The sequence below is a fragment of the Cheilinus undulatus genome, linkage group 1 (genome assembly GCF_018320785.1).
Source record: "Cheilinus undulatus linkage group 1, ASM1832078v1, whole genome shotgun sequence".
Lineage (NCBI taxonomy): Eukaryota > Metazoa > Chordata > Actinopteri > Labriformes > Labridae > Cheilinus > Cheilinus undulatus.
The window spans coordinates 7,027,546-7,171,724 of NC_054865.1; the positions used below are offsets into that span (position 1 = coordinate 7,027,546).

The following is a 144,179-nucleotide window of genomic DNA, read 5'->3' on the forward strand; positions in this document are numbered from 1 at the left end:
AGCCGTCTGAGCGTGGGACGATCGGAGGGAGAAGCGCTGATCCTTCAGGCAACAACGTAACGTGCTGCTGTGAATCTATTGACTGGCTGTGATGGGGGGGGGGGTGAACGAGCCTTTTGGAGCGTAAATCGTCCCCCTGTTCTGCTAATTTAGAGGAAGAATGAAGCTCCTGCTGCTCCTCGGTTTGCTCTCTCTGCTGGCAGGAGTCGCTCTCGCCTGCAGCCCTCTCATCTGAGATTTACTCTGCAGGCTGTTTTCATGCAGCTCGCTTATTTTGGAGTTTGAGTCAGGAGGTGTTTTATGCAGCAGAGTGGGATGTTGGGTGAAGTGGTCTCTTTGCTTTAGCTGCATTTCAGTCCTTTTATATACGCAGCTTTAGTTTTTCAAGAAAGGAACATTTGAATTCTGTTTAAATTTTCAAGGTTTCTGTTATGGACCTCCCTAATCCAAACTAGAGCCCTTACAACACCTATGTCTTAATTATCTGACCAGTTAAACTGGTCCCTAAATCTGACACTGTTTGTTTTTATAATCTTTATTTTCTTTTAAATGTGCTGCTTGAAAATCAGTGAGTTTACAAGCTTAAATATTTGATTTGACATGAAAGCCAAACAGGAGATTTGGACGCTTGAGCCAAAAATCAACTTAAGAAAAGGCATAAAACCTCTTGTCCTGTGGTGTTAATGGGACGATCTTTATCCTCTGTATCTCTATCTGTAAAATGTGTGGCCTTTTAATGCAATTAATACTGTTTAAAAAGTATAAATTGCCTATTTAAATGTGCATCATATCATGTGTCTACAGCAAAGCACAAATCTGCACGTGGTTCTGTGGAGACACCTGAAGTGGGAAGTGCACATTATGGGATCCAATCTGCTTCTGTGCTGACTGACGTAGCCCTAACCTTGCAGAGAAGATGGATGCGCCCATTTCCATGTTTCTCACTGGCGAATCCATCTTGCAAAGCTCCCGTCTGAACCCTTTGGGCCCAGTTAGAAAAAGACAGGACAGGACATCAATGCCTGCAATTATGGCGGAAGACATTAGCGTGGATGCTGCTATAGCGCCAGTTTTATCAGAACTTGATGAAATTTCTTCATTAAAAGAAGAACAAAGAACAGCATTGAGTTGTTTTCTTTTCAAAAATGACAAAGTCGTGTACTGACATGTCTACAGTTGCCATGGTTTGTGTTATGCAGTTCTCTATGGATTTACTCCTCTGTACTACTGTAAATCTGAATATGGGTGAAAATTCCGGTGCTAAGGCGGAAGTATATAAGAACATGTATTTTAATACAGCAGCTAACGATAGATGCTAACTACAAACGACAGTTGTTGATAGGAATTAACCGCAAAATTTTTGTAATCACATGTTCACATTGTTTGTTTTGTAAGCTGTAAGAAAGTAAATAAGGTGGATACCACATTATTCCTGGGGGTCTACTGTAGCGAATGTGGGTGGAACTTCTCATACAGTAACAATAATAGCAAACGCGATTCTTCCAAGGGTTTGCTAAAGTGATTTAGCGTCAACAGCGATGGAATAAGGATTTCAGCAACCCCACACACTGGAATTGTTATCTGAAGGTGGTGTCCAAACTCAGTTAACAAAACGTGATCGTCTATTACTATACTGATACGAAGCTAATAAAGTTAGCTAAATATGCTTGCCTGGTTTATCCGAGATAATGTCGTCACTTTGTACTCTTTAGTAGAGGGTGGAGAAATAATAATATTGTCCTGTTTGAGGTGAAGCAGTCAAAAGTTACATATTTTATTGTCCAAATTACATTTCACATCTCATATTCAATGCAAAGTCCCATTTAGATATAAGGGACCAGAAGTTGCACCCATATTTCACGCAAAGCATCATGGGGCTAAGAATAAGGTGGATAACCTTTATTTGTCAAAAATTTAAAACACAATTACAAATAAACAGGTAAACTCTTGTTTTATTTTTACTCTCTGCTTTGCTGCTTGATATAAGTTTGATAATTAGTAATGATAACGATTAAAATGGCACAGAGGGTCAATGAAAACACAGTAAGTCATCATACATGCATGGCATTCGTCCCTTGACCTCGTCACCATCATTAATCTTTGTTTGTCATGACTTCGTTCATGAGTGGAGCTCATGCTCTCAGTGATCAACAGAACTGCACAGTAACTTTAGGCATCAGGAACAGATGGCATTTACACACTGCCTGATTGACTCAACCATATGCATTTTTAAGACTTAATTTTGCACAAAATCTGATTCAGAATGCACTATTTCTGCTAAAGCATTCTGCCCTTGAATTCAGTTATTTATTTGTGGTGATTTTGTGTTAGTTTTCAAAATCAAAGCATTATAAAACTGGACTTAAAGTTGTCCATTAGTGATCAGATCACTAAGCACACACTAACAGCAGGTGTAAATGCTGCCTCTGATGGTTCAGACGGAGAAACGCTGCTGTGGTGCTGAGGGTGTAGATCTCTGGCAGCTTAAGAATCCCCTTTTCCTGAAGGCACATCACAACAGATGATAAATTTATAATTCAAAGCTTACAGATCTGAAATCACCTTGTTGTTTTCTTGGTGTAAGTGTCCACATTTATTATCTTTAGATTCTTGCTGCGTTGAGGATGCTTAGATGGATGTGATTGGTGGACTGATTTCTGCTGAAGCTGCATTTCTCTGTGGTTTCATGTGCTTTCTTCCTTTTTGGTTGTTTTCTCTTTCCTCTCTCGTTCTCAGTATTGACCTCATAGCTTCTTTTTCTTTGAACTTTTCATAAACCACAGAAACAACAAGGAGACAGAACAAGCGTGCAATGTTTTCTTTGTTTTTGTTGAATGTTTTGATTCATGTCACTGTGTTATATCATTACTACATGGTTAATGATGATTTTTAAAAACATTTTTAATTTACTTTATTAATGGACTTTAAGGAGAAATTTTAAATCTTAATATAGAGAAAATTTTAAATGAATAGATAAAGTGTCTTTTGTTCAAGGATTTAAATTTTTAGGGACAACAGGAAACTACAACCAACTACAAACAAAACTTTAACGCACAGCCTTTTATGTAAAGAAAAACAATATCAAGTATGAGAATGAGTGAAACATGACTATGAACTGTGTTTTATCAGAGGTACCTCACACACTCTCACCAAGAACCCATCACAGCTCCATTAGCTCTCCTCTTCTCTCACTGGCTGACAAATCTGTCAGTCACAGGGTCTGGTGGAGGAGTGGGCGGGGCAGACTGGTGATGTCACAGTCACATGGATCCTCATGAGGTGCAGAGAGGTAGAGAGAGTGTCAGAGCAGAGAGAGAGCTGCTGCTGATCACACTCAGAGGATACTCCTGCTAGTCTCCTTCATGAGTCTGGATTATAAATATGTATTTTGTGATTTCTGCCATGAAAGGTAAGAATTTAAATTTAAAAAAAGACAGACTGATGCTCTTTACAGTCTCTAAAAAAGCCTTTAGATTCTGCTATTTTTAACAAGGATGTTTCACGCTTTCTTTCCTGCTGTGTTTACTTCCTTATATCACTCTGAATTTTTGTTTATGTGCACAAGATTTGGTGTTTGATCCTGAATCTGTTCAGTCATTGATGCTGCTCGGTAAAGAAATTGATTGTCAGAATTGTCAGAAATCATACTCTGTACAGTTTGGGTTGGGCTGAGTGATGTTTGCTCAAAGGTAAATTTAGATGTATTATCTTGGGTAATGAAAATAAATGCAGTGAGTTTCTATCGGTTAAAATGTTGGCATTTAAATACAATTTAATTATGTTGAACTTAAAATCAAAGGTAAATATCCACTATAACATAAAATGTGATGCACTGTTTCATTTTTGATTTTGTGATGATATAAAGTGGGTTGACCTTAAACTTAAGTACAAGTTTAGTTCCAGCTAATACTCTTTGCAGCATATTTCTTTTGAATCCAACAGAAACATTCATTATTGCCCCTAATTTTGGCATAATTACTCTGAGAAGAGCTGATAACTAAGTTTCATTTGCATGAAAATAGTGTGAAATGTTCACATGCTGCAAGCTTTGCTGGTTTACACCAAATAATTTTTCTCTATTGCATTAAAACCCAGCCTTCCCAGTTGTGTTTTTTAAATGAAAACCAGCGCTTCAATGATACCCAAATGGAACTGTGTTGTGCAGCTCTAGTTTGGAGATACTGATACATGAGTTTATTCATTTGTTGCAACTTTATTAATCTATTCTAGCATTTTTGAACAGTTTTAGACAGTATAACAATAATAATAAAAATCTGGCTAATTTCAATGACATAAATTTAATTATTAAGACAGAAAATAAAGTTATAAAGTAAGTTATAACCATAAAACTCTCTATCTTGCATTTTAAATGGTGCTGTTGTGCATTGAGTCTAATACTTCTGGGCATTTTGAGTCTATTTTCATCCTAATGCTTCATGTAAGACTTCTACCTTTAAATGAATATTAAAGTGTTGCAGTTCTTTTATTTCACAGACGTATTGCATGCATGCACAGACACAAGGACCAACAACCAGGAGACATAATTCCTCCAACCCTGGCCAACGCCAGTGCAGAGGCATGGAAAAAAAAAACATAGATATTGAAACATAAACACAGGAATACATCAAGTGTCTGCAGAATAGAGGAAAACCTCCAATCATCTTTAAACCAAAATTAAATTCCATATTAAAGCAATTGACCAGGTTTCCTTATATATTCATGCAAACGCCTCCTGCCAGAGTTTGAGTGAGCTCATGTGCTGTGGTGTTTACTGTGGCGCTCAGAGAGACGACACCCTCACTGATGGTGTAAACGCTATTTTTGGCACCATCAGTGAAATGAATTACACTGTAAAGGAGAGAGATATGAGAGCAGCAGACATGGGGGGTAGAGCAGAATGTGGTTTGAGATCTGCTCATGGATGTAATCTGGGAGTTTATGTGAATAAATAATAAATGTTGGTGGTTAAGATCAATAACCACAAATGGACACAAATTCACAAACAGGATAAGATTATAATAAATGCTGGTAATGTTCCAACATAACATGGTGTTTGATTTATAGACAACAGAGATGAGAAATGCAAGTTTGGACTTTTAAGTCAGAATGCAGACTCAAAATTCTGACTATCAATGCTTAATTATTAACTTTTATTACATAGTTTCATTTTTTTAAACATGTCTGCGTCTAAATACACTGGTTGCTGTTGTGTGATTGGCTGATTAGATCTGCTGTGTACAGTGATCAGCAGATGACAGGTGACAGGTGAATCCAAGGAAGTGCTAGTAAGTGTTTTTTTTTTGTTTTTTTTTTGGCTTAGCATAGAAAAATGCTTAGCATCTACATTTTTTCTTGTAAAAATAAATTGATTTTTTGTTCTACTTAGATTTAGTTGTATATGTAACCTTTTTCAGAAAATTTTTGCTTACTTGGATTTTTTTCTAATGCAAATATACTGAAATAAATCAAATCCTGTTTTTGAATTTTAAATGATTCATTTTGCCACAAAATAAAAATAGGGTCATTTAGGCAGAGATGGGCAAATAAAAATTGTCAGTATTTTCAGTAGCTTAATTAAAACTGAAAAAAGCAGATAATTTGTTAAAATGTGTTTCTTATAAACCAAAGTTAAAGTTAAAACCTAATGAGAGCCCGATGGTCCTGGATTGTCAGTGTTTTTTTTTTTTTTTTTATATTACAACCACAATTTCACAATTTAACCCCCCCCTCCCAAAAAAAAAAAAAACAAAAAGAAAAAAACAAAAAGAAAAATAAAATATATATTTAATTTTTCTGCCATTGACTCTTGTTGGGTGTTTGGTGGATTGGATTACTGAAGTTTGAAGAAACAAGACATATTGGCAATTTAACAATGTATTCATTTAACAAACAGGAGCCTTAATAGTGTGTGGAAGAACTGTACACAGCCACAACAGCCTGGCTCCTCCTCCTCATGATGGTCACCAGCCTGCTATGGGTTGGCATCCCATTCTTCAACCAGCATTTGTCACAAGTCAGCCAACGTGGTTGTGTTGGTCACTCTGGCACGAACAGCACACCCAAGCTGACTGAGGTGGGCCTTGACTGCAAATCTGTAGAAGACAGCCTATGGTACCTAAGTGCTGACAGGGTGAGGAAGTGGTCTTCTTGGGGTGTTGCCTTTTTAGGATGCCCACTTCGCAGTCTGTCTCTGACATCCCCTGTTATATGGAACTTGGCCTTCAGTTTGGAGATGGTACTAGAGTTCACTCCAAACGACGCTGCAGCTTGAAATTGCCCTATCGCACAGGCCATAGCCAGATCAGTCGAATCGGCAGACATCTACTCACCACATCAGAGGACCTGGATGCATTGGTTATGTCACAGAAACACATTATGATTTGAACCTCAGGAATAACATGGGCTATGAATGTCGTGGTAACCAGACAGTCTGCTGCTGTTCAATATAATCACTTGTCTCCAGAATGTACATACATTTAAAAAAATGTTTCCATCTGCTGTATTGAATCCCCATGACTAGAAAAATGCAACTCTAAGCCACTTTGGCAACGATCTAGCTAGCTAGAGTGGCATCCACTGCAGACGTAACTCGTGTGGAAAGTCAAAAGTTCTCATCAGATTGTAAACGCATGAAAACACAGATTGAGCTATGATAATAAGCAGAAGAGACGAAAGAAACCCTTTTAACGTTGGGTAGAAAGTTGAAGTCTTTGGGCTGAAAGGGAAACCGTTGATATGCTAGCACAAGGCTCCTAGCTCATCCAATAGCGTCGCTGTTTCTGTAAAAGGCAACAGTGGCCTGAAAAAGGATGGAGGCCAGACCAGCACCACTGGTACCAATATGGCACTGGTGCAACTCATCTGATACCCAGCAGGCCGGTGCAATTATGGTGGAAGAGTTTAGCTTGGATGCTGCTAAAGCGCCAGTTTTATCAGAACTTGACATCATTTCTTCGTTAATAGAAGAACAAAGAACAGCAGTGAGTTGTTTTCAAAAACAACAAAAGTCGTTTACTACAGTCGCCATGATTCGCGTTATTGCTCGGTAGCTGTGCACGTGCACCTCGGTCACGGCTACGTCATGTGTTTTGTTGCTCTGATTGACCCGTAAAGATGTCACAGACAGAACATCCATCCTATCACACTCCGAGTTTTGTTCAGAGGCTCTGCCCTTTCCCAAACGCTGTCTATGGAAGGTTTTCCAGATGGATGTATGAAACAGATCCATCTGACGTGTCAGGTTATTTAGCACCATTATCGGGAAAAAAACAAGCGATACCCATCTCTTTCCATCATCCAGCTCCACCTCTTCTGTGAAGGCAGCAGCGGTGAGCGTGCTGAGAGTGGAGCAAGCAGTTAAAAGGAGCATTCACGTCAGTAACAGGGCCATACCACCTTTTTTTGTTCCCAAGGATTGACATCAAAGCTGTGGATGCCAAATCATTCCCAGTTTTCCTTGGCAGTTACACTTTTTTTTTGTGGAAAGGTTGAAATCTGCTTCAGTGACATGTTGTGCAAGCAACCTACATGCTATTGTGTGTAACAGAATGATGTCTCTGTGCTGATTTGAGGCATCTGGCTGGTGATCATTCATTTGGAAAACAGCGTAATTAAATGTAACATTGAACAAAATAATGAAGACCCCTTCATAATCTCGTCATGTCATACTATAACATTGTACCTTTAGGCTGATAGTTTGGATAAAAATAGTCCATATTAAATTTATTCTGAAGAGAAAAATTAAGGGGTGCTGCAGCACCTTCAGTACCCCTACTTGCTCCCCCATAAGTAGGAAAAAATTGAAAAAAATAAATAAATCAGATGAAGTTGTTTGTTGGGATTCTATGAAAGTTGAATTGACAAAAGCAAATAAATAGGAAACAGTGATTTTAGACAGTTTGTGAATAAATAACAGTGTTTTCTTTAAGCTGTGACTGCTTTAATCTGATGACTTTAATCTTGTGTCTGCTTCTTCTTCTTCTATGGTTTCACAGCAGTAACTGCAGAAGTAGCTTCACCTGCTGTTCATCTACATCAACCCTTAATTGTTGATGTCAGAACATAAAAATGCACATTTATTTGCATTTTCTCTTTCATCCCCCTCTTCACTGACTCCCAGAGCCGTTTCTACATCATTAATGCATTACTATAGTAAGTAAGTGCTTTCCCAAAATGCACTTCACTTAAACAGCAGCCATTATTTATTTAGAGAGGGTGTTAGGGTTGTGTTTTCCTTAAGGAGGCAACTTTTGTTTGATTCAGGCTGCTCAAATCTGGATTTTCCTTGCTCTGCAGTGTGTGTGTGTGTGTGTTTGTGTATGTGTGTGTGTTAAATCTGTCTGGTCCAGATTCACCGTCTGTGAAAAGGCGCTGCAGGAGGCGTTTAGCCAGCCTGTTATGTCAGAGGATTACAACAGGCGGTAGATTATTTAACCGTTCTCTGCGGGGACGGGTGACATCATTTCTACCTCTACTGCTAAGACGTAAAAAGAAACAGCTGAAAATGACGAGCGTCAGTTCAACTAGTTTTCATATTCTTTGGTAAATGCTGCATCTAGCTTTCTTTATAGTCTTTACATTCATTAAGCTTTATGTATTTTCCTGTTCGGTTCACACAAAATGAATGTGGAGAGGTCTGAGTGGATGGAGGGAGAAAGCAGAGACAGAGAAGGTGCAGATGAGTGACAGATTGAGGGTTCTGGAGTTTAGACAGACCTCCTGACTGGAGCAGGGGGAGACAGGCGGCCGTGGATTGGTCAGCCCAGCAGGACGAGCTGAAAGGTGCATACAGGTCAGGAGAGTGACCAGCATGCTGTACGGCAGCCTGTGGAGACCAATCACAAGAGTAATCAGTGGACAAAAATCCCTGAATAGTGAAGGTTTTACTGGTCAGGGCTGGAATGCTTGGCTCTACAGGGCTCTGTTTCCACAAATTGTGGCTTGACATTATCATAAAATTAAACAAATTAATGATTAGTGGTAGTTTTATGTCTAGGTTGAAGAAGTTAGTGATGTTTGAAAGAAAAAAGACTGTGACCAGAGAAGGAATCTTGGATGATTCCACTAAAAGCTTTCAGTGTGGCTCTTTGCTCTTGTTATAGACATATAGTAAAATTCTGATAAAACTGCTCCATGCTCATCGCTCCACCAGCAGCCATTGTACATGCTCACACCACAACACCCCCGTAATGATGACCCCCCGTCATCATCAAGCACTCCTCGGATAGATTTCCCAGACAAGCTGAGAAGAGCTATACACCAATAAATGGAACACAGCTTCCTATCTCTATTTTTGAAAACGGGAACTGTCGCCCCTTCTGCCACTCCACAGGCACGGTCCCAGACTGCAATGTGACACTGAAGAGTTCTGCCAGCCAAGAAAGACCAACAATGTCCAGAACCTTCAGCACCTTAAGGTGAATCATGTCTTTACCTGTAGCCTTGCCACTGAAGAGCTTTTGGACCACCTTAGTGACCTCTGCCAAGGATATAAATAAGTCTTCCCCCGGATCTTCAGACTCTACCTCCTCATTAGAAAATTGGTTGGGTTCAGGAGTTCCTCAAAGTATTCTTTCCACTGCTCAACAATATCCCCGGTCCAAGTCAGCAGTACTTCACTCCTGCTGTCAACAGCTTGAGCAGAGCCTTGCTTTGGTGCCAAATAAAGGTCCGTCTCCATCGCCTCCCTGAGCTCCTCCCGCATACATGTTTTTTTCTTCTGCAACCACTGAAGCCTCAGCCTTCCGAGCCACCCCGTACCTGTCATCTGCTTTTAGAGACCCCTGTGCTTAGCAAGCTGGACAGATCTTCTTCATCCTGATGAGTGCTAGTGTTGCCACCACCACAGGCAGCAATGACCTTTAAGGCCACATCTTCTAGCTGCTCCTTCCACATTGGCGGTTTTGAACATGGGCAACTCAGACTTCAAACCCCAAACCTTTCCTAGGATGCACAAGAAATTCTTCCAAAGGTGGGAGAAGAAGACATCACAGACAGAGGTCTCTGCCAGACATTCCCAGTTCATCTGCACTACTCATTTCGGTTTACCAGGTCTGTCTGGCTGCCTCCCCTCTATTTGATCCAACTCACCACTAGTTAGTGATCAGACGACAGGTCTTTTCCTGTCATCACCTGAGTGTCCAAGACATACAACTGCAGATGATAAAAATTACTGTAACAACAAAGTCAATCACTGATCTTTATCTCAGGGTGATCTGGTACTAGGTGCACTTATGAGGCAGCATATGCTTGAACATGGTGTTTGTTTTGGACATCAATGACTAGCACAAAAGTCCAGTAACGAACCAACACCTGGGTTCAGATCATGCAGCCTGTTTGTCCCGTTAAGCCTTTCCAGGACCCCACCAAGAACCTCAAAGATGGTCATGCTCTGCACTGTTGCTTGGTGCAAAGGCAAATAGTAAATGCTTGCTCTCTCTACTTCAGAACTCTGTATATTTAGAGAGATCCTTCTGTTTCAGATGAAGTCATGAGCAAGGGGATAAACAAATGACAATTGTTTGGATTTAGAGATGGAGTGGATAAATAAAGTCATTTCTGTACTTAATTTTAACTACAAAAGGAGGAAATAAAAGGGTGGGGGTCTAGATGAAGAAAGGTTTTCCATTTCCAAACCTTGACATATTTCAAAGGCCCCGCGTCGGCCAATCAGCCCTCCTCTCTGCTCCCTCTTTGATCCGATGTCTGAAAAACTTTATTATGTTTTCATTTGGGTTTCAGATAATTTATCCATCAGGGACTTGTTTTGCCCGCGCTCTGGCTTTTTAGGCGTAAACAGGCGGTGGCTCTCATGTAGTTCTTCCAGCTCATTAGCCTTGACATAGCGCTACTATACAGCTAATTACACATTATACAGTGGTATACAGCAGGCATCTGCAGCGTCCGCTGGGAAAACACAGGCAGGTTCAAGTGTTCATCTGGAGCTCTGGATTTAATCACTCTAGAAGCAAAATATATTTTAGTCGCTGCACAGAGTTGGTGTGAAGATGGTGAAGCTAGAAAGTTAGACCTACTACGATTAGTCAAAATTTGAAATACTGCTTTAGTTTTCGTCTTAGTTCTTCCTCTTAGTCACAACATTACCTGTTTCTGTTTTTTTAATGATAGTAACAAAAAGTGTAGAAATTACATCTATTTGATGGTACAGGTGTTTGAAGATGAATTAATACAGCAAAAATCACTAGCAAACACATTCAACAAAGCTGTCTAAGTCATCCAAATATGTTGAAATGTTTCAGTGCTGAAATCTTACCGATGCAATCGCACTGTTCTAACAGCATGAGGAGATTGCTACAAGACGGTCTGGCTGCTTTATTCATGAACAAAGTCAAGCAGTTACATCCATGAAATAACCACATGGTCATCATCACAGACTAAACATTTAACAAATAAAATAGAGGTCAGAGGTCTCATCTGGGATTAACTTATGTATAGACTTCTTTTAGAAGTCGTTACAAGTACAGTGGCTTGCTTTAGCTCTTTAGCTCCAACGTAGCTACTCTAGCTATGTAATTAATGCTACTACATTAGCTAAGTAGCTAAGTGAACTTTGGCAAAGTGAGCTTTAGCAAACATAGCCAAAGCTAAGATGGCTTCAGAGTTAACATGGCAGCTTTGTGAGCTTAGCTTGAGCTACGCTGGCTACGTTAGCTATGCGGCTACATGATCTATATCATGTATGCAGTTAATGGAGCTGTGTGAGCCGAAGCTAACAGCTACATTAGCTATGTAATTAATGTTACACCATATGTCAATGTAGCTAGGTACACTTTAGCAACATGAGCTTCAGCAAACATAGCTAAAGCTAACACAGATACAGAGAAAACATAGCAGCTTTGTGAGCTAAGCCTTAGATACACTAGCTATGTTAGCTATATATTTTATGTAGCTAACAGAGCTTTGCCAGCCAAAGCTAGCAGCTATGCAAGCTGTGTAATAAGTGCTACAACATTAACCAATTTGGCTAAGTTAACTTTAGCAACGTGTGCTTTTGCAAATGTAGCTAAAGCTATCGTAGCTACAAAGATAACATAGCAGCTTTGTGAGCTTAGCTTTAGCTACACTAGCTATGTTTGCTATATAGCTACGTTATCTATGTATTTCCCCAATTAATACTTTAAGATTTTAGTGGTTAACCCTCTGGGCTAACTTTAGCTACCCTCTTGTCTGTAATTGTGTCCCACAACCCCCAAGCTGAACTTAACCCTCACCCTAACCTTAAATGGAAATTGACTTTATATTTACTTATATATATTTATAGATTTATTTAGGTTTGAAGGTGCATTTTTGATGTGAGATAGACTGAAATGTACTGTCCAGAGCCAGCCCCCTCTCGATTACTTGCATTTTTATATTTAAAAGCAAGCAGTTCCCAATATCAGCTGCCTAGAACGTCTATTTTTGTTACTATGGTATCAAATACGTTTCAATTTTGTTTGATTTTCACACATCAGAGTTTAAAATTGCGATATGGTTATAAGCCTACTACACACAGTTAGCATGTGGAGTAAATGTAGTAAATACTGTCTTCAATCCCAGGCAGCTGTTTCTCCGTCCATCTTAAACTACAGTCATTGGTGGATATCCCTATGTTTGTATTCATGCACCTTAAAGCTGCTATTTTGAATTTTTTTGCACCTTACTCTAATCTAAAAGACATAACTTGTCTCTGCAGAGGTATAATTGGTTGAATTCTGTGCTGGATGTGATGGGATCATTGGGGTAGATGAATCTGAGCATACAGAGACTCACAGATTGGAGATTAGTGTGATCCTGCTGGAGATGTGACTAAGAAAACCACCGACTGTTTCTGATGAACAAGCTGCTGCTTCATCTGCTCAATGAGTGATTGTGATCCATGTGGGCTGCCATATGTCTGCGGTTATGACATCCACTCTGAGATTATATGGTAGCTGGATAATATCACAAAGAACAGAGTGTTTAACATAACCACGTTACAGGGCATTGTGTCATTTTAGTTGCACCATCGTAAGTGCTGTTTGAGCTTTTAATAAGCTGATGTACTGAGTGATAGTTATGCAAGAAACTGAACTGAAATAATGTTACTACATTTGGTCCTGTTAGATGGTTTCTGGGAATATTCAACCATGCAGTTAAGATTTTAGTCTAGATGGACTCCTTAATCCATGCCGCTTATTTCACCAGTCTTTGGCCAAACTGAAAGTAATTTCTGACCCATCTTAAAAACCACTCTAAAACTCTTAAACTGGTCAGAGGACTGAGATTTGAGGACAGATGAGCAGACACATGAGCACAGGCATCCCGGAACTTTCTTTACTGACGGATGCGCCCCCTTATTTGATATCACTCACTGTTGGATGCTGCAGCAGAGCGGACTTTAGTGAAACTTCACAACATCAGTGGAGATTAATAAAGAAGGAGAAAGGGAGCTTAAGATAGATGCTAAACAGACCCAAAGCAGATTATAATCATCTGAAATTTGTATTTACACTGAAATCTTGAGCATAATTTTAATCAACTCAACATAATCGGGTCTATTACTAGTGAACTTGCTTTCTGATCATCATCAAACATGTTTTAGGTCCACACTGCATTCCAAATTATTATGCAAATGATAATTTTCTCAGATTTTCCTAAATAATAGATTCACATGACAGTCAGTGAAATTTTGAAGTCATCAGCTGTTTTATTAAAACCTCTCAATGATTAAAAAAACTCAGTTTCAAAACATTTTATGGGTTGTAAAGAACTGAAAATGTTCATTTGTAGAATTTGCAGCATTAGGAGGTCATATTTACTGAAATCTAAAGCTATTTCAATCAAAAACATCTTAACAGGCCAAGTTCCATGTTAACATAGGAGCCCTTCTTTGGTATCACCTTCACTATTCTTGCATCCAGTGAACTTGTGAGTTTTTGGAGAGTTTCTGTTGGAATTTCTTTGCAAGATGTCAGAATATCCTCCCAGAGCTGCTGTTCTGATGTGAACTGCCTCCCACCCTCATAGATCTTTAGCTTGAGGATGCTCCAAAGGTTCTCAATAGGGTTGAGGTCAGGGGAGAATGGGGGCCACACCATGAGTTTCTCTCCTTTTATGCCCATAGCAGCCTATGACACAGATGGATTATTTGCAGCATGAGATGGTGCATTGTCATGCATGATGAAAATTTTGCTACAGAAAGTGGTCAGTCAGAAACTCTATATACTTTGTCGAGGCCATTTTCACACCTTCAGGGACTCTAAAGGGGCCTACCAGCTCTCTCCCCATGATTCCAGCCCAAAACATGACTCCACCCCCTCCTTGCTGATGTTACAGCCTTGCTGGGACATGGTGGCCATCTACCAACCATCAACTACTCCTCCATCTGGACCATCCAGGATTTCACGGCACTCATCAGTAACAAGACTGTTTGAAAATGAGTCTTCATGTATTTCTGTGCCAAATGCTACCGTTTCTGCTTGTGAGCATTGGTTAGTGGGGGCTGAATAGTAGGTTTATATATGACTGCAAGCCTCTGGAGGATCCTACACCTTGAGGTTGGTGAGCTGCTGTCTTTATCTGATGAATTTGTCTGGCAGAAACCTTCCGCCTTGTGCCTTTATCTGCATGAACCCATCTGTGCTCTGAATCAGCCTCAAATTTCTTCACAGTGCGATGATCACGCCTACGTTTTTGTGAAATATCTGATGTTTTCACACCTTCCAAGGCATTGCACTATAAAATTGAATGTTTATGACACTAAAACCCAATTTGCATAATAATTTGGAACACAGTGTAAAAATCAGAAGTCCCAAATAAATATTTCATTTTGTTTTTCACTTTATGTTTTTATTAGATTACGGAGAGAACGAAAGTCTGACAGAACCAGACTCTGTTTGTCAGTAAGAAACACCTTTTACATCCATGGTGGGGTCAATAAAGTTTATATCTGTCTGATTGTTAATGAGCGGTTTGATCACTGTTTTATGATAGCGATATTTTCCTTAAGTTACAATAAATAGATAAGGCATTTTACATTTTAAATGGTGCTCTGAAAGCTTCTGTGTTAATAAAATAAACATAGATTATAATCAGATAAAATATGGGCAGCCTACACAGGCTAATAAGTGATTTTATAGCCTGATAAAGCTGGTGCTGGTAGACACACTGCAGGTTTCCCTCCATGTTTAGGTATTTGTGATCACACACAGACTGAGACCAAACACTGTTAATGTGGATATTTTACTAGAATAAAACCTATTTTAGCAGAAAATTCTGCTGTTTTAGCCTCCTATGAGCAATCAGCTGATACCATCATCACAAACTGTTGTGGCTTTACTTGATGCAGCAAAGTAGAGGATGTCTCATGTTCTTTAAAACACAAGTCCTCTGTCTTCAGTCCTCCACTTTAATGCCTGCAGTCTCTCCATGAGACTTAGGTGAGAGAGACTAAAGGCTTTTGCAATGAGTCTGTTTTTCATCCAAATTTTGCGCACATTGAAAAAGAAAATCGAGCTTATCTTGTTCTTATCACATTTTCACACTGATACCGAAACTTTTGTTGGTCATGCTGCTTCATTTTCTCCGTCTCACTCATATTGAAACCTCACTTCAGACACCACAATATGCCCATCGAACTGAGAACTAAAAAGTTGCTCTCCTACTTGGCACGGCGTATGAAGCTCTTTGGCAGGCCGGGTGTATCTAATCTGATTGTTTTTTATTTTAAGATTTATTCTTGGGCTTTTGACTTCATTATAAAATAGGACAGTGGAAAAAGCCGAAAACACGAATGAGAGAGTGGGGGAAAACGTGCTGTGTAAGAGCCACAGGCTGGACTTGATTCTGGACTGCCAATGTACATGGGGACCCAACAACCAACTGGGCCCTCAGTGGGATTATTAAGGAGCGACAGAGCCACAGGGTCATCGCACGAAAATTTGTCACATTCAAAAAACACAACAGACCCATTGTACAAGATTTCGTGCATGACTTTTTTATGGATCAAAAAAAAATATCCAAAAAATAAATGGACAGTGTGCAAAGACCTTAAGACCCAAGAAAAAGACTCAAGCCAGAGACTTAGGACACATTTTAAGAGAAACGAGATTTAAAGTCATAACCAGATGTGACACAGCCTCTCCTCAGACTCTAGGTCTGAGACTCGTGCCTAATTTTGTGTTTTTGGTGCAGTATCTTAGTGAGCTGAATATCTTTCCCTCACATCCTTCACAACCCTCCTCTGGTTCTTGAGTGGCCACACTTCAAAGATGACACAGAAACTGGAACATCACCTACAGCTGCTACAGCCAGGGCTGGCTCCAGGAATACATGACACAGGTATCACCTGGGGTGCTCGGTTCAAGAGGATCAGGGAAAAATAATATCTGGAGATGTGGAGTCAGAAAGAATTGTGCCTACCAGGCTCAAGCTAGAAGCTCTGATTTTACTTCAAATCTCAGAGTGCCACTTTAGCCAGAGATAAAGGGTGAAGATGGAACATTTTTGATAAAGAACAGTGTAGTATGGATGAATAGAAGAGGATGACATTAGAGCAGCTTCATGTGTTTGATTAGACAGCTACGTGGACACAGTGGACAGGGATCTGTATTTAAAAGCTGCTACAGAGTCAAATAATCACTAGATCCTGGTTTCACTGAAACACTGACAAAGACGAGGAGGAGAAAGCAGAAAATGATGACGAGGACTGAGCTCTCAGAGGGAGGATCACACACAGGTCTGATTAAAGTGATTCACAGACACAGACTGGTGTGTTACACACTCAGCTGTCAGATCAGTGCTTGTTCAAAGAAGATGCTGACGAATATGAAAGTTTCCTGACGGCTGATGAGTCATTACAATAATTTCCTCAGAGGATCACTGACTTGGATAGTGAGGAGAGGATGAAGACAGCATGCTGTTCATCTTACTCATCATCTAAAGGTCAAACTGAGCCAGAGGTCCTGTGTCCGTATGTTGTTCATGGTTTAATGAAAGTTGAATTAAGTTCTAAATACTAGATAACAAAGTCATTTATGATTTTAAAGGAGTAACCTATAGTATTTAGTTTCATAAAATGTCAACATAGATTTAATTTGCTGATATAAAAAAGAACCAAAGTAAGACACAAACAAAAATAATTCATCCACAGAGTGATGTAATTATCATGTAGATACTGAGTATAAATTTGCAACAAAAACTGTGGAATAAAATTGTTCTGCATGTCTAAAGTCCATCCATTCATCCATTTTCTATACTGCTTATCCTGTTAGGGGTCGCGGGGGGGCTGGAGCCTATCCCAGCTGTCATTGGGCGAGACGCAGGGTACACCCTCAACTGGTCACCAGTCAATTGCAGGGCTGACATATAGAGGCAGACAACCAGGCACGCTCACATTCACACCTACGGCCAATTTAGAGTCACCAATTAACCTAATGAGCATGTTTTTGGTGGTGGGAGGAAGCCAGAGTACCTGGAGAGAACCCACGCGTGCACGGGGAGAACATGCAAACTCTGCACAGAAAGGCCCTGACCAGTAAGCCAACCAGGAACCTTCTTGCTGTGAGGCAACAGCGCTAACCCCTGCACCACCGTGCAGCCCCGTGTCTAAAGTCACTGATTGAAAATATGTGTTGGTCAGAGTGCAAAGATTTGCACATAAGGATTTTGATTGTTTGTTGACGTCTTACAAAGTAATCTGTCAGAGACAGGTCTGCCCTCAGAGCTGGCTGAGCCTCAGACAAACTCAGAGAATGGATAAGAGTGCTGGGTCAGTAGCATTGGTGCCAGCTAATGTTTACCTCATTATGGGGCTTAAAGTGTGGCAAGCTATTATTGGGTTCTGATGTTGAAATCATTTATTCATGCTATTTTTTTTTTTTTTTACCCGTTTCACAACTTTTCAACCCACTTTTGCAACCTTTTTGCCACTTCTTTCAGCCACTATTAACCAATTTTTGCTGCCTTTTGCCCTCTTTTGCCTTTTTTGGCCAATTTATCCGTTTTTGCCACTTGTTTTGGTACTCTTACCAAGTTTTGCTGCTTTAACCAAATTTTCCTGCTATTTGCCCTATTTTGTCAAATTAAACACATTTTTTGGCTCTTTTTGCACATTTTAAATGCTTTTTGCAACTTTTTGTTGTCAATATCAAACCATTTGTGCTTCTTTTTGCTACCTGTTTGTGTACTTGAAACCCAGTTCCTTGCCTTTTTTGCAACTTTATAACCCACTTTTGATGCTTATTGCCCATTCGCTACCTTGTTTAACATTAAACCTATTTTTTCCCTATTTTTGCCACTTCTTTTTCATTACTTGTTAATCTATTTTTGCCATTTTTTAAAATTTTTGCCATTTTTTGGCATTGTAACGGCGTTTTTGCTACAAACTTTCTTGTTGTCACTTTTTATCCATTCTTGCAACTTTTTGCCCTGTTTTGCCACCTTTTGCTACATGCTTCGGTACGTAAAAACCCATTTAGCCCCATCTTTTTGATCTTTTTGCTTTTTTTTTTTTTTTTACATAAAACACATAGAACTGTCCATTTTTGCTCCTGTTCACCAATTTTGCCCCTTTTTGGCCATTTTTGCCACTTTTCTCCAATTTTTTGCAACTTTCTGCCAATCAATCTTACCTATTTTGCCACTGTTTTTTTTAAACCACGTTTTAACAGTTTTTGACCCCCTCTCACCCATTTTTCCACTCTTTTGCCTATTTTTGCTGCTCCTCTCCCATTTTTTAGCCACTTTTCTTTCAATCTAAACCCATTTTTCCACTTTCCTTTTGCCACCTATAACCCGCTTTTTTCACATTAAACCCTTTGTTGTCTCTTTTAACAATTGTCTTTGACATTGTCTCAGTTTCTGATACTTATTGTCTGGCATCCTAACATTTCTCCGCATCATGGCTTAGCTATGGGGTCAGTGTGTCGTCCTCATTGTTGACATTACCATTTAAAAGGGTAATTCTGTTTTGGGAAAGGGTTTATATATTTTGAAGTCTATTGTACTACAGAAAAAGTATATATAATTAATATTCTGTTGCCGTGCTAGAACCAGTTCTTCTGATTCATGACCAGTTCTTAACTGGTGCTGGATTAAGCACTGTCAGCCCTGGACCTGGCTTAGGGGCAAGAGAGTGTTTATGCTTTGCAACTTTTGAGAAATGATGTTTGACACATGCATACAATAAGTATTTATTTTATTTTGAGACATTTTTTTAAAGCTACCTCCCAGTTCAAAAGAGTTTGAAGATCCCTGTCTTAAAATTTGCTGTCTTTTTTTAACAGTTAAAGTTTTTATTACATGTTTGTAATGCACCAGAAATAGAATTTTGATGAAAAATAGCTGGCTAACTGAACTGCCAGATTGGAGTTTATGTAACACATTCTTAAGAGTCATGTTGGTTCTTTGAACAACTTTTGACATGATAATGAACAACAACAACAAAAAAATGTTACATTTGGTTTACTGTTGAAAGCAAGAGAAGACAGCTCGTCTGATTACAGATCTGTTATCACTCTGACTTCCTCTACTCCATCACGCTTCTGTTCGTCTTGAGGACCAGAGAAGTAGAAAACAAGACTCAGTAGCCGTCACAGCTCCTCCAGCGAGCCTAGGGGGGGTCTTAAAAAAACAAAGCAGATGTTTGTGCTGCAGCTGGCTGAGTGTATAAATATCTGCTGCTCTCACATCGGCTCTAATTTCAGGCGGTGGCTTTGTTGAACACAGCCTTTGATGTTGAAATGCAGAATTCAGACGGGATTAACGCTCAGAGAGCTAATTACTGCAGAGAGGAAACTGCAGCGCTGACGCTTCGGTGTGTGTGTGTGTGTGTGTGTGTTTGTACGGTGGTTTCATGAGTGTGTTTGCATAATTTCATGTGGATTTGTGCGGCTTTGTCTGTTTTATTTTTTTGACATTGGAACATTTGTTATTGAAAAAATCTACCATTTCTGAATAAAACCTTCTGTCTATGTATGTAACACCATTTTATATCAACAGGCCGGTGACAGAAAAGGCCATAGGCACGCTTTTTTAAAAGGGATCTTCTTCAGACTTTTCACAAATGTCCACTATGACCTGAGGATGAAGTGAATGCATTTTGGAGGTTGGAGTTTATCCCCCTCTTGTCAACACAATATGTCAAAGGGATTTCCTCCAGACGTTACACTAATGTCCACTCTGAAGTGGCATAAACATCTCACCACTAAGTTGCATTTGGGCAAAGTATTACAGTGACCTGGTCACACCAATGCACACATATGCTGTGCTCCCAAACACAGAGGCATACACCACACTTAACCCACTAATCTATTAAATTTATTGATATTATAATCACAAAAACAAAAGATAAACTGAACTTTGATGTATTTTTCCTTTCTTTGGGTTTGTCATTGCAGATTTAGAAAAAAACAGATTAACAGTTTTTTAACACTTTTTTGATACCACTTCTTCTAAAATGAGACATTTCTGATATCTTAAGAGTCAAAAGTATTTTAACCCTCTAAGACCAGTGTTGTCAAACATAGCAAGAAGAGACAAGTTATTAAAAGTTAAATAACTTTTGAACCATAAATCGTAACCACTTACTTTATTTCCCCTCCTGAAGCTAGCTGCGGTGTAGTTCCACTCTACCCATGTCTTTGAATTCCTCATGGAAGCTTTTCTAATGAGCTTTGACCTTTGGTGACTTTATAAAGTATTAGAAGATTAAGTCCATGCCAGTATATCTGATACTGAATGTCTTTTTAACAGTTTTTAATACATTTTGAATCATTTCTGCTGCTAACAGCTATTGCTAAACACCATACTGTTTTCTCACAATGCTTTGTGACAGGCTATGGTAACCAAAGGCTGGCTGTTCTGTTGTAGCATCATGCTTTGTCAAACTGCTCGTGTCTTTACTCAAAGATCAAGCAGGAGACAGTTTGAATAGCTCACGACAGAGAGAAAGAGACACAGAGAGGCAGTGACGTGTCCTGCTGTGTCTCTGCAGACACAAACTGCTTTGAATAATAGCACACATAGAGCTAATACAAGAAAAGCAGGGATTTTTTTTTTTTTGTTTGTTTTTTTTTTTTTTTGTTTTTTTTTGTAAATATGTGAATATTTTGACTTTTTTTTTTTGTCACAGAATGATTTTTTTTTCACTTCGGTCCCCAAAAGATTGGAGAACAGGTTTGTGCAAAAAGGATGTGTCTCACATAAAAATCTTAGGGTTTTAATTTCCCTTTTCTTTCTTTCATCTCTATAAACCAATAGCTTTTTCTTTTTTTTTTTTTTTGATCAAATGACATTGCTGCAGCACACATATTCTGATGAAGGATGCTCTGGGGAAAAAAAGGATGTTCAGAGTTTGACTGTGCACCACAGTGATGGTTAACAAGCTTTTTAAGACAATAAGTCCCGGCAAGACGATTCTTAAAAAATAGCTTAGGGCTCAGGGGGTTAAAAACTTCCCTTAAATCATAGGATAGGAATGTAGAGGAATTAATCCATCAATATGCTGTCAAACTCCTGCAAATGAGCAACATTAGAAATGTTTTACTAAGGCACAAAAACAGATATTGATAGGATCTTATCAAGGAAAAAAATCTGGTATCGTGACAACAGCAAACCTCAACATGCTTGTACAAAAGTCATGGCTAAAAATTACTAAGAGGCTGGGTATTTCTGTAAATATATGGTCTTATTGATGGAATATTGTTGGATGATTTTCTTCTTAACCTTAAATGCTACGACCATTTTGCAGTATTTGAATAACTAGTTCCCACTGAAATAACTCTTGTTGTCGTGCTAATCTAAGCTTCATAAAAAGTGAGATTAGCACACAGGTCTGTTTGTGGGTATCCTGTTGATTCACACTGCCATGGTAAAGGCCATAAACAGTCTGCAGCAGAGCGCTGAGGCTGACGATGATCTTAAAGGAGAAACTGAGTTAACCAGTGGAGTCTCACAGAAATGTGAGAAAGAGAGCTTTAGGGTCAGCTGTTTTTAAACTTTGGTCAGAGCGGTCAGCGCTGAGGAGAACTAAGAATTACTGAGAATTACTAGAAAACAGTCATAGACAACTGTGAACCATGGGTCTTCACTTACAGATACAGATTAGGTTTATACTTTGGAAAGATCAGTGAAAATGTCATGGCTATATTGACGATGATGATGCATTTTTTAAATTTCAATTTTATGACTTAAGAATGATCTTTACAGATTCTGTGTCAGGGGAGAGTAGTAAATGTAGAACCAAACTTTGGTTTTGGAAGTTGTCTGGTGTCTATTTGTAAAAGACGGCTTTCCTGTGTCAGCTAATAGCTGGACAAAACTAATAAAACTAATATTGTGATATTTTTAGGCTATATTGTGATACACAATGTTTATAGCAAATTCTGAATACTCTAAATTACGCTATAAATACTTAGTTCAGCCCTTGCATAAAATGTCACCGCTATGATGGTAAAAGTAGACCCTCCTATTAGGGTTTTTAAAAAAGTACATGCAGAAAGGGTAAATTGTTATCAGGTTAGATTTAACATATTTTTTATCTGGGAAAATACGATGAACTTAACAAATATTTTATTAAATTAAATAAACAATGCTATGACCGGCCTTCAGCTAAAAAAACAAAACAAAACAAAAAAACAATCCTGAAATACTGTTAAAGTCTTTTAATGTCAATGGAAAGTTATGAAACGCTTCTCTGTTATGTTTACGATGCTGATTGTAAAAATGATTATTTTCCTCATTGAGAGTGAAGCAAACCTACACAAAAACTCACCAATCACAAGCTATACAGTACCTGATGGCCAAAGCACTGCAGTCTAGTCCATTCAGGCTCACAGCTTTGATTACTGAAGTCCTGTTGTGTGATGTCTGTGTTGATGCACACTGATGAGGTTCTGATGAGCTTCATGACAGGGGCGTCTTTAAGATCTTGTGCAAGGAGATCATTGGTGGAAAAAACTTTTGAACTCCCAGTTGTCAATGTTCTGAACTGTTGGGCTGAGACCACAGGTCCGTATTGTGAAGAGAGTCACATTTGTGAGTTGCTGGGCTGATACTTACTGGGGCCATGTCTTTGGTGATGTGTTGTGTTACTGCCCCCTTAATTACAGTATAATCTTGCAGTATATTTTACAGATTACTTTGTTTGACGTCTTCCTTCCTGTTGATGATCTGCAAGGCATTATGGGAGATTTCCTGTAACTTTTGGTTTAGAATGTGCCTCTGGGATTTTTTGTCTGGGGGGACCATGTTATCCAAGCCTTTTACCTTTCCCATTCATTTAAAGTATACGTATTTATGTGTTTATACGTATTTACATAGATGTGAATGCACAAAGCATACGGTAGGGTTTTATGGGATGTAAAGAGCTCAACAGTGTTGTTCTGGAAGTAAAATTTCTGTTAATTTTCTCAATTTCAGATTCAGTAACTACTAAGGGCGCTTTTACATTAGGCCCAGTTGTTTTGACCCCCCCCCCCAGCAACATCGATCCGTGCCCAATTGCGTATGTACTCAGTCTGAAACAGCAGGTGGCAATATGCACGTAGCTGGTTTATAACCCTACAAAGGACGAGAAAGAAGAAGAAACTACCATGGCAACCACTGGGGTCATGACCTAAGCGAAGATTGTTTTTGTTTTGACCTGGCAAAAAGTCCATCCTGCATCCTGACTCCAACTAGTGTTCATCTGTAAGGTGAGTCACAGCAGACCGTTAATTGACTGGATTCTGATGATTTCTGCCCTTTATTGAGGAAAAATGTGAACAAACTGCCGCGATGTTTAAAGAAGTTTAGCTTTTACGATGATGTCATAAAGCTGATTGGACGCTCTGTCCCGTATCCGAATGCGGTTGCATTCACATCTCATCCAAACCGTGCCAGAGTCCACTTGAATCACACCCGAGACCACCTCCCCAAGTGGGCCCAGGCCCCATGCCCCGGCGTGGTTTGTTTGCATTCACACTACCCAAATGAACCAGACTTTGGGCTTAAGTGCACTCGGATCCGGGCCTGGGCCCCTAGTGTGAAAGCCACCTAAAAATGTTAGACATATCAAGGGTTGACTAGCATGACTTAACTACCTGAGTGTGAAATGCTGGCTTACGCTCCAGGAGAAGACATATGCTTGAATATCAATTTTGTTGGATGAAAATGACAATAAAATAAAATAACAAACAAAGAACATCGTTTATTTGTTATCTTAGCCAAAAAAACTACAGTGCCTATAATCCTTGAGATTCACACTGATGTCTGATTGCTTAAACCTTTTGCATCCATGAACATGTCTACCATCTGTTCGTGAAAACAAAACACAGTAAGTGTTGTTTCCACCCTTAAATCTCCATTTTGACACCTTTTTACTAATATTCCTCCCAGCTTTCTTCTGCGTATTTGTGCCGCTCTGCACGCTGTGGAGCATGCTCAGAACACTTGGGTCAGTTTGAGGCCTGTGTGTGAACGATTCCGTATTATTGCCTCTTGTTACAGATTATTCACTTGGTACCAGCTCAGAGAGGACTCCAGTAGTACGCACAGTGCTGGAGTTAATCTGAGTCCTCTGAGGTTGAGTGAGTTCAGCCCAGGATCACGTAGACGTTCATTCACTGGGTCAGGTGGTCAATCCTTCTCTGAGAGGACGGGGGCTCGGAGGCACATGGGGACAGAAAGAGGGGAAGGGTTTAACGGAGGAGAGAACAGTTAAGTCAGTCGGTTCACATGAGGTCACATACAAGATTAAAGATGCTTATTGTCGCTCTGGATGTGGGAGCAAATGTTTGAAAAGTCTTTGTGGGCCGGCTCCTTTTAAGAGTAAACACTGAATTTAAAAGAGATGTAGCATAAATGTTACATGATGAGAGAGAAAACTATTAAATGTGTCCTGCCTGATTCACCCTGTGTGCCACTGTCAATGTACTGTGGGATCAGCTGCAGGATAAGGCAGAAAGATAACGCCACTTTGAACAGTTTTTCTCCATTGTAACATGAAATTCATTCATGAAATGTAACACTGAAGGTTCATGGTGTAGTGACAAAACCTTATGGTATGTTGGAAAATATCATTAATAAATATCAAAGACAAGCAGCCATGGTTGGGCAATGCATCTTTACATGGCGGGGAGATGTCTAGAGGGGGGCAGGGAGCTGGGATGGGGGTGGAGTACTTCATTATTGGGGGTGGGGTGGATCATAATGGTCCTTTACAACCAAGCAGCACAAAACATGAATAAGATACAGCAGCAGAATAACAGCCTCCAGCAGGAGCGGTCGTCACAGTCTTATTTCCTTCTCAACTTTGGGGCAAAAACTCTGCTGCATCAGTGGTGTGTGAATATGTGCAGATGCATATGAACAGAGTTAGCTAATACTGTGATGATGACAATAACAAAATAATGATGGCCAATTCTCCATAGCAACCTCTGCCATCAGTGCATGAATGTGGAGTGAATGGGTGTGAATAGTAAGTCATGACCTGCTGTGTAAAGCATGTCCATTCAACTGCCCCATTATTTTTCATGAACAAACCTACACCGGTGTTGACCAGACACACATGGATGTGCTGCTGCACATTACACCCTCTGCTCTATTCCAACTGTGAAGGGTGGAGTGATTCCCAGAAAGAACGGCTCTCCGTCCATCCCGGCTGCTGTAGTAGCAGCTCTGTTTTTGGGCGACTAGAAAAGCACTATACAAGCTCAAGTCCATTTACCATTCTTAGACACAAGTAGGGGGGCTCCAGGGAAAAAAAGTTGGGAACCACTGTCCTAGGCAACAATAAACATGTCATGGTTGCTATTCTGCCCTCCCTGAATGTTCCAGTATGCAGCACTTGTAAAACTGTAAAAACAACACAGGAAAAGTCTGTCACCATACAGAGTTAAAGTAAAATTTTTACTGTGACCAAACTGTGTAACACAGTCTTACATGATGCTTTATATAGCCATCTGCATTCATCTTACATAAAGTCAGAAAAGCTCTGTTAGCTTGCTGCTAACACATATGCAACAACAACATATAAACAACATATGTTTCCAACACTCTTAAAAAACTAACTTAGACTGATATACCAGTTTAACTGCTTTCATATGTTCAATTTATAGCTTTCAATATTTGTATCTGCTTAAAATTATTTGGAAACATTTATATAGTGTATATCAGGAGAAAGTCAATATTTTATGTTCTTTCAAGATAATTCCAATTTTTTAAAAAAAAAATCAAAACTAGGTGAACTACTGCCACTTTTAATTAGTAATTTCAATGAATTTACACACTGTAGCTTTTGTGTTATTTGTGATGTACAGTAATTTTTTTTATTAAGCTCATCAATAAATTCCCTGATTTCCCCATCATTTGAAATTTGCCATTTATATCAGCATGTATACATTATATCATTGTTCTTAATACTACTGACGATGTGGTTTCTTAACTTTGTTGCTTTTCTGACTTTCTTTATTTACCTTCTTGTATTTTGCTATTATATTTAAGGCACTGCACTGTTTAAATGCATCTACAGCAAGGAAAACAGCTGTTTTTACTACATGTTTGTGTATTTGAAGGGTCAATCTTGCATGTCCTTGTAGGTGTAAAATCAAGGCACAAAGGGGTGTAACGGTATGGAAAAATTTCCATTCGGTACACACTGCCTCAGTTTTGAAGTCATTGTTTGGTATGTTTTTAGTACGGTAATTAAAGAATTTCTTTTTTCATTATATTAAATTGTATTCAATAAATATGCAGAAAAAATTACATTTCAATTATCAGTAATGCTGCAGTCTCCTTCCACAAGGTCTTCACAGAATACAAATATTAATAAATAAATACATTTTTGAATTAGTGGTTATTTTAATTGATATATTGACATATATAACCATTCCTTAAACACTAAAATGTCCACGCCAACTTGAACACATCATCATACAACATTAAGTTAGCTTGTTAAGTATGCTAATCAGTGTATATCCTGCCAATTCAACACGGACTTCAGCACTGGATTACTTTTTTAACCAATGGGTCCTACTACAAAATTTGGGAGAGCGTTTTGCAGCCCATCTTGGTGGATAAAGAGGTTAGAGTGTGAAATCTGAGGATAACTTTACCTATGACGCAGCTGCAGACATGATGGAGTCCCCTCTCCCCCTCCTCAAGGCTGACAGTTGACAGTACCACATTTGGAATTAATTTGACTAACTAATCCAGAGCACCATTGTTATAATAAAAAGATCTTAAATCATGGTAGACTCATAACCGGCTGGTGAGACTTTTTGCTGTTACTCCTCATTACAGCAATGTTGTTGTTTGAGTGGTGCCTTTTCAAATGCTTTGATTGGTCCGCTGGATGACGAGCTGTCAACGACACTGCTGAATAATGTCAGCGCTTTTGCTGTTGTCTTTTTTATCCACTGTTGTATTTTACTGGGAAACAAAGTGTTCCTAAACAGGACACTGTTATCTGGGAATATTCAGGCTGCTGCTGTCGTTTGCTGTGGTTGTGCGGTTGCCAGGACAGTGTGACTGTGTGTTGTTCTCTGGTTTTCCGTCTGTGTATGAGCTTCACCCCTCATGGATCCATTCTGTACACGTCTGTACCAAACTGATACGGTACGAATACATGTACCTTTACACCCGTATTGTTTGCATCTATAAAACGCATACGTAGCTCAGGGTCAAAGGACCAATGGGAACGATTATAACTGGTTGTGAATGCAAATGATGGGTTAAACAGCAAGTATATCTCCAGCTTAAAACCTCAGACACGTATACACAAAGTGATAATGAAATAAGATATAATGCAGCCTATAACATAAATTTATATATTTTAAGTTTTAGGCTGTTTTTATGACTAAGTTTATTGCTATGGAGTTTACATTTGGATAATGGAATTTACAGAACTAAAGGATATCTAGTGCTTGAATTCTAACAGAAAGTGCTCTGTTTGTTGTTTGATTTTATGTAAATGTCAAAATAAAATAAATTTGTTCATACTGACAACGTTATAACTCAGAGAAGAGGCGAGTGTTTCTGTGTCAAGACAAACAGCTGAGAAATGATGCTTCCTTCCTTCCTGTCTCTCCTTTATTTCTTCAGACTCCTCTACACTTTGTTTGTGTGTAGGTGTGTGTGTTTAAGTCAGTGTGTAGCCACTGTGTGTATTTGCGTTCATGTGGCTGCACACTTACATAACTTCCCACCTCTAAATTTAGCGTCTCTGAGTTGAGCTGTCACTGTTACAAGCTGCTGAGTGTATAAATACACTCAGTCAGTCAGTCAGTGTGTTTCCAGTGTCAGTCTGATAAACTGTAGACACACATTTCTCTCTGGAAGACGAGATCCTTCACTGATCAGCCTCTTAAAGATATCACAGAACAACTGTAGTGTGAGTTCAAGCAGCAGACAGAAAATAATTTCTGAAGAACTGCATTATAAATAGATTTCAACAAACACCATCAGCAGATCACAGATCTTTACTGATATAGATTAACATCTGTGAGATGAAGTTTACTTTATCGTGCTGGAAGAAAAAATGTCCTGGGTAAGATTCTGGATTTGCTTTTTTCTCAAACACCAGAAAGATTGAGAGTTGGAATTGAGTCATGTAATAAGCAAAGCAAAAACAACGTAAAATACTGCAGTAACACAGGGATGTACATGGACACATGACGAGACACCAGGCTAATTAGCAGTTAGCATCAATAACTCGGCTCACTACAATGTGCTGGTGTGTGCCATCACATCCAGCAGTTTATGGCTCTTTGAAGTCAGAATTTCTCTTAACTTCTAGACTGGATTAAGAGAATAAAAGCAGCACTTTTATGTTTTATGTGCACTATGTAGTCAAAAGTCTTTACAAAGGCTAAAGACAGCTGCTTATTGAGTTTTAGTAACGCTGTTTTGTCCCCCCTCACAATTTGATTACAGAAACTGAAGTGCTCAAGTTTTTTTTTTTTAATTTTACCAGCAACATAATTTTTGTATTTATCAAGGGCATTATGTTCACTCTGGGCACTGAGACGAAGAAGTTTGTCTCTTCTGTCTTTTTAATGACTGTTGAATCTCACACTGTAGAGCCACAATCATGATGTGTAACAAAAGTGAGTAGTCCTATTGTAAGCTTTAAAGCAATGCAGTTTTACCAAAATCACATGGATGAGACATCAAATAACTTTAGCATGGGGCGCAGATGCCTAGTGGTTTAAGGCGTTTCCCATGTATCTGGCCTGTGCCCCTTTCCTGCATGTGTCTCATCCCTGTTTCCGGTTCTATCCACTGTCTTCCTCTATCATTAAAGGCACTAAAAGCCCAAAAATACATTTTTAAGAAAAAATAATAACTTTAGCATCATACATTTCTTGTTTTGGATCTTTTTCTGTATGCCTGTCAGGCTTTTTATGCTGCAGGGCTGAGGGGGGTTAAAGCGTCTTCCTACAGATTTGCTAGTGCGGTATTGATTGTATAACATAAAGCTCTCCATCGTCTTCCTGCTAGCAGGCTAGCTAGTTCATGTTTAACTACACTCCTAAGTAAAGACTGAGTTTATGCTTTCTGTTATGCCACAGTTTGGAAGCATCTTTAGGAGGATGCAGCTGTTGGTGCAGTTGATCAGCCAATGAGTCTAGTAATGAACCAGTCAATCTTTGTTTTTGTAGGGCCAATTCATACCAGCAGATGGATTCGCCTGTTTCTATGTTTCTCACTGGCAAATTCATCTTGCAAAGCTCTTGTCTGAACAGTTTGAGCCCGGTTAGAAAGTGACAGGACCAATCAGCGTCAAGGGGAAGTACTTTGGGGAGCGGCGTGACATAAGCAAGCAGCAACAAGAGGCCGGTGCAATTATGGCGGAAGACATTAGCGTGGATGCTGCTATAGCGCCAGTTTTATCAGAACTTGACAACATTTTTTCATTAAAAGCAGAACAAAGAACAGCATTAAGTTGTTTTCTTTTAAAAAACGACGAGAGTCGTGTACTAAAATGTCTACAGCCACCATGGTTCGCGTTATGCAGTTCTCTATGGAGTTTAGTCCTTGGTAGTGGCTATTACGTCACATTTTGTTGCTGTGATTGGCCCTTGAAGATGAGACACACAAAAACGTTCATGCAATCACCCTCAGAGTTTTTTTCAAAGGCTCTGCCCTTTCCCAAACACTGTCTATGGTAGGTTTTCCAGATGGATGTGTGAAACAAATCTATCTGGCGTGTCAGGTTAGTCACTATTGACTCAGAGTTAGCAGTATCAAGACCCATTACATCATTACATCAATAATGATGGTAGCAAAATTAGCATTGACGGCTTTGATGCTAATGCGATAGAGAGAACTATTATTAATAATTATAGCCATCGAAGTAGAATTATTCTTAGATTCTATTGAACTGTTTTGGTAACAACAATAGAAGTCAGGACAATTTTGGTAGATGAGGCAGTTTTAGATGATCCACTGCTTTCTAACAAAACAGCTGTGTAAAATGATCATTTTAATACTAACATTAGCAAAAATAAAGCAAGTGAAAAGAAAGATTAAATACATAAAGGTGAAAATAGCAAAGCAAGTTGAACAGTTCCTAAATTTACTCAAAGATTTGAAATAATTATTGTAGTTGTAGATGTGCTTTTAGCATTTTAGCTTCAACATGCTTGAACCCTTTTTCATTTTTAGTGTTAAAGAGTGGCAGAGAGTTTTGTGCGTTAACTTTATTTAAATGAAAAGAGACACAGCAGATCTCAGAGTGACGCTGCCTCCATGACTGATTGGGATGCAGCTGCTGACAGGTGTTTGATGATTTTAATGATCCTGATTGTTTTGTCTTTCTGTGTGTCTGCAGCTCAGATTGAAATCATTCCCTGTAAGATCTGTGGAGATAAATCATCAGGGATCCACTACGGGGTCATCACCTGTGAGGGCTGCAAGGTAAGGCCGACAAAATCAGCTGACCTCTGTTCAAGTAAAAGTTTATTTGTATGGCACGTTTAAAATCACTACAGACTATCAAACTTCTGCAAAAACATTTTAATGATGTAGGTAAAAGAAGTAATCATATTAAATCACAAGATACTGGCAGATTCACACCCCTGCTGGTAGCTGAAAGCAGCAGAGAAGCTTATCCAGGCAGTGCATGGAGAGGGAGGAGAGATTATATCATCTGTGAGCTCCACCAGATGATATAAACCCAGACATGATGCATTTAGCATGTTTATGGCATGGGAAATATTTGGGTTTTTCCTGCAGCCAACACATAAACACAAATGATCCTGTGTTTAACACTGAGTGAGTATTACATGATGGAAGTCTGGACCCAGCCTAAAAACTGTGGCCACATTAACACCTCACAAAAGAACATCTGCTGCCCATTCGACAGTCTACACAGGAAACAGTGTGTCCTTTTTAGAGTGAAGTTAGGGGAAAATGTACGTAGATAGAAAGCACACTTAGTCGCTCTTCTACACGGCAAAAAAAAAAAACCAAACAAACGAAAATAAAAAAGTATACTTTTGTCTAATCCAGACAAAGGCTGGATGTCTTACCACCTGCTCCTGTAGTGTACGTCCTCCACTCCCACCCTCATCCTTGCAAAGATCATTTACATTTAACATTAAGAATAATGACAGCAATGTTACTTAAAGTAGTGTTGATATTAATGTAATCAGTTAATTTATGCACCATACATGACGACTGTTCTCACCCTATTCTCCAGGCTCCAGATTGTCTCCACACATGTGGATGAAATGTGAAGATACTTAAGAACGCTTACAGATTGAACTACATTTTTGAGTCAAGAGGTGAAATTGTTTAACCCACCACTGGGAAGTTTTGTGTGTCATCTTGTTTAAATTCTGCGGTGCAGTCCCCACATCTCACACTTTTGCAGTGAGGCTGATTTGCATGTAAATGGGGTATTTTTTTAACAACTGACTTCACAATGGACCAGTGGCACAGAGTCGTTTGTTCTGTAACTCAGTGAGGGGTGTATTTGTTTTTTTGTGTTTTGTGAATTAATTTGAGTTTAGGACTTACTTGCAAAATTTTAGCAGGGAAAAGCCTTGCAGTCCTTCTCGCATGTATCAACATTTAAAATTTGTCAAACTGTTTGGCTGCAGAAGAACCGACAGATAATCTCTTATAAGATTTGATTTGCAATTTTGCATATAAATGACAAATAAAAAGACCATGTACCAGATTTTTGTCCAATGTATAAGAACTTTCTCGCATTTTGTTTTTTGCTTTTTATAGTTTGAAATGACGTTTGCCATATGAATGTAGCTTTTAACGTTGCTGGTTTATTTTTTTTTTTTTCATAAGAAATTTGAACATTCACAAAGATGTGAGTTTTTGGATTGTCATTCAGGTTGTTTGTACTCCACTGGGTCTGTTCAAAAAGACTAAAACAAGTGACTTCCTTAGTCCTTATTCCTTAACTGTGATGCAAAACATCACAGGATCGAGGAAAGGTGGGAGTAAGAGAGTAGGAAAGAAGAACCATGATGATAAGGGAATGTAAGAGCTCTTATCCAAGGCAGGTTATGAATGTTACGATGGTTAACTGTGTAAAAAACTACAGTTAGCCTTGATGGACTACAAATTGCTAAGGTTTTTTTTTTTTTTTTAACAAGGCAGCTTTAAGTCACTGTGGCTGAGAACATCTAGAACAGCTGAAGTGCTGAATATCTCTTGATTTGAACTTCCTTCATAGTCAGTATGAGTAGATGAATGATATCAGTCCTTATGTTTTGAAATGGTATTAACCATTTCAGACTGGGGTTGCCTTATAGGACAAGGTGAGATGCGAGGCATGCAAAGTTAAATAACTGAAATAAATTACTTGTTTTTCCTCTGAAAGCCCTGTTGTGGCATTCTAATGATGCTATCCACACATTTGTAGCTCTTACAAAACATTTTCTAGTGAGCCTTGAACTTGGGGGAGTTTCCGGGGTCTTTAAAGATAAAATCCACACCAGTAACAACAATGTTAGACGGCATTGTATCGATTTAAAATCCATTTTTTAGTTTTGTCTGTTTGTATCCCAGAATGCATTGCAACTGTGCTATGGTAACATCATGCTTTGGCAAACAATGCATGTGCACAGACTTTGAAACTGCAGAAAAGAGCCTGAATGATTCATAATAGAGAGAAAATGACACAGAGAGGCTGTGATTTGTCCCTCAGAGTCACTGCAACATAAACTGCTTTAAATAATGACTCAAATTCCCAAAAGTACAAGGACTTTTTTTGTAAAAATGAAAATATTTTCAAGACTTCTTATCACAGAATGATTGTTTTTTAATTCTTTGGTCCTAGAGAGATGGGAGAACAAGTCTGTGCAAACAAAAACCCTTCGTCATCAATGTTTACTGAGTTTAATACATAAAAATCTCTGAGTTTTAATTCAGTTGAGTTTTTTTGCGTGTGTTTATTGTCCCTTAACTTTTTTTTTTTTAATTTAAGTAACAATACTCCAGCGCACACATTATTAAAGCCCAGGTTGTCTTTAGATTAAGGATATTCAGGGCTTGACTGTGCCCTGCAGAGTTGATGTTTTACAAGCTTTAAAAGACTAAAAGTCCAGACGAGACATGATTAAAAAAAAAAGCTGATAGCTCCAAGGGTTAGTTTTGTTTTATTCTCCACCTATCAATTCTATTGTTAGTTCTCTTGTTTCTGTTAATTATTTAATTCTGCTCTGGTTCTGTTTTTCTTTCTGCTCATTATGTGAGAGGCACCATAAAACTAAAAAAAAAAAAAAAAAAAAAAAAAAAAAATTCAGTGGGTAGAGATAAATATTGTCTTGTCTTTCTTTCTTAATTATGATAGGAAACATAATCACCTCAATATGTCATTATTACCATTTAAACATCAACCAAACATCAGAAAGATCACTTTTAGCTGGCTGTGATTTATTAACTTTTACCAAACTAACTTTAATATTCCAAAATAGAAAAGCAAATGCATTTTGAAATATGCACTGATTAATTGATTGGCTATTTGGAAGGAAAAGAAAAGAAAAGAATTAGTAATCTTATGTGGGATGATATAATAGTTATCATGGCTCTTATATTCCTCTGCACATCCTTATTTCCCAGCCATTTATAGCATTATTTATCAGTTTCACAATGAAATGTATTGTTTGATTCAGTGCAAGTAACCCTTACAGTCACACTGATTGCTTGTGATCAATGTATGTCATCATGGCATGCCACTTTAAATGAAGTTGACACTAAGAATTGTGGGTCATCTTTCCCTCTTTCCTATGGTAAAGGATGGTCCAGTGTGACCTCTGCTAAAGGAGACGATAATTGAAACAATGAAGCTTCTTTCCTCATCATCTAGAGAATTCAAACAGCCCTTATCATGGCTGACACTAAAATGCTTCCAAGTTATTTCTCTGTTAGAAACCTTCCTAAGCAAAAAGGTATTTAAAACGAACCCACTGTCTTGTGAATTTACTGTCACACATGTTTTGCTTTATTGAGGTTATGTTTGGGACTTTTTTGCCTGTTATACAGGACAGCAAAGAGAGACAGGAAATATGAGGAGAGAGGGTGAGGGAAGATATGCACCAAACAGGGCTAGGATTGGGACTCAGTCCCACAACCAGTAGGCCTAGGACTCTAGCCTCTGTACATTTGCACCTGTTCTACCAGCTGAGGGTGGCATGATGCTGCTGCCTCACAGGGTGTTTTCGGACAGACATGGTTCTGGTTCTGACTCTGGTTCCATTCTGGAGTCTCAGAGCCTTGGTGCTTTCTGGCGAACCAGCCCGTGTTCACAACAGCTTGAGCAGAACCAAAGCTGGAGGACATGACGGACATGTATCACCACGTCCTGCTGTTGGTGCAGTTGATCAGTCAATGAGTCCATTTAGAATGAATCAATTTTTGTTTTTGTAGGGCCAAGTCATACCTGAAGTTATCTCAAGACACTACAAAGAGGCCAGGTCAAGATTGTACTGTTATATGGCCTGTAATAGTAAAGACCAGACAGGGCTAGGATTGGGACTCAGTCCCACGACCAGTGCATCCAGAACTCTAGACTCTGTATATTTGCACCTGCTTTACCAGCTGAGGGTGGCATGGTGCTGCTGCCTCACAGGGTGTTTTCAGACAGACACGGTTCTGGTTCTGGCTCTGGCTCTGGTTCTGGTTCCATTCTGGAGTCTTAGAACCTTGGTGCTTTCTGGCGAACCAGCCCGTGTTCACAACAGCTTGAGCAGAACCAAAGTTTGAGGACATGATGGACATGTATCACCACATCCTGCTGTTGGTGCAGTTGATCAGTCAATGAGTCCATTTAGAATGAATCAATCCTTGTTTTTGTAGGGCCAAGTCATACCTGAAGTTATCTCAAGACACTACAAAGAGGCCAGGTTGAGATTGTACTGTTATATGGCCTGTAATAGTAAAGACCAGCGTTAATCACCATTGGCTCAGCACCAGCAGTATTAAGCCCTGTTACAGTGGCTAGGAAAGACCATCCCTTTAATGGGCAGGAATCTCGAGCAGTGTTTCCTGCTGTCGTGGTATTCCTTTTCCAGTTTCTTGAGTTAATAATTTGGTCTGGTGTTCAGGTGAACCCAGCCTTCACTATCTCTTCCACAAATTCGGCTTATAACTTGTCCCTCCTTGGACTACTCTCCAGCTTCACCTGGAATTCTGTCAGTGCTCAGATCACTACCAAACATTTAGTCTCCCCAGCCGCAAGTTTTTGTCCATTTTCTGCTCTTCTTTACAACCTAGGAAGTGATAGGCCAACTGATGATGTCACTATGTGTGGTTCCAGCTGAGTAACAACTTTTCAGGTTCAGAACCAATTTTTTTCCGTGTTTGAACATGCCAGCAGATTCAAAATTAGGTTCAGGAACCAGAACTGGCACACAGCCCTGCCAGTCTGAAAGGCCTCACAGCAAGAAGGTTCCTGGTTTGAATGTCAACCAGGGCCTTTCTGTGCAGGACTTCGCATTTTCACTGTGTTTATGCTTGGGTTCTGGCTCTGGGTTGGAGTGTGACCATATCTGGTTGTTGTATCAGTATGGCACCCCTGTGATTGACTGGCATCCAGCCCAGGTTGTACCCTGCCTCTCGCCCAATGACAGCTGAGTTAGGTTCCAGTCCCCCGTGACTTTGAACGGGATAAGCTGTGGAGGAAATGGAAAAATGGATCCACCAACTGAGCTGAACTAGCACCCATGTTTTGCTTTATAATTTTAATGTTCATCCATCCACAAATCCGCCCACCGTCTACACTCCTTATCCCATCCAGAAAGAGAGACAGGGTCCACCCTGGTCTGGTCACAAGTCTGTCACAGGGCTGATGTGGAAACAAACAACCACTCTCAAGGTTACTCAAACCACGGACCACTAAAGGCACCAGTTTACATAATGAGCATGTGTTTGGACTGTGGGAGAAAGGTAGAGTTTTTGCAGTGTATGTACATTTTTCAGAAGCCAATCATATCTTTGCTAAAGGCATGACATGATCATTTCCACGATGTCTTCTGAGATTGGAAACTTGAAAGATTTCTTCAGAACAGCTCAGGATCCATCTTGACTGAGTTTGATATTGAACTAGAAATTTCCATGCGAGTGCTGCTGAAGATGGCCGCTAGAAATGGCTCACAGCTGAGATGTGATTTGTAAATTTCAGCTAAAGCCATACATTTTGAAATTCCAGATTCATAAATTGTTTTGAATCTCTCTCTCTGAATAAACCAAGCATTCTTTGATTATTTCAACAGAAAGATGCCATCATCTTCATCAAATTCCAACACAATAACCTAATGCTGTCTCTGTTTCACTACAAGTGGGAAGATTCTTGTTCTTAGTGCTTGACTGTCATAAACAGGAGCAGAGGAAACATTTGATACTCACTTTGGACCATCAGTAACAACCATTTGGCACAGAAAAACGCTCTTCTTGTTAGATTAGCTTCCCAAACAAGCCTGTGTGCTGAGCTGCAGCAGCTGTTGTCTGCAGCTGGAGGCTCATTTCACAGCCAACCAGCAGAGGATGGAGATTTATCTGTGTACAAATACGAGGGAGAGAGGAGGAGGAGGCTTATGGATCGTGAATATGGGGGATCTTGGCAGGAAAGAAGCAGGAAAATGTATCAACAAAATGAGGCTTAATATGTTTTAAATTTTCTAGAAATGAGAGGAAGTCTGACCATAGTGTGACCAAGTGAAGACAGCTGGATGTAAAGTAAGATCTAATGTTTCCCTCTTCTGTCAGGGTTTCTTCAGGCGGAGTCAGCAGAGTAACGCCGCCTACTCGTGTCCTCGCCAGAAAAACTGTCTGATCGACCGAACGAGCCGAAACCGCTGCCAACACTGCCGTCTGCAGAAATGTCTGGCTGTGGGCATGTCCCGAGATGGTGAGGAACACAAACATATTAGACAGTGGTTAATAGTTACATAAAACTACCAGCCAAACAGTCAAGGATTTAAGATCATACAAGATTTTAGTCTGCAGGAAGTCAGAGCAGTCTGTGAGCAGTGTGCTTCCTGTATTTTTATGCCCTGTTTTCATGAATAAATGAACTCTAACTTGCTACCTCTCTCCTTCTTATACAGCTGTCAAATTTGGTCGAATGTCAAAGAAGCAGCGGGACAGTTTGTATGCTGAGGTGCAGAAACATCGCCTCCAACAGCAGCAGCAGCAGCAGGGCCCCCTCCACCTGTCCCACCCCAGCCTCGGAACACCTAGTCCAGGTGAGGCTGAGCCTCTGTCCCCGCACTACAGCCTCTCCTCCACCGGGCTCACAGAGCTACCAGATGATCTGGGAGGCTACATAGAACAAAACTCACCTGAAGGAGGATCTGTGTCATCTAAGGTCTGTAGTTTTTACCCCTTTAAGTTGTTTCTGCAAAAACATTACACTTAAAATCATGAATTCCTCTCCATCCCTTTGTCTGAACCTTCTCCTCCACATACAGGCAGACTCTGGAGGAGGTGGAGGGGACGGTGGAGGTGGGTTCTATCTAGACTTCCAGCCCTCTCCAGACCAGTCAGGACTTGATATTAATGGCATTAAACCAGAGCCGCTGTGTGACTATGGATCCAGTAATGGCTTCTTTCCATACTGCTCCTTCAGCAACGGGGACACATCATCTATGTCTATGGCTGAACTCGGTAAGATGGCGACAACAGCAGAATGAGATACACAAAACACACTTTTACCTCAATGATAAAACCACAAAGCTCTGTCAGGTGGGAACAGACTCTCATGTTGGTTTGAAGCAGACTCATAAATCAATCCGTGGATGGTGAGAGCGTGGAAGCTGTTGAGTAAGTTACCTGTCTTGGCAGTGTGATCCGTTGATCCCACTAACTGTGAGGCTGAGATAAAGCAGGGCTTGCACATGGGGCAGTGGGATTGCTGGGTAAGGCAGTGTGGAGCTCACTGTATCTGAGCGTACAGACAAAAATCAGAGTCTTTTAGACCGTGGTCCTCCAGGTCTTTCCATGCTCTTATATGGGCTGGAAGCTGGCTGATGGCCAGAGGTGCCATTGTGACAACTTCCCTTCGCTGCAATTTTGGGTTTTGTTGACATGTCTATGTGCCAGTTGGGCTTTTATGGACACTTTAAGAACACCTGAAGTCACAGGTGGGAACTTTAACCCAGTGGATAACTTCACTCATGGTGCAAATGTGTCTCACATCAAAAACAACATCAATCCACCAGAAGCATTACCAAAAGAACCCCAGCAGGATCACAACAGGTAACAACTAAACACTTTTAAAATACAACTCTGCCCAAGGGCATGATGGGAAACGGTGCCCGGATTTGAGATGGCAGTTGGCAGAGCTTGGATCAAGAGAATCTTTAAAAGTTGAACTCACACTGGTGGATCAGCACTCTAGCACTCCAACACTGAAGGCCATTTCATTCATGTACAGTGCTTAACAAGTTTATTAGACCACCTGTAATATTTGTCTCAGAGACCATCCAGCATCATGAAGTGCTTTAATGCGGACTCTTTCATTTTCAGTCAGCTCTCCACGTTTTACTATTTTGAACAGGAATGAGGAATTTCAAACTGAATTCACTTTTTTATAGCCAAATTTGAGCCGATTCACTGGGCTTCTCTGAGAAGTCAGAAATGAATCAAGCATAACATTTAACCACTAACACTAATTTTTCTGTTCAGGAATGCAAGTAAATAACTATAATTTGACATATTAATCAAGAAATATGAATGTGCTTTACTATTTTTTCAGTTTTTTTGTAAATCAGTAAATTTGAAAATTCATGGATAACAATTATATTTTAGCATCAAACATATCATTTAGGTTAAAGAGCTTCTAAATATTAGTGTATTAACCATTGCAGAATCATAAAAAATGGTTTTGGTAATTACCAATGCTGTTAATTTAGGGCAGCTGTGGCATAAACCTTACTTTGGTTAGGGTTAGGGTGGTCTAATAAATTTGTTAAGCACTGTATATTCCTCATGGTGCCAACAGATGGCAGCAGTCAGAGAACTGGATGAAGCAACCCCAGCAAACATCTCTTAGCTCACTCTGAAACAAGCTGATTCTCAGAGCAGGGACATGGATAGTGTTTATCTACAGGCTACAGGCTAAAAGCAAAGATACAGGATTTTTTCAGGTTTCTGCAAACAGCAGGAAATAAGCGATACAAACACAATCTGCAGTGATGGTGTAAGAAAGGTTCTCCACTTTTACAGATAATCTGGTGGTGTGTAAACCTCACTGAAGCTAAGTTTAGGCTCGACAAAACCCAACAGTTTAGATTTATATCTCTATGTTCTGTGGTTGTCAGCTGATGTAAGCAGACGTTGTTTTGCAAGGATGCAGAATTGATATGCATGGTACTGCTACCAGTGATTGCTGCTACTGTCCTGAGCTTTTTTGTAAGAATCCAGAGAAGCTAGGCATCAAAACTGACAACCAAGGTAGACAATGTGTCAAACTATTGCAGAACCAGGCACAAAAATGTGTGAGGAACTCTCTGTGAGATCATTATATCAGGAGACTTTGTTCAGGTTTGATTCACATTGTTATCTCCATGAGATACAAAATCTGTGTCTTCTCCTGGTGGCATACGAGAATCAGAATCAGAGAATAAGATAATTTTACAGCATACGGCAGAAGGATAAGGAGAGCTAGAGGGAAAAAACTACAGAAAAAACAAGGAAATATCCTGAAAGCAGTGAGAAGGAGGGTAGAAATAAAACTAGAAAAGTGGAAAGAAGCCACAAAGAGGAGCTGAGGAGACAGAGACACAAAGTTAGAGGGGGAAGTGAGGGGTGAGCAGATACAGAAAGGTTTCTGTTTTAAATAGCAGGAGGTTGGAAACTCATCTTCAGAGCTCATTAAAATCTCTGTGTGGTAATTAGCCGTCTGTTAATTAGGACCAAGTGGGACGGTGCGGGGCACTCGATGGGGGAAATCATCTCTTTACTCTCCCTGGAGATTTTTTTATTCTGTTTTTTTAGAACCAAACATTTACCGTGTGACTCTTCTACCCTCATCTCAGCATCCAGGAGCTGTGTCGGCTGTGCCTTGTTGTTTTGGTCTCTGTTGTTCATCCATTCATTCAAACATTCATGCTGGAACAATTAGCACAGAACAACAGTTACTCTGTGTTCCTTCTAAATTATTTCATAAGCACATTTGGTTCACACAGTTTAATACAGCATAATAATATCAGGTAAATGAACCAGTTCTTCTCTGAGCCACAGAACATGTCATGTTGATATATTTAAATAAGTATTTGTGTTTTGAAAACAGAGATAGCCTTTAAAAAATGGCAGATATTTGCTGGTATTTGCAACTTACTTTTTAAGGTTTTTTTTAATATGCATGTCTTGAAGGCTGTTTGCAGTCAAGTCATCCTGATAACATACAAGTCAGAGCTGCATTTGTTTTCAGAACATTTTACACACATTGGGGCAGATCCACCAAAGAATAGCTGTGAAAATGGCAAAATAAATAGTGCCTGATCTACAGAGCATGTGCAGAGGGGAAATCCATGCTAACCGCACACAAAATGCAGGCCTGCCCACCTGAGAAAACAGTGCCCTTCTTATTTACAAGTATGTTAATGAGAAGTAGAAAGAGGAGTATGCAAACTTATTTCACTCACATGTAAATCGCACCTAATCCACAAAGGTTAGTGCTGACTGATACAGGCAGAAAAAGAGGTGCAAAAGACACCAAATGACACCAGGTATTAAACTGGCACAATTCCCCCCTCACTCCCTCTTGTTTCTCCTCTTTCCTCCCCAATCAGTCTTTGCTATGTAAAATCAACTTTTCATCAGCAAACATTATTTATTTATTTTTTTTAAGTGAGCTGAAGTATTTGTGTAGTTAATATTTCACAGTTTTAGATCAAACATCAGAGGCGTCTCAATACTCAGACACCTTTGAATAAATCAGCTCCATGGTGAAATAAAAAGGTTAACAGAAGGGCTTACCCCTTTATGATACAACTCTTTGTACATTATTAAAGCTATTAATCTGTAAAATGTGTTTTTTACACCAACATTGTTTGATTTTCTGGACAAAAGTAATCCAAGATATTTAATCCTGCTGTCAGACAGAGCAGGAGCTGGATAGGCTGATGTTTCTCTAGTATTTTATTTGTTCAATTTTATTTTAAAGGGAGACAGGGTGCACATACATATGATGGTAAAATTGTCTTGGTGAAGATATTAACAGCATCGGTCCTGATTTGATTCGGTTTTGCTGTAAAAGAGTGTAAAGAAAACTGTAGTGTCTAACCCGCAATTTCCACATAGGATGACTGCCCCGCGCAGAGAAGCGTCACTGGTTTGGTCCACCCAAAGGTGAGCGACCTCGCCCCTGGAAGCGTGTTTGGAGCGCTGTGCCATGGCGCGCAGCCCTGATCACAGGGCAGAGAATAGTATGTCAACAGCGGACTATTTTACCTTTTGGACTTAATTTATCATCCTTTCCGGTTTTAGTCCATGATATTATTGTTTCCTCCATTGAGTGAGTACATTAGGAAGTTAAAAGGTTAATGTCTTCTGAAAGGATCTGTGGTTTTATGTAAAATTCTTTGGCTAAATGTCCTCAAAAGTTAACTTTTCCTCGCCAATGGCGCCGTTGCAGCTCTGTGACCCACTGACCTCTCGGTGACGCTTTGCTCTTGGATGAGACGTAATGTTGATATCATGATGATTTGCGAATGAAAGTCCATGCATTGCGTTGTATTTTGAAAGAATTTAAGATAATGATATATTCTACACTTGTGACTTCCTCTTCTGGAGCTTTCTGATTGATGGGTATTGACCCTGTTTGGCAGCGGCCAGCGCTGAAAATAGACCTGCAGTGTATCTCGAACAGAGCAGAGCAAAGTGGGGCTCCAGGGACGCGCCGCCGCCACCAGGTGTGGAAATGCTCTGATAGACTAGAGAGGGAGCGATTTGCTCCGCAGTACGATTCGCCGGCAGATCGCAGAGCGGTCGCTGTATGTGGAAATTGGAGGTAATGAAAGACTGATGCTGTGTTAATGAATCTGTTCAATATAATCATAGATCTCATCTGTGTAAACATGTGGTGTGAAGCTTTTAGACTGTTTCAGTCTGAGCTGCTGTTTTTTCTGAATGTATTAAAAACATCCTGAATATTCAAATTAATTAATTGCTCAAATATTGATTTATGCAGCAGGAAGTGTAACACCAAATAAATGACTTCTCTTAGCTATGACTGACCAGTGACTGATTTCCAAACATATTAGATTGTCTGATGTTAATTTGTTTTATGTGATGATGTAACATCAGCAGTGGCACCTGTGCACGGTCAGTGTGTTTTCACTTTTTTATCCAGCCTCTAGGTCCCACATAATCTGTGTTTTCACTGCCTGCCTCTGCAGGCACGAATTCTTGGTCTGAAAATTGTGTTTTTATTATTTTTTGTTATTTCTGTCCCGCTCTGCCATTGTGGTGTAGTGATCTAAGAGCAAAGCCAGTGATGTAACACTTGGCCTGTGGCAAACATGCACTACACTCCATGTTTGCACCTGCATGTCATAAGTGCACATTCTTAAGTGGATTGGGTGCAAAACAGGAGCTATATGTGGGTGCAAATCCTGCACTGGTCTGTGCTTTAATCACGGTGAAAAAATCATAGTGGATCTGCACCATTGGGTATAATCCCCTATTTACAACTAAGTGTGTTCCCTGGGGGTTATCCACTGTTTCTAGTGTGAAAGAAGTAGATGTTAGACCTGACTTAGTCCTGTAGACCTCCTACTCCTCATCCAGCCAGATAAAGGGAGACAGCAGTCTTGAGGAGTCTTGTACAGAGCTAAGAGGCTAGCTCCACCTCTTTAACAGCTTTTCACCCTTCAGCCCAACCAGCTGACCCTACCACAAGAGCTCGCTCATGTTTGAGAGCCAGTTTCCTTTTTCTGTAATTTAAAACACAATTAAAAAGGCAAACTGGAACCAAAGGAAGAGCTGTCTGGGAGTCACTAAACCAACTCTCCTGTCTGAGCTGAGACAAACAGGCTGGATCTCAGAAAAGAGACAGATTTCCAAGCACAACAAGAAAGGCTGGGCGACCATGGGCTGTGGAAACAGGCAAGATCAGGGTTTACTATGCCAGACTGGACTGCTTGGTGGAAATCGACTGTATAAATGTTTGTCTGACCCTGCTTCTCCAGACTTTAGACAGGGATTTGAATCCATTTCTGACACTGTGTCTCTGTGAGCTTTTTAAAATGTTTCTTCCTGAAAGCATCACTACTTTTGGTGAAGCTCAAGGTTTCTCCATTGTACCTATTAAGACTGTATTTTGATAGTGCTTCTACAGAAAGCTCAGTGGACCAGCCAAAATTCTCAAAAAACTCAACTAACCTTTCATCTACCTGGAGTTCCTTATTTTCTCTCAAAATAAAAGCAGGTCTGCATCCAAACAGGAAGTTGGTTACCCTTAGTTTTAGACAGGACAAAAGTCCTAAATGAAGCAAACACCAGTTGAGAACCACTAATCTTGAGATCTGCTGAACTGATGAAGTATTAAATGAAAATTCAAAACAATTACTAACAGTGAGAGGTTCTGAAAGCTCTCAAACAATCAAACAAACTGCTGCTGTGAGTGTGTGAACGCTCTGCAGGCAGCAGGAATAATATCCACAGGCTAACAAGCTCTGAGTCTACAGTCTGACTCTGGTACATGAACAAATCTGCTGAGCCACTAAACCCCTGAGCAGTCTCTGCATTATTAGCCGGAGTTTGAGCTGCAGTTCTACATGAACAGGAAGTGTTGAGGCACTTTTTGAGAGAAAGCTAAACTTTGTCACACAGTGCAGAGAGAGTCTGAAACACTATTTGATTTCTGGTATTTATTTTAGAAACATTTGAAAGCAGAATAGACTGTCTGAGAGTCTGACTCACTGAGGGATTGTGTGGCTTCTGCACCTGAAAATGAGCTAATAAATCAAAAACCCATGTCTAATTCACATAACAAAAAAAGTGTGAAATGCAAAACAAATGCATAACAATATCCTCCTCATGGAGGGTGTCAGTTGTTGTTTTCTAGAGTGATGTCAAGTTATTAGCCTGCATCAGCCTCTATTATTGCACTTTAGTATGTATTGCCATGTATTTATCCCAGCTCCATTATCCAGCATTGTTCCATTGTTTACCAACTCTCTGTCACCTCTTTGGCTGCAGATCACCTGGCTCAGATCATCTCAAAGTCTCACCTGGAGACGTGTCAGTACCTGAGGGAGGAGCTGCAGCAGATGAGCTGGCAGAACTTTCTACAGGATGAGGTGAAGAGCTACCAGAGCAAGGTATGTTTACTGCCTTTAACTTTTGACACTGGAGGGAACCAGCTTTAACAAAATACATGCATGATGATTTTTTATCTCTCTGTTTTTAGTTAAATGTTTTCATTTTAGGTCTTCATTTCAGCCCTGTTTTGTAAATTGCTGAGAAAATGTCCCAAAATTGTATCTAACAAGTATTAATTCAGAGATGCTCAGATATGAAACCTTCACTGTTTTCTCTTCAGCCACAGGAGCTGATGTGGCAGCTCTGTGCAGTGAAGATCACTGAGGCCATTCAGTACGTGGTGGAGTTTGCCAAGAGGATTGACGGCTTCATGGAGCTGTGTCAGAATGACCAGATAGTGCTGCTGAAAGCTGGTGAGAGAAATCACATGGTATCAAAAAATGTTAAAGTACCAGAAATTTAGACTACTTTTGCGGTATTGACATCTATGAGGGGAACCTCCCATTGAGAGCATTTGGGAAGGGTAGGACTTTTCAAATCACTTGGAGGGTGATTCAAAAAACATTCTGTTTTTCATAACGTGAGACAGTGTCAACACGTGCACAGCTCCAGCACTAACCTATGAAAAGCGGAGCTTGTAGGTGGCTAGTATTCATGCTGAAACCTGAGATGTGCAAATAAACCTTCTCTGTTAAGAGAAACCTTTGATGTGGCTCTTTGCTCTTATTTAAATAACGTAATGTGGTTGAGGTCTGATAAAACTCACTTGTCTACAGCTCCATCCATGCTAATCACCATTTACAGTACAACTCAACTCCACCTTTAATGATGGCAAACTCAGGCTGACACAGGTTGGCAGACAAGCAAAAACATCTTTTTCATCATGAAAAGCTTTCAGTGTGGCTCTTTGCTCCTTATTTGAAAAAGACACACGGTCCAGTTTAAAAAATAACTGCTGCTATACTGTAAACTATAGCTACATCTGAGCTAATTGCTATTCCAGTCCAAATTTATCACCTTAATGTGGATTTTTCTTCCGCCTAAAGTAGTTCCAGAAACTTAGACTTTTTTTATCCAGATTGTTTGATTAAAACTTCAAACAAACTAATTATTTGAATGCATAAAATAATAAGTATTTTTCCATCAAATGAGCATGGAAGTTTGCATTATTGAATTACACATTTGCATGCATGTCTGTGCTTTTCCTGCAGGCTCTCTGGAGGTTGTCTTTGTCCGAATGTGTCGGGTTTTTGACTCTCAGAACAACGCTGTCTACTTTGATGGGAAATTTGCCGGTCCTGATGTCTTTAAAGCTTTAGGTGAGAGAATACCTCACCACATTTTTCTGGCGTTTTATGCAGAGTCGTATCATGGTCTGTAGTTTACTGGTAATCTCAGTCATTTTGGCCCAAACTGTTAAGTACAGTCATCACACCAGTTTCATTATAGAGAGAAGAACAATCAAAAAATGGTAAAATTATCAGGTTTTTCTCAGCTTCACTAAAGCTTAGTCTTATGGAGCCCCCTAGCTGTCAGTGGTAGATACAAACATTTACACGGAAATCAGAAATAGATGAAATTCAGTACAAAGTGCAAGAAGATGTGTTTAATGTCGAACAGCTATTGTTTTTGTCTTTATTGATATGTTTGTTTGTCTGTGTTTTTCTTCAGGTTGTGATGATTTGATCTCGTCAGTGTTTGACTTTGCTAAAAGCATGTGCTCGCTGCATCTGTCAGAAGATGAACTTGCTCTGTTCTCAGCGTTCGTTCTGCTCTCTGCAGGTAAGAACTTCACCTCAGGTTTCTTTAACTTTAGAACACTTGTCTCACTCTTTTCTGTTGAAGATTTGATTATAGTGTGAAGGCTGATCATGGCGTTTATGTGTGCTTCAGACCGGTCATGGCTGCAGGAGAAACTGCAGGTGGAGAAGCTGCAGCAGAAGACTCAGCTGGCTCTTCAACACGTCCTGCAGAAGAACCAGAGAGAGGACGGACTGATCAACAAGGTATCGATACAGTTATACAAGAGCAACAACTTTGAAATTCTTTACTCAACCTTAGAAAAATAATGATACTCTGAAGCAAGTCTTAAAAGTCCTGAGAGCATTATCAGTAGATCCCTGCAGCTGAGGCAAAAATGGCCCTTTACACCCTCTTGTGGCAAGAAACTGAACTACAAGCATTTCTGGTTCAACCTTGGATTACTATATTTTTGCATCTTTTTCTCAAATAAGATGTCAAACAGCATCTATGAACAACATGAAACATTCCTTGACATCCCACATCACCTTATTCTTATCCAGTATTATTTTAAATGTGTAATAATGCTGAACTTTTCACACTCTTGTCATTCTTCTTTGTTCACCTCTCTTTTCATCCCTTCCTTTCATCTTTCCTTCCCATTTTCCTCCTGTTTCCTCTCCTCTCTTGCTCATTTTTCTTGTTTTTGCTTCAACCATTTTTATCACTACACTCCTTCATTCCCCTCCTTTGTCATCTTCTCCTCCACTCCTCTTCCTTCTCCCTGTCTCTTCCTTGCTCCTTTTTCCTCCTTCCTCATCACCTTGGCCTCTCTCCTGACCCCCTACATCTGTCCTTTTCTCTCTGTATTGCCTCCTTCTTCTTGTCATTTTCTTGTTTCCTCTCCTTTACTTTTCTCTGCCATCCTCCCTCTCCTTCAAACCATTCCTTCCTTTGTCTCCTTCCACTTTTCTCTTCAACCTTTTTTTCCTCTTCACTTTCTCCTCCCTTATTTGCCTCCCTTTAATTTATTCTCCTCTTTTGTCTCCTCTTCTTACCTCCATCCCTTCCTTCACATCTTTCCCCTCTCCTCCACCTCTACTTCTTTTCTTCCTTTTGCCTCTGCTTCTCAATCCCCTCATCGCCCTGTTTCCTCTTCCGTTTCCTTTCCTTTGTTCTCTTTTCCTTTCCCTACCTTTCCTCAACCTGCTGAACTGAACTTTTCCTTTCCTAATACCTTAACCTTTCCTTTCCTAATCTTTCCTTAACCTTTCCTTTACTATCCTTTCCAAAATCTCCCTTTTCCCAAACCTTTCCTTAACCTACCTAAACTGAAACTTTCCTTTCCTAATCTTCCCTCAACCTTTTGATATCTGTCTTTAACCTTTCTATAACCTTTCCTCTCTTAAACCTGCTTGACCTTTCTTTCCTTAACTTTTCCCTTTTTCCTTTTATTTCCACATCCTTCCCCATCTTTTCCTAAATCTTTTTTTTTACCGAACTTTTACTTTCTTTTTCCTGCTTTACCTTAACCTTTCCTTTCCCTTTTTACCATTCCATTGCTTTCATTCCCTTAACCTTTCCATTCCCTTACCTTCCCTAAACGTTCCCTTCTTTCCTTTCCTTTCCTTTCCTTTCCTTTCCTTTCTATAACCTTCCCTTCTTTTCTTTCCCTTCTTTCCTTTCCTTTCCTTTCCTTTGATTCCATAACCTTTCCTTTCTTTTATTTCCTTTCCTTTCCTTTCCTTTGTTTCCGTAATCTTTTCCTTTTTTATTTCCTTTCCCTTCCATAACCTTTCCCTTCGTTCCTTTACTTTCCTTTTGATTCCATTCCATTCCATAACCTTTCCCTTCTTTTCTTTCCTTTACTTTCCTCAACCTTTCCCTTCTTTTCTTTCCTTTACTTTCCTCAACCTTTCCCTTCTTTTCTTTCCTTTACTTTCCTTAACCCCCCTTATTTTATTTCCTTTCCTTTCCTTCTTTTATTTCCTTTCCTTTTCTTTCCATAACCTTTCCCTTCTTTTCTTTCCCTTCTTTTATTTCCTTTCCTTTCCTTTCCTTCTTTTATTTCCTTTCCTTTCCTCAACCTTTCCCTTCTTTTCTTTCCTTTACTTTCCAAAACCCCCCTTATTTTATTTCCTTTCCTTTCCTTCTTTTATTTCCTTTCCTTTTCTTTCCATAACCTTTCCCTTCTTTTACTTCCTTTCCTTTCCATAACCCTCCCCTTCTTTTATTTCCTTTCCTATCCATAACCCTCTCCTTCTTTTATTTCCTTTCCTTTTCTTTCCATAACCTTTCCCTTCTTTTACTTCCTTTCCTTTCCTTAACCTTTCCCTTCTTTTCTTTCCTTTCCTTTCCTTCTTTTATTTCCTTTCCTTTCCTTTCCTTCTTTTATTTCCTTTCCTTTCCTTAACCTTTCCCTTCTTTTCTTTCCTTTCCTTTCCTTCTTTTATTTCCTTTCCTTTCCTTTCCTTCTTTTATTTCCTTTCCTTTTCTTTCCATAACCCTCCCCTTCTTTTATTTCCTTTCCTTTCCTTAACCTTTCCCTTCTTTTCTTTCCTTTCCTTTTCTTTCCATAACCTTTCCCTTCTTTTACTTCCTTTCCTTTCCTTAACCTTTCCCTTCTTTTCTTTCCTTACCTCTCCCTTCCATTCCCTTCCTTTTTGCCTCACTCCCTCCTCAGCTCCAATGTAAGGTGTCGGCGTTGCGTTCACTGTGCAGTCGGCACACAGAGAAGCTGTCTGCTTTCAGAGCTGTTTACCCCGACATCGTGGGGACACACTTCCCTCCTCTCTATAAAGAGCTGTTTGGAGGCGACCTCGAGGTGACTCTGCAGACCGACGACTGAACTTTGACCCCTCCAGAGCGGAGCTGTGAACCGAGGGGAGCAACGCTGCAGGGCCCTGGAGGATGAGCGATGACTCACGCTGCTGTTGCACTTCTATTCCTGAAGAGCTGAGTCGACAAAAACAGAGATTTGAACTCTTTCTTCACCTCCTCCTGCTCTCACGGCTCTGGGTTCTGATGCAGTGAGAAGTCAGGCTGACTCCCTCCTCATGCATTTAGACACACCTCGGATCAGGATGTTAGATCTGGAGACATCTTCAGTTTTCACACTGAATCCTCTTTGTTTGTCAAGACATCAGCACTTCTTCTACGAGTTTCTTCACCACGACAGAACAAGGAACATGAAAATGTATTTGTATGAAATATTGATAACAAGGTGGAGCTCTCCAGGCAAAAACAGCCCTCCAGCTTTTAGTTCCATCACTCACGAGAAAAACAGTTTACTTCTCTGGAGCAGGGTTTCTGTAAAAGTGGATGTACATCAAGCTTATATGAAATCCCCCCGTTTGACACTCTTTAGCCCTTCTTATCCTCAAAGGTAAGCCCTGACAGTGAATGCCTCATCTTTATGTTTTCACAGGTCTTTACAGTTCCTTTAGTGATGTCTATGGACTGTATACAAGAAATGAAACAAGCATCAGAGTTTGAGAGGTAAAATCAGTGTCTAAAGTCTTTAGCATTCTTTATGTTATAAAGTAGCATTTAAAGAAGGGATGGGTATGATTAATCTGACACGCCTGATAGACTGTTACATATCTATGACATGGGATTTTTGGTATTTGAGGGTGACTGGACGAGTGTTTTTTGCTGTCACATTGCAGGCCAAACCAGAGCAACAAAATATTTGTTGTAGTAGGCGTAAGCCAGCGCTGAGGAGTAAACTACATAATCCAGGCTCGACAGCAGGTTGAGGGAAAAGCTTTCAGCATGGTTCTTTAATGAAGAAATTGAGTCCTCAGTAAACTGCTGCAGTAGCTGCATCCTTAGGCTTGCAGTTGCTTCAACTCAATTATGGCTGTAGCTACCGCCTCCTTCTCTTTAAATGACACTAATTGGTCATTCTCTGGGCAGAAAAAAATGTTGTTGTAGTGATTACATCAAAGTTTTTAAGCAGTAAAAATATATATATTTACACTTTAATCCCCAGTGAGTTAATAGAAGTCAACATTAGAGCCAACTAATTCTATAAAAATTTGAAGTAACTGAAAACATGGTATTTGTTCAGTAGCAGGTACTTAGCCATTTAAGTTAGAACACCTGAATGTTACTCTTACATTTATTTTTAGGTTAACTTCACATTTTTAAGTTAAACTAAACTGTGTAAACTTTCCTACTCTTAAAAATGTATTTAAAGCAAACTCAAAACAACATGTTTGAGTACTCTACAGAAAGCTACATGCTCTTCAGCCTCTGCAGTTCTCCCTGATTTCTTTACATGCTTTAAGTTTGAACATTTATGCCACTCAAGGTGGGCCAACTTAAGGGCCTACAAGTGACAGTAAAAGGTGCACACATTGAACCAGGAAGTCCTCTTCGATCATGTTCAGTAAATCATACTCACAGGGGTTCTATAGGTGTAGTGGTTATCACGTCTGCTTTACACGCAGAAGGTCCTGGGTTCAATCCCTAGTAGAATCACATTATAATAATCATTTATACAAACAACTATACTGTGACAAAAGGACAAGATCAAACCTGGTGGTCAGAACCACTTTGTTAAATGCTTGGTTATTGGACAGCCCTCTAGTGTACGGTTCACACCAGAGGTGACTGTTTTACTATTGATGGCTGGAGAGCTCAGTGGTTTACATTGCTGACAGTGGCATGGGTTGTTGGAGGTTCAAATCCCAGTCAGAGTATGAGTGTCCAGTGTGGGCCATTGCGCAAAGTCCTGAACACCAGTCCCTTTGGATAAAAGCGTCTGCTAAATGACATTGGAAATTATTGTAACTGGCAGAATTCTCTGACTGATGCTGCGTTCCATTTGTCATCGTAACTCGTATTCCAACTTGCTTTTCCAACTTCTGACCAGAAATTGTGAATGGAACGCCTCTCCAGGTCATATTTACAAATGGGGAACTCGGTCTTGCACAGAGCACCCCAACCTCAATGTCACAACATGGTGGCACAAAGTATTAAGTGTAATAAAAACTTTGATTTGCGCAATGTGATGTTTAAAAGGTTCATCGGCTAGCAACTGATCAATGATGCTATAAACAATGACAAGCTAACGCAAGAACAGCATCCGTCATTTTTCCAACTTTTTTTTATTGATATGTAAAGCACATGCATACATACTTACAAACATTATTTACATGATTCCGTGGACATATGAATTAATACACTATACACTTATATACATGGGGTGCCTACAGTAGATATAATATTTACCAAACATATAAGTAAAAATCAAAATATAAAGCTTTTGACAGTTTCCATTTCCATTGTCATAATAAAAAAAACACATTATTTTCTTCTAACCGAACACTGGAGCCATTTTGTACATTATAAAGTTGATCTACATCCAACCAAAATAAGCAACTATGGAGACACTCTTTTTTCTAAGACTCCATGGTTATAACAAATGGAACACAAACAACTGTGAAACCTGTGTTTGCAGACAAATGTGATGTCATTCCCAGTTCTAACGTCCAACCTCTGGGATAAATGGAAAGCAGCATTAGCCAGCTACTTCACTGATGGTGCAAAAGTGTCTAATGCCCCAAAGCATTCTGGGTAAACACTGCAGATTAAGACACAACTGTCAAAAATGTGATTATAGTGACAGAAAGTGCTCAAAGTGGTTGTGTACGATTAATTTAGTAAAAAAAAATGTAAAATCAACCCAGAAAAATAGATGTAACTTTTTACAAAAAGTTCTCTTCCACACAGTTTAGTAAACTCTCTTTGTCATTCTGAGGATCAGCCTGACAGGCTGTACTTCTCTGAGTCGATAACTTTACTCATGGCGCAAAAATGTCCAATGCCCAAAGGCATTCTGGGAAAACTGCAGATAAAGAGATAGTTGTCAACAACTTAAGTACAGTGACAAAAATAATTGGAATAAGTACTATTTACTTTAAACTAAACATGTTTTATTAACTCAGAAAAATAGAGCAGAGACATTTTTTTTTTTTTGCTGTTTTAGACTTTTTAAGTCAACATAACTCATTTTTTAACCTTCAACTGTTCAGTCTCACAGTGTAGTCTGCTGAAAAGCCAGATGCAGAACACAGACACTGAAACAGGTAATGGATGCAATGAAAAATGTATAACCTGAAAGTCTCCGTTAAATGGAGTGTAGGGAATGAGCGGGAAGCCCGGGAATAGAGGCAGGCGGGCCAGGGGGAAAGTCTGACTAACCTGAGTCCAGGAAATCCAGAGATGAGAGTTCAACCAAGTTCAATCCAGAGATGAGTAGGTAAACAGACGGACACTTAAGAGTGAAATGGACGGAGTTAAGCTGTTTTCAGCTGTGGGGAAACTAAGATGAAATTTTCAAATTAACGCCACCATCACAAGAAAAGATGCGACACAGAAGCAGAACCAGGACTGATTTGTGGGTCCATGTCTGAGGTTATATTTTAATCTACCTTACTCATATTCAGTATTCAATACTCTAATACTGGTATGAATACAAATGCCTATTCTTAGCTAATATGGAAAGCTCTGGCTCTAAAAACCAGGATAATTTCAAACAGAATGCTAAACCTGAGGCTTGTTTTAGTTCTCATATACAGTTGATGACTCTGTCATTTGATCTTTCTTTATAAAGCTGTGCTACTCTGTTAAATATGTCTACTAGATCATTTATGCTCTTTTAGTTTTGCTATCACACTCGAGTGAACCACTGGGGATGAAAAAATATTTTTTAAAAGGGGCTTGATTATACATATATAAACATCTGTCAGGCATTTTCATCATCCAGGGCACAAAAGACTGGATTTGGCACTTACACATTAAATTTTCTGATGAATTAGCTTTTTTTTTAATTGAGAAAAATAGCTAATTTATTTTAGTTTATTTTCATGAGAATATTCCACTTAAAAAGAACACTTACTTTTGACTTTCTTTATCCAAACAGACACATTTATAATTCATTTGAACACCACACCATAATCTAGCCTCTTCACAGGCTTGTTAATTAAATACAACATTAAGGTTTAAGACTTTTAAACTTGGATGTAATTCTCATACAATTAGAAAAAATCGATATTTGTTTTGGACCAAAGCAGCAAAAATAGTACTATACTCCTAATATATATATATATATATATATATATATATATATATATATATATATACTTGTTTTTTGGAATTTCCATGTCAGTTCTTTTTCTCTAACAGCAGTTTTTTTTTTTTGGTTTGTTTTTTTTTTTTCAGTACAGCTAATAATTGAAATAGATGGAGTTACATGATTCAAAAAAAGAGATATCAAACTAAAACCAGGTGTACACTCTGCACATTTGTTCTAGTCAGACATGAATTTCGAGTCGCACGACTTAGTTGGAAGTCATGCCAACTTTAACTCTTGGATCGTGCATCATTTGTTGTGCAGTGTACTGGGGGGTACAGCAGTAAACCAAGGTTTTACTACAGCCAGACCAGCTGCTTTTGACTGATCGCATGGATTTCTGACATGTTTTCATGTTTTGGTCATATGACTGTACACAAACCCACGATGAGAACAGAGCCCTGAGCAGAATCCTCAACTTTGAGGCATTTTTCCTTCGTAAAATGTCAGACAGCATCCTAAATCACCATGAAAACAGCAGGAATGACTTTGTAACTTTCCCCAAAGGAAACAGATATGCAGGAAATATGCATACCAGTGGACCTCCAGCTGACACAGATGGAGACTCTGTTTGTGTATGTGATAGAGGGAGATAGAGAGAGATTTGCATCCTAATACTGACAGAAGACTAACTTATCAGAAAAGAAAAAGAAAAAATGTTGTGCACACATCATGGGGTATCGATGGGGCTTGAAATAAAGTCTATAGGACCTCAGGAGCAGAGACAAACAACAATGAAGTAAATATAGAGTTAGAGCCGTTTGTGGCCAGACACCCTTTTAAATCTTAGAGACAGTTTTTCCCAGATGCTGCAGTTTGCACACACACTCACTGATATAGAAAAAGGCCATGCTATAAAGAAAGTAAACCAAGCACTCTGAGCATAAAAAATGTTAAACACACTGAGGAAGTCTATTATTACGGCCAAATTATTTAGTGTGCATAATTTTCCCCCATTTTCTAAGAGCACCCATGACTGTTTTACTTTTCCTCTATTTTGTCTCAGAAGAAAAGACCAGTTTACAAATTCAAAGTCATCTTCTAGGATCTGTATCTTCCTCCTTTTGCTCCCAAAGGTTTCTTGGAGTAGTTTTGTGTAATATAGTAGTTGGTGTGTACCCCCATCTGGTGGCCAAAATAGTGAAGTTCAAGTTGTTTTCCTTTTGTAGGTTTTTCAGGGTTGTAGAAGTCAAAGCTGAATCCATCAAGTCTAATCATTAATCTTACCAACAACCCTCATGAATAATGGTCAATAATGAGTTCATGGAATCATTTCTGCGGCACTTTGTATGTAGCATCTTAAAAACATGCCAAGAAAGAAAGAAATATTACTCTGAATTTCTCAAAGCTCACATCATGACAGCAGTGTCAAAGCAACCTGAGTTAATTTGGGTTTCAACCAGCTATTTAAATCCAAGCAATAAAGCTAAATCAACAGGGTAACATTAAGAGCAATATCAAAACTATGCAGATCTAAACATGACTGAGAGGTAAAAACAAAACAATATTGCACTATAGTCTTTTACTGCCTGCCTAGAAGCAGTCACACATTCTTGCCCACTATTTGATTCATTTTCAGCAACTTAAGAGTTTGGACTGCAGACTACTGACTTGACTGTTTTCTCCTCATTTTGTTTAATTTAAAAATATACATAAAAACAAGAAGTAGAGCTCAGATACCCTGACGTTTAACTGTTTGTATGACTTTATCACAGATGCACCTACTGACTGGAGACTTTCTTAATACTTGTGATGCAACACATGTGTGAAAGCAACCAGATTAATTTTCAGCAAGACTTTACATAGACTGTTTTTTCTTCTGGACATTTTCCACACAAATGCAGGGCAGGTTGATATGAGAAGTCAGCAGAAAATATTAGGTAAAAAAAATAACGTAGGGGTACAGAAGAGGGTGATGATGTTCATATCTTCAAACATAGACAACATAGCGAATGGCCATTATGATCTCTGTGTCTTCAGCAGGTCTTCTGTTAAGCAGTTTGTAATTCTCAACTCTTTTGGTGGCATAATGAATGTGTGGAACTAGACAAATCATTGATATAAAGGGAGGTGCATGTGTGAACAACCACCTGAGGAAGATTTCAGTGGCAGCCTACCTGAGGTTTTTGCAGGCTTGTGATTGGAGTTCCAAAAGGCTGAATCCTTTATCTTGAATATGCAACACAGTGTCATTGACAGATGATGTCACTGAACAGGAAAGAACTCCTGATGGGTGTCGAGGAGCATTTTATTTTATCTTGAAACTGACTAGATGCTGTATGCATTCTCATTCCTGTTTGGGTCAGTTTTCATCACTTTGTTTTTCACTGAAAATAAACATGGCATATTTTCAGCAGACAAGTCAGAGTTGATGGATTTTGAGGGTTCCATTACTCATTATACCCCTTTACCTGCAATTTCCACATAGGACGACTGTGCCATGCAGGTTTGGTCTGACCAAAGTAGAGTGACCTCGCCCACTGGAAGCAAGTCTAGAGCACTGTGCCGTGGCACAGCCCTGATCAGTGGGCAGCGATCACGGGAGAACTGTGAGTTCACGCAGGAATAGATTCTGAATAAAACACAAGATGCTTGTGCCCTATAAAAAGGATCAGCGCTCAGAGAAGAAATCCCTAATCCATTACTATTTGCCTCCACAAGTCAACCATACAGACTGATGGGCAGTAAGAAACCCCAATTTACCAGGGTATGTCAACAGTGGACCACTGTACCTTTGGGGCTTAATTTATCATCCTTTCCGGCATAAGTCCATGATATTATTGCATCTTCCACTGGGTGAGTACATTAGGAAGTTAAAAGATTAATGTTTGCTGAAAGGAGCTGTGGTTTTATGTAAAATTCTTTGGCTAAATGTCCTCAAAAGTTAACTTTTCCTTGTCAATGGCACCGTTGTAGCTCTGTGACCCACTGACCTCTCAGTGACCCTTTGCTCTCGCTGCAGGATGAGACGTAATGTTAATATCATGATGATTTGCAATCAGGAGTCCGTGCATTGTGTTGTATTATGCAAGAACTGGGTATTCTATGTTTGTGACTTCCATATTTGGAGCTTTCTTATCGACAGGTATTGACCAGTGTGGCAGTGGCCAGCGCTAAAAATAGACATGCAGCATTTCATGAACGAAGCAGAGCGAAGTGGCGCTGCTGCCAGTCTGGAACGTCTACTGTGGAAGTGCTCTGATAGACTAGAGAGGGAGTGATGTGCACTGTAGTACGATTTGCCGGCAGATCGCGGCGTGGTCGCTGTATGTGGAAATTGGAGGTTAGACTTCTCATAAAAGCCTGCCATTTCAAAACACACCTGCTTCACAGTCTTGCATCGGTCCTGCAATTGTAGTAAAAGCTCAGCTATTATTATCAGAAGATTTACAAACTTTAATTCACTCACTATTTTGTTGCTAAATTGATGCAATGCATGTAAAATGAAAACGACTGTGGTCTTACCATGCAGAACTTTAACTTTGTTCAGGGTGCGGCCCTGCATTTGTTTGACTCATCCACTGATCACCTTACTGACTGACGCTGACGTTCTTTGCACTATTTCTCATGACGATCACCTTCTATCAGGTAATATCATCAGGGCCACTAGAGGTGACAGTAAATATGAGTTGCAATAAGCTCTTGCACTATTTTGACCTAAAAGGTTGTGTATTTGTTTGAACTGTCTCCTCAAATAAAGTGTCTGCACGATTTATATATTCATTAGAACAGATGTTCTATTTCAGCTAAGTCTGACCATGACACCTTCAAACATCAGGATAGTATTTAAACGCTCACCAAACTTTTAGATTAGCAACATAATGTGACTTCTATTAAGTTCTATCACATCCCTACATGCGTCTTGAGGTCCAAAGCCCAATAAAAATGTATTCTGGCAAAAAATGAGTGTAATTTTTGCCAAAACCTGAACATCTAGTAATGATGTTAATAAATTTGTATTGCTGTTTACTGTGTATAGTTTGATAATGATGGCATGTCACTGCAGAGTCTAATTTATAAGATTTTATTTGTTTTATGCTGTTTCTTGTGTATCATTGGCTTACCCTACTGTGTCAACCCCTAATGTTATCACATATGCTGATGACACTCTCTTCTAACAAGCAGATTATCAGTTTAGCTCTTGCTCTTTAAGTGATTTATGAATAAGTCTGTACAGGCCACATGCAGGAAGATACTGGTCTAGATGCCTATTGAGCATCAAAGTTTTTATCCGTTGATTAATATGCATCATAATGTATAATAGATGGTTTGATATGCACTGCTCTCCTTTAGATTTAGTTCAATATCAGAGAGAGCTTTTGTGTTTTTAACGTGTGTGGTGCTAGGTGACATTTTGTTAGCAGGGTCTTGATTTTATCAACTATGCCACATTGTATGTTTCCACACAGGGTAAAACATCAGAAGGAAAATTGTGTTTTTTAACTATCTCACAGAAAACGTGGTGTAAAGTCAGCCTCCACTGGTTACCAGTAAAAATCTTATCAGTTTGCTTTTTTCATCTCAACTGTCAGCAATAATTCTGCTTTTTGGGTGACTAAATTTAACGTCCTTCTTCAACAGTAATGTCAGGGTGTCAGGAATCTTAACAGATGTGCTTCAAGCCTCATATACAGAGACTATAGGGTTTCAGGAAGCCTAACAGCTATGTCATGTGCCTGATGTACAAAGGCTGAAGTTCTTGATGAAGACCTTGGCTACAATATAAAAATCCTTACCCAGTCTCTGATCCCTGTTTCAGACTCTATCCATGACAACAAATGCATTAAACATGATAAAAAATCATAATATTTGAAACCTATGTACACAGACATTTATTGGTATGGTCAATCAGTTTGTACTTCAATATTAAAATTTGAATTACAAAGTATTTCAGTTCTTAGACACATGGTAAGTGACTGCCCTCTACAGGTTGAAAGCAGGCTACTACAATTAAAGGGATATTTTGGTGTTTTTGAAGTTGGGTTATTTAAAGTGGGGGTATTATACTTTTCTGATTTTTAAAACATAAATATAAAGTCACAATGTTAGGTGTCCATACTCCACGTATGCAAATTTTCAAACCGCAAGATAGACAGCAGTAATCTTGGTATTAGCGTGTAAACTAATGAAAACGGTTTGTTGAAAATCTTGCAGAGATTCTACCGAGACAAGATTTTGGTGGACCAAACTGATGAGGTCATCACAATAGGATCTCCTGACTGGTTCGTGGTTCATCTGTGCTGCCAGCAAAGTAGAACAGATCGCCCCCACAAGGCCTTTTAGCCATTAGCCACTTCACAACAGAGTATTAAACACTTCCCAAACAGATACGTCCTGCTCTATCCTTCACTGCTGCTGCTTTTCTTCCCCCTCTCTCTCCAAACTATCAGGATCAGACTCCGGGTCTAACACGTACAGCGTATATCAAAATTCACCATACTTTACTCAGTCGGACCGGTTCATTAAAAGTTTTCAACTACTAGCATAATAACATTAGCCACATTGGAGGGCCAGGCACAAAACATTGAGTCCTGCTGCCGGCCAGCCTCCGGAAAATTGGCCAATCGGAGGAAAGCAAGTCCATGGAGCCGGGGGGGTTAAAGAGACAGCAGCGAAAAAGGAAGCGTTTCAGATGGAGGTTAAAATAAGGGTTTTTCAGGATGCCAGTGTGAGAAACATGAGGAGTTTTTTGAGCTGTAAACCATGTAAAGCTACTACATGTATCAGAGAGATGGTGTAAAGCCTTGAAAGAAGGCAAAATAACCCCACTTTAAGTTACTTGGCAAAAGTAGTGCTGTTAGCCTCCAGATATTTCAGTGAGTGTTGCCCTTCAAACAGGACACTTGAGGACGCTTGACTAATGCCACAAATGGCCACAGTTGCTCTATACAGCGAGTTTATTGTAAAAATGGGCCAAAACACAATGTTGGTGCAATTGTTCGCTATATCCAACATTTTTTGAAGTGTTTCTTTTTACCATTTTGCAATGCAAACTTTAACCACAGGCTACATGCACTTCTGCCTCCTGAACAGCTGCTTGTATCTGTGATCTTTGTCAGGAAACAAACAAAAAAAAAAAAACGGTTATGTCTGCTCAGTTTTCCACTTAAAAAGCTGACACAATGCTTTCAGTAAGTTAACATATCATGCCGACTGTAGCTTGTCTAATTATCAGCAATAAGAGAAATAAAGCAACAGCATGGAACTTACCTGGAGGATAAATGTCCAGTCAGCTCTTCTGGTCAGGGTTGGTTTCTACAATTTATCCTCAGAAAGTTGAAGAAGCTCTGTAAAACACCAGCGATTAGTAAGGCAGGGAACTCTGGATGGGGAGTGATGCAGGCTGCAGTCCCAGTTGTGACAGCAGTACCTCTCGTGGGCATGGTCTCAAAGTTTCCACACTTAGTCTCCATCTGTAAAGTTTTTCCTCTGGGTCATAAACTTATCCCCTCATTAAAACAGTAAACGGCATGTCATCATCACTCCAGTAAAAATCTTGTTTTACTTTTGTTATAGCTTACTTTGTTGTTGCTTCCTCAAATAAAGCTTTCAGACCAAATTAGCTGTTCATACACCCTGAGGCAGAAGAGCACATAGCCAGTAACTGAAGCTCCCATTGCAAAATAGTTCCAAACACAGAGGCTTTCTGGGTAAAAAATAAAACATTTTCAAAATAATTAACATAGTGGACGTTGAGCCAACATTTTTTTTGTCCATTTTTACCTAAAACTTGCACAGTTAGGCAGGGCAGCTGACCTATTTGTGGTGCTATATAGCCTAGCTTGTTCAAGCTCTAAATGAAGGGGCAACGCTCACTGAAATCTCTGGAGGGTAATGACACCTCTGCTACCAAGTACCTCAAACAACCCAACTACAAAAATGCCAAAATATCCCTTAAATTTTTCAATTTAGTGAATGTCACTCACTTTTCCACTACCATTACCTTCAGTAGTAGCAAACATTAACAGTATTTGAAGGTCAGTGCACACTTCACTTTTCTGTGCAATTACAAATGAACTGTTTTTCTTCAAACAAGTTTTATAACATGCATACCTGTGTCTTCAAACCTGCAGGAGCATACTGTTGTTTCCCACTCAGCTGGGTTGTGGTAAGTCTACCTGGAAAGAATCATACTACATCTAATAAACAAAAGCAGCAATGACTGTGAGATGTTGTAGCTTACAGGTGGAGCAGACATGTCTGATGCCTTCCTGCTCCTCATCCTGTTTGATTTATTATGGAGGTACCGTTTCAATTACAATGGTGGATGCTCCTCAGCTGAAACTTTGGGGTTTAGCTACCTGGTGATGACAGTTCTGCAGGGATATAGGTTTAAAGGAAATATCTGGAAAGGAAATTTACTTAATAAATAATTAAAATCATTCCCTGATTGCACAATGGGTCAGGTTTTTGGTGACCATGGACCCCACCATGCTGTTGGGCCCTTTTTTCACCTTGTGAGCATCCTTGGCTGTAATGTTATTGCTGGCACAAGTGTTATGATCAAAGTTAGTCTGCTCAAAGTTTTTTCCCCCTGAAGACAGGTTTGAATTGTTATTCTAAGTGTTTGCCAACTTGAAAGATTTGTCTTTATAAGAATATTTTTCTTCATAATGGTAAAATCTTTTCTTTAAAATAGCAAACACCTGTTTCAAGAACCGACCCTTAGAGAAAATTTGTGGGAAACCATCACACACTGTTTCACGACAGCTGGCGAAAGAAATCTAATTATGCAATTTTAAAGTATTTCCATCCTTTAGAATAGAGCAGAATACAAAGTAAATGGTTTCCTTCTGCTTGCAATGGCATCAGCTTGTCTAAGACTTTGTTTGCAGATATATGCGTTTGGAAAACTCTACATTCTTCATTTAAAGAAGGTGGCTCATTTACAAGAAAACACACTTTAAAACACAACACATGCATATGGAAAATAGACTATAAAACAATATAAAACAGATGCATTTGAGCTACATAAAAACAAGGCATCAAGTCATAGATTATCCACTTCAAAAACACAATAAACTTAGAATCACCGCCTAGTGGTTATATGCCATAAAATCACCAGACAGTGAAAGTACCGTGGTGGGTCAGTGAGACATTCAGGGTTTTTTTTTTCTGTAAAAGTGTAGTTTGCAGAAATCTCAAAATAAAAGGGCTGACCATGCTGTCTAAGGGCCCTGACCTTTGACCTCTAAAAATCTAAACAGTTCATCCTTGAGCCAGAGTGGACATTCAGGTAAAGCTTAGAAAAAAACTTCAAAGCATTCTTGAAATACTGTATTGACTGTGTTCACCCGTGACTCAATTGTTGACCTATGACCTTAAAGTTCTGGATAATTCATTCTTGAGTCAAAGTGAACATTTCTGCAAAGTTTAAAGAAATGTTATGAAAGAATTCTTGAGATGTCATGTCACATGCAAAACATTTACATTAATTGCCTGACACACAAGAATCACAAGACAGCCTGACCGTAGATTTTAGACGCCTGCTCTCGTCAACTCTAACTGTAAGACGCCGTCTCTTTCAGAATGAAAGTGACATAATTTACAACGCTCCAGTTTTAGATTTTTGTTTAAAAACTTGACTTTATTCATAAACAAAGTCTGGCAGTTAAAATAACCACATTTCAAACATCATAGACTAGCAAAATTTCAACATTAAAACTGAGAAAAAGGTCCAAAGTCTAAGTGAGGGCTAAATCATGAATAGACCTTTAGAAGGTGATTCATGGGGGCTTGTTTTAGCTTGATTTAAGCTACAGGTAACATAGCTCAATAGCAGCACAGTTAATGTTGCATGCACATAACAACAACACAAAAGTATAATGCCCCTGGCCTGGCCATCACAGCAGAGGCCAGGCCAGGGGCACAACCGCAAATTTAAGAAGTGGAAAAAGAACTTCCTCCTAGAGTCAGGGTGTCCAAACTACAGCCTAGGGAAATTCAATTCAAATTCAATAAATAAAATGACATGTTGCCCACATTAAAACATCAAGCTTGTGCCTGACTGGACTGTACATGTTTTAACACAAGGGGATGCTTCCACTTTAATCCTGTAAAGAACATTTTGACAATTAGAATTTATTGAAGTGTTTTCTAAATGATTAAACTGAACAAACTTTGTAGATGGTCAACATGTTGGCAACCGAAGTGATAACAATATCTTGATTTATAACACCCGAATGGATTATTGCAGCAAATAGCAGTACCAACACTGTTTTGGAGTGGAGCCAGTTGGAGCCAGGGCCTCCTGAAATCTGACTGCCCCCTCCTGTAAGTGGCCCTAACATCCCATTATATTTCTGCATGTGGCCCTCAGTGAGAAAAGTGTGGACACCCCTAGCCTGGAGGCTCTAGCCACAGCAATGTTTTGAATTTGTGGTGGGTCAAGAAAATGTCTTGGGTGGTTTCAGACCTTGATCTTTTACCTCCAAATTCAAATGAGTTCAGCTTTGAGTCGGTGTGAGGGTGGGCATTAATATGCGTTATTTGAAAAATCCTTAATAGCATTCTTGTGATATCATTTTCACAACTAAGACAGGAACATGAAGCCAAATGACTCTGACCTTTGACCGAAGTGGACAGCGTTACAAAATTTGAAGAAAGTTCCTTCAAAGTTCTTGAGATATTACATTTAAAAGATCATAATAGTGTCTTAGATGGGCCGATAGCTTAGAAACATAATGCCTCTGGTACTGGCCGTGGCAGGCAGAAATATTACAATGTTGGGAGCCCGAAACATGTTAGAATGAATTACCCTTAAAACTCAGCTATCAAACATATCCGTATGCTCTCATTACAGTTACACATACGGAACATTTAAAGGACAAATCACCCACTGACACCCTGAACATGCTAGAAGCTGGAAGTTTGGTAAAGAGCATTTACACAACTTTAACTGGAGATATGAAATATTCTAAAGTCTTTTAGTGAGTAATTAAACCAGGAGGAGGTTTACCTGCCCACTGTATGAATGTTAAAACACAATTTTCCTTTAAATGGTTCTATGTTATTATGATAGTAAAATATCATAGTAAAAGAATGTAATATCCCAGCCTGCACCTGCATCAGCGTGTCCAGCTGGGTCTGTTATTTCTTTGTTTAACATGTTTGATACAAAGCAGAGCTTCTGTATCAGAAATGTATAAAATAAAACTGAATAACTGAAACGCTTCTGTTTGTTTTTGGCTGCTGAATAAAAAATGGATAAATGAGAGGAGAAGGGAAAACAAGAAGGTAGGTAGAATGATGAGAAACCAAACTGATATGACTCCTCTGTGTTTTTTTTTGTCTCCAGTAGATGGCAGTAGTGTACAGGAGTAACCTGCAGTAACAGCAGAGAGCATGTTTCAGCAGAAAACAGGCAGATTAAACAGATTTTCCCCCTGACACACACCGCAGAGCTCATCACCAGCCCGGGGATAACACTCACACACAGCCTGAATGAGATTACCACATGTTTGATGGGGTTTGTATCTGCGTGTAGGATTAATATCAAGTTGAACATTTCAGTGTTTTTTCAGATGAGGAAAGAGCTGACAGCAAACTTCTCTGACAGCTGATGGACTCGCTCGGTTTCTTTGAGAATAACTGTGTTTGTTTGGTGCCCTTAACACAGAGTTTTTAGACTTCAGGACTACAGTCCTAACAAAACACATTTAAATGTTTGTAGCTTTCTATTTTAAAACTAAGATAGATAGATAGCGTTGTGCAAAGTCATATTTAAAATTAGTTAGCTCAAAGTTTAATTCATGCAGATTAAATGTATTAGTTTTCATTTGGGTGATGTTAAATTACGAAAAAAGTTCACAAAGATGCTACTACTGTGTATGTGTATCACTTTCCTAGTTGTCTGACTCCTCAAAGTGCTTTCACACTGCAGGTCACACTTATTTATTCACACCCGTTGACTCCTAATTCACACTCTGAAGGCTGCCATGTAAAGTGACCATTAGTATGAATGGTCTAATCCCATTCGCATGAATCCATCGGGCCATCTTCCATCACAAAGGGTGGCTCGGCTCGACTTGGTTTGACCCGGCACAACAGAGGATTCGCTTTTCCACCACTACTAAGGCCACGTCTAGAGCTGATGACTGAGCCCTCCTCCATCTCTGATCTCTACACCGTCTGATCTGATTGGCTTTACATCATTTTAAAGCAAAAATCTAAATGTGGACTGACAGCGCTGCACGCCGCTCTTTTCCCCTTCTCCCTCTCTCTTTCTGTGATCAATAAATGAACAATAATTTACGCTGCATAGAAGTTAAAGAACAGTCATCTGGTTATTGATTCATGGCTCTCTAGCAGAAAATGAACACAGTCATATTTTTGGATTGGCATGCTTTACTTGTGCCAGTTAATAAATTGAAGACTGACTCTACCATGGGCTAAATGTTTCAAACATCTCCAGCATTTTATCCTTAAAAAGTCTAGAATGTGTTTGTCTCTAAGAAGGGGAAAGGGTTTGTAATTATTAGGGAGAGAAAAAGTTGCAATCCTGGATCTGCGCCAGGTCTATGGGCTGAGTTTTGTGCCACTAGAAACTGAATTTGTATAATGATATTTAATTTGAATAGCATGATTTGAATTTGAATTTAATGTTTTTAAACTGAATTTATTTTCTTTGAAATTGAATTTATTTGCTTTGAAATTATATTTTATTCATTTGAGCATTCAACTCTATATTCCTTAATTCAAAAATTAAAAAATTCAATTTCAGTTCATTCAATTCAAATTCAGGTCTGCAATTCAATTTCCGTTCAGCGTGGCACACTGTTTATGTCATCCACTTCCATGACGAAGAGTAATCGAGCACAGATTCTCAACTGAGTGTGACTGCTGAAAATACAAGAAGAAGAACTGAGCGGAGCTGGTGCCTTTTCCATGATGTCTCAAGACCAGGACACAATAATCAGGTTTGTATTAAACTTAAATTATTCATATTTATCATCATTTACAGGAAAAAAACACAATGTAAGTCCTAATATTACTGTAGCTATTGGAGCTAGCTACTAATATAGCTTCAGTCAATGCGACAGGGATAGCTGGCTTACAGTATTTTCCTCCAGTGCATGTAATGCCCAGCTACTGAAGTAGAAGCCGGCTGGGGAGGGTAGTGGAAATTGTTCTTCTAGAACAGCCAAGTTACCTTAACGCCATTTAAAATAGATAATAGTTTGCTATTCTGTGCTCCGTGTATGAATGAGGCTTTTAAATTATGATGGAGCGTAACGGGCGAGGAGCGCCTCGCCAGAGGAGACTGTTTGGTAGTTTATTGATCACGGAAATTTAACTTTTATGAAATGAAGTAAAGTGCCCAGATGGTCAGTAAGAATCCCTCTCAGGTATAATCGGTCACTGATGTGAAACCCTGCGCTGTCAGACAGCCATTCCCCTGTTCATGCTTACCTGTTCAGTAACAGGTGCTACTGCAGCTGTCAGACAGCCTGTCTGCCCCGTTTCCAAGGAGACAAGTGAGAGAGAGGAAACGAGTAAGAGAAAGATTTCAGCACAAGATTGTGGTAACCGCGCGTAAAATGTTAAATTTCCACAAGCCTGCTGCTCATATTGTGCCATCACGCTCAAAAATCACTATTAGTAATTTTTGAAGGAAACGGGACAGACAGGCTGTCTGCTGCAGTAGCACATGTTACTGAGCAGGTAAGCATTAACAGGGGGAATGGCTGTCTGACAGCACAGACTGACTGAAGCTATGCTGAACCATTAGCTAGCTCCAATAGCTACAGTAATGTTAGGACTTAGAACAATGATAAATATGAATAATTTTAAGGTTAAAACAAACCTGATTATTGCATCCCTGGTCTTGAGACATCTTGGAAAAGGCACCAACTCCACTCCGTTCTTGTATTTTCGGCAGTCACGCTCAGTTGAGAATCTGTGCTCGATTACTCTTCCTCACGGAAGTGGATGATGTTAACGGTCTGAAACTGAATTGTAGAACTGAATTTGAATTGAATGAACTGAAATTGAATTTTTTTATTTTTGAATTTAAGGAATATAGAGTTGAATACTCAAATGAATAAAATACAATTTCAAAGCAAACAAATTAAATTTCAAAGAAAATAAATTCAGTTTCAAAACATTAAATTCAAATTCAAATCTTGCTATTCAAATTGAATATCATTATTCAAATTCAGTTTCTAGTGGCACAAATCTTAGCCCATACTGGTCTATCCTGATTTCTTGTCAGGATCGTGAGAGCTCCAGATTTGTGCAACAATCAGACCTCTGCTAGAGCACATAAAAGTGGAGCTTTTGTCTTTTTTTTTTAATTGCTGACGATGTTGACATTGGACCAGCGCTGTTCATAGTCAGTCCAAGCAGAGGCAGGGACAAAACGTATCTCCCTTTGGGCTGAAGATTTTTAATCATAGGGCAGGATATCAGAAGCAGAAGGGGGGCAATCTCCCCGGCAAACCTTTTGACGTTAACAACTTACTGACGTGAGCGTGGCACGCTTAAAGGCCGGGCTGGCTTGCTTTGACACCGCTCGAGAGCAGGGACATCTGGTTCTGCACAGCCTGGCTCAGCCAGATTGGTGATGGAAAAGCAAATCAGCACAGTTTGGCTCTGCACGGCCAAAAGTCACAGTGGAAAAGCCTTATGTGTGCCACTGACACAGCAGTGGGAAAAATTTGGGGTTAAGTGTATTTCCCAAGGACTCATTTGTAATCGCAATAAATGCCTAATCTGAATAAAAAAGCTTCATATAAACACTTCATTCACAATAAAATCCTCCAATTTGGGTAACTTGAAAAGAAAATTTATTCTGATGGAGAGGGGTGGTTTATGCTGATAGTCATGCGGATCTCTCAATCTAATCATCTCTCCTTGTTTTGGGTGATTTTTGTCACGTCTTTCCCGTTGACTGTGAAAGAATTGGACGAAGTCTGCGTGACATCAGCCGTCTGCTAACAACAGGAGGACTCAAACAGCTTCTGAAGCCAATCCATGGCAGCCTCTATATTGAAATCACTGTCTCAACCAAACTTTGGATCAACCGTATGGTAGACAAGAGCCCGCCCACTGAGCTTTACTTCCTGTCAGCTCAGCTAGCACAAAAGCAGGCCTTCTGGAGGTAGCGTCTGTCTGTCAAGCTATCTGTAAATCAAATGAGACGTGCCCTCAGTGCACAGTGAGGTTTTTCCAAAATATAATCGAAATGATTGTGGTACAACCCCCCCCCAATATAGTGAGGACACGTTACGTGTTTTTTGAACCAGGCTGTAAACCAGTTTATTTCTAGTGTATAATGGCTTTTTAACAGGTGTTCGGACAGGACATCCGGTGTTCCTGCCGCTAGCCTCAAGTGGACACTTGCCATATTGCAATTATTTGCTCTTGCTCATTGGCTTCATTTTTCAGGGCTGGAGGTTGCTGCTTGGTCTTTCCCAAGGACAGAACAGACAGAAACATGGGTGCAAAACAAAACTGAACTGATCTGTTTTTTACTTGAAGTTTTAAAAGAGCTCAAAATTTATGATCAGATTCAGACATGAAATCGTTGAACAATCCATTATTTTGCATGAGCAGGAGTTAAAACAAACAAGCATGTGCCAGCAGTTTATTCAAAACAAAGGCAACGAAGAATTTCTTCTCCTGTGCCAAGTTTTTGTTGGAGTTGACTAAAGAGATATGCTGTGCATGTCAGAGCAGTTTAATTCAGATCAAATATATGACGCATGAACATGCATATCTCAATTGGGGTGCATCTTTTAGCATCCATGTGAACAGAGAAGCTTTTAGTAGCTAAAAGTAAGGCCCCCTAGTGATGAGGCCATATGTAATATGTACTGTACTCTGCGTGGTCTGCATATAGGCAGTGGCGGGCCTGCCTATGCGAACTGGTCATGGGATTAATTCCTGAACCTAAAACTGTTTCTCTTTAGCTGTGCTGTGTAAATAAAGACCCAAAAATCCCCCCAAATAATCTTAAAATACCTGTATATAAACAAGAATTGATCCTATACAGGAAAGCAAGAGTACCTGGAAGCAGCCGACAACCTCCACTTCACACCGGAAGTCAGAAAATTACCACCATTTCTCATCTTTTTATACTGGAAATCACTAGAACTGAACGTCTTCTTTGTTGTTTTCTCCGCGTGTCGCCGCCATATTAATAGAGGCAAGTCCGCCGCATAAGAATATATAAGTAGACGAAAACAATGCAAGTTTTCGGGTTAACAAGTACAGAGATAATGTTACATTTATTTTAATGAATCGATTTATTATCAAAATTCACGCATCACTGAGCACAGAAATAATATGCGACGGGAGACTGGCTGGCCGGACGTCGGCGTCGCCGCACTGTTGCCAGAGGCAAGTTGCTACATCATTTAATACAGTAGACAAGGATTGTGCAAGTTTTCACAATAAAAAGCTCAAACGACGAGATTGCATGGATTTTAATGAATTATTTATTAAAAATGATCTATTTTGAAATAATAGCTGACAGTGAAACATAAAGGCAGAATCTGTTTTCTTTTATTTTCTCAGTTAAATGAAAAGATATACTCCATGATTAAAAAAAAAGATTTTCTGTATAATACAGTTCCATATATGTAAATATATTTTTCATTTTATATTCATATATACACATTAATCTGATCGTTTGAGCTTTTTATTCCAAAAACTTGCATAATCCTTGCCTACTGTATTGAATGATGTAGCGGACTTTGGCAGCGACATCAGTGTCCGGCCAGCCAATCTACTGTCACATATTATGTCTGTACAAAGTGATACTTGAATTTCGATCATAAATCTATTTATTCCAACTAATGTTATGTAATCGCTGTGCTTGTTAGTCTGAAAAGTCATGTATTTTGTCTAGTTGTATTTCCTTATGTGGCGGACCTGCCTCTATCAATATGGCGGTGACACAGGAGAAGACAATGAAGAAGACGTTTAGTTCACTTGACCTCCAGTATTAGAAAACGAGATATGGCAGCACTCGTCCGACTTCTGTCAAGTGGATGTCCTCAGCTATATCCAGGTCCCTGTCTCGGAAAGAGAGAATAGCCATGGGGTCAAGGTATACGAGGATAAGGCCCTGTGGTCCACAGTCACACCTAGGGTTATATATTAAAGGTAGACTATTTATCAAGCGGCAACCTCCAGTCCTAAAAAAATGAAGCCAATGCGAAAGTGCAAAAAATTGCTACACCGCGAGTGTCCACTTGAGGCTGGCTGCAGGAACACTGGAAGTCCCGTCTGCACACATGTTAAACAGCCGGTTTTGACACACAAAATAAAGTGGTTTAAAGCCTGGTTCAAAACACCAAACATGTCTCATTAGCTAGTGTCCTATTGTGCTCCCACTGTACAGGGGATGAATTCTTTTGCACCATAATCATTTGGATTATATTTAGGATAAACCTCACTTCACGGTGATTGGCGCGCCTCATTTGATTGACAGATAGCTCGGCAGGCAGAGGCTCCATTTCTGTCAACTGGAATGCTAGCTAGCAGGCTGAGAGAAAGTCGTGCTTAGTGGGCGGGCCGTTAGGTTGATCCAAAGTTTGGTTGAGACCACGATTTCAATATGGAAGTGTCCACGGATTGGCTTCAAAAGCCGTTTGAGTCCGCTTATTGTAAGCAGACAACTGACGTCAATGGGGTTTGTCCAATTCTTTCTACAGTGTATGGTATTCATGCACAGTCCAATAAGTGACATCTTTAGTTCACTGCATGCTACTTATTGAAAAGTTGATCTACAGTACTTTGATCTATAAGATGATCTGTAAGATCTATTTTGATGCTATTTTATTCTCTTGTGTTTTAATTCAAAACATCTTACTCAATGCAATATTCTTAAATAAAACCCTTCTATTATATGCACACCTAATGACAATATCTTGAGGCCCCTTGGAGCATAAAGCCCTTGGCAGTTGCTCCATTTGCCTAATGGTAAAACTGCCTGTCTGTATTCTGTGTATTTTGTCATGCTTAGAAGTACAATAATCACATCAGATGGGGGCATTAGTTTACATCTCAGCATGTATTGATGTTGATTGTGAAATCATTATTTAATAAACCAGAATATAATTATGTTTCTTATGAACACTGTAAATTTTTCATGAGGCTGAATGTAGCGACAATAATGCAATTATAAGTTATATTTGATGTTGTAATTAAACATCAGGTCTACTGCTCAGGAATGAATGGCCTCGCTCTTGAAATATTAAAAATGACTTTTATTATATAAAAGGTAACAGGCTCAGTAAGAGTGTAAAGTGTAAAGAAAACTCTGCAGGTGGATGTAGATAGTATCTACCTGACACAGAGGAGTTTGATATCTTCAATGCAGAGGATAAAATGGATCATGTCCGAGCTTTCCATAAACCAACTGATCAGTTGACCTTGAGACATAAGCATTGGGTAATGGCTGAAAGAACAAGAGCACTCAGATACAAGTGACCTAGATGATCTTCCTCTGCAGGGTGCCGGGGTTCAGCCTTAAAGTTGCAGTAAGAAGCTTTGGCATGAGGCAGGGGCTCGGCGTAGAGCCAGCATGCTTCCCAGGAGCCTTTCTCTGGAGGTTTTCCAAACACATAAGACTAGAAGGAGACTCCAGGATAGACCCATAATTTAATGCAGGGATCGAATATCTTATCTGGTCTGGGAAGTGCTTCACTATGCCTCAGGAGGAGATGAAAACACTGCTGGAGAAACAGACACGGAATACCTGGCTTGAATTTTGACACCAAGACCCAGCCCCGGTATGGATGGATGGATGAATGAGCCTCTTCAGATTCTGTTAGACTTGCAGGTAACGTGTTTTTGTATATTAAGATTATGCACAGCTATTTTTAAGTAAAATGGAATGGCTAAAGCATATGAGGAGTGCTTTTGTTGCAAAACTGTACCCATGCTACATGCAGAAGAGGTTTGCATTCAGGTTCTTATCCAACGCATGTCTGCACATCTAAATCAAACATCAAGTAGTCATGTAAGAGGGACTGCAGGTTACTTTTGCACATTAATACTAATAATTGTCTGATTATGGGTGTTGTTTGTTTTCATCCTTGATGTGAAGTATTTAACAAAAAAGAAGAAGGTACAAATGGGAACCAGATTATCTCAGTTGGAGCAGGCGCAGGCAAGAGTCATCACTGCACTGGTCATAGGATAGTTCCTGATTCTGGTGCTGTTTGGTGCATATTTTCCTGAATTCGCTCCCCCTCTGTCTTCAGTTGTCCAATCAAATGGAAAAAAAAAAAGTTTTATCAACATCAAGTCACCTCATCATTAGAGGAACTCAAGTTCTACGAGTAAAGCCAGGTGTACACTGTGCGATTTTCCTCCGATTCAGCCCCGAATTTTGAGTTGCATGACTCACTTTGAAGTCGGGCCAACTTTCAGTTGAATCGAGCATCGTTTCTCATGCTGTGTACAAGGGGGTACAACGGCCGACCACGGCCCGACTACGACCTGATGACCTACTCCCGACTGGTCTGAAGGATTTCTGGCATGTTTGATATTTTGGTCGTACGACTCCAGACACTTCACAGGGAGAGCAGAAATGCGAGCAGAATAAACAACTTTGGGGGGTTGTTTTTCTTTGTAAACTGTCAGACAGTGTCCTAAATTACCATGACAATGGCTAGAATGACTTTCTGATGCACCCCCGCTTTGATAAAGGAAATAAGCGAGCAGGAAATATTCCTACCTGTAGACCTGCGGCTGACACGGATGATTGTGTGTGTGGGATAGAGAGAGTTAGTGGGAGAGAGAGAGACTATGACTGGAAACACTTCACCCTCAGACCCCGAGGCTTTTTAAAAAGGAAACTCTGTGGGCTTCTTTCACAGTCCATCCCAACTTCACTCGCACAGTGTGAGCACTTAGGTCAGACATGACCGTTGGATCGTACAGTGTGAGCACACAACTCGTGCGCGATGGTCGTGCATCATAAGTGATTCAGTCACACAGTATGAGATGACATTCTGCCACGACTGACCTATGGTAGGCTTGAAATTACACAGTGTATACCCAACTTAAGGGTCTTTCCACGTTGGGTTGGATGTTTTTCAGATCCATAATCTGAAAAAAGGTCATGCCCTTGAACCTTGCACACTGAGTCATTTGTATTTTTATTTGCCTTCACTGTGAAAATTAAGAATGTAGCAAATTCTTTCGTACTGTTATCCTGTGGCTTCATCACTCCTTTAAAATCCCCTCTGAATCCATCCATGGATCTTCATACAGCACCCACTTAGGCGTCATAGCACTGTGCCAAGTTGGAGAGATAAATAATAACTTAAAAATTCATTCTCTGTTATGACCTGTGAGTAGGCTACACATGCTTGTCTTAATCTGTTATTTTTCCATGGTTGATATCCACATAATACATGGGCAATGGCGTCCATTTCTGATAGAACTACTGCTATCTCCATCCACATTCTCTCCACCATTGTTTACAGAATTGCAGTCCCTTCAACGAATCCACAACTTTAGCTATCGCCTCTTTGTCTCAAACGATGCTGACTGTTCGCCATTCTCTTGGTGGGCAGAAAAGGGTTCGTTTGAAACTTGGTAAGGTTGACCTGCCTGATCACAGACATGGAATCTGGTCAGTCCATCCGCTTCTGGACATTAACTGCTTTATGTTGAAAGTCCCCTTCCTGTTGTTGGTGATTGTCAAGGGTGCAACGCAGGGGATTCTAATTTGGTGCTAATTTATTATGGTTACCAGGGTGTCATGAGTGGAGCAGTTTTCGAGTAAAAGATGTTTAATCTTAGCGTATTGCACTTTTTCCTTTGAAATATCAACACAACATTCTTGAAACCTTGAGTTACAAACTTAATACATGGCTATAAGTTCAGTATTTGGTTCCACTGGGGATTGAACCCAGGACCTTCTGTGTGTAAAGCAGACGTGATGACCACTACACCATGGAGCCAGGTGTAAGGCAGCTCTGAATGATCAATCAATGACTCAATCACAAAGGTTAACATATACCCTTAAAGAAAGCACTCTATCAGGTGCCGTAACGTGGCAACGTTCTGAATAAATGTTCATCCATTTAACCTTACCCAGCCACGCTTTTCACTAAAATTATCAACATTAACTCCATGAGTTATAAACTCTGCACATGGCTATAAAATAGAGTTTTGGTTCCACTGGGGATTGCTGACTAATGCACCATGGAACTAACCTGACATGCCACATGGATTTGTTTCACACATCCACCTGGAAAACCTTCAATATACAGCGTTTGGGAAAGGGCAGAGCCTTTGAAAAAAAACTCGGAGGATGGTTGGATGAACGTTCTGTCTGTCACATCTTCATGGGCCAATCAGAACAACAAGTGATGTAGCCGCTATCAAGCTGCGCCCCTACCAAGGACCAAACTCCATAGCGAACTGCATAACGCGAACCTTGGTGACTGTAGACATGTCAGTACATGACTTTGTCGTTTTGTAAAAGAAGACAACTCACTTCTGTTCTTTGTTCTTCCTTTAACAAAGAAATTTCTTCAAGTTCTGATAAAACTGTCGCTTTAGCAACATCCACGCTAATGTCTTCCACCATAATTGCACTGGTCTCTTGTTGCTGCTTGCTTACGTCACGACTCTGTTGCACCAGAAAGTACTGCCCCTCGTCACTGATTGGTCCTGTCACTTTCTAAGCAGGCAAAAACGGTTCAGACTGAAGGTTCGCCAGTGAGAAACATGGAAACGGGCAGATCCATCTGCTTTGCAAGGTTACCATGGAAACCTACATGCAAGCAATTTTAACGGTCAATCAATCAACAACAACAAAGGTTATGCACTGTAATGAAATCACCTCATCAGGATCTCCTATAGTATACACTTGGATTTCATCAGATCAATCATGTCAGAAGTCCAATCGGTAGCAGCTAGTCAAGTTTCCACACATGTAAAGGGTAAATGGTTCCACTGGGGATTGAACCCAGGACCTTCTGTGTGTAAAGTAGACATGCGCAAACCTTTATACGCACTGTACTGCATACTGTCAGAGCACAGTCTCCACAGTCTTCATTTCTGAACACTATCTAGAGAATGTCTTTCACTGAAACAACACAAAATTCCAACATGTAAACTCTACACATTCCTAGGGCAGAACATTGGTTCCACTGGGGATTGAACCCAGGACCTTCTGCGTGTAAAGCAGACGTGATAACCACTACACCATAGAACCACATTAACTTGCCTGTTATTATTGGAATATGACACTACTCTTTAGAAAGGTGGCTCTGGGTTTTAAACCACTAATATTTAATCTAGGTCAGTGTTGCTTTTTATTTAAATTGTCAACAAAGAGCCCTGAACCCTTAAGTTATAATCTATACACATTGCTGCAAGGCAGAATTGTCATTTCAGTGGAACTGAAAGCACACCCTTTCATGTTTAAAGGAGACCTGATGACCACCTCACTACACAACCAGCCAACCCGTGCACAGATTTTGTGTGATTGTTCATGTGCTGGTGTTAAATTTGTATGCCTTGTGCAAACACTTCAATCCAAATTGCTCCTCCTGCTTTGCCACTTATAGGCCTTTTGTAGACACATTACAATGAAGATGTCTGTCACTACATTGGAGGGCTGAACTGGCACTGGTTACAGCTGGGTAATACGCATTCTAGTGTACACTTCCATGTTCAGGGTGTATTTGGGAACAATAAAAGTAAATGAAAGTAACAAAATAGAATTAGCCTACATGTCAATAATGTCAGTGACTCTGTCAAATGAAGTAATTCACCTTAAGGGGCTCACAAACAGAAAAACTTGAAATGACTGGACTTAAACAGGAGTTTCTCCACATACATACTTCCAGGTAGTCTACAGCACTGACTAAACATTAAATGAAAATGAATCTGTACAGTTCATACAGAAAGTATTCAGATCCCTTTTACTTTTGTCCTATGCTACAGTTGAAAAACAAATCTCATTTATCTACATTCAGTACCCATCATGACAAAGTGAAACCTAATTTGAGAATTGCTGCAAATTTCTGTCCTTTTGCACAAAAAAATAAAAAATAAAAAAATAGCTCAGGTGCCCTCCATTTCTCTTGACTGTTTCTGAGATGTTTCTACACCTTGATCCACCTGATCTTGTCTACCTGTGGTAAATTAAATTAATTGGGCATGATTTAGAAAGGCACACACTTCTCTATGGAAGGCCTCACAGCTGACAAGACAAATCAGAACAAAAACCAATCCAGGAGGTCAAAGGAACTGACTGCAGAGCTCAGAAACAGGATTGTTGCAAGTCACAGATCTGAGGAAGGCTGTCTCTGCTTCTGAAGGTTCCGAAAAGCACAGTCACCTCCAGAATTCTCAAATAGGTGAAGTCTGGCACAACCAGGTCTCTTCCAAGAGTTGGTTGCCGAGCCAGTTGGAGGGAAAGGCCTTGGTAAGAGAAGTGGTTCTACCCCAGTAACTTCCAGACCAATCAGAATCAAGTACTCACCAAAACTATGGTATAAATTTAGCACAACATTGTGTGAAGAAAAGCCCAATTCAGTTCATTCGACATGCACATCCGCGAGGAGGTCTGTGAGAAGAGGGGCGGAGCTACGGAGCTCAAACAGGGAGAAAAACAGGAAGGGAGGGGGAGTAGAGTTGATTCTACACGGCTCTCATCGAATGTTAAAGGAGACATCTTTAACCCTTTTAAGACAATTTTATATTGCTCTCAGAGGTCCCCAAAACATGCCTGTGAAGTTTGTTGCTGAAAAAAACACAACTGGATTTTTGCATGCGTAAAAACCTCTCTGTTTCAGCCCTGCTCAGAATGAGCCGTTTCTGTGACTGTAGCTTTAGATGTTAATGATCTGTCTGACTCCGCCCCTGACCACACCTCACTCAGGAAATGGATGCAGCACTCCTGATGTTACAGACACTTTTATCCAAAATTTTGAACCTGTTTGGGATTTGAACCATCAATCTCACAGACATGACCAGTAGGGTAACCCACTGAGCTATCCAGCATCTCAGCTGACACCTAAGAGGATCAGGAGAGGAGAGCGGAACTTTCCTCCAAGTGAGGGAGGGCCAACCAAACCTGGGGGCTGGTGCTTACGCCCCTGGTGAGGTCACTAGGTGTAAAACCTGAGAACAGCTTGTTTAAGCACACAATTTCTGAAAGGTGAAGAAAGAGAGGGGGAAAGGGAATGGATTTTTCTGGTACTTGAGGGGATTGTGGACAGGCCAGGGGCACACATTTATGTTAGAAAAGCCTGAAAAAGGGATTTTTGCAAAATATGTCCTCTTTAAGAACTAAGCTTTAATAGATTATATAGTTTAAAGAGGCTCTCTCTTTCCAGTTGTGCATGGACAGGACCCACCATAGTATTTATGCAGGATAAATTAAGGGCTGTTTGTGCTAAATCTGTCCGTGGAAAAAAATATTTTTTACAAGACTGATCTAGCAAAACATTTTTGTATTCATATGTGCCATGAAATTGCACAACTGCATGATTTTGATGACAAGGGGGAGGAATCACTCTGGTGCACCTGCATGTGATATAAAGGCGTGATCATGATGACAAAAAACACAAAAAAAGTGAATGTGCAGTACCATCCCTCTTGTAGAGACCGATTTATTGGGTTACTAACTTGGGTAAATCTCAGTGAGTGACTGTGAGAGTTGTTGCCATGAAAACGATGCATCGTCTCCTTCAATTGCAGCAGTGTGAACATTGCAAGCAGTTGCAAGTTTCAACTAGCCTTGTAACAAATTGGTTTGAACTGGGCCTAAGATGCACCTTTTGCCTTCCAGGTGAGGGTTAAGCTGGTCAGAATAGAATGTGTAACATCAGGTGTGAAACATCTATTAATAGGATAAGCCAATAGCGATGGTCTCTTTTATATAGCAGCCACCTGCATTAGTGAGTGAACAGGTGTGAATGAATAAGTTTGACCTGTGGTGTAAAAGGATTTTAAGTCATCAGATAATATGGAATGTGCTACACAAGCTAAAGTCCAATCACCAGTGAACTGCTGGCAGCAAATGAAGCTAGAATAATCGTCCGTCACTCCTGGAGGCAAAGACCATCATCAGGCAGAAGCTGATTGGTTCTGAGATCAGGCAGTCTTGATCTGACCAGTCTAATTGGTGACATCTAAAATCAGAACTGTCACCTGCAGTCTATGAATTCATTACATTTTCTCTTATGCAACTGAATGACAGTGAACTGTCACAGCACTGTGTCCTTTTTGTCTGGTGTTGGTCGACTCTTGTAAAACTTATTCTTACAAGTAACAGTGGGAATAAATCTGAGATAAGAGATTATTTGAGTGTGTGAAAATATGAAAGCTGTCAGCGTCTCCTGAGAGTGAAGTGATTGGAGGCAGCAGCTGCAGTGTACGAGGACCAGGGTGAAAATAGCCGTGAAGAGTAGCAATTGGCTTTGGCCTGGAGCAGTTACAGGCGTGTCATTGGACAGACACCATGATGTGATTTTATCAGGCCATCCGTACGCTCCTGAGTGGGCTGATAAAGTGATAAACCCTTGAAGAGCTCTGACACAGGAGGCTGACAGACAGGAGATGGGGCCTCGCTGAGCAGATAATATGATGGACAGAAGTGGACGCCGCGGGTGCGTGCGGGAGAGAGTGTGAGTGTGGAGGCGGGTGAGATGAGAAAATGGAGAACAGAGGATGAAGTGTGGAGAGTGAAAGCTGCTAAATGTGATCCATTTGAGGTGTAGGGCAGCCAGAGGGAGTGTGTCCTACAGCTCAGTGTTCTTCTCCTGTTGTTATCAGTGAGACTCTGTTCAGTCAGAGAGTTCCTCAAGAAAAAAGCTTCTCTGAAACAAACGGCATGAAAGTCTCAGCTCATCCAGGGTTATTATAGACACACCTGGCAGGCTGACATCTTTACCTACAGGGAAATTCTGGCTTTTTTATAGCCGGGCCTTTCTAGGTACACATTTTTGTTTTGAAATGCAGTTGTGATGAATGGATGGATGGATGGATGGATGGATGGATAGATGGATGGTGAGGGTTAGGAAGACTAATTCATAGTTTTTAGTTACATGAGGGGTGGCCCACTTAAAGAGCACCAAGGACACTCTTCAATAACCTCAATTCCATAAAAGTTGGGACAGTGTCTCAAATGTGTTTATAAAGTGAATACAGTGATTTGCAAATCCTTTTCAAACCATTTTCGATTGGATACAAGACAAAGAAATTGAATGTTCAAAATGACAAGCCTTGTTGTTTCATTCTTCTTATTATCCTTAGAACATATACACACATTTTGACACTTTCCAAAAAAGTTGGGACACAGAGAGGAAAAGACTGAAAGTTGAGTAATGCTGAATTAACACTGAATTTGATTCACATTGATGTAGATTGATTGGTAACAGCTGATAGTACCATGACTGTACTTAGAAGGACCTTTACTGAACGGCTCCATCATGCACAGTTAATGATGGCTTGTGTAGAAAAACTGTCCAGGAGTTTATAAACAACGTTCCTGGACATGCAATCTAAGGAATTTATGGATTTCACCATCTACAATCCATCAAGAGATTCAGAGAATCTGGTGAATTTCTCTGCACATAAAGGCAAGACAGACTGCCAGGATTAAAAGCCCATGACTTTCGGCCCCTCTGGTGGCACTGCATAAAAAATGGTGTCATACTCCATCCATCCATTCATCCATCTTCTTCTGCTTATCCAGGGTTGAGTCCCGGTGGCAACAAGTGAAGCAAATCAACCAAGAGTTCCCTCTCTCCCGCAAAACTTTCCAGCTCCTCCTGAGAGATTCCAAGGTCCTCCCAGGCCAGATTGGATATATACAATCCCTCCAGCGAGTTCTGAGTCTGCCTCGGGGTTTCCTGCCATTTTGGTGTTCCCTTAAGACCTCCACAGGAAGGCACCCAGGAGGCATCCTGATCAGATGCCTGAACCACCTCAACTGGCTCCTTTCAAAGTAAAGGAGCAATGGTTCTACTTGGAGATTCTTCTGGATGTCTGAGCTCCTCACACTATCTCTAAGGCTGAGACCAGCCACCCTCCTACGGAATCTCATTTCGACTGCTTGAATCCACAAGCTCTTTCTCATTCTGCCTGGCACACAGACCTGGTAAATGTCATACTATGATGGATATTTCAAGTTGGGCTCAGGAATGCTGCAGAGAATTACTGGCAGTTAACACACTACCCCGCTGCATCTACAAATGGAAGACTCCAGCATGCAAAGTCAAAGGCGAATATTAATGACTTCTAGAAGGATCATACAAACAGGTTTTGGGCAACATTAACTTCTATTCAGCATCTTTTTCAGGGATGTCCCCCGTGATAATTTTGGCAGCTATTTTTAATTTTACTCTTAGTTTTAGTCTTTAAATGAAATGCATTTCAGTTTTAGTCCCATTTTAGTCATTTCTATCCTTTTAGTTTTAGTGTAGTTTTAGTTGACAAAAACTCAAAACAATGTAGTCCAGTGTTAGTCCATAAAAAGTCCACACATTTTAGTCTTTATTTTTAGTCCAAGCATTTATTTTCTTGCCTAAATCTGTTACCAGATCATGGAAGTGTGATTTCTGCACTCTGCTAAACCTGGGGTCCCTGCTTTCTACAGCTGAGAGGCAGAATTGATACAGATGCATTGTTTTCTGACAGATTTACCCGCTGTGGAAAAATGTCACGGATTTTCAATGTCAGATGAAAACTACATTACATTTTAGTCTAGTTTTAGTCATCTTGACGAAAAATGGACTTACTTTTTGTCAGTTTTAGTCATCACAAATATATTTTCGTTTGTATTAGTCTAGGATTTTCATTGAAAAAATGTTGTTGATGAACATTTTTAGTCGTAGTTTCAGTTGATGAAATTAACACTGGATGTTCCAGCAGGACACTGCCAAACCACATTCTGCACCAAATACTACAGCATAGACCCAGACCCTGTGTCTTTAGCACTGGTTGTGCTGGAAGCTCAAGTTTTAGTACAAAGCCAGTGTAGTCCAGTGTTTTCAGCTCTTACTGTCCTCAGTTGTTTTTGTCACTGGTTTAACAGCATGTTTTTGGTGGTGGGAGGAAGCAGGAACACGCAGAGAGAACCCACAGGGAGAACATGCAAACACCACACAGAAAGGCCCTGACCAGGAAGTGAACCAGACAACAGTGCTAACCCCTGTGCCGCCGTGCAGCCCCTTTTTGGGCATATTGTTACCAAGAGTTTATATATATTCTTGAAACAATACAGCTTTATCAGTTTGAACATTGAATATTTTGTCTTTGTGCTGTAGTCACTTGAACATATAGTTTTAAAGGACTGACAAATGACTATTGTTTTTAAAAGACTTTATTTAATGTCCTACACAAAAGTTGGCACAGCTGATCAAAATGTACCTCTGTTAAGCATTAATATCTTAACAAAGAGGCTGACTTTGAAGACAGTGAACTCATTAATCCTCATATAAACTAACACAACATTAATGTTAAAACCTGTGATAAGGCAGCCGTCTTAGCATGTCAGTGATTAAAACAACACAGCTACCACAATCAGACCATCGAGAAATAATTCTGATCATAAAATTACAATTAAAACAGTCCTGCTTCATTGGAAAGTGTTCTTTCACTCCAAAAAGATTGAATCCAAACACATCATATCCATAAAGATCTTTGGATTGCTTCAAATCTGCAGATAATGGAAACATTTTAACACATTACCAGTCTCTGAGCTCTGTAAGTGTCTAAGTTCATGAAGGTCAAGCAGCTTTTCACAATAAAAGCGTTGGGGGCAGAGGCAGGCACTAATAGCTGTTGAAGCTGAGCAGCCCTTAGATTCACTTTAACATTTATAATAATGATAATACAATGATATAAGGCTTATACTGTAGTTGTAGCAGCTGGAGTGAAGTGGATCCACACAAGCAGGCCACCCATGCCAGTGATAAATGTAAGAGTCTGTGTGGTAATCATGATTTCAGTCCATGCAACATGATGACCTGTGATCCCTCCAGGTCTCTAATGAAACACCTGATATGGTGGTGAGGAGTTTGTCCTGATATTAGACTGACCCACAGAGATTATTTGCAGAGATCACAGAAGCTCCAGTTTTCTGCCTGATTTTTCACAGAGATTACGTCTGCCTCCAGAGCAGCTCTGCCTCGAAGAAATCTTTCTGCAACTAAAGCTACAATCTGCTCCCTCTGTTCCACCATGAAATCAGTCCTTCTCCACATATGCTTCACTGAGGCTTTATCAAACTGACAGTATGAAAATGCAGATAATCCCCAGGCTCTACAATGGACTTGGAGGCTATTTACAGTCCAGGTCTTTGCTGCTGCTCCACATTTGTTTGGTTAAGTGCGAGCGCAGCTCACAGATTTGGACGCGCGTCTCTCTCTGTCCACTGTTTGCTGCCAGGCTCTGCTGCCTGCCAAGTCCGATCCATCTCATTAACAAACACACCTCCCCTGTGATTCTCCTCCTTCGCTCGTTTCTCCTCGCTCCCTCAGCCTGTTGTCAGTGGGGACGTTCTTCTGTGTGTCACTGTAATTAGAGCTGGAGGGCTGGATGAAGGGGTTAAAGAGGTAAGAGAAGTGTAGGCACATGTAAGCTGTGTGTGTAAATCAAAGAGATTGTTTGGTCGTTACAGCTTGGCAGTGAATAGACGGGTGTTTGTGAATCTTGTTTGGCTGTGATGTGTTTCCTGTTTGTTGTAACTCTGGTCTATCTCAGCGTCTAATAGAGATTGTTTTCAGCCAGAACAAGGGCAGATAAAACAACGGACAGCTGCACAGTGTTAACTGTTTGTTTGGACAGCACCACTAACACAGAGGGAGTTAGCCAATGCTTTTCACAGCTGGTTAAGAGAACAATTTTGGATCTATTTCATCAAAGCTGCAGCCGTGAAGCCAAAGTAAGGGGAGATATTTGAGCTGGAGGAACTAGAAATAAAATATTATACAACCCTAAATCCAAAAATGTTAGGGTAATGTGTAAAATTTAAATAAAAGTAGAATGCAATGATTTGCAAATCTCATAAACCCATATCCACAAATGCCAATTAAAGCAAAGAGGAGGTCATTTGCGAACACAATCCAGAAACACCACTGACTTCTCCAGGCTCTTAAAATGGACTGAGGCAACATGGAAAACTGTTCTGAGGTCAAATGAATCAAATTTTTAGTTATTCTTTATCTTTCTTTGGAATCCACAGACGCCATGTCCTGTGGACTACAGAGGACTACATCCAGCTTCTTATCAGTGCACAGTTCTAAAACCTGCATCTCTGATGGTGCAGGGTTGCATTAGTGCCTATGGCGTGGGCAGCTTACACATCTAGAAAGGCACTGTCAATATTGTGGCAACAATTTGGGGAAGGCCCTTTTCTATTCCAGCATGACTGTGCACCAGTGCACAAAGCAAGGACTACATAGACATGGTTTGGTGAGTCTGGTGTGGAAGAACCTTTACTGGCCCTAAAAGAGTCCTGGGCTAAACCCCGCTGACCACCTTTGGGATGAACTGGACCAGAGATTGCAAGCCAGGCCTTCTAGTCCAACATCAGCGCCTGACCTCGTAAATGCCCTGTAGACTGAATGAGCACAAATTCCCACACAAAAACTCCAAATTCTTGTGGGAAGCCGTCCAAGAAGAGTGGAGGCTGTTAGAGCTGCAAAAGGGGGGCAACTCCATATTAAAGTTCATGCATTTGGGGAGCAGGTGGCCCAGTGGTTAAAGGCGCACCCCATGTACACGGCGGCTAGGGTTCGAATCCGACCTGAGGCCCTTTACCACATGTCTCTCCCCCACTCTTGACCCTGTTTCCGACTCTATCCACTGTCCTTCACTATCTAATAAATGCCCAAAAATAAATCTTAAAAAAAACAAAAAAAAGTTTATGCATTTAAGTAAAATGTCATTACAATCACTGCTGAGGAAATATTCAGGCAGCTCAGTCATTTTTTCCCTATAGTGTATTTCAATCAGGAGGGACTCAATACGAGTTTAACAATAATTTATTTTACTAAATGAATCAAAGAATTTTGCAAAGTCCTTGGCGATTAGACTCCACCATGATGATTTCATGTATTCAAAGGGGTCGTGAAGCAAACAGCAGGAATAGGTAACCCCCCATTGGGTCCAGACACTAATGGTGGTGTTGAGAGACGCAGGATCAGATAAGTAGATTTCTGAGAAGCTTCCCAGGAACCAGTGAGGTGGCTTAGAGGAGGAATCTGAGCTATGCAGAATTAGCAAGTGACCTGTGAGGATCTGGACTAGACGCTGATTCACTGAATGGAGGTGGCTGGGGTGGAGGAGAGTTGCAGCATCCACAAAGAATAACTGTCAAAGAGAATGAAAGATTTAAAATCTGACAAGTGCATGATGATTGGTCAAACGAGGTTGTGGCAGAATCTGATTAGCCGAGTACTTAGGAGAGTGAATGCCCATAATCAGCTGATCGTCAGAGCAGAAAGAGAGAAAGAATGGAAAAGGTAGAGATGTGAATGAGTGGTGAATGAAGAATGAACAGAAGCAGTCTTCCTGCTTGAACTTTCACTGAGCTCCATATCCCATGAATATGTGAAAAAAAGGTGATTTAGCAGCCTACGCCTCTCCATGTTTGTTCATCATTTAGAGGAAATATGACCAAAGGAAATCTCGTACCAGATAAAGATCTTCTAAATTCTGCCACCTCCATTTCACCTTTAGAGGTGTGCACACCTGTCTTCCTCCTTGTCTTTGTTATATAACTCTTTCTATGGTTATGGTGCTGCATGTTTCATCTGTATTTTTATCACACAGACAAAAAGAAACCTGTCAAAAAAGTATTCATCTTTGAAGAAGCGCCTCGAATCGAAATCATCTCTGTGAGCAAACAAACAACAATCAAGCGCAGTCATCTCCAAATAATAATGGCTGTGAAATCGACACAGACGGTGGAACATTTCTGCGCCGCGTAGATTCAATCCCATTTCTGAAAATCTGTTCGGATGACAAATTGTGGCAGTTAAAACGGCCGTGTACCATTTTATCTCTCAGCCTCGGTTTCCATCACCCTGATATGGATGTGTGTTTATATAAAGTGTACATTAACTTTGAGGAAAACTCAAATATCCCTGAACGCACAGACAGAGAGCCCTAAAGTTAACACCACAGGGAGATGGAGGTCTGAGAGAGGCTGGTTTCAGATTCATTTAAAAGAGAAATCCGACAACGGGAGGAAAAGAAAACAGACAAGCTTCTTTAAAAAGATATGTCTAAGCTGTCACACTACACAGAACATACTGAACTTTATTCACACTGCATGGTTTATCAGTAGCAGGCTGGGTTACTATTCCAAACACCTCCACAGAAATGGTGGAGAGTTTGCTTTTTTGGGCTAAATGCATATTAAATGTTAAAAACAAATAAAGCACGGGCAACATGCTTCCAGTCTTCACAGCTGATTTAAAGCTCAGCTCAGATAATATATTTATAACACAATAACCCCATTTTAGAAACGGGACAGTTGCAGGTGTGTGAACTGAGCCATCTAAGCTGGAATCTGGCGGTGATGGTGTTGCCTCTGATTCTGCTTGTAAAGTCACCAACTGTTGGTTTAAGAACACAAGGTACGTCATGTTTCAACAGCCAGTTAGCACCTCAGAGCCCAGACAGGAAGAGCTCCTTCTTCTTTTAGAGGCAATATCAATTTCTCACAACCAACCAGGAATCACTAGGAAAAACTGATAAAAGATGGGACACTGTGGCCTTAGGCTCACAGTATTAAAATGCACAAGTCCTAAATAGTTGCCTCAAAACAGCTACCATTCATAGAAAGTCTCGTCGGGATCATCAGCCAGTGAAATGGGAGAATTTATTCCAGATTAGTGAATGCCTTTGTAGTGAGATGTGACTGATAGGCGGGACTGATTGACTGAGAGCCCGAGCTGATTGGTGGGCCTGATTGAACCCAGGAGAGACTCTGGAAAGAGACAAAAGGAGAGAGGGTCTTGTCAGCTGGGTGATTACAACTTTAGCTTTCATACATTTACCTTTAAATATTGCACGTTCCAATGTTGTTAAATGTTTGACAGTGTTGACTGAGAGTTAAGTGTAATTTTATCTGTAGCCCATGAAGAGCAGCCAAAGGGTTTCTCCTTTTAATTATGATGCCACATGTGTGGATGCAGTGTACTGCAAATGTGTTTTGAGTGTAATTTGCAGTGACTCCAGTAGAGGGAGTTAGTTTGCCGTGACACAAAGGTATGGCTTAAAGGTACAATGTGTAAAATTCGGCATTTTAGCAACATCTAGCGTTCGTAGAATGAGCTCATTCGTTGCCAAAACATCACATCACTAAGCGACGGGAGCCTGTGAAGACCAAAAGGATCGTGAGCCGGACATTTACAGCAGTGACGAGGTGAGGGTTCATTCATTTTTGTAACCATTATTTTTATAGATTATAGGTCAGTTGTAAGCTGATGATTATAATTTTGGTAACTTTTAGTAACAAAAGCAAACATAGCGAATTAATGCTAATCAGATGTAGCCTCTGTAACGTTTCTAACGTTGTGCTTCAGATTCATTAAAACAAGGTAAAGAAGAGAGAGAGAGAGAGAGAAAGAGAAAGACGGCGGAAAGTTGGGCCGGACGGATGAGAGGTTTGTAATCTTATTTATAAATTATTTATACGCCTATCGGTTCTGCGCAATATTTACAATACCAACAAAATACGGGAGTTGTATAGCAACTCAGTGGTTTACATTCTGTTTTGGTCATTGAAGTTTGCAACAGCAGTGTAACATGACTCTGATCATATTAGCAGCACAAATGGTGATCATGCAGTGACATATATTTAAATAATGTAATGTTTGAGCATTAGACATGTTTGGGAAAATTATGCACTGCTGTTATGATCTTTCCTCTACAATGTCCTTAAGCTTTGAATTTACGAAGGCCTATCTATATTTTTATTACTGTTGTTTTTCAGAGACTTCTACCAGGATGGAATCATTCACATCGTCTAGCTCCACATCAAGTTATGAGGTGAGTTTTCATTTTTGTTACCATTATTACTTAGTTTTTTGTAACACAATCTAACAATAGCAAAGAAAAACCATAAAACAAAGTTCTGTAACATTGCTGACATTGAGCAACAGATTTGTAAGATTAAGCTCAGTTGTGTTGGCAGGATGTATATTTATAATCCATTTGCAGAGTGAGGTACAGGAGGTTAAAGGAAGAGGGCGAGGAAGAAGGCGAGGATTAGGGCAAGGAAGACGGCGAGGTAGAGGTGTGGCTGGAAGTAGGGCAATCAAGGGAGAGGAGCAGGTGAAAGGGAGGAGGAGGAGGAGAGGCTGGCTGCCCTTCAAAGGGACCGAAGGGAAGCAACTGAGGTTTGTAGTATTGTAAATAAAAGTATTTATTCATACTCCTCCCTGTTTCACATGATAACAGCAAAACCAACAATCCTGTGAGACAGCATAAAATCCCGTAATGAACTGCTATTATGACATTTCCTCAGTGATGTAAGCGAAACTTTGAATATATAGAGGCATATCTTTATTTGTTATTTGTTATTTGTTTTTTTCCTGTTTTTTTCCAGAGACTTCTACAAAACATGACCCTGGAGGAGCACAGGGAGCTCTCTGGAGAACTTCTACAGAGGCAGCCAGGGTTAATTTTTGATGCCTTGATGATGCAGCAGCGCAGGCATGGTGCTCCACCTTTAGCTGCAGTGCAAGGGGTACCATGGTGCACTTGTGGTAACTGTAGGGACATGCCTACGGACCGGGAGAGGAAATGCTGTGGCCAGGACTCAACAAAATGTTTGAGTCTAATACCACACTTCTCCCAGTATTGCCTTGATGATGGTGTGCTACGCATTCACAGGCAGTACCGGGAGGACATCACAGTATTAGGTGGAACCAGGGAGCCTGGGGATGACAACAGGGACCGTTACCGTTATGCTGCCTATAGGCATTTCATCTATTGGCAGCATGGCTCTTTGGGCCAGGGAAACTGGCTTGTCATCCTCAGTTATTGCGTTTGGAGGATCAGGGACAAGTTTCCTGATCCCTCTGGACATTACACCGGTTTCATACCTGGCTTCTAGGTTGCCTTCCAGGCCCTCTGGAATGCCAATACAGTACCACAAGTGCTCAGACACCTGCTTGTGAAATCATCAAATTGTATTACTTCAATGTATTACTTGTATTACTACACTTCTAGTTGTATTACTTTCTGATTTACTTTGGCTGTCAGCTGTATCCTACCATCAGGAATTGTAAACATCCTTTGAAAAAAATAAATGAAAACTTATGCTGTGTATTCAAATGAATAAAACGTAGCTGTGTTTAGAATACACATGAGCCTCAAATAGGCCATTCCATTTATATTGCATGTTGACTAATTTATTTTTGTGAGCAGTTTTGGTGATGTGAGCTAGATTATTCATATTTCAATAATAATAATAATAATAATAATAATTTCAATAATAAAATTGGAGAAAAGAGCAATTGCAATAACATTTGTAGTGCAATAGACAATTTTGAATACAAAATACAGTATGATGAACACAAACATTGACATGAGTCCCCCCACCCCCCAAAAGCAAAACAAAAAAAAAGCCAGGAGTGCTCTCTGTTATCAAGTGCAGTGATGTTCCTCGTCTTCGCCTGGAGCTCTTTGTAAGGCAGAAGCTGCATGAGAAAATGCTTCTTTAAAAAAAAAAAAAAACAGCCATTGCTTATAGTTAATTTACTTTATATATTTTGTAGAGTCATACATAAACTAAGGTTATCTAGTTAAGAGCATGGGTTAAAGGGTAAGTTATTGTGCTATCAAGACACATTGAAAAATGTCTAACTCTTACCTAGACCTCTCCTGACTTGTGTCTGCAACACATCTGACAGGGCAGGCGCAGGTATGGGAGGCACCAAACCAAGTCGCCTCGGTCATCCAGCCGAAGGCTTCTCCTTCGAGGCATACCAGAACCACTAGTGAGTCTCCCGTTGACAATTGATGCTTGCAGCTCTGGAATGTGGGCATAGGTTTTTTTCCGATTTGATGGTGTGCACACTGTATCTTCTGGCATTTTTCTTGTACAGCCTTTTGAAACTGTAATAAAAAAAAGATTTCATCCTGTCAGTATCAGTTACTTATAATAAGAATTGGCAACCTTTAGTGCAGATGTAAATAGATGATCATTGTAACACGAAACAAAATGTAAAAAATTGTCTCTGATAGAACTGTAAGTGTGAACATTACATCTGTTGTCCTTCAGCTGTCTTTGCTGTTGGCCTGTTTCGGTGGAAGTTGTAGTCCAGAGCTGCAAGAAGAACTCTCGCCTCATAAACAGGGGTACTGAAAGCATAGCACTTGCTGGCATACATGAGAACATGATTCTGGAATGCCTTTAGGTCTGAAGTTGTCCTGATAACAAAATAAATAAATAAAATCAGGACAAACCATTACATAGTGTGAAATCTTTTGCCACACCACTTTACCTGAATCGTAGGTATTTGTGAATGTCTCTCTGCCAGCGCTTATTGTACACAAGGTCCACCGAAGCCTTTTGGCACTTTGAGTCTCTCTGAATCCATTCTTTTTCTGGTACTCCTTCTAGGGGCCCATGTTGGCAGCTTCCCGCCAGGTGTGAACATTGCAGACGTGATGAATAATGCCAACCCACAGTGCCTGAAAAAAAAAAAAAAGAAAAAAAAAAAAAAAACAGCACAAGAAGAAGTCCTTTACTATAGAAATATATGAACGGAATAGTATAGATCTTATTGAGGTGTGTGTTGTTTGCTCATCAGAAACTGTTCTGTTGAGTTGGCTGTCTTACAACACCACCAAAAATGGTTAACAGTATCTTTCAGCCAGTTGAGGAGAATGGACTGCCCTTTTATCTTTGATGCCTTCAGACAGGAGAAAAACATACATATCAATTTAAGAAGTGTTTTCAAACATATCCCTTGCAGAGCTGAGAGTTTACAGGTTTACATCTCAATAAAAGATGAGATCAGGTAGTTTTATTGACTGAAAAACCTTTAGCCATGGACATAAAGCTAACCAGTTAATTCAACTTCTGTTGTCATTAACTGTAATGAAATCTTACTCTCTGCCATTAATGGCACATGGAGAAATAACTTTTATGTAATGTGTAGTCAGTTTTCTATGAAGATGTATTCAATAGCATGAGCCACTTGTAAACTTACTGCAGCTATTTTTTTGGCCAGGTTCTTGGCCCCATGCCACAAGTCCAGACTGTGATGGATTCCAAGGACCTTGTACCTGTCTCTGTCTGGGTCTGTGCAGTTTAGATTTATCATGTGTTATTAAAACATATCAGTGTCTGCCGCTTGTCTATGGTGGCTACATGGATGATCTCTTTGGTGTCATTCTCCATGGTAGTATAGCTGCAGTACTGTGCACAATGGCCAGGAGTCATTTCTTCCATCTGCTTTAAAAAGTCATCAAAGTAAAACACATTAGTTAGCTGTCTAGATACAATCAGAAAGCATTGCCTGATCTTTTAAATACTTGTATTGCATAGTAACCAAAAGTAAAAGTTACGCACCTAGTACCACAACATCTTTCCCTTTGAGGCGACAGAGGGCCTCAGCCCTCCTCTCCTCCCAGTACTCCTTCACCTTGTCCACACAGTAAGTGTCCTGAATGGTGAAGAAGGCGTTTCTGTTCACCATGCCAATGTTCATAAATTTGAAGAGGAGGGCAACCTTTGAGTAGTTATTGCCAGACAACAAAATGTTGGTGGACAAAAGAAAATCTTCGGCTAACATCCCAGAGTTCATTAGAGGCTGAGAACACCACCTCCACACACTGTGTCCGTTTGGACAGACCTAAAAGTTAAATAAAAGTTATCATTTATAATGTACATCACTGAGTTTTTATTATAAATTTATAAAATGTCATGACTTACCGAAACAACTGTCATTGCCATGCCCCTGTAGGTGATTTTTATCTCAAATGGAGCAATGCAGTTGCACACTACACCACTGTTTAAGAGGCTCGAGCATTTGTCGGAAGGGAGGGTCACGAGTGAGGTCAGTTGTCTCAGACAGTCCTGATACACTAGAGAAGCTCTGGCACCTATGATGTCATCTTCTCAAAGGACACACGGTGGGACTGGGAGAACAGGTGCAGGATCACTGGGAGAAGGCTCATCCATTTGGACTGAACTATACCGTATACTGATTGGTGGAAGATACTCCTCATCTGAACTGCCAGCGTTCTCCTCATCAAATTTTCCTTTGAAAAAAGGAGAGCTTTCATCTGCCCAATCAATTCTGTAAATAAAAATAATAATCAGAAGACAATACATCTACAAACAAAAACTTAGAAGTAATAATGACATCAAGATGTACTACTTACACACTGTCAAAGAGGTCATTTAAAACATTTTCCTCCATCTCCTCATCTACAATGCTCATGTCTTGTAAGCTGCAGGAATGCAAATAATAAAAATGATTTATGGATACTTAAAAATACAGAAAATATCTAAAAGTAACTTTAACAGTCAAACAGTTACCTTTGTTTGAGGACCTGAATTTCAGTGTCATCACTGTAAACATAAACAGAGCATGTTTTATATTTTACACTTAGAAAGCCACAGCAGTAAACACAAACTTAGAAAACCTATTAATCAGCAGCATTTTATTTCTTACATAAAAAACATTTCATTACAATTACTTGCACATCAATTTCACTGGAGGGACCAATGCTGGACAGTGCAGGAGCAGTCCTGTGAAAAGGTTCTCCCTTCATGGGAGTTGATGCCAAGGGACCTCTTGATGACACAGCCGCACAGCCCTCTATAATCATGATATGATTTATGATGCAGACTATGGCTGTTCAGGATAAGCGACCTAAAGTCAATAGTGATAGACAAATATACCTCTTTCAAGTAAAGAAATAAATAAATAAACTCTGAAACATATAAAATATTACATTCGTTTTAATTTACTAGATATTTTTCCCAACGTGTTTATGTAGCCTACCCTTAAGAGAAATGAGGCTCACTGTTATTTATGATTACATGCTAACTTTGTGATGAGCAGACTCCTTGTTTTTTATCTGTCATAGGCTACGATTTTTTTTTACCTTTATGCTATGTATAAAAAAAGATAGTGTTGATTATGAAATCAATGGAGTGCTACCAAGAAAATGAAAATTTAATTTCTGTGTGCAACAAAAATTGTTTGCCAATTTCTCACTACATATTAAGCATACTGGAAAGCCACTCTCGCCAGAGGTAAATGCAAATGAATCTGCCCAGGAATCATATATGTTATATACACATATACATACACATATGTTCTATTTTCTTCAGATACTTTTCTTATATTTATCCATACTTGGCCTACCTGGGGTCGAAAAGCTCGATAGATGCACGGCTGTTGTGACAATATGCGAGACCCCAATAATCCGTTACGAGATCACAATAATCTTCAATAGGCCTGCTCCTCATACTCATAATTTATTTTCCAAAGCCACTGGGAGCCACAGCATAAGTATGAAAGAGCTGCATGCGGCTCCAGAGCCGCAGGTTGCCAAACCCTGCTTAGCACATTGTCAGTTCTATAAATATAGTTAGACAATGTGTTGTTTTCCAAAATTATAAAAGACGTTACTAAAAACTAAAAGCCGTTTGCATTACTGAAATGAGATTTCTTTCCAATAAACAATGCATTTTAAACATAAGAAACATTGTAACAAAGCGTTAAAAAACTGCATTTTGCATGCTTACCTGTCCAGCAGAAAACAGGCAACTTCGGCGTCGTTCTTCAAACATAACGTTGTCATTAAGGATTTCCACCTTGGAAAAGCAACACCGATGTTTACTCTTGTTTTTTGACGGTTTCTGTCTCAATTCTGTTTAATTCCATCTTGCTTTCTTTTCTTAGATTGAAGTGTAGCGGATTCACTCTCGGGTGGTTTAGTATATTTGTGGTCATCCATTTCTCAAGTTACCATAAAATACATCTATCATAAAATACTGGCAAATTAAATACATCTATACAAAACAAAAACACACTATCTCTTCTTCCACAACCTCCGCTCTGTCTTCTTCTCTTGTAACACCGCTCTCTCTCTCTTTCTCTCCCTCTCCACCTGCCTTCCAGGTAGATTTCAGGACCGGCGGGCAGGTTCGTATTTAAAAATCGCGTTTTGCTCATTCTGTCCCCAAAAGGTTGCCATAGACAACATGGCGGTTCGTTATGGCAGCCTCTGTAAAGGCGACCCGCGGTAATGTAAGTTTAAAAAGCTTTTTTCTAATTTTGTAAAAGGAAAACTAAAGTTTTAAGGGGATGATTGTGCACTTACTTTAACATGCTTCACATAAATATATAAAGGTTATATCCCATTTACACCGTTACTGTTCGGTGAAATGCAGCCAAATTCTACACACTGTACCTTTAAGTTAGACTCCTGCCTTACCTGTGGTTTGTTGCAAATAAGAGACCTTGGAAGTGTTTCCATAATGACAATTTCTCTGCATTAAATTATCTGCCCCCCAGTGTTTAATTTGACAGCTATTTCTAATTTTAGTCTCAGTCTTAGTCTTAAGATTAAATGCCTTTTAGTTTAGTCACATCTTAGTCATTTCTACCCTTTATAGTTTTAGACTAGTTTTAGTCAACAAAAACTGTTGTCTAGTTTTAGTCCATAAATAGCCCTTATTTTCTAGTCTTAACTATTAGCCCAAGAATTTATTCTGTTCCCTGAGGCCCTGTCCACACAGAGACGAAAACGATATATTGTTTTGAAAAAGTTTTCCGTAAAGATGGATCGTTTCAGGAAATATCCACGTAAGCACGGAACCACTGAAAACGACTGAAAACGCTGTAGTGCATATGCCAAGCCTGTATGTGGCGCTGTATTGCTGACACGGAAATGCACCAAAAGAGAGAAGAAGATGACAGAAAACTGACACAAACTTTCTTCTAGTTGCCCTTCTGGTTGTTCTCCACATTGGATTTAAGAACATCTGGTGTATGTGTTTCACGGTGGTGTTAAAGGAGCATCAGATTTTGCTGTAAAAGCCATAACAAGCTCAGTAGCTTCTGCAGCGCGAACACAGGAACCTGCCCAGGTGTCTTAAGAGAGCTACGCTATGTGTGACGTAATTGTTTTAAGAAAGATGCGGTTGGCCATCCACGCGGAGACAGACGGAAGTCGTTTACAGATTTGTGCCCTCTGGGACCCGTTTTCAAAAAGTATTGTTTACAGTCACCCAAAACGCTGTTTCCGTGTGGATGAAACACCGATATGACAAAAAAGTTTTGCGTATACTCCTGAATTCATCTCCGTGTGGATGAGGCCTGAATCTGATAAGAGATAATGGAAGTAGGATCTATGCACCATTCCAAACCTGGGGTCCCTGCCTTCTACAGCTGACAGGCAGAACAGCTACAAATGCATTGTATGTTGAAAGATTTACCCACAGTGGAGAAATATGATGGACTTTGAATGTGTTACGCCCAGCCAAGGGGATACTAGACATAACATAAAAGTGACCACTCCTGTCTAACTCGCAAGATAACCCAGCACAGCAAGAAGACAAAACCAGCTTGCAGTCCATAAAACGAACATTCAATTGTTTCTTTCTTTTATCAAATGCAATAATACCTCAGGGAGATATAGCAAAAATAATAAACAAAATGCTCTCATAAATCAAATAACTTACCTTTCTTTAAACAAAGAAAATGTTACAAAACTACACTGCCCCCCTAAACAAAAAACAGGAGAAATTGATTACCAAAGCTATTCTCCCCTCTTTACCAGGACTATTTTTACTTTTTAACCTTTAGTTAAATACAAAATCACAATATCACAAATCACAGTTATCCAATCTTTAGTTTTACACAAAAACGGCTGCTCTGTGGCGAACATTGGGAGTGAGGAAGGAGGGTCTGCGTCTCCACTCCTGCAGCCACCTTTAAAAGATCAGCCATTAGCTCTCAGCCAATCGCAGCCATGACACCACAGCTCTTCTCGTGTCAGTGGCTGGTGCGCACCTCCCAGCCAATCAGGACACACCACACCTGCACACAGGGGAAAAATGGATGTAGAGAGAGAGAGGGAGGAGGGAAACACAACAGCACTCAGCAATAACCATACAACACACTAGATAGACAATACAATAAATTATGACTCAGTCATAACAAATGTCTGACAAAAACTAAGTTACATTTTAGTCTAGTTTAAGTCATCAAACACCTCTTTTTGGCCAGTCTCAGTCTAGTCTTTCTCATGTAGAAAGGCTGTCAACAAACATTTTTAGTCATAGTTTTAGTTGACAAAATGAACACTGCCATTTTTATGGCCCAGCACTGGCCTTGGGTCAGTGAGGACCTAACTGTATCCCTAAGTGTAACTTTTCTGATGGAAGAATCGCTAATTAGGGGGCTTTAACATGCTCAAAAACTCACCAAACATTCCGAAAAGATATCCCCTTGTGGGAATTTTTATATTTTGGTGAAATCGTGCAAGTCCATCAAGCAGGAGCCTCACAGGGGCCCCAAATGTGAGAAAGGGGACTGGATAAGGACTAAGTGCATGTAAATCGGTACACATACAGTTGAAACCAGAAGTTTACATACACTATATAAAAAGGCACATAAAAATTTTTTTCTCACCGTCTAACATTAAATCAGATTAAACCTTTCCTGTTTTTGGTCAATTAGGATTACCAAAATTATTTCTATTTGCTAAATGCCAGAATAATGAGAAAAGGATTTTTTTAGACAATTTTTATTACTTTCTTCAAAGTCAGAAGTTTACATACACTAAGATTACTATGCCTTTAAACAATTTGGGAAAGCCCAGATGATGATGTCATGTCTTTGGAAGCCTCTGATAGGTTAATTGACAACATTTGAGTTAATTAGAGGCACACCTGTGAATGTATTTTAAGGCACACCTGAAACACACTGCTTCTTTGTGTAACATCATGGGAAAATCAAAAGAAATCAGCCAAGATATCAGGAAGAGAATTGTGGACTTGCACAAGTCTGGTTCATCCTTGGGTGCAATTTCCAGATGCCTGAAGGTGCCACGTTCATCTGTTCAAACAATTATATGCAAGTATAAACACCATGGGAATGTCCAGCCATCATATCGCTCAGGAATGAGATGGGTTCTGTGTCCCAGAGATGAGTGTGCTTTGGTCCGAAAAGTGCATCTCAACCCAAGAACAAAAGCAAAAGACCTTGTGAAGATGCTGGCTGAAGCTGGTAAGAGTGTGTCATTATCAACAGTCAAACAAGTCCTGTACCGACATGGGCTGAAAGGCCACTCTCCCAGGAAGAAGCCATTACTCCAAAAGAAACATAAAAAAGCCAGATTACAGTTTGTAAATGCACACAGGGACAAAGACCTTAATTTTTTGAGACATGTTATATGGTCTGACGAAACTAAAATTGAACTTTTTGGCCATAATGACCATCGTTACATTTAGCGAAAAAAGGGGGAAGCTTGCAAGCCTGAGAACACCATCCCAACTGTGAAACATGGGGGTGGCAGCATCATGTTGTGGGGTTGTTTTGCTGCAGGAGGGACTGGTGCACTTCACAAAATAGATGGCATCATGAGGAAAGAACATTATGTGGAAATACTGAAGCAACATCTCAAGACATCAGCCAGGAAGTTAAAGCTTGGGCGCAAATGAGTTTTCCAAATGGACAATGACCCTAAGCATACTGCCAAACTGGTTACAAAGTGGCTTAAGGATAACAAAGTCAATGTTTTGGAGTGGCCATCACAAAGCCCTGATCTCAATCCCATTGAAAATTTATGGGCAGAGCTGAAAAGGCATGTGTGAGCAAGGCAGCCTACAAACTTGGCTCAGTTACACCAGTTCTGCCAGGAGGAATGGGCCAAAATTCCTGCAAACTATTGTGAGAAGCTTGTGGAAGCATATCCAAAACGTTTGACCCAAGTCATACAGTTTAAAGGCAATGCTACCAAATACTAATGAAATCTATGTAAACTTCTGACTCTCAAGAAAATAATAAAAAAAAATGTCTAAAAAATGATCTCTCTCATTATTCTGGCATTTAGCAAATAGAAATAATTTTGGTAATCCTAATTGACCAAAAACAGGAAAAGTTTAATCTGATTTAATGTTAGACAGTGAGAAAAAAAAGTTTATGTGCCTTTTTATATAGTGTATGTAAACTTCTGGTTTCAACTGTATATATCATGATCAGAAGAGAAAAAGTGTCTCCTCAAAAACCACCATTCTCTAAAATGTACAGGAAGCACAATACAAACAGATAAAGATCAAATTTTGGTGCTTTTGGGCAATTTACAATCTTAATATTTTAACAAACTAGTCTGTTTTGCTCACACAAGACAACCTGGAGATTTAGTTGTGCAAACTGTGAGTTTCCACCAAAGGGTGGGGCAGTGGGTGGAGCCAAACTTAAACTACTTTTTTGAAAATGTTTTGCAAGGAAAATTCACCAATAATGCCTTTTTGACTTTAACCACCTTACTGCTTTTACTTTTTTAGAAACAGATCAGCTGTACGTCGCTGATTGGCAGAGCAGGAAAAAGAATACGATTATGAACAGCAATAGACAATGCTGACCTGTCACACGACACTGAAGCTTCACTTTGTAGCCTAATAGACAAAATCAAAATGCACAAATTATGAGACGAGCTGCCCATGTTTGATACTTAAGTTCTTGAATCAGTATTTTTAAAAACTACACCCCAAAAGGTCTATTTACAAAGCATTATTTCAGTTTTCCTTCAGTGTGTGTTTCGTCAGAACTCGTTTTCATCTCTTCCTTTACAACTTTAACGTCTCCCATTGTGTTTCTCTCACCCCCATCTCTTCACACTCATCACCACTCACCTATCCCCCCTGCCTTTGTTTCACCTTCTCTACCAACATCTTCCTCAATCTTGGCAGTTTCTTCCCTCTCTCTGTCTTTTCTCTAAATCACATCAGCACATCAGCAGGACTGCACCAATCCTCCCATTACCTGCACCTCATGTTCCCGCCATTTCTCACTTATTTCCCTGGTTCCCTCTCTAGGTGTTGAGTTTTCCTAACCTCTCCTGTGGTGTGTGGAGAAGTGCACTGCCAAGCTTCTTATCAGCCGTTACATGCTGAAATAACTTCACCTTACGTGAGTGTCCAGGTAGAGATCTAATGGCACTTTCTGAGTCACTTCCATCTATTTTCTCCTCTCCCATTTTCCAATTTAGCTTTTTTTCTTAGTCTGTGTATTTTTCCTTCCATAATATTTTCTGTTTATTATGTTTGGGGTCACAGAGTGCAGGAGCTTTCGTTTGGCACAGGGTTAACACAGAGACAAACTGGCAGGCACAATCACACTCACACCTACAACCAGTTTAGAGTCATCATTAACCCACAGATGCATGGGGAGAGCTTGCAAACTCACAGATAAAGGCCTCATCTCAGTGGGACTGGGAACAGAAAGGAACCTTTTTCTGTGAGGTAACACCATACATATCCTGTTTCTGTGGGAGTGTGTGCAGTCGTACAACCAAAATATCAAACATTCCAGAAATTGACCAATCAGGAGCAGCTTGTCAGTCTGGGGTCAGCCGTCATGTACACCGCACAACAAACACATGATCAGGCTGGCCGCTGGCTTGACTTCCAGGAAATTGTGCAACCCAAATTTTGTGTCTGAATTGGATAAAAACCACACATTTGTGAAACCAGTTTTACAGTACAACTACTGCACTAAATATAATACATAAAAGTTAGTGCAGGTGTGCTTTGTAAGAAAAAAAAAAAAGCAAACAGTTGTTTCATTATCAATACATCTAACACAAAAAGAAACTCCCTTTATGAAACATGTTTTCAGTATCACAAAAAAATCAGTTTTAGTATTTAAGAGTAAATGAGAATTATGGCAGTGCAAATTTTAGGACCTCAGCAGGTTTCAGGGAGAAGAAATACATTCTTAAAAAAAGTAAAGCTGTAGCAGGAGACTCCAGGGCACAGGAAGCAGGGGCCTCTGATGACTTGAGTCCTGGGCTGGGCAGCCAGCTGTTGGGGCTGAGGCTCAGGCTTGGGCTTGAAGACCTGCTGCTGAGCTGGGGCTTGGAGACCGAGTGCTGGGAGACTGGCTGCTGGGAGACTGGCTGCTGGGAGGCCAACTGCTGGGGCTTGAGGAGAGGTGGCACTAGGTACAAGTACCGTTCTCCTGGCAACTGCCAAACCCAGACTCGTCCATCAGATTGATGGAGAGGCACGATTCATCACTCCTCTGCTCTAGAGTCCGGTAGCAGCGTGCTTTACACCACTGCATCCACATCGGTAGAATATTTCTCAGGTTAAATACAGGCATGTTGCAGTTCTGCAGTACCCATTGTGTCCATTTGGGGCTGGCCCCAAAAACAAATCATTCCATCCACAGCTCTGAGTTAGAAATTATTGTAAAATAAAGCTGAAGGGCTAACAGTTAAATTCATGGACACTATGACTTTTAACTCTCACCTATTGAAACTTTACATTTTTCTACAGTCCTCTGGCAGGATGGAGGCATTGGCACACTGCCTTGCACATTTACCTGCCAGGCAGCAAAAGGGCTTTAGAAAACACCATTATGCACTCTGTAGAGAAAATGCAAATATTTTACCCCTGCTTGGCCCGAAAAGCATATATGTTTGGTTGAATATGAATATCAGATCAGGAAATTTGTGATCCAGGTCAGTTCGAAGCTCTCTCTTTAATTCCCGTCTAGCAGCAGCTGCTGAGAGTGCACACGTCTACATGCTCTCTCTACTGGGCAGGAATCAGTGGAATATGAATCATGAGTTATGTTTTTCCCTTAAGGAGCCTCAGTAAAATAGCTGTGTCAAACAAAAGCTGCCGCTGTCTTCTTTCTCATTTAATTAAAGCATAATTCTAACAAATGAGCTTTCATTGCATTGGTACTAGTAAAAATTAGTCACATTATTAAATTACTTATTTGAGTGGGCATGAAAAAAATGACATCCTGCCTGTTTAATAAAGTCTTGTTCTCATGTCTTCTGTGTTTCCTGTTTTATTCTGTAGTTTTATTCCCATTTCTGTCTCTGTCTTTATCTGGGGTCTGTTCCAATCATCCTTATTGCTTGGAAAGGTTCCTAACTGAAGGAAATGACCCGGGAGTATTTGAGGGTCAGTCATGATAAGGGCTTTTTGAATTCTCTGAACGTTAAGAAAAGGAGCTTCATTGCTTCCTTTATGATCTCCTTTAGAAGAGGAAACTCTGGACCATCTAGTTACACCCCTCTTGGTCCTTTATTTAAACAACAAACCAGCGTGACCATAATAATGCTATCTTCACTGAAATAAAGGGATACTTGTTAGTCAAACAAACTTCTAACTGGAGAGGAGGGCTAGCATGAATAACTTTTATCCCTTTTTTCATCCCATCCTCAAAACAACAGATACACTGTATTTATATTTTGGGATATCAACAATGAATGTTACAAAAGTTTGATCATTGCCATTTTACAGAGTGATTCTGCTGTTTGGATGACTATGGCTAAAGCATGGGTATGACCTGTTTTTACAGCAGAGTTGGAAATGATTCTTGTATCATTAGATTTAAGCTCTGCATTTGACACAGTTGACCATGACATCCTACTACACAGACTAGAAAACTACATAGGCCTCTCAGGATCAGCCATTCAGTGGTTCGAATCATATCTACAGGAATGAACTTTTTCAGTATCACTTGGCAATTTCTCATCAGCACATTTCAGTATGGATTGTGGGGTTCCACAAGGTTCCTAGGCCCACTTTAATTCAGTCTTTACATGCTTCCCTTGGTTCCATAATCCAAAAACATAATGTCTCTTACCAGTTATATGCTGATGATACTCAACTATATGTCTCATTGTCCCCTGATAATCTCACTCCCATGAATAATCTGGTCAAAAGCATTGATGAAATAAACCACTGGATGTCACAGAACTTTCTCCAACTTAACAGGCCCACAAAAACAGAGACAAGAATTCCTATCCATTTCTTTTTACCACCTAAAAAATGTCCAAACTCAGATCAGTTATTTCTCAATCTGATTCTGAAAAGCTGGTTAATGGATCCATATCCAACACACTAGGTTACTGTAACGCCCTCTATACTGGACTCCCTAGAAAGGCCATAAACTGATTCCAACTCATCTAAAATAATGCAGCTCGTGTGTTAGTCATTGTGGTGCTGTCCTATGGAAAAAGCTGCTTCTCTCTCGCTGTATTATATATTATTTTGTGTGTGTAGGGGTGGGTGGGTGTGTGTGTGTGTGTGTGTGTGTGGGGGTGTTAAACTGTTAAAGTTTAAATTGCTTTTACTGTTTGTTTTTTACCTTCTGTAGAGCACATTGAGTCAACATTTGTATGAAATCTGCTTTACAATAAAGTTTAATTGAATTGAATTGGGAAAAAAAAACCCTAAATGAGATAATAAAGGAAGCAATGGTGGTCATTAGAACAGTTCTTATTGTTGCAGACACTTAAATCCTTCTGGGTCATTTAACTCAGTCTGGAACTTTCCTAACTTAAAAGGACTTTAAACAGACCCACTGTCAAGTCTGTCACAATCAAAGACAAAATAAAGGCTTCATAACAATAATCCAGAACAAATGCATGACTTCTGGGCAATAAAATGTACTCAGTCTGGTTCCAAACATTAGGACCCATATTTTTGCTCCAACAGTTTCCTGTATTGTGAAGCTTCATATAAAGCAAACAGTAGGTAGTTTAGAGTAGCTGTTTTTTTTTACTTCATCTTTCCTACCTGATACCAATTGCTGGTTTTTATTCTCATTATGTTTTTCCATTTTGAATGTGAACACCTGAGCCACTAGAACCTCCATATGATTCAGATCTGTGTTTAGCATGCACACAGGTACCTCCTCTGGCAGCGGTGGACGAGCTGAATACAAATGTTTATTAATTAAGGGCTAATTTCCCGCTCCGTTGATTCCAGCTCCCACATAGCTCCGCTCCTCTCCTCAGAGAGTCTATTAAAGCGCTGACAAACCCCCAGGGATCCACATACATGCATGAGGATTGCTGTGAACTCCTTATTGTTCCCGTTTTTAACTTTCATGGATTTAATGGTCAGTTAGGCGGAGGCTCCTGCAAACTCCTGAGGGCAGAGGGCCGATGCCCCTGGGTAAACCAGGTCAAAAAATACGCTTCCAATTATGAGTTTGAACTGCGTTTGACTTTTATTAAGTGGATTTGCTTTGCAATTTTAAGGGCATTTTTCAGGTGTGATAGCCATCATAGGTGGCTTTACCATTAAGCAAATGTGAGCAACTGCCTGGAGCCTTATGCTCCAAGGGTGTGACTATATAATGATATAGTCATTATATGTGTGTATAAAATATGAGCGTTACATCTAAATGAATGGGGAAATGTATTTTTAATGTGATTAAAGTCCAATAAAACATCCATGGGGTGGGCCAGTGCCCCATCTACAACACCCTAGCTCCTCAGAAGTAGGGCGCTATGATTTCCATGTTAACTGAACTGACCAATAAAAAATAAAATCCGTTATCAAACACAGAATACTCCAGAAACTTAATTTGCCTGCAATGCTGTATTCATGAGAAGGAGGAACATAATCACATGGTCTGAGAGAAATCCACTAAAACCAAAACAAGCACTTTCCCTGGATCAGTATCCAGCCCAATGTGATCTAATAGTTTTCTAAGGACTCTCTCTGTGGTTGGGTCAAAAGCCTGATTGAAATTTGTCAAAATGCCCACTAGAATTCAGAAGGGTATTTAGTTGATTAAAGCCCACTTTCTCAATAAGGGAAGATTAGAGACAGGCCTGAGTTGTTTATCTCAGAAACATCGAGAGTTCTCTCTTTCAGGAGTGGTTTAATGGCAGCTGTTTTCAGTGCCTTTGGAAAAATGCCTGATAGCAGTAAACGGTTTTCTGTTTACTCCAGAATGTCTTCATATCAGGGGAAGGAAAGGCAAGTTTATTGTAGAGAACCATTCATTTACAAAGCAATTCAAAGTGTCAGCTGTTGAAAACAGAACATGTGTAAAATTAAAAAAAAACTAAAGAGGTATCACATTGAGCAAAGGCATTGGCAAAGAAAACAGCATAATCTGGGCAACACAGGAGCCCAGCTTCATAAAAAGAGGCCTTAGGAATGTAAGAGCATCTAAAATAAACTTGGCACAAAAAGTAAGGAAATTTGTGTTTGGTATATTATTTCTTTGTTGTAACAATGCTTCTTGGTAATAAATCTTATACTGTTGAAAAGCTTGTTTATTACCCTTTTAAATGATGCCACATTTTTAAGGAACATGCATTTGTAGGATGAGCAGCAGAGCTGAGTATGTGAGTTGCACCCATGAAAAACTTTCCAGATCTTCTCTGCCAGTGCCAAACAGCTTATTTTGCTGTTGCTACTGACTCTTGTTTTGAGCTTCTGGTACCCCCTGTAAGCATGGGCCCTGCTAAAGTGGTCAGTAGGTGTACACTAAGAATCGGCATGCCACGTTTGACTGATCTGGATAGGGCCCGTTCAATAGGGAAACTTCAAGCTTGTGTTCTCCAAAACCAAGTTGGGCATTGTTTGGAGTGAGCTTTAGTACCATCTCCAAACTGAAGGCCAAGTTCCGTATAACGGGGAATGTCAGAGACAGGCCGCGAAGTGGGCGTCCCAAGAAGACAACATCCCAAGAAGACCGTTTCCTCACCTTGTCAGCACTTAGGTACCGTAGGCTGTCTTCTGTAGATTTGCAGTCAAGTTTTTCAGGACAATATGGCAGACAGCTCTCTGCCCAGGCAATCCACTTCCACATAGGGCTTCCAGCAGTCCTGACCTCAACCCCACTGAACACTCGTGGGGTCAGGTTAGGCATGCTGTTCATTCCAGAGTGACCAACACAACCACGCTGGCTGACTTGTGACAAGTGCTGGTTGAAAAATGGGATGCCATCCCACAGCAGTGTGTGACCAGGCTGGTGACCAGCATGAGGAGGAGGAGCCAGGCTGTTGTGGCTGTGTATGGTTCTTCCACATGCTACTGAGGCTCCTGTTTGTTAAATGAATTAATCGTTATTCGTCAAAATGTCTTGTTTCTTCAAACTTCAATGATCCAATCCACCAAACACCAAACAAGAGTCAATGGCAGAATCAGCTGTTTGGCACTGGCAGAAGATTTGAGAATCCAACCCACATACTCAGCTCTGCTGCTCATCCCAAAAATGCATGTTCCTTAAAAATGTGGTACCATTTAAAAGGGTAACAAACAGGCTTTCCAACTGTATAAAATGTATTGCCAAGAAGCATTGTTACAATAAAGAAATAATGTAAGGGAGACTGGGGACAGTTGCAACAAGGAACGGTTGCAACAAGCCTTATTTCTCCAATCAGAAACATGCTAGAGTGATGACACTCACACTGCACATGCTCAGTTAGACCCTCTGTCCACCAAGAAGAGAGAGTGGCAATTATGCTATGAGGCTAACAATATATGATCTGTAAGTAGAGAATACTCAGCTGTAAAGCAGGAGAGATTTCACTTTGATTTTTGTCTCTTTGTTTTGAATCTGTCAGAGAGTCATCGTCAGGAAACACTTTCTTCAGGATCACTATAAAACAGTGATGTGATGAGTGTAGTTACTTTTCTTTCATGTCTGCTATCTGCTACATTTCCTCCCTGATAAGAGCAGAGCAGCAATACACCGACAGGCTTATCAAGGCTTTTCCATCTCCTAATGTGTTTATCCAGCTTCCTGGAGTTTAAAGTAGCTTTGTGATTCTCACATTCATCCCAAATAAAGGTTCTTATCTGCCTGCACACACATACGGCCTTGGAATAATAAAAAAATAAATATCAGATATAATAGCTGTCAAGGTTATCTTGGTGTAAACACGGTGCACTCTGCAGCATGAATAAAGAAACTGAATCTACACACAGGAGCAGTGTGAAGAACAGAGTAAGGTGAAACTGAGTTCTTCTATTACAGACTGAAAGGAGACGCGAAAGACGCGAAAGTCCAGCTGAAGATTCGGAAGACTGATGGACTTTTCCAGAACCTTTCAAACATACATCATCTAATGTACCGCAGCTGAAAGATTGGTCAGATTGCCCGTGTGTCTTCAGGCAGATCCATCTGGCAAAGCTTCAGTCTGAAACATCTGTTTCCAGTAAGAGAATATCTGGACCAATCGGCATCATCTGAGGAGACCGAGGTAGTAAGCAGCAGGGGTGTCAAACTCATTTTGGGTCGTGGGATAGATTTTCTCCAATGAGACGTCCTGCGGGCCACATTATTTTCTAGCAACTATATGATTGATACATAGACTGCTGTAATATTTATAAATATAAATAATTCATTATTAGATGTACACAATTTAATGAGTGCTGAATGAATGTCACTTCTTGTCTTTTACGACAGCGCTGGTCTGGAAGGCATTTTGACGATCACATTCAGAGAAAAAACTGTCACGCAGACACCATTCTTTGCTGCTGCAGTGGGTCCTTTGCTTCTTCTTCCCCTGCTGCTCTAAAACGGCAGCCCGTGCATAACGTGAAGAAGAGTTGATTTATAGCACTAACCGTTAGCAATGCTAAACGAAGCAAGATATAAAGCTAAACCATATGGGATCAGATTGGTACTTGTGTACTCACTGACACCAATACCTGAATTTTAACCCTTAGAGCTCCAGCGGCACAGATCCATGCCACAGGCACACCTCTTTGTAAGTTGCTTGGAAAAATTTCAACCATAAGTCATTGACACTAACTTGTTATTTCCTGTGAACGCTCTGTGTTGTGCCTTTCTAAATATCCTCGCTGCCCGGTGAAAAAAATGTATCTCCACAATTTGTTTTTTTCCAGGAGCATGAAAAAACTGTTTTCCTCACAAACTAACTCATAAAGGAAACCCCAAAACTGTTTAAATATACATGTTTAGGATCCGAAATGAAACTCTGTTTACACAGTCATCACTGACCTGTTGAAATTATTTTAAATGGACTTAAGTGCATTGTTGTGGGCGATAGCGGACGTGTTATTTTAAGTATGCGCTCCAATGACGTTCGGTTATTTACGAGCCTCTGGTCTCATTTTTATGTCCCTTGTATCCCTTAAGGACGCCGTTCTAGTGAGCCTGGAACTTCGGTGACTTTTTAGGGTCTTTAAGGATTAAATCCACTGCGTTGTAGCCGATTATAAATGCCGTTTTATCAATTTTTAATCCATTTTTCGATCGTGTTTTGATTATCGTCTGCGGGTGCTGCCATCTCTGTTTTGAGCAGTGAGGTCATAGGTCATACAATGCATTTTGGGAGGATATTCAACCAATCAGAAGGTGGTGCATCTCATATGTCATCCTTTGGAGACGGACTAGGGAGCAGATAGAGCCGTTACAATACAGAGAAAGATGAAGGCATTCAAAGATGGCAAACCGACGATGACCAGGGAGCAAGCCCTGGAGTATCTGGAGGAAAAAACACGGACATTTTTTGTGTACATGTCTTGAAAACCTTTGGCCTCAGGATGTTACTTTTTCCCGTTTTTGTCTCCAAGACATGAGAATGAGTATGTAAAGAAAAGGCTTGGTCACTAATGTTCACTATGTGTTTTTAATAAAAATCCTTGAGTTTCAAATTCCACTTTTTTTCTTTTGTATTTAGATTCCTATAACTTTTTTTTATAATTTAAATGTCATTATTACAGCCCTCATATTCTTAAAGCTCAGGTTGTCATATAAAGTGTGTTTAAACTTTGACTGTGCACCATAGGGTTGATGTTTTACAAGCCTTTACAGACATTAAGTCCAGGCAAGAGAAATTTGATGAAAAAATGGCTCAGTCCCAAGAGGGTTAAAGTTTATCCTTGGCCTTAAAAAATATCTAGCCCAAATTATCCTTCTGGACTCTTGGCTCATCTTACCTTGTGACCTATGTGCATCCATGAGCTATTAAGCTATTACCAAAGCCCTGAAAGGACACTAAATAAGCTACTACAGGACACGGTGGTGCCCAAAAAACACCCGACGTGAAACACACCCCTGTTCCCACAACCAACGAGGAACATGGAAAGGGTGCTTTTCCTCCAATACACCTGTTGTCTCTTTTCAACAGCACACCCTCTGATGCTATCTAAACTAAATAACAAGGTAAACATGTTAATCAATTGGCAACTTTTACTCTGAGTAACATCAGCAGACAATGATGACCAAATTAAGTCAAACTGATTTAATCAACACAAATAGTACACATTTGGTCAAAAATCAATAAATCATGTCAATGATTAGGCTGTTTTTTAGAGACTAATACATATTTACACAATTAAGATAAATTAATACAGATTACAACATTAATACATGACATCAATTAGCATCAATCCATTAAAAATAAATAAATTAATAATTGCTTTGTTCTTTAACCTTTGCATTATCCTCCCAGGTCAAATTGTCCCAATCTATTTTGTCTCTTGCCTCCCTCCTCCTTCTTTCCTCCATCCTTTTTCCCCTCTGTCCCCCTTTCCTCCTCCCTCTCTCTTTCTTTCCTCCCTTCCTTCTTTCCTCCCTCTTTTCCTTCTTTGTCACTTACTGCAACAATAGGTAAGAATTTAAAACACAGGTTAGCAAGTGTCGTTAGAACAGGTAAGTATTTAGGTGTAAGTACCTTTAAAACAGGTAAGTTAACATAACATGACTTGAAACAAAACTCAACATTGGACTATGAATGTGTGTGAGAGAGAGAGCATGTGGGTCAGTTCCCTCCACTGGACAGCACTCATGGTGAAGATCATCGTAGAAAGGGTGGAAATCTTGGACCAAAACTTTCTTCAGCTCTTGAAGGTGGTTGAACTTCAGCTGTTTCAAATCAAAGTCAACAGAACATCTACATCATTCTAAATACGCTGCTTAAGCATGAACTATATGATAATAACAGCTGAGTCTGAAATGATGCACGCAGATCTGCTGCTGACAACACTGACTCGCCCCCCCACCCCCCCACCACACACCCCCACACACACACACACAGCAACAGCATAAGTCATCTGTTAAAACCCTCTGGGATGTCAGATCTGACATAAAACTACTAGAGTTACTAGTTTTAGATGTCTAGCTTAACATAACCTAGCATAAGGGTTTAAAACATCCTTTTGCAGACACTTCATCTAGATCTGTAAAGTCCTTCAAAGTGCAGTTTTTTGTGGATAAGTTTCTACATAAAAATTATTTTGATAATACCCTCATTTTCAGATTCTTCTGGGTCACACTCTGGGTGTGGTCATCCCCGTCAGTCTCTAGTGATTCTTAAATAAAGAGAAACACTTTTAGTACACTGAATGCAATTTTGCCTTAACTTAGTGTTGTTGCAAAAACTTTGCATCATCTGCAGTGGCTGACTTAACCCTATTTTTTTCCTCCACAAACCTTCATCAACTTGTGCTGACACTCTCTTGCCTCTGCCTCAATTGCCCTATCATACTTGAGCGATTTCACAAAGCTCCTCTAAAGAGAGAGACATACCTATCCTGAAAAAGAGAACACAGTGCAAACATCAGATACATGACGTTGATGAATAATGTTACATCTTGGTCAGAAATCTAATGTACAAGTAAACAACACAGTCGTGATCCAAACACAGAAGGGGATGCTAGGATGGCAAAGCTAACTTAGGCTACTGAGCCTAGCACTGGCTACCATAATGTCTGACCGGCGTGTGTTTAACGTTACAGACATGGCACATCGTTTGACACATAGGCAACATTAGTGGAGGTTGACAGCAGCAAAAGAATATAATATTATTGTCAAACATTAAGTTTATGGTCATACTTTACCTTCACAGCGAACGTTACCGGCCGACTCCCCACAGATGAACAACAGTAGGCAGAGCCGCAAGACCAGATGCTGGAGACACTTCTGACATCCAATGGAGATACGTTTTAAATAGATGACGTTATGAAGAATTTTTCCATTGGTCGTGTAGATACCAAACACATCAGTTGCTAGGGTGGAATGCGGACATGCTGTAAACTGTAAAATTTCAAAAATGTCAAAAGTGGAGATACATTTTTTTCATCAGACAGTAAAAAGTAAACGAAAGTTTAAAGGAGATGATTGTGCACTTATTTTAACATGCTTCACATAAATATATAAACGTTATATCCCATTTACACCGTTTCTGTTCGGTGAAATGCTGCAAAATTCTACACACTGTACCTTTTAGATAGTTAAACCTATCAATATTGGTCTATCTCACACCACTACAGGCTTGTTTGGAAAAGTTTCCATAAGAGTTACAAAGGCATGGAAGCATGGATAGCATCATTGGCATTGCAAAACCACCGGCTCACAGAGAAGATAAAAGCAAGAGGCTATGATTTATGGTTCAAAAGTTATTTCAGTTTTTATAACCTGTCACATCTTGTTATATATGACAATGTCAGTTCCAGAGTGTTAAAAGCTTTCATGAAAAAGCAAAATGTGTCAGTTTCAACATCTGGTAAGTTGTTTATGTTCTACTGTAAATGACTTTGAGTTCATGACATTTGCAAATCACAACATTCTGTTTTATCAACATTTTACACAATGCCCCAACTTTTTTGGAATAGTGGTTGTACATCAGAGTTGTTTATCTGATTGAAAAAGTTCTCAGTGAGTTTGAATTGTGTAGAAAGTGAGTCAAGGACAGCTGGAGAAAGCAGTGAGGATGTGATGGTGTGATAGCGACAGTGACACCACGTTATATAAGTTTGTGAGTGTGGCCCTCTGCTCTGAGTTAAGATCTCTCTCTGCCTGCACAGAGATGCAGCACTAACAGCCTGCATCCTTCCTTCCTCCTGAGGTGGTTGAGAGTGGAAAGTTGAGAGTCGGAATCAGATCTCCTCTCTCCCGATAAGAGCTCCGTGCTGCCGGGCGCCATCGACCGCCGCCTCCCGAGTTCCTTCTGCTCCGCCCCGAGGCCCTCCAACACTAAAACAGCCGGTAATTACATCCAGCACGCCGGAACACCGAGCCACTCCGCCTAAACAACGAGTCGATAAAGCGCTGCAGCTTTTAAACAACAATAAAGACCAAAGGTAGGGCCCAGCATTCAAATATTACTGAGAATTACAGAGGGAGAGCATTTGGTTTTTATTCAGCCGCTAATGGTTGAAGAGAGCGTTCGATGGAGTGGAATAATGAGGCAGATCAATGATCATCGACCTGCTGCCCAGCCCGTCTCACTTTCCATTACGGCGTAGCCCTGGGGTAGCCTAATCTGCTCCCTAAGTAAGAGGGTGACTGGAAAACACATTGAGAAGAGGAGGAGCTGCAGCATGGGAAAGACTATCGATTTATGCCAGAAATGATGAAAATATTGATGGTTTTAGGGATCCAGATGTCATTTTGGACCTCAAGGGGCAGCAAAGCAACTCTTGATTTATTTTTGGATTGAGTCAAGTTTTTCTAAGAGCTCTTATCTCACCCTGTGCAGAGGTGTTTTAATGTTTCCCTTCTGCAGAACTAAACTGGAAAAATTACTGTGGTAAACAGAGATTTAAAGCTAAAGTTTGGGGTTTGACTGCCTAAAACAATCCTCAAAAAGTCTCCAGACAGAATCATTCAACCTAGCTTTGACTCTTTTCTCTCTCTCTCTCTCTCTCTCTCCGTCCACAGCAGTACTAAGTAGAAACTTTTCTGCTGAAAACTATATGATGCAGCACACCTCAGATCAGAACAAATCAGCATGCAGAGATAGTCTTTCTCCTGTTGGAATGGATAAAAGCAAAGATGCTAGTTTATTTCAGGTTTCATCAAAGAAAGTTAAGAATTGGACGTGAATCATAAAGTACACAGAAAAAGAAACCATCCATCCATCCATCCATCCATCCACTCACCCATCCATCCTCCCATTCATCCATCAAATCATCCATCCATCCATCCATCCATCCATCAAATCATCCATCCATTCATCCACCCACCCACCCATCCATCCATCCATCCATCCATCCATCAAATCATCCATCCATTCATCCACCCACCTACCCATCCATCATCCAACCATCCATCCATCCATCAAATCATCCATCCATTCATCCACCCACCTACCCATCCATCATCCAACCATCCATCCATCCACCCACCCATCCATCCATCAAATCATCCATCCATCCATCCATCCATCCAGCCATCCATCCATCCATCCATCCACTCATCCATCCACCCATCCATCCATCAATCAACCCACCCACCCACCCACCCAACCATTATCCATCCACTCATCCATCCATCCACCTAACTATCCAATCATCCACCAACCCATCCATCCATCAACCCACCCAACCATTATCCATCCATCCATCCATCCATCCATCCATCCATCCACCTAACTATCCATCCATCCATCCATCCATCTATCCATCCATCCATCCACCTAACTATCCATCCATTCATCCATCCATCCACCCACCCATCTATCTATCTATCTATCTATCTGGAAAGAAGCCATCCAAACCAACCTGATCGTATGAGAAAAAGTCATGGCCCTCTTAATCTAATAGTTGGTTGTTCCACCCTTGGCAGCAAAAACTGGAAGCAGGTGTTTGCAATAATTGTTAATGACTCTTTTACATCACTGTGAAGGATTTTTTGTTTGCATGCAGCCACAGTGAAAGGATTTCATGCACGAGCAGCCTGTTTAAGGTCATACCACAGTGTCTCAATGAAATTTCAGTTGCTTTTAAACCAGTCAGAGGTGGACTTGCTGGTGTCTTTCAGATCATTGTTCTGCATAACTGCATTACCTAAGTGGGCTTGAGCTTGTGGTTGTGATCTCATGGTCACACATTCTCCAGGATTCCTGGCAAAAAGGAAAATTCATGGCTCCATCAATTACGGCAAGTGGTCCAGGTCCTAAGGCAGCAAAGCAGCCCCAGACCATTACACTACCACCACCATGTTAGACTGTTGGTGTGGTGATCTTTTGAGGAAATGCTGTGTTAGTTTTACTCCAGATGTAAAGGGCACACCTCTGGAGAAGTTCCACTTTTGTCTTGTCAGTCCACAGAATGTTTCTCCAAAAGTCTTGGGGATCATCAAGATGTTTCTTGGCAAATGTGAGGCGAGCCTTTGTGTTCCTTTTCATCAGCAGTGGTTTTGGTCTTGGAACTCTCCCATGGATGTTATTTTTGCCCAGTGTCTTTCTTATGGTTGAGTCATGAACTCTGACCTTAACTGAGGCCAGTGAGGCCTGCAGTTCTTTGGATGTCATTCTGGGTTCTTTTGTGACCTCCTGGATGAGTTGTTGTTGCACTCTTGGAGTCATTTTGGTAGGCTGAATACTCATGGGAAGGTTCACCAATGTTCCAGGTTTTTCTCCGTTTGTGGGTAATGGCTGTCATCCTGGTTTACTGGAGTTCTAAAGCCTTTGTGACTCTTTCCACACTGATAGATGTTATGACATTTTTTATCATCTGTTCCGAAATTTCCTTAGATGGCACCGTAGTATGTTGCAACAGGTCTGGCAGTAACCAGTGTGACTGGTGAGATTAAACTCAGCTTTTCAGAAAGATAAAAGGGGCCAGGTAGGTTTGGATGACTTTTTCCCTTAATGAGGAAATCATCATTTAATAGCTGCATTTTTACCTTATTTTTGTCTGTTGTTAAGCCTATTGTGAAACATTTCAAAGAATTCAACTTCTTCATCAATCGACATCATCCTACTTGTTATCATTGTTAGAATAGTTCCACTGAATCTAAAAGCAGCTCTACTTCACTGCTATAGCTACAACTAGGAGACTTCTCCATTTCATTGTCATTGTACCTGCTAATTTTGATTTTACAATCTTCATATTGCTACTCCTTGCTGCTATTTACCCTAGAATATATAGAAGATGGATTTATGGCCAGGACAGTATTAAATTTAGCTTATTTTTATTGTTGCTCTGCATATTTTCTCTCCTCCTGCTCCTCCCTCCTCTGTTTTTTGCACCAAACATCTAAAAAACTAAGAAATAAAGCATGAAAAATAAACACATCATTTCAAAGTATGCACAAAACATCCTGACCTGTAGTAGAAATAGAACAGAAGGTTAGAGGAAAATTACAGGGCAGATGCTTTGAGGCATGTGGAGTATTTCCTTTAAAAACCTTGAGTTTGTGTGGGTGTTGTCATGTTTTTTACAGCTACAAAGTCGGCATAAAGTAGTGCTTGGCAGATAGATGTAAAAAAAAAAAAAAAAAAAGGCATTTAACTCTCCTTTTACACAAGCAACTGCTGCATTTACTGATTATATGAACACTGATGTCCCTCCTACTTTTATAAATCAGGTCATCCCTGTCTCATAAAGAGGTGTCATCACTTTTGCAGGAAATGTGTTGCCAACAAATAAAACATACCAAACTGCCAGAGCCGTAGTGTCCATGTGTGAATATTTTCACACACAAACATGTCTCTTATGAATCATGACTCACATTAATTTCCGGTGGATATGGCGATGGAAGATTCTCGGGGGGGTGGTTCAACTCTGAGCAGCTTCCTGGGAGCGCTCAGGTGGGTGCAGCGCCAGCCGAGCGCCCGCTACGACTCATTCACTTGTAAATTGGTGGAAATAACAGGAGCAGATGTTCTCATTATTTCTACTCGGCCCAGGAGCTCCACCAGCAGTCAGTGTTTTGGAGCATTTTCAACAACCTCTCATTTTGCAGAGAATTGTGTCCGCTGTTTGCCACGGCTCCCCCGCTGCAGCTGATGACTGAAAGTGTGAGGAAAACATGGCTGAATGTGCTGCTGGCTTTCATGTATGCAACACTCAATACTGGCTTTAATGAAAAACAGGCAGACGGTTATTCTGAGGTCCAGTCCTGTGATCAAAGAAATGTCCTCCTCTGTTTAGAACCAACACATGTTGCTCACTTATAAATGTAGCCTATACTGATGCCTATTTTTATCTAAGAGGCAGTCGGCATCATTTTTAAGTGAAGCTTAAAGTGGCTATATATATTGCATCAGTAAAGCATAAGTAATCCTGTATGATTCATTATTTTGATGTTAGTGCAACCTAAAGTCCTGTGCAGGCCTACTTTTGGGGTAATTTTAGTGCTGGGTTTCAGATATTTCATATGAAATGAATACAATTAATTATGGCCAGTTTGCGTTATCATGTTTACAGTTTGCAGGAATACCAACTAATAGATTACATTTGTTAACATTTTGTTGTTTTGTTTTTTCTGCATATGAAGGACAGATCAATTTTCACCTTTCAACCCTACCACTGCAGGTTCTGCAGACTTGGCCTGGCACATGGAGCAATGGGTTTGCTGGAAAAGGAAGTGTCACACAGTCTTTCAGCTTTTGTTCCTCCCTCCAATATTCTCCAATTTCCACATACAGCGACTGCGTCGTGATCCGCTGGTGAATCGCACTGAAGAGCACATCACTCCCTCTCTAGTCTATCAGAGGAGTTCCACAGCCGGCGCTCCAGTCTAACAGCTGCACGTCCCTGATTCGCCACTCCGCAATACTTTGTTTGAGATATGCTGCAGGTCTGTTTTCAGCACTGATTGCTGCCTGACAGCGTCAATTCCCGCTGATCTGAAAGCTCCAAACAGGAAGTCACAAGCATAGAATATCTGGTTCTTCCAAAATACAACACAACGCACAGACTCAAGATCATAAATCATCACTATATCAACATTATGTCTCATCCTGCAGCAAGAGCAAAGGGTCACCAAAGGTCAGTGGGTCAACGGCGCCATTGAAGAGGAAAAGTGAACTTTTGAGGACATTTAGCCAAAGAATTTTACATGAAACCACAGATTCTTTAAGCAAACATTAACCTTTTAACTTTCTACTGTACTCACCCAATGGCGGAAGTAATAATATCATAGACTTACACTGAAAGGGGTGATAAATTAACCCCAAAAGGTAATCCAGTCTGCTGTTGACATACTATTTCCAGCTGAAATTGTAGTTCTCCTGTGATCTCTGCCTGCTGATGAAGGTTGTGTGCCGTGGCGCAGCGCTCTAGACTCACTTCCAGTGGGCAAGGCCGCTCACCTTCAGTTGATATGCGGTGCCGTCATGCTATGTGGAAATTGTCTTGTGAGGCCTGGACGCTGACTGATGGCCAGAGGTGACAGCCTCTCTTGGGCACATTTTTGGGTATTGTTGGCAAGACCATGTGTCTAATGCTGATGTGCTTAGGAAAGCTGAGATGGGAAGGGTCAGCTGCTGGATATTGGGCATAGCTGCACTTCTGCAGGCATGTGGCACACTTTACCAGGTGGATCAGACCTCAGCGCATCTGCATGCCTTGTTTTGGGGGGGATCAGGATACCTGGAGAGATATGGCATGGACCTGGTGCTGGGGCTAAGGCTATCTGTGCCTTTTTAACAGCTTTTCTCCCTTGTTTTTCATCATTTCTTTGAAAGAAATCATTATTATACTGTCAGGCAAATATCCAAGTATCAAGCCAGTTCCCTTCCCTGCATTTCTGTTGTTTTTTGACCCTCTGAAATGGACATTGCCATATATGATGAGAAGAGACACAGTTATAAAAAGTTAACTAACTTTTTAAATAAGGACCATATAGCATCAGCACAAATCATGCATAATGGTAATATGTTGTCAGCAATTCGTTGCAGACTGTGAGCTGACAAGCCATTACAAATGTTACAGCATTGGCTTGGCAGTGTATGCCCGGCTTAACTGAACTACCTGGTAGACAGTTAGCAAACCACCAAACATCATGCTCTGAAATCTCAGTAGCTTTTAGATGGTCCAGTAAGATTCTGTGATCCACAGAGTCAAGGGAATAATTGTGGGAGATCCAAAGATCTACACGCCCTCTAAAAATGTATTTGAAATAGACTCCAGGAAGTGATGCCCATCAGGACAGCCAGAAATGGAATGGTCACTCTCGAGTGTCTAAAGCCAAGAGAGTGATAAAGCTCTTCAAATGTGTATTTGGAGATTGTTATAGGGCTGTAACCTGATTCCCACTCGGTCAAGAGGTAAGGAAGAAAGAAGTAGAGAGTGCTGTCCCACTTTCTGAAGAGTCTGAATCTTTTCTGAACATTTGAGGAGAGCATGAAGCAAGGAGAATGACAAGATTTTGGTACGGGGAAAAGGAGGACACAACCTGGATATTTGCATGATGGAGTGTATGTGGGCTGTGTATGCCACAGAGTGAAACCTTATGAAAGAGCTCCTCTCAGGTGTCTCTGCTGTTAAGGGTCATGTTGCTGCAGTGTACAGAGGTGTTCAGAGATGAGGGAGCTGTGAAGGAAAGGAAAGGCGTCTGTGAGGAGGATAATGATGCAGAAACATGTAGTCACTGCAAGGGGAATCATCACACCAGGCTGCACAGAAAAGGTTTAGGAAGTAAAAGTGAGAGAAATCAGACCTGAGAAAGGACTGATGTATGCTGAAGCTGTTAAAAGAATGGGAAAAAGGAGGAGGAAAGCAGAAAGCCTGGGGATGATGACATTTGCATGGATTGAAAACAGTTTTTTTAGCTTTTATTGCTATGATAATAAACTGTGCTGTGGACAGGAAGGGGAGTTCAAAGGATAAAAACGGTGCCGGGCACAGCCAGAAGACTTGTGAATGTAATGGACATTACTGGAAAAGAACTTGATACCACATTTAGAGAAGGACTGACACAAACTGAGACAACTGAGTTTGACTCATAGAATGGGCGATAAAAGATGGGAGCACTATTAGTGGACAAAACACTCACTGTTTAGCTTAAAGGGGACATATTTTACCCTTTTAAGACAAGTTTATATTGGTCTCAGAGGTCCCCAAAACATGCCCTTGAAGTCTGTTGCTGAAAAAAAAAAAACACTCCAGTTTTTTTTTTGCATGTCTAAAAAGCCCTCTGTTTCAGCCCTGCTCAGAATGAGCTATTTCTGTTCCTGTGGCTTTAAATATTACTGAGCTGTCTGACTCCGCCCCTCTCAGGAAATGGATGTGGCTCTCCTGATCCTCCTTCCAGTTACCAGCTGAGAAGAGGATCAGGAGAGGAGGGCGGAACTTTCATCCAAGCTGGGAGGGCCAACCAAACCCGGGGGGCGGTGCTAACTCCCCACATGGCATCATGAGGGGAAAACCGGCCTGCACACATTTTCTAAAAGGTGGGGAAAGGGGGGGTGTTCTGGAACTTGAGGGGATTGTGGACGGGCCAGAGGCACATATTTTTGTTACAAAAGCCTAGCCTTGCCTCTGCTAGCCACTAGCCATTACCAAAGCAACCTGGGCTTCCATTACACCTGAGCAGTGTCACAGGCTGATTGCCTCCATGCCACGCCGCATTGATGCAGCAATTCATGCAAAAGCTTCAACAGGAAACGCTTGAGTAAAGGTAGAGGCTTTGCAAAAAACTCGTAGTGTGATTGGGTGAACGTTCTGTCTGTCACATCTCTACGGGCCAATCAGAGCTACAAAACACGTTACGTAGCCGCTATTGAGCTGCGCGCGCAGTTACCGAGGAATAACGTGAAACATGACGACTATAGACATGTAAGTACTCGACTTTTGTTGTTTTTGAAAAGAAAACAACTCACTGCTGTTCTTTGTTCTTCTTTTAACAAAGAAATGTGGTCAAGTTCTGATAAAACTGGCGCCTTAGCAGCATCCACGCTAATCTCTTCCTCCATAACTGCACCAGCTCTTGCTGCTGCTTGTTTACATCATGACTTTGCTGTGCCTGAAAGTACTGCCCCTCACAGCTGATTGGTCCTGTCACTTTCTAATCGGGCCCAAACAGTTCAGATGGGAGCTTTGTAAGATGGATTTGCCAGTGAGAAACACGGATACGGGCGTATCCATCTGCTTCGCAAGGTTACAAGCTTCAGGCTTTAAGGGTAAAGATAAAGCCTTGATCTTGATTTTGTGTGCACACTTTAAGTCTTCCATGTTGTACTTAGTTTCTCATATTTAAATAAGAAAAAGAAAAGACTGAAATGCAGAGGAGACTCAGTTTCGTTTCCATATTTCTGATGTGTACTGATGTCTGCATTTCAGAATTGAAAAGTATAGAATTTTTAAAAAAAGCTAGCTAGTGTGATATTATATCCAGTTACATATTATCTTTTGTGGAGCTTTTTCATTAGAAATTTTCTGGCCTCTTGCGGCCATGCCTCACCCTGTGGACTCGTGGATTTTGGAGGTTTATCTTTGTCTTTCTCTTGCCTCAAATACTTACATTATGCACCAGGAAAAAAAGGTAAACCATTTAAAATTCCACAGAGAAAGCTCCAGGCTTAAAAGTTAATCTTATTGATTTCTATTATTTTAATTTTTTATCTGTTTTTTCATTAATTTTTTTGTATCTTTATAGCTGTGAGCTGTACCTTTTCTTATAATTATTCCTTCTTTAAGTTTTATTTTCTTTCTTAATTTCAATCCCCACAGCTTTCTGATGATGTCTGTTGTTTTCTGATATCACCTCTGTAAAAGTGAAACCTTCCTCAGTGTGTTTTCTGCTTCTGGTTGATGTTTGCTCTGTATTTTTGTGCTTCTGCAATCTCTGAATTGTGGATCAACTGAAGGCCAGCTTGCCCTACCAAACACTGAAATAGTCTTCGCATTTTTGCATCTTGGAGGGACATTATTAAAACGTTTTTAGTACATTTAAACCAAACTAAAATGTTTGGCTGATGGGTTTTTATTTTTTTCTCTGTCCATGTTGAGCTGCATCCTTGAAGGGTTTCTTTCTCATAACGTTCTGTTCCTCCTTGACACTGAGTGTCCCTGCTCTCCAATCTGTCAGCAGGTTCAAGGCTGAGAAAACACCACTCAGGCATTCATCTATATACATGAGTGACAGCAGGGAAGCTAGAGAAATCCACCACCACACAACAGCACCATGTTGGAGCTCCTTCTCTGGTAAAACACACCAACCAGCTGTGCTGACGAGTGTTTGCAAACCTCACGTCCTCCCACTCAGCCGGCATCAGAAGCACTCCAAAGGTTGTGTTTGCAGGATTGAATTAACGCCTGTGGTCTCGTTAATGTGCCACATCAACAAGAGCTTAACAGCAGGCAGAGCTTTGATTGGAGCGGCTGCTGCTCGGATATAATTCCCACAAACAACGCTATCAGGAACACCAATGAGCAGCCTCGGATTAGTGCTGACAGAACCATAATTGGATTTCCTGTACAGTTAATTGAATTGGGCAAAAATGTTTCTGTTATAGTTTGTTTGAAAGTTTGTTTGTTTGTAAAGACTTTGAGAAACCTCAAACCATATAATCATAACTGATTGGACAGACACTATGAAATTGTGGCCCAAGTCGGGCGACTCTAGGATAACACTTTAAAGGAACCGTGCATGATCAGACAAATTCACATTATTGGATAGACATTTGTTTCTGTCATATGTACAGTGCTTAACAAATTTATTAGACCACCCTAACCCTAACCAAAGTAAGGTTTATGCCACAGCTGCTCTAAATTAACAGCATTGGTAATTACCAAAATCATTTTTTATGTTTCTGCAATGGTTAATACACTAATATGTAGAAGCTCTTTAACCCAAATGATATTTTTAATGCTAAAATATAATTATTATTGTTATCCATGAATTTTCAAATTTACTGATTTACTAAAAAATTGAAAAATAGTAAAGCACATTAATATTTCTTGATTAATATATCAAATTAATTTACTTGCATTCCTGAACAGAAAAATTAGTTTTAGTGGTTGAATGTTATGCTTGATTCATTTCTGACTTCTCAGAGAAGCCCAGTGAGCTGGCTCAAATTTGGGTATAAAAAGGTGAATTCAGTTTGAAATTCCTCATTCCCATTCAAAATGGTAAAACGTGGAGAGCTCACTGAAAATGAAAGAGTCCACATTAAAGCACTTCATGATGCTGGATGGTCTCTGAGACAAATACAAAAGGTGGTCTAAAAAATTTGTTAAGCACTGTATATTGAACAGAAATGTACTAGATATCTGCATTTTTAGTAAAGCTGATCTCACCAAGAGGCCGACATGTTTTGGTCTGCACTGGTAGAGTGACGGCCAGATCGCTCCTCAGCGTATGATTCCTTCAACAGCCGTTATAGACTGGCAGCCTATGAGACGGCTGCATCTCACAAGCACGCCTTACACACTGAGAATTTTGAGATCTCGTTTATTTTTTCTGCCCACCTCAAGCAGTTATCAGTCAAAATAGAGAGAAAATGAATACTTACTTACAGCTTATAAAGACATTTCTGGTAATGATTTAAGAATTACAGGTAGGAAAAAATGCCAAAAATCACTCATCATTTACTTTTAGGCTTTAGCAGCAGCTGAAAAATGAAGCCCAAATAGAAATGAAAAAACTTGACTTTATCTAGTCTCCACCTGACAGGCTCCAGGACCAAAGAATCTGCTCTGGACTCCATGTTGGAATTCTCAACATTACAATAATAAACCATGGACTATACCAAACATGGAATAAATCTCAGTGGATGACAGATGTAGTAGGGGGATGTAGAGCAGCATAATTTCTTCTCTGCAGTTCTTTGTGTTATATCAGCACCAAAAACAGTTGTTATTTTGGGGTTGCAATTATGTCCCATAAGGTCATGGACGAAAGTTTTGGCACCCCTGGAAAACTTCTGATGTGGACAACATATTGTCGGCAATGGTTTAAAAAAAAAAATCTTCATGTGTTGTGAATCAACAGTCATAAAGCGACTGATGTGGATGAATGTCATCACCCTGTCAACCATCTTGTACTCACTGAGGATTTTAACTGTCCTTTTTGTATTTAAACTGGATTTAAAATGTATTGTAAAATGTATCTTGAATCTAATGGTTGTTTTATAATGTTAAGTCTGAGTATGTTTTATTTGTAAAGCTCTTAACTCATTTTCTGAATATCACAGGACATTTTATTGACACGTGGAAAAATAAAAACACATGAAATTCTGAAGAAAGTGACTATTTTACATTTGTCATATAGAGAATAAAGTAGAAAAAACAGATTGTTTAAAATTTTTAATGTTGTATTATTGGAAAATTGTCTGATCATTTTCAGAGGAATTAAACAAGATGTGAAGGTTTTATTTGGGTTCATTATACAGTCGTGTTCATATATTTTAGGCATGTAGGGCGCTAAGGATTCATCACAGGGACCAGTGTGCCAAAACCCAGGGTTTAGAGTGGGCCAGAGTCAAACTAAACACATAACAACACATGAGTGTCGATGTGTGTCAAGCTCAAGCTCCATGGCATCTCTTTCGTCTGGGCCTCTTCACCCCTGGTGATACTGCTGGAGACCGCAGGGAGACCTTGAGACAGCACAGCATGACAGCAACCCTGCCATCCACTGGGACGGTGCCCTAGGGCAGGAATTCTTAACTGGGGGTTCGGGACCCAAAAGTGGGTTACAAAGCTGTTTTCAGTGGGTTGTGAATTTGGCAAAGAGTCTAATTTATAAAGTCCTTTGTAGACACAAAGCACGTTTTGTTAGGTTATTGTTAGGAAATTGCTGAAAATTTATCTGGCAAATAGAGTGAAATACAATTTAATAGTGTGCTTATTCAGTTATGTTTTGTTACATTTAGGGTCCAAACTGCTGCATTTTTTGATGAATAAATCTGAAGAAAAAAAGTGTAAATTAAGATCACAATTCCTCACAAGGAGGTCCAGATGCATGACCAGCTAAAAACCACCGCCCCAGGCTGTGCTTGATCGCCTCATCTACGCCATACTTAGGCCTCCATTTTTGGTCCAAACATGCCTAAAAGTTCTGCACAATACTGTATATTTTTTATTTGTAATCCAATTTTAAAACTTTTTTGTTGTGGAGGAAACTGGAGTCACTCCACCTGCTGTCCTGCCTGCTAATGTTTGTATTTGCAGAGGAATTTTGGTGTGATGGCCTTTTTGAATCTTCGCCACCAAGACACTTCTTCGGAGCTGGAAGTTGATGGCCGAGGCATGTTTGTTCCTCAGGTTGGACCTCAGGTTGATTCTCAGATTGGCCCTCAGGTTGGTCCCCGGCTTGGTCCTGAGCTTGGTCCTCGGGTTCCTCCAGCTGGGCTCCAGTCACTTCCTCTGTATTTTGGGCATCTTCTGGTCTTTCATCCTCTAGCTGGATGTTTTGATCAGCAGTAGCTGGCTGTTTAGAACTGTTTTGGAGCTCTATGGCGCTCATGTTCTTCTTTTGCTCCCTCTTTAGGAGCTCAAATTGTGTTCGGAGCTCCTCTAGCTTCTTGGACAGCTTTTTATTAGTCTCTTTCTGAAGAGTTAGCTCAGAAGCCAAGGTACTGCTATGACTTTTACTGTCCTTCAGCTGCTGATCAAGAGCCCCTATCATTTGGTCCTTGGAGGCAGTGTCCTGGAGCTAATCCTGGAGCTCCTGTATCTATCTGTTCTGCAGATACAGCCGATTGTTCTGGTTTAAGACAATCTCCAGGAGCTCCACCTGGTTTGCATCTGTCTGCTTCAGAGAGTCATTGGAGGAGCTTTTTAATTGAGTCAGATTTTTTAACTCCTCTCTGAGTCTCCTGTTTTCCCCCTTAACAGGCAAGTCTCTGATTTGTCTCCCTTTGGAGATTTTCCTCTGCCATCTCCATACGAGTCCGTTCAATGTTAAGCTGATGGTCTGCATGCCACCTGGCATCCTTCTCCTTATGCAGCTTATATTTCAGGGTGCCATGCTGGCTGTGGAAATATGGTTCCTCTTGTGGTTGGGACATAGAAGGTGCCCAACCAGCTGGAGCATATTCATGATGGCTGTAGCCCTGCCATTGCTGAGCCGGGTCCTGCCATCGTTGAGCCGGGTGATGCCATTGTTGACCTGGGGACTGCCATCGTTGAGCCAGGTCCTGCCATTGTTGATCCTGGGACTGCCATTCACCGGCGGACTGCAATCGTGGAACCTGGGACTGCCGTTGTTGATCCTGGGATTGCCATCGACCCTGATAATTGGACACCTCGAAGGGCATTAACCCACCAAAACTACTAATTTATAATTTCATGTTTCGTGATCAAAATAGAAAGTTTTACTAAAACAGCAATTTCTTTCCTGAGGGCTTGACTAATAACTGGAATAGCCATTCCAGTCCCATAACGTTCTTAGGTAATGTAAACGTTATTCAGTACTCCAGTAAGTAGGACGGGCAATAGATACGAAGTCACAACGGAACAACAAACCAGTCCGCTTAGCGCACTTTCTGAACGGATTTATCAATGAAAAGACATTAAGACGAGTGAGACTGAGAGTCATCTGTGATCAGACTATAAACCTGTATGTTAACATGAACAGTCATCTGATAGAAAGCTTAGCTTTAGCAGACCAGCTGTTTGAATAAACAGAATAATTCTCCCTTCAGCACTACCAGGTCACAGATGTGAAACGGAGCTGTCCACGCCCTGCAGGTGCTGATTGTCCATCAGAAATGTCAATATTTATCAGATATTATCATGCTGGTTTATCAGAAGCATTTCCTTTGGCTCTCCAAAAGAAATAATGGCTTCTTTACTTTTGTTTATGTTATTTGAATCTTCTGACAAAAGCTTATAGCGGTTAGAACAGGAGGGAAGTGAGTTTTTTGCGACATTCACCTCTCAGTGTTAAGGTCAGTCTTCACGACAGATATAGGTCGATATTTACAGGAAATGTAGGCCAATCTTTAAAGCAGATATAGGCCTATATTTACAGGAAATGTAGGCCTATATTTACAGCACATGTAGGCCCATATTTACAGCAGACATAGGCCGAACTTTATGGCATATATAGGCCGATATTTACAGCAGATATAGGCCATTATTTACAGCACATGTAGGCCAATCTTACAGCAGATATAGTCCCATATTTACAGCAGACATAGGCCAATCTTTATGGCAGATATAGGCCAATATTTACAGCATATGTAGGCCAATCTTTATAGCAGATATAGGCCGATGTTTACAGCAGATATAGGCCATTATTTACAGCAGACATAGCCAATCTTTATGGCAGCACATGTAGGCCCATATTTACAGCATATGTAGGCCAATCTTTATAGCAGATTTAGGCTGATATTTACAGGAAATGTAGGGTGATCTTTACAGCAGACATAGGCCAATCTTTACGACAGATATAGGTCGATATTTACAGGAACTGTGGGCCTATATTTGCAGCACATCTAGGCCGATCTTACAGCAGATATAGTCCCATATTTACAGCAGACATAGGCCAATCTTTACAGTGAATACAGTTGTATATTAACAGATCAAACAGGTCTAAATTCAAGCTAATATATCAGTTGCAATTATTTCTATGAGTTTTTTATATATGAAAAATATCTTTATAAATTCTGATCTCTGAAATACATGTAATAAACTTTTTAGGCTATAGCTTTATCATGCTTTTAATATCATGCATCCCTGGCCATTTTTATTGTTTTAAGAGGGTTATAAATCCATTTTTTCCTTCATCAAACTTTTCAAAAATATCTGTGTGACCATCTTAAAAGAAGTCTAAATCAATCATTTATTTTCTAGCCCTCCTCAGGAAAAAAACAACCCTTTAAGTGCCTGGTTTTGGCTTTTAAAGTATCAATTAAATCTTGTGTTTTCTAACTTTGGGAATACAAGTTTTCCCTTTAATGGCATGAAAGCAGAAAATTCATGCAGAAAAGCAGCATCTCGTCCTCCTCATGTGTAAAAATAAGCACTTGTGCTGTTATCCCATGAATCTGAAACTAATTAGAAGATGAATTTAAAAGAAGAAACATTTAATTTAGCATTACTTTAGTCCGTAAATTGTTCTCATTAAGATCCTCTGGGCCTTTAATGAGTCTTTAACGCTGCTCTGTTTTCAGCAGTTTGATCTCCACAAGTCGACGCTAAAACACCTAACGAGACGAGGCACGGCCGACTAGGCTGATGAGCCTGCAGTGCAGCGTGGGTAATTAGGCAGCTCAGACTAATCAAGCATCACACTCCTCCTCCTCTCTTCGCGGAGCAGCGGAGCAGATTAGCAGCTGGGTGGTTCTTTAATGTGTTACAGTGAATCAAACCGAGAACATTTTCCATTTTCAGCTGCCAGCTCTCATCACATCAAACACCTGAAGAATCAGATTTTAATGACGTTCGTTTGTCTCACAATGACTGATCACCGCTCGAGAACAGTGATGCTGATGTGATTGTCAACACTTGGCGCTGTTTACCGCCTTCAGCCATGATTGATGCAGACAGCTCCAACACAAAATCAATACTGGGGATCCTTCGAAATTGAAAACAAATCAAGGAATCTTTCAGAAATAAAAAGAAGCACTTTAAACCATTAAACTGAAATAAAAGTCTGTTTTAGATTTGAGCGAAAATAAAGACTCAAAAAGAGTTACCATCAAGGTAAATCAGGGGTTCAGCATCCTTGGGGTGAATCAGTCTAAACCACAAGGAACCATCATAAAAAAGTATTTTAGTCATTTTCACTTTTGCTAAGTGAGCCTTTGGCCTAGTCTTAGATCCTGAGTACTGCAGAACAGGTTTTCATTGAGGATATCTCTGTACTTTGCTCCATTCAGCTTTTCCCATCCCTGACCAGTCTCCCAGACCCTGCTGCTAAAAATAACACCCCCAGGGCATGATGCTGCCACCACCATGGCCATCGTTAGGCCCTTTTGGGGGGGGGGATTAAATTTCTTTTTAATCCGTGTGTTATCGTCAGGTGTGTGCAACAGAGGAATGTGTGTAAGAGAGCAGAGGAAGTCCACTGGTGGTGCGTCTCTACAGTAAGTTCATTCAGTGAAGTGTGCTGTCTTGTGTTCAAAGTGAAGCGTTTTACACATAGGGTGTAAGCACCCGCCCCCCGGTTTGGTTGGCCCTCCCCACTTGGAGGAAAGTTCTGCCCTCCTCTACTGATCCTCTCAGCTACCAGCTGAGATGCTGGATAGCTCAGTGGATTACCTTGCTGACTACCATCTGGAAGATGGTCCAAATTCCAGTCAAGTCCTAAACTTTGGATGAAAGTATCTGTAACATCAGGAGTGCCACATCCATTTCCTGAGAGGGGTGTGGTCAGGGGCGGAGTCAGACAGCTCATTAACATTTAGAGACACAGAAACAGCTCGTTCTGAGAAGGACTATAACAGAGGGGTTTTTAGACATGCAAAAATCCTATACTGGAGTGCTTTTTCAGCAGTAAACTTCACAGGCATGTTTTGGGGACCTCTGAGACCAAAATAAACTTGACTTAAAAGGGTAGAAATATGTCCCCTTTAATAAGCGCTTTAATACATTTCTTCAGTCACTTTCTGCCAATGCTCCTCTACACTCGATCTTATGATGATCATTGCAATACTATCATTGTCACTAGGCCTCACACATATGGATCACGTGTTAAAATTGCTGCATATCACATGAAACTTGTCCAAACGTGGAGCAGGGGATCACCAAAGACATCCTGCAGACTGGGCTGCTTGGAATTGCAATTAATGGGGTGGCTACTATAATGAGAAAACACAAAGGGGCAGCAACACTCTTGCATGAGCAAACAAACCCTGATTTGACCATTATACGTGGCCGTTCCTGATGTAGTCAAGAAGATCACACAGGCCAGTCACTTTCAAATGTTCATCGACCCCTTGCATGCGTTCTTTTCCCAAACTCTCAAGCATTTAAAAGAAATGGAAATGGTTGCAGCAGAGCTTGGCATGCATGCATGAAAAGTGGGGATAATATTTGATGTCAGGGGCCTCTCCTCATCATGTACTTCAGTGACGGCGTTATGGGAGAGCTACCCGGCCCTGGTGAAGTTCTTCCAAGAGATGTCTGGACATAACTCATGGCCTGCCAAGAAAAGAGCGAAATGTGCAGGAATCTATACAAAGATGAGACAGTGGCTCTTTGTAACGGCTCGTAAGCTGGCTTGTGTAAAAGATGCATTAGAAACTTTGAAGGCATTCTCCTTGTTTATACAAAAAAAGAAGCAATGTTAATCACTGCAATAGTAAAAGTGGATATCGTGTTAAAGTCACAAGAGGTCAGAGGATTTCTGCTCTAACTTTTTCCTCACACTGTCAGAAAACATCAGACAGAGACTGGAGGATGCTGATGGGGTGCTGTCTGTGGCATCGGTGCTGAATCTGAACACCTGGCCAACTGATGAAGAGGACCGTATACTGTATGGCGGCACAGAATTACTGGACTTGCGTTGCTTTCAATTTGCTCTTTATTTCCATGAATGGCCCAGAAGTTTCATCCTTTCCTGCTGAAGAGAATGCTGAGATATGGATCAGAGAAGGCTGTCATGCTGCTGATGATGCTGCAACTGGGAGGAAGTCCAAAAAAGACAGAAGTTGGTCAACAAAGCAGACTGTTCTTCTAAGAATAGGCAAGTTTTCAGATCTTTTTTTGTGTTAAAATGTTTTTTAAAAAGGCCAGTTTCAATCTAATGTAAATATTTTACCTGTTTAATTGTTGAATTCTTGTCCTTTATTTGGCCATAGAAGCCAGTGGCTTGACAATAATGCAGTTTATTTTCTTTATTCTATTTGTATTTTTATCTCGTTTTCAAGATAAAGCTTTGACCACCCACTTCCACAGAGCTAAGATGTGTCCACAATGAATGTTAGAATTGATGTGTAAATGTGTTCACTTTCTTGACGAATAAAGGAAAGAGAAAAATGTCCCCACCCTCAGTTTTTTCAATAAATCACACCCCTAACCTTGCAAAGCAGATGGATTTGCCCGTTTCCATCTTGCAAAGCTCCCATCTAAACAGTTTGAACCCAGTTAGAAAGTGACAGGACCAACCAGCGTCAAGGGGCAGCACTTTCAGGCACGGATGAGTCGTGACGTATGCAAGTAGCAACAATAGGTCGGTGCAATTATGGCGGAAGAGATAAGCGTGGATGCTGCTAAAGCGTCAGTTTTATCAGAACTTGGCGACATTTCTTCTTTAGAAGGATAACAAACAACAGCAGTGAGTTGTTTTCTTTTCAAAACTGACAAAAGTCGTGTACTGACATGTCTACAGTCGCCATGGTTCGTATTATGAAGTTCTCTATGGAGTTTACTCCTCGGTAGCTGCGTACCTCGATAGGGACGACGACGTCATGTGTTTTGTTGCTCTGATTGGTCTGTAAAGATGTGACAAACAGAATGGTTATCCAGTCACCCTCTGAGTTTTTTTTTAAAAGCTCCCAAAAACTGTCTATGGGAGGTTAACCAGATGGATGTGTGAAACAAATCCACCTGGGGTGTCAGATGATGCATTATCAGTAATTGTGGATGAGATTGATGGTGGTGGTAGTAAAACCTTAACAAGTTTTCTGACTTTAATCTGTTAAGTCTTGAGTTTTTCCTCATGTAGTTTTCTCTCTGTCCTTCATTGATCATCTGCTGCCCATCTGAGAAAAGATGACGCTGCAAAAATGCTCTGATGAATGGAAGTCTGCTTGTAGCTCTGCTCTTGCTCTGCGAGTGTTCCATCCAGGTCAGGAGCAGCTAATTAAGCCAAGTTCGGCTGTTGTGTTCCCCACAAACTACGCACCACAAGCCAGTTGCAAAGCTCAAAGAGCACAGTGTATGCCTGGCTATAAAGGCTTAAAGCCAGTTGCAAGATGCATTTTTTTTAAAAATGTCCCCCTATGGTTTTTCAACATTTCGCACCCTGAATAGATAAATAGAAATTTGTCATCCAAATACATTTATATGGCTGTAGCTTCATTCTTCTGATGTCTGATTATAAGACAAAATACAGCTGTCATGAAATGTATACCTTCTGAAAACACTGTGACAGATGTTGAAGTGAAAAACTGAGGTGCAATAACTAGTTTCAGCCTGCAGACTCAGTCAGCTGTTTGGTAGCTGAAGCTAGCATTGCAAAATACTGGCAAACACAGAGGCTTTCTGGGTGGAAAATAAAATGCTTAAAAGTATTCTATAGGAAACAATTGAGCAAGCATTGTTTTTGTTCTATTTTTCCTTAGAGCCACTGTAGTATAGCCTAGCTTCACCTAGTGTGCTCTACTTAGTTGTCCAGCAGTGGTAGCCATTGGAAAAGGCTCTCTGATTGGTGGGTCAGCAGATGAGAGAGCCAACAAAGGGTTAACTATGTTTTTTTAAGATGTTGCCAATCATTACATGATAGTGTTTGGTGTCAAACTAATCTAAACAATGAGTATTTGTAAATTATGTTGACAACACAAATAAAAAAATCATAGCCAAACCCAATATCACTGTCAGGGAAACACAGGCTGCAAATTTGCTTTGCTTTTGCTGCTCAAACACAGTCTGTGTGTTTACGGCAATTTAGAAAAATGTTCCCCCGTGCAACAATGTGAGCAACAGATGTGATTTCAATAGTTTTTGGACAACAATGGAGCTCTTTGGCACAGAGGATAAAGATATATCAGGCTGTCAGACTCACAGAGTACTTGTCAGTAGATACAGCCACTGTTGGTTTGGCTCCACACACGGGAATTTCTGACAGTATGAAAAACATACAGATAAGATGATGTGCAGGTTTTCAGCCGTGGCTCAGACTCCTTTCAAGAGATTCTCCCACAGGATGAAAGCGAAGAGCGGTATTATCCCCTGTGGAGGCTGGCAGAGCCCTGACAGGATTTTCTCAAATAGCCCAGTGTGAGAAAAAAAAAAAAGCTCTTCTGAGTCACGGTTGATTCATCAGGGTGCAAAGGAAGCTGGGAAAGCATCACCTCTGCTGGGAAGCCGAAACTCCTGACGCTGAACCTGTGCAAGAAAACAGGATGAAGATCACATGAGTAAGGTAACGGGAGAAAAAGAGGGACATTCTCATGGGTCACTTTGTCACGTTAGCTGATCACAGAGTCTGCGATTTGCGCTATGACTGAGCAGAATAATGTGACACAGTCATGTCCTGTTCGTCCAATTACCTGTATCAGTATTCTGTTTCAAAGATAGCTGAAACAATTTTGCCTTTAACAAAGATGGTACATGTGTATTAAATGTAGGTTAGTTTTAGTTTGAGAGACGAAGGCTTGTTGCTTCACACCGCTGATTAAAAGCCTTGTTTTGCCACCAAAGTTAGCTGCTCCCCTTGGACAGTGCAGGCCAGCATAGCATAGATTCTCCCCTGGCTTACAAGCCACTAGGACTTAGTGGCTGGGTTACTGACCATCAGATTTAAAAACCATTGCAAAGCCTGTTCATTTCCCTTTTAAATGGTGCCACATTTGCAAGGAGAATGCATTTGTAGGATGAGCAGCAGAGCTGAGAATGTGGGTTTTGCCTATTGAATATTTACCAAATCTTCTCTGCCAATGCCAAACAGCTCATTCTTCAGTTTACTCTTGTTTGGTGTTTGGTGGATTGCATGATTGAAGTCTGAGAAAACAAGACAGATTGGCAATTTAACAAATTGTTCATTTAACAAACAGGAGCCTCGGTAGCGTGTGGAAGAACCATACACAGCCACAACAGCCTGGCACCTCCTCCTCATGCTGGTCACTAGCCTGGTCACACACTGCTGCGGGATTGCATCACATTCTTCAACCAGCATTTGTCACAAGTCAGCCAGTGTGGTTGTACTGGTCACTCTGGCCGGAAAAGCACACCTTATCTGATCCCACAAGTGTTCAATGGGGTTGAGGTCAGGATTGCTGGCAAGCCATTCCATCCTCTCCACTCCCAAATTCTTTTCTCTGATAAACTCTGCTCTGTGGGGGTGAGCGTTGTCATCTTGGAGGATAGAGTTCGGTCCCAGACTGTGGAGATATGGGATTGCTGCTGGTTGCAGAATCACATCTAGATATCTGCATTGAGATCACCTCCAATAATGACAAGCCTTGTTCTTCCAGTGAGGGAGATGTTGCACCACACCATCACACTGCCCCCACCAAAAGATAGTACTCTATTGATGCATCAGTCAGCGTAGTGTTTTCCCTATCTTCTCCACCCTGCCGTAGGCAGGATGTGGACTTATTGCTGAACGTAACATTCCTCCACATGTTCAGGTTCCAGTGCATGTGTTGCTGACACCAGTGCAAACTGACCTGATGGTGAAGGGTGGCCATGGCAGGCCTCCTGGCAGCCCCATGAGACCAGAGATTGGCTACTTACAGTCTGCTCCTGATTGTCTGGGCAGAGAGCCGTCGGCCATATCATCCTGCAAACCTTAATCTGTAGAAGAAAGCCTCAGTTCCTAAGTGCTGACAGGGTGAGTAAACGGTCCTCTTGAGATGCTTTCTTTTTGGGACGTCCACTTTGTAGTCTGTCTCTGACATCCTGGTACCTGGAATTTAGCCTTTGGTTTGGAGACGACACTAGGGCTCACTCCAAATAATTCCACAACTTGGTTTGAGGACAACCAGAGGACAGACTGATTGTCTCTGGAACTAACTAAACTTAACATTAGAGACATTTCACAAAAGAGCTCAGGGGATAAAGGGTTCAAGGATTTACTCAGGATTTTAGAGCGCAGCGGACTTATCAGAGGAATTATGATGCTGATCCTCACTCCAGTCCAGAAGGTGGTGGTAATGCACCTACAAATTGTTTTGCCAACTGCTACAAAAATAAAGAAGGATTAGTGCCGTCTTTATGTTACTTCCAGTAGCTGTGTGGTAGGACTGATCGTTGTGGGGAGGTAAGGGAAAGCTGTGAAGAAACATGTGATAAACTGACTTCAGTCAGAAATCTGATATGTATGATGTATTTAGGTGTAGTAAAGCTGTTTCCTGATTGATCCTGACTGATGTGTGCTTTGTGCCCTTACACTGAAGAGGTAGGGCATGAAAAAGGCTTTGTAATTTAAGGCCTTTCACTAGTATTATTTTTTCTTTATGAAATTCTGCCGGCCTCCGTCAAAGACTGGCATATGAAGGAGAGTCTTCTTCTGGGGTATTTTGGCTGTCTTTGATATTCAACCTTCCCTTTCATGCGTATCTAAGTGTCAGACTGCCTCTTTGCTTGAGTCAGCTGATGCGTACTGGTTGACTTGGCTTGTACATGACTTTAAAGGAGACTTGAGTACTGCTAGACCAGAGTCAGTCCCATATATTGTTTGCTACAGAGTGTCTACGATATGAAAGGAGATTCAAATATAGTTTTGTGTAAATTGTTCATGACTTTCATTTTGTTGCCTTGTCAATTTACTGTGTGGTCTGAAGATGCAAAAAACTATAGTCAACTTATAGTGTAAAGGGTGTCAGAGTGATGATATTAAAGTTTTTATTCATACTCTTCACTTGACATGGGGCTTAGAGCCAAAAAGTTATGTTTTGATAGGCTATCAAAATCATTGTTCTTCTAACTAGTAATCATGGCTAAAACATTTGTTCTATTGTTGGTCCTAAAATGCTGTCTATAAGTTCTAAAGAGAAAAGCTAAAAAATCTCCAGAGAAATTCCACCCAACAGATCTGACCTCAGTGACATGCCAGCTCTCATTATAAGAAGAAAAATCATCACAAAGTTATAAAAGCAGCCAAAGTATGAGGAATGTAAGCTGTTGGCCATGAACCTTTCACTGAAAATATTTCAGTAATTTTTGATGGCAGATGTTGAACGTTTATCAAAATTCCTTAGACTCCACTTATAACGACAGGCTTTTCCATCACCGTACCTTTAAAAGAGCTTAACAGTTGTTGAAATGTGGAAAGTGAAAATGTTCCCAGAGAGGTCGGCTAATCTTTTTCATGTGCAAAAAAAATTATGTTAATTTCAGGTATCTTTATAAAGAATAAAGTAGATATTGGCATGAAAAAGTCTTACTTGGCTCAGTTGGTGGAGCAGGTGTGCCATGGACAGAGGTGCCAGTTTGTTACATGTCAACCCTAAAATCTTTTACCCCAAATTTTCAAGTCATGCCCATCTGTGCTGTCACAAAAGTCTCAGAAAAACTCTTCAGGCTGGAGGCACACTAGTCGTTTACCTCACCAATGCTTAAACAATGACTGCTGGGCCTGCCCTGTGTTGGTTTGTTATGTCTGCTGTGCACAACCTTAAAAAAATGACTGGAACACCAATGCACGATGCAATCTTCTTCTTTAATGTCAAAGTGAAAACTGATTTCTGCAAAGTAATGTCCGTTAAATGAAAATATGTAATGTAAAAAAAATGACTGCATAAACATTCATCCCCTTTAGAGTGACTGACCTCAACAGAGGTCCTGCCAACTGTGCTAGTAGTCTCACAACTAGTGAAATGAGGATCACCTGAGTGCAGTGAACTTGTCTCAAGTGACTGTAGTATGAAGACGTGTTTTGGAAGGTCCAGTTGCTGGTTGTTCAGTATTCTTGGCTACTATTACATCATGAAGGCAAAATAACGCTCCAACACAAAAGCATTTCAAAGTCACTGAACATCCCCCAGAGTTCAGTTTAATCCATCATTAAGAAATGGCAGAAATATGGCACATGTGTAAATCTGACCAGATCAGGCTTTCCTCATAAACTGAGTGACCGTGCAAGAACGAGACTAGTGAGAGAGACACTTATGACTACTCTGAAGGAGTTCCAACCTTCAGCAGCTGAGATGGGAGAGACTGCAGACAACAACCGGGTGGCCAGGTTCTTCTCCAGTCAAAGCCTGATGGGAGAGTGGCAAAGAGAAAGCCACTGTTGAAGAAAACTCAGATTAAATCTGGACTAGTGTTCACCAAAAGGCATGTGGACGCTCTGTTTGGCAGACACCAAACACTGCACATCATCAGAAACACATCATCCCCACTGTGAAGCACAGTGGTGACGGCATCATGCTGTGGGGATGCTTCTCGGCACCCACACCTGGTTGGCTCATGAAGGTAGAAGGTAAAATGAATGCGTCAAAATTGAAGAATCCTGGAGGTCAATCTTATTCAGTCTGCAAGAGCTCTAACAGCTTGGGGGAATATCTGTTTTCCAGTAAGACAAAGACCCGTACAGGGAAAGTTACACAGAAATGGCTACAACAACTGCTTCACAATAGGAACAAGGCACATGCTTATAGGGCAAAGATCCCTGTTGGCACCGGTCAGCACACTTTGTTTGTGATGATATTATAGAGGAGCAGATAACGGCACTAATGACTGGAAACATGCTCACATTTAGTTTTTCTGGAAAGAGAAGGCTTCACTGAGGCAGAGTAAAAGCCACCATCACTGCTAACAGCTGCCAGAATGAAACCAATGAGGAAAAGAGCAGACGATCTTAGATCTGGTCTTAGATCTGGATAGTTCAGTGGGTTACATCAGTGACTAGTATCGAGGATCATTGATTTCTATCTCAGTCACGGCAGGCTTAGCACCCAGTGTGGGCCCTTGGACAAGGTCCTTAACACCTTGAACATCTGTCTACCTCTCAGATGTATGTTGCTTTGGACAAAACCATCTGTTGAATGACATTGTAAAGTATCTGAACACGTCTCTGCCGACCACAGGACAGTCTGATATGATTCATCTCATCTCCATGCCATCATATGTTAGTTATTCCTGACTGAAGCCATGGCTCGTGACAGATAAGCGTGGTGTGTTTTCTGTCTCCATACATGTTTATCCTGCCCTCTGTCTGATAACACAGCAGAATGACAGTGCGTGGCCGACCGCCTGTACGACGAGATAAGGAGCCACAGACGAGGGTTACAACGAAGAGCCAAATGTCAACCTGTCATCGCAGTGATGAGTCGCAGGGTGAAAGAGTCACACTGACATTTCACCACAGAGAAGGTGTGATGGGGGGGTCTGGTTATGTGTTAGGGTGAAGAATCAGGACCATTTGTACCTTTTTCATTCCCACAGCTACAGAAGAAAAACCATACTGACTGTCACTAGTTGGATTTCATTTTACACAATCTGTTCACTGTAATCACAAACATTTACAATAAATGACAAAATCATCATAAAGTTTATTTTATTTCAGAAATTCAATTCAAAAACTCAAATTATATAGATTCATTTCACACAGACTCACATATTTCAAGTATTTTTTTCTTTTAATTTTGATGATTATGGCTTACTTAAACCCCAAATTTAGTTTCTCAGAAAATTTGAATATAAATATAAAAACACCTACAAAGGTTTCCTGAGCCTTTAAATGGTCTCTCAGTGTGGATCAGTAGACCCCACAATCATGGGGATGACTGCAGACTGGACAGATGTCCAGAAGATGATCAATGACACCCTGCACAAGGAGGTTAAGACACAAAAGGTCACTGCTAAAGAAGCTGGTTGTTCACAGAGTGCTGCACCCAATCACATTCATTGGAAGGGAAAAAAAAGATGCACAAGCAACAGGGACAACAGCAGCCTTGAGAGGATGGTGAAACGAAGCCCATTCAAGAAAAGAGAGCTTCACAAGGACTGCATCTAGAGTCAGTACTTCCAGAGCCACCACACACAGACGGACAGGGGCGGAGCCAGACACGTTTAAAATCTGGGGCTAAGCCCAAACATAAGATGGCTGAGGGGTGGGCACTTCCCTAATTTTTTTTTTTTTTTTCTTGCTTACCAGACAGTTTAATGCACTCTTTTTTTGCATACTTTTAAATAAAAAATTAAATACAAAATGCCAAAAAAAAATCTATGGATTATCAACCTAAAAAATACTTATCAATAACATTATGTTTTTCTTAAACTAATTGAGGTAAAAGTGTCATCATTCTTAAATTATGAAGCACCACGCTGGAATCCAATAATTTTCATTTCTGCCTTCTAAAAATGTCTGAAATTTATATTTAAAGTAAGCTTGCATAGATGGGGGAATTTGGGGAATAAGTTTACAATTGAAGCTCTGCATTTTCGAACAAAGCACATAAAAAGCAGCATTTGGGATTAGAGATATTAATTTATTCACAAAAATGCTGAAAATCATATTTTTATAACAATGTTGAAAGTATTTTTTACACTGCAGTGAGTGTATAGATACAAAACTGTTAGGGCCATTAAAAAAACTGGCATACATTTTTTTTATTCTAAGAAAAAGTAAAAATTCTGCAAAGTCAGAATTCTTTTATTTTTCTAACCAATTTCTTTAGTTGAATGTCCCTAAACCTATGTTCATACATTGTTAAAAGTTATATATATATATATTTTATTTTTTTATTTCTTTAAAAACTAGAAAAGCACTCAGAGAGTGCAGACCTCCGCCGTAAGCCCTATCTCCCAAAAGTAAAGAATCCTTGAAAAAATTCCTGGATCCAGATGGTGATCCAGATCAGGCCCCAAAATTGAATCAGTTCTTCCTTATGCCATTTCTGACATTTCCAGAAAATTTCATGAAAATCTGTCCATAACTTTTTGAGTTATGTTGCTAACAAACAAACAAACTAACAAACCGTGCCAATCACATAACCTCCTTGGCAGAGGTAATTACATTTCCCTGCTGTGATCAGCAAGGCCCAATTTTTTTTTTTTTTTTTTTTTGTTTATTTCATTTCACATTTATCTAACATAACACTCATAAGCAACATACTTACATCAACCTGAAAGATTCAGGGCTTTGAAGAAAACATTTGGGGCTGAAGCCCCATACGCCACCCCTTTGCTCCACCCATGCAGATGGATCCAGGACATGGACTACAACTGTCCCATTCGTTGTGTCAAACTACTCTTGAACCAGAGACAACATCCCAGGTGTCTTACCTGGGCTGAGGACAGAAAGGACTGGACTGTTGCTTCTTGGTCCAAGGATCAAGCCTGAGGTTGCATACAAAATATCTGCAGTAATATTAAAGCTCCTGACAACTAGAGGTGTTAGAAAATATCGATACACTGACATATTTCAATAGTTTTTTAAAGAATAATTCACTTTGTTAGTGCAGTAGTTTGTGGTGTAATTTCACCTCCTGATCGCTAGTTGGCAGCAAGCACCGACAGCTGGCGGCAAGCAGTTGACTGTTCCCTCTTCTCTGCTTAGACAAGATCACGCGAGACATCTGGTGTGAGCGAGCCGGTTGCTCGTGCCTACCCAGCAGTGCAGCTTCTGCTGCATTCATAGCTGGTATGTGGACTTGTTTTGACTTCCTAAATGTTAAAGACAGTAAAACTTAGACATGAGTCAAGTCATTTGTAAGATATGCCACGCCAGAGTGAAGTTCTCAGACAACATGATGGACCTGACAACATAGCAATAGCTTAGCGGCCTGCTGAAGCTACCGCTGGTTTTTAACTCATGCAACCCTAAATACAGTCAGTACTTTGTTTTATTTGTAAGGACTTGTGCCATCGTAGTGTCGTTAAGAATGACGGCTTCCGTAATACGATCAAAACACTGGCCTGTCATGTCATGCCCTCCTCACAGCACAATTTATCAGTCCTTATAGCTGGACATGAGGATCAGTTTGTCTCCCTAAGTCTCCCTCCACAAACACCTTGACATTATGTAAAGACATACTGATATACCATGAAATATAAAGATTTGAGTACTTTTTCTCTATATTGATTTATTTTTCCCCTTTTCTTGTAGAAATCCTGAAAGCATTTACATTTTTTAATTTATTACAACAAATGGGAAAAATCCTCATCTTCAGATTGCTTGCAGGACCATATATTTAATAATACACTACATTTTTTGTCTATATACTATACATATATTTTTAATACATTTTCATCGATAGCTTCTGTCATATTATACATACAAATATATATAAATATCACAATATTATTATCATAGTAGTGCAATATATCGATATCGGCACCCCTGTATCGGGATACGTATCGTATCGCCAGATCCTCCTAATACACACCCATACTGACAACTACACAAGACAGCGACGGTATGGAAGGATTTTGATTTGATCATAGATGGAGGATATAATGAAGCTGAAACCTGAAGGACTGCAGACAGATTAGCAACAATCATAAAGCAGCAGGCATCAGCTGACCCATCGTCTAGCAGACAGCAATGAACTAATCATGGTGGATGTTTTTCTCTCTCTCTCACTATTAATAATAAACCACCATGGTCAGATTTTAGAGTTTTAAGCTAACAGCAGTTGCTGTTGTGTTCATCAGCTTGCTTGGCTTGGACTGCTTCTATTGTGTGGTTTTTAAGCATCTGGTAGTAATGCAGTACACAGCAGGATTATTTTAGGATGGTTTAATGGTAGTAAAAAAAATTAAAAACCCTACTACCATAACAACAAAACTTTATACCAAACTCGGCCTGCCTGCCACAGCTGTGTTGACCACTCTTTACTGCAAAGCATGCTGGGATAAACTGTATAAGCTTTAATGACCACCTTCTGTTCAGAGATTTCAGTAAGTTTTGGGTGAAATGGTCCAGATGAATGATTCTAAATGGCGTCCAACAATTGCTGTCATTAAATTTTATACAACAAAAATGTTCATTTAAATAGCCTAGCCTTGAAATATTTTTTTTTCATTTTAAACAGAATAATGTATTCAGAGAACTCAGCTCTTAGAGTGAATTTTGAATGAAGATCTTTTTACTTTTACTTGAGTATATTCAGAGTGCTTCTTTCCCCCAAAAGGAGGTCAAAGTTGAACTAAATCCCAGCATTAGACAGATGAAACCTGTTTCTCTGTTGGTTTTGTATGACAACCTGAGAGTCATGTCAGATATGGACATCTTGAAGCTGCAAAGATTTCATAGTTTCTGCTCACTATGCCGAAAGACTGACAGGAGCTGACAACACTTCTGATTCACACATTTGCCTTAAAGGAGGTTTTCTTCTCCACATCCTTTCAATCGATAACTGCTGAAGGTTAAAATAAAAATCCTTGAAGGAAACATGTGAATGGTGATGAGCGGATTGTGAAATATCTAAAGCAGAAGGAGTTATAAGAATTTGAGAAGTTTTAATGGACAGGAAATAAATAAGGAAGAGATAGCGTCTAAGACAAATTGGTTTTCTATAATTAAAACCCAGCCTGAGTGGTCCTGGTTACACTGCATTAAAACAGGCAGCGTTAAATCCTGCCACAGATCTCTCAGATTAGGAGGCATTGCTGAGGATTTGTGTGGCAGTATGGCTGGAGATAAGAGTGACTTAAATGAGCAGACAGTGTGAATGTTTGACATGAAGATAGGTTCAAACATGGTATGCATCAGAAATGCCCCCCCCCCCCCCACACACACACACACACATCAGAAAACAGCAGGAGGCTGATCTCTCCATTTTCTCAATGATAATATATGAACGGTGCAGTTAAAGTTTTATATAAACTGTGATAATGACCACAAAAATGTATGCAGTTAATATCTAAACTATCTCATGGATGCAAACACCTTTAGTTTCATCAGAAATCCCCCCAAAAAATCTTCCTCAGATATTCCATGACCCTAGCCTTAACTTACAAGAACAGCTGCAGTTGTGATGTTTCTTTACCAGGGCAGGTTTCTAATTTGCTGTTAGACTTTTAATTTGGATCAAATGTTATTCCAAACATTTGATTTTATAACACTGAAAACATAAATCTATGAACAGGTCTTGTCCACTAAAACACTGCTCCAGGCTAATTTTATTTTCTATTCATAGATGGCATTTATTCTGAGAGGGGGACCACAGATCTCAGATGCCCCTCTTGAAGACCAACACTGTTAGATGCTGCCCCATCAGAACCGAATTGATGTAATAACATTTTATAAGGTTTTTTTAATGTAACTTTATCAGTAATCAAAGTCCAGAAGTTACATTCATCAAATAACTCCACTACAAACATTACAGATGAAGCAAAAGCACAGGAATAAAACAGAAAGAAAGTTCAGAGATCTACTCTAGGATAAAATTATGTATAGACCTGTTTAAGACGTAGTTACGAAATTGGTGGCTCACTTTACCTTTATTAGCTTTAGCTAAAGCTAACGTAGCACCGTTACCTATAGAGTGAACATTACTACGTAAGTCAGTGTAGCTACACTATATTGCCAAAAGTATTCACTCACCCATCCCAATAATTGAAATCAGGTGTTCCAATCACTTCCATGGCCACATGTGTAAAATCAAGCACCTAGGCATGCAGACTGTTTCTACAAACGTTTGTGAAAGAATGGGTCGCTCTCAGGAACTCAGTGAATTCCAGTGTGGTACTGTGATAGGATGCCACCTGTGCAACAAGTCCAGTGGTGAAATTTCCTGGCTCCTAAATATTCCACAGTCAACTGTCAGTGGTATTATAACAAAGTGGAAGTGATTGGGAATGACAGCAACTCAGCCATGAAGTGGTAGGTCATGTAAAATGACAGAGCAGGGTCAGTGGATGCTGAGGCGCATAGTGCACAGAGGTCGCCAACTTTCTGCAGTCAATTGCTGGGTTTGGCGGTTTCCAGGAGAATGGTACTTGTCTGACTGCATTGTGCCAAGTGTAAAGTTTGGTGGAGGGGGAATTATGGTGTGGGCTTGTTTTTCAGGAGCTGGGCTTGGCCCTTTGGTTCCAGTGAAAGGAACTCTGAATGCTTCAGCATACCAAGAGATTTTGGATAATTCATGCTCCCAACTTTGTGGGAACAGTTTGGGGATGGCCCCTTCCTGTTTCAACATGTCTGTGCACCAGTGCACAAAGCAAGGTCCATAAAGACATGGATGAGAGAGTTTGGTGTGGATGAACTTGACTGGCCTGCACAGAGTCCTAACCTCAACCCGATAGAACACCTTTGGGATGAATTAGAGCAGAGACTGAGAGCCAGTCTGAACAGTTCATAGAAGGCCTTACTGAATGGCTCCAGGAACACCATGAGCTCAAGCAAACTTGTTAGACTGTCCATTCCAGCTGCCTTCTTCCTCTCCAAGATCCGCTTGGCTTGATTGAGCTCATGCTTTAGATCATCCAGGTTTGTGTTGTAAATGGTTCCCAACAAAAACAAAGGAGTTTCCTCCAAAAAGCTATGGCTTTTAGGATTGAGGGCTTGAATACCTTTCATGATGTCACAGTTGGTTTTAGAAAAACGCCTATCCAGCTCAGCCTTCACAGAGTCCAATACAGGATAGAAAACAGTTTTACAAACAAAATCCTTGCCTTCCTCACTTTTTCGATGACCAACTGTGAACATGATAACAGAATCATGGACAGCAGAGCTAGTCTTAAGCTGCCTTTTGGAAACCCTTGCTATGCTAATGTTGCACTTCTGAGCAATGTCCAGCACCTCCATCCTGAGCGCTCCAAAAAATGCTTCGTCTCTATAGTGCACAAATGTGTCCTGTAGTGCCCAAATCAGATCAACTGCTCTGACAGTAACTTTGTGTCTCCAAGTATCCTCCAAATAGTAGCCAGAAGACAATGGAGTTTAGGTCGATTTGTCCACGTGCCTCTACACTTCTGTCTCAAATATTCTCTTCATCAATTTCGTGGAGGACACAGAGAACAGCCGGTAGGCGGTCCATCAAGTTTCGACAGGCATAGAATCTGCATGCCCACCTCACATCACTGAGCTTAGGCAACTCTCGAGGCCCTGAAACATTGAACATTGTACGTCCAGCCACTTCTGGTGGATGCTGTTCACAATCTTTTCTGTCAGCCCAGCAGCATCTCCATATAAGTCTATCAGCATGTTCAAAATAAATGAAACTTTCATGTACAGTTCCATTATAATAGTACCTAAGCACTAATGAAATCTGCTCTTGTTTTTGCAAGTCTTTTGTCTCATCAGCTAGGATGCTGAACACTCTTTGTTTAATCTCATCAGCAATGTCTTTCCTTACCATCTCAGCCAGCACCTCCTAAATCTCATTTTGAATGCTATGACTGGTGTACTTAGCATTTCTTTGCTCCATTTTTTGTTTGACTAAATCATCATGCTTGGCAATAAGTTCCATAATGGCCAAAACGTTTCCTTTATTGCCTGAGTCATCTGACTCTCGGTGACCTCGCTGTGCATTGTTTTGGGTGGCTGTGCACAGCAGGACATCTGCAACAGTCTTTATATACTTTCTGTTTTCTTCCACCTTTTTTTGGTTTTCTTTATCCATTGCTTGGAGTAAAGATGTGTTATTCAGGACACCCCTCTTGTACTCTGTCCACGCAACAATGGCATTTAGATGGTGCTCTGACTATGCATGCATCTGGAATCCTGCATCTTTATACATCGCCTTTTTCCAGTTTGAAAAACCAATACCTGCAGAGAATGTTGTTTCAGGAGCAGAGGGGAGTGAGATATGTCTACATGCAAAACAATGTGCAGAGTCCTAGCACTGAGAATACTCGAGCCAATTGTAGTCTTTGTACAAGGAGGCTTTAAAGTGGGGGTATTATGCCTTTTTTTAAGGCTTTACACCATCTCTCTGATACCCATGTAGTAGCTTTACATGGTTTACAGCTCAAAAAACTCCTCATGTTTCTCACACTGGTGTCCTGGAAAACCCTTATTTTAACCTCCGTCTGAAACGCTTCATTTTTGCTGCTGTCTCTTTAACACCCCCTGGCTCCACGGACCTGCTTTCCTTCAATTGGCCAATTGTCCGGAGGCTGGCTGGTAGTAGGGCTCAATGTTTTTTGCACGCCCCCTCCAATGTGGCTAATTTTGTTATGCTAGTAGTTGAAAACTTTGAATGAACAGGTCTGAGTAAAGTATGGTGAATTTTGATATACACCCGTACGTGTTAGACCCCGAGTCTGACCCTGATAGTTTGGAGAGAGAGGGGGAAGAAAACCAGCAGCAGCGAAGGATAGAGCAGGATGTATCTGTTTGGTAAGTGTTTAATTACTGTGTTGCTAAATGGCTAAAAGGTCTTGTGGGGGCGGTCTGTTCCATTTTGCCGGCAGCCTGGATGAACCATGAACCAGTCAGGAGAGCCTATTGTGATGACCTCATCAGTTTGCTCCATTGAAATCTCATCTCAGGAGAATCTCAGAGAGAATTTCAATGAACCGTTTTCATCAGTTTACACGCGAATTCCAAGAATACTGCCACATACATTTATCTTGGGGTTTGAAAATTTGCATACATGGAGTATGGACACCGAACATTATGACTTTATATTTATGTTTTTTAAAACCGGAAAAGTATAATACCCCCTCTTTAAAAGCTCAGGGGCCCTCATGTATAAAGCTTGCTTATGCACAAAACAGGGCTTGAAAGTGGCATATGCCACTTTCCACACAAAGGTTGTGATTTATTAAAATAAACTTGGTGGGAGAATGTGCGCACTGCTAAAGGACCTGGGAAGCCATGGACAGGCTCTCCGGCAGATCATAAGATCTGTGTCTGAAGCAGCCGAAAGGAGTAGCCAGTGGATATTGCTCAAGCGGAAGGACCCATGCTGGGCTCCAACAACAGCAAGAGGAGCAACTCACTAACACTACCACCTCCTTCCCCACTTGAGAACCCAGAGCAGAACCCCCATGAACAACATCTGTGCATCTCGTGTTAGGGCATGGGACACAAGCTCAGGTTTGATCACCCTGTGGCTGGCCGCCTTTGATGAGGGTGTCTAGTGTTTAAAAGGCCGAAACACCTTATGACTCAAAGGTACACTACTGATGATGTGTCCCAAAGTTACATCGGTCCTTATCCGAAGTGCACCTCCGATGGAGCTCTTAACGTCGGGGAACCACCAGGAGGAACTACTAGGAGGATTCTGCTCTTAGGTATTGTTGCACTGTAATCATGAGTGGTGTTAAAAAAGGTAGTATCGTCATTGTCACTACCTGGAGCTCGCATCAACCCAGACTGGGCCTGTTGAAGGTGGCATGCTGTTGAGGCTGTGTAGGCAATGTGATAAGATAGGTAAGATGATGTCTGCGTGTTGGTTATTGGTAACAGTTGTTGCACTGTAATCATGAGTGGTGTTAAAGGGATACTTCAACATTTTGGCAAATTCGTCTATTGCCATAATTCCCATAGTCTTAGTAATAGGTTCATTTCCTTCAGTTGTCGATGTAAGCTGTTTTTAGATCGCCGCTTCCGAGTACGGACCTGCTGTGCCAACTCAGTGTAAGCAGACGGTATTCCGGCTTTCCCTCATCACACTCATCAAATACACAATACAACAACTCCAAATCGCTCTCGTGGACAAGTTGTGACCTGTACATTCACCACGCTATGAAATAATCATGGAACATTGCGAGACGGAGATGTTTTAAAGCTAAATGCAAAGCTGGAACTACACTCCAGACATGGCTGCTGCACTGTGTCACTCCGCCCAGTGGTTTACTCAAGAAATAGTTCAGAGTATTTACTTCATGTGTCGTAATGTTACATAATTATACGTTATTATTTCATAGCATGGTGAATGTGCAGGTCGCAACTTGTCCATGAGAGCGTTTTGGAGTTGTTAGATTGTGTCTTTGATGAGTTTGATGAGGGAAAGCCGGAATACCGTCTGCTTACATTGAGTTGGCACAGCAGGTCCGAACTCAGCAGCTGCGATTTTGGATGACATTATAAACATGACCAGTCGATACATCGGGTTTCCTTACACTGAGGGTGAACAGGCCAACATTAAAAGGCAATTTGCAGCAATGTCCAGTTTCCCAAATTTAATCGGCGTATTTGACTGCACTTATGTTGCTATAAGGGCTCCGAGTGAAAATGGATTTGTCTATGTGAACAGAAAAAGGTGCATACAGTCAATGTACAAATTATTTGTATCTCAAACATGGTTTTGACAAATTTAGTGGCATGGTGGCCGGGGTCAACACATGACTCATTCATCCTGACGCACAGCAGTGTAGGCAACAGACTGCAGATTGCTCTGTGGCACTCACACTATTTACAGTGGTGACGACGTGCTGCCACTCGCTTGTTTTTCTTTTATTAGTGATGCCACTACTGTGACCACCAAAGAAAATAATTTTTCTGGCCTCCACCTCACCCACAAGCAC

General features: G+C 40.3%; 1 protein-coding gene and 3 non-coding genes across 4 annotated transcripts; 2 read left to right on the top strand and 2 right to left on the bottom strand.

Annotated features, from left to right (window-relative positions):
• The first annotated feature begins 3,313 nt into the window (after nucleotides 1–3,313).
• Nucleotides 3,314–53,512, top strand: LOC121509042 (nuclear receptor ROR-alpha A-like). The gene is made up of 11 exons (XM_041786280.1): nucleotides 3,314–3,409; nucleotides 30,794–30,879; nucleotides 37,192–37,333; nucleotides 37,533–37,792; nucleotides 37,896–38,091; nucleotides 44,632–44,753; nucleotides 44,975–45,107; nucleotides 45,906–46,013; nucleotides 46,366–46,476; nucleotides 46,588–46,700; nucleotides 49,118–53,512. Exons 1-11 carry the CDS (start codon nucleotides 3,382–3,384, stop codon nucleotides 49,280–49,282), a joined length of 1,464 nt encoding a protein of 487 aa, XP_041642214.1. The 5' UTR covers nucleotides 3,314–3,381; the 3' UTR covers nucleotides 49,283–53,512.
• Nucleotides 50,846–50,919, top strand: trnav-uac. The gene has a single exon. It is a non-coding gene; the product is annotated as a tRNA-Val (tRNA).
• Nucleotides 53,513–73,427: 19,915 nt separating the features above from the next.
• trnav-uac lies at nucleotides 73,428–73,500 on the bottom strand. The gene has a single exon. It is a non-coding gene; the product is annotated as a tRNA-Val (tRNA).
• Nucleotides 73,501–74,689: 1,189 nt separating this feature from the next.
• On the bottom strand, nucleotides 74,690–74,762 carry trnav-uac. Its single transcript has one exon. It is a non-coding gene; the product is annotated as a tRNA-Val (tRNA).
• Nucleotides 74,763–144,179: the final 69,417 nt, after the last annotated feature.

What these genes read in the sequence shown, in the direction of transcription:
- LOC121509042 (XM_041786280.1), top strand. Translation starts at nt 3,382, where the DNA reads ATGTATTTTGTGATTTCTGCCATGAAAG. An exon ending in TGAAGAGCTACCAGAGCAAG is followed by an intron (nt 44,754 to 44,974) that starts GTATGTTTACTG and finishes TTTTCTCTTCAG; the next exon opens with CCACAGGAGCTGATGTGGCA. An exon ending in AGGACGGACTGATCAACAAG is followed by an intron (nt 46,701 to 49,117) that starts GTATCGATACAG and finishes CTCCCTCCTCAG; the next exon opens with CTCCAATGTAAGGTGTCGGC.